Here is a 140,376-nt window from a genome sequence, read left to right on the forward strand (position 1 = left end):
TTTAGAGGTAGTCTGGCTGTCTTCTCCAGCTTGAGACCACTTCTTCAATTAGATGTTATGATGATTTGGGATAGTGTCTTCTCTGGGAATGCTGGAGCACCTCCTGCTTTAATCCACTTTTGAGAACTTGATAGGGCCTGTAGGTGACACTTTTGAGGCTCCACTTTGCCATGCTGTAGTTCAGTTCTCTGTGTTAATTGGCAGCTGTCAGTCACTGCCACGTGCCTCTCAAAACCTTGTTGTAGCAGGCTCATCTAGCAGCTACAAAACAACAGCAGCTGGTGAGGGATGGTTCAGGGAGCTGTACACACCTGTGACACAAACAGAGCATTCCATTCAGGCTTGTCAGTTTTATTTACCTGGCATCATGAGTACGAACCAGCCTCTCAATGAAAGTGGCAAAATAGAAATTCCAGTGGCTTGCTGTATTATTCTCTGTTCAATTTTAGTTTCTCTTCTGGGAATTCACATAGTCACCTCTTGAGGGTTATCTGCCTTGATGGCTTTGTGTAGTGAATCTGTTCTCTTTTCCTGTTGTTGGACAAGCCTTTCTGGTACTGCACAGCTGTCAGCACAATAGAGCCACAAGAATTTTTTTTTTCCCTTATGGGAGCAATATCAGTAATTTATTTGGAGTTTTTTTGTTGTTCCTTAGAATCATTCACCACTGAAAGAAGACTCCTGTGCTGGGGTGGAGTAGAGCAGCTGCTGGGATTTGAAGCTTGGTGTCCTTTCATAGGCCAGGCTGCTGCAGAAATGCAGGATGCCAAGGCAATGGGGAGATTCCCACATTTGCCTGATTGTGTAATTACTGCAGGCTCAGCTGCACTCATTGCTGATGGAGAGCTCTTGGGGTGGGGTGAGGGTGAAGAACCCTTTCTGGGCTTGCTGTAGTTAAGAACACATTTCAGGGTGCTGCATCTAGAGCTTGTGGCTGTCACCTGTGACTCAGCCCAGTTTGGTTTGGGCTAGTCAGGAGAGGTCCTTAGAATACTCTGTTTTGCACCAAAATTAACTCCATAAAGTTGGGATTGATTTATTTTTTCAACCCAAGAGATTTGCGAGAACACTGCAGAAAAGTGTCTGTGTCTTTACTTGCCTTGATTGATAATCTCTCTGCAGTGGTCAGGTTGTGTGACCAGGAGTGGCAGGGGCCTGTGTGTAGCCTAGGAACAGCTCATTTCCCTGGGGGACACCAGTCTTTCAGTTTGACTGATGTTCCCATTGTAGCTCTGCTCCAGGCACTCCTCTGCAATCTGTGCTCGGAAGGATCAGTGCTGCTCCTTTGGCCACTATTTCCTGCAGTTAAGGCTCCTTAGCTGTGTTTTCTGCGTGGAGGCAGCCATGGAGTGGGACTTGTGGAAGGAGCACAGATAACAAGCACCCATCTGTTCTCCTTTTCCATCCCTTCGGGATGTCCGGGTGTCCCTAGTTGGAATTCTTCTCTGGATAAGATAGAGGGAGGTGTCACTGTGGGGCAGTCAGGGCAGAAAACAATAGCAGGTCAAGTCCAAAACACAAGATTGATCAGTGAGTACATCCCTGCTGTCAGTCAGGGGCAGAGCTGCTCTGGGGAGGTCAAGGCTGGAGCTGTAGCCCACGTCCCTCCAGCTTCTTCCTCTGATAAACTTCCAGGAGAGCAATCACACTTGCTCTGCTGGAAGCCTGGAGTCAGAAGCTCCACTGAGAGGAAGGCTGCAAGAGCCACAGCCTGTGCAAGGACTTTGAAGCCTCTGTCCCTTGAGTGGTGGCTCTTCCTTGGCTCAGTGGGATGCTCCAGTACTTGTTTTTCTGCATTTACTTTGTTGTCCAGCTCCAGCCAGTGTCTTCAATGGGTGAGTAAAGAGGCATTGCCTTATTTCTGTTTGCCATCTCCAAGGTTCACAGTGAGCCTTGGTATTCTTAGGTGAAAGACTGGAAGCTGGGAGAAATATCCCTTTTGTTTGAAGGTGATGTGAAATTCCTTCCAGTTGGGAAGATCCTTCTGTTACAGAGAACCTCTGTACAGAGAACCCATACTGAGAGAACCTCTATTGCCAAGACACTGTGGGATTTTCCTCTCCCTTTGGAGGACAGACTCTATGAGTAGAGTTGTGCTACCTTTTCACCTGCTTCCCTGTCACAAATCTGAACTGCATTTAGTGCCACAATGTACTGCTGCTGCCTTTATTGCTTAGTTGTGCTGGAGCAGAGACCTCCAGTTACACAATGCACCCAGGCTTAATCTCTGCAGCATGGGGCACTCACCAGTGCTTGCTGGAGCCTGATTTGTCACCTGATTTGTCACCCAGTCTAGCTGCTACCATGCCAGTCAGAGAACTAATTATAGCATCAAGCCTACAAATGGAAAAGCTTTGCTTTGTAGCTAGTGCTTGTCAGCCTCAATTGCTCTGGCCACGCAAGAAGCATTGAGGAGGAAAAGAATTGAGCCAAGAAAATTGAAAAGTAGTGAGCTGGAGGCAGTTATTAGTCTTGTGCAAACCCCCAAGCTTGTTGTTTGGGGAGAAGAATGGAGAGGGTGATCAGTCCCTTCTCTGTTTTTGTGGATTTTTTTCCTTAAAACTCAATTTAATTAATTGAAATGAAAAAACTGTGCTGCCAAAGACTGCTTGGTGTCTGTAGGGAGGCTGGTGTGGGGCAGCACTGGCAGTCCAAAGGTGGCTGTGAAGATGTGCAGTGTTCCAAAGAGCACTGGCTGCTTTTTCTGCTGGTTTGCTTCCCCCTCACTTCTGCCAGAAGCTCTCAGGGGAATGAAAGATGTGAGGGAGTGCTACCTCAATTCCCCTCATGTGCCTGTTCCAGCTCCCTCTGAGCTGCTGCATGTTCATCTCACTAAATGTTGCCTTTGAATTCTCTCCTGGATGTTTAGGAGACAATGTAATCTCCCTAGCTGAGCGTTCCCAGAGTCTGTCTCCAAAGGATATTTCATAATTACATGAAAGCTAATGAGACTGTTGGTATTTTTAGTGCTGCCCAGCTGGGAAGCTGACAGGGCATTCCTGCTTCACCTCATTTGGCTTTTAACAGCACAAAAACCTTCTCATTTCAGTCAGTGACCCACCTAAGGCCACACCAACTCCTCTTGTGGAAAATGAGGGAATGACACTGAGGGAAGCCCAGAGGAAGATCTGTTGCACCTTTTCCTTCTGGGAGAAGTCAAACCAGCTTTTGGAGGATGGGATTTACCCATTCACTGCAGCTGCTGGCTGTGGGTAAGGGCAGGCAAGCAGAGGTGAAAAGGAGAGCTCAGGAGGGAATGCTGGTGAATCCCATCAGAGATTCCCTGCTGCAATCCCCTCTCTGCTGCTCAGGAGAACCAGGCTGGTTGTGGTGGCAGTGAATCAGCTCCTCTGCTTGTCTTTGAATCGCGGCACTGGAGATTCCTCCATAACCCAGAACCACACTCCCTGTGCCAGCTCTGCAGCACTCCTGACTCTGGCAGCTGTTCCTGCCTTTTATGCTGGATTTGAGACCTAGCAAAATGTATCTGTGGCTGAGGAAGGCATGACAGAGGTTATATTTGTGAGATATTTTTACAAGGTAGTACATCTGTGGGACAGATATTTACAGAGGACACAGCTAAATAAGAGTGACTTGAAGTCTATTCTCTGAAGCACTTGTAGCTCCCACTTTAAAGTCAGTGAAACAAATCAAAATAATGAACCAGGATCATTTGTGTTTCTAACAGGAAGAGCATAGTATTCCTCCCTTACCAAACTCCATCACACTATTGTCAAAACAGCACAGCTTTAGAACTTCAAAAGAAATGTTCTGTGGAAGGTTGAGGCTGTTGCAGTCCAAGATGCATTTTGTCAGAGTGATTGGTTTTATTAGCCTAATTTTAGGAAATGGTAATCAATTTTCCTTACTCGGGACAGTATTAGCATTCCTTTTGCTTAATGGGGAATTGCTTGTCATGGATAAGTTGTGCTTAATCAGGTATTAAATGTAAGGCAAAATGGAACCTCTGGACTTCCAGTGAGGAAGCTGCCAAATGAGGGTTAATTAGGAGGAGATTGAAAATGTAATGAACACTTAAATTCCTCATTTATGTTCTCCCCCTAGTCCTCTCATATTTTAATTATTTGCAGAAGGTTCAGAGAGGCCTCTGGAAAGGGACACACTCCTTGAGCACTGCCAGGAGGTCCATGTGTTCATGTCTTGCCCCCACAAACACTCCACTCACAAGCAGCTGATCTCCTGTGCAAACAGGAGGGTTTGTGGGCTTGCAAGGAACAGCTGTGTGGAGGGTTTAATGTGTTGCTCCCCAGAATGTCCCAATTCAGACCTTCACACTCTCTAGACTGTGAGATAATGATTAAAAAGGTTTGGCAGCTCAGCTGTGAGGGCTGACACTGGCTGTGGGTGGGTTTTAAAAGAGGCTGCATAACTTGTTTGAGGTATAGTCCTTTGTTCCAAGGCAGCTGGGAGAGTTACCAGTGACTTCAGGAGGGGCTTGCAGGTGCTCAGTTTGTCTTGACCAGAGGGTTTTTGTCCTAGGCTAGATCCCAGGGTGTATTTCCTATGGCAAAATCATTACCTAGACCTCAGATTTGCTTGTATCTTATTTTTTCCTGTCAGCTAATCAGCAAGTCAGACTGTTGCAGAATGTTGTAAGAGCTCTGTTAATTCACTTGTTCTTCCAAGACCTTTAAGACAAGCTGTCAGGATTTTCCACAAGGCAATGAGTTTGCAGGTATCACCTTTTCTCCCCAGGGCTGAGAACGGATCACAAGGGTTCCGTTAAGTCAGGGACTGAGGAAAGAAAACGCTTTTGTAACTATCCATTGTTGTAGTGTGATTTTATACCTTGTAATACTTTGTAATAGTTTTGGGTTTTGTATCCCAGTATTTTTCCCAAATGGTTTGCCCCAGATTGTAGCCCCTCCCTTTACCTGTGTAATCCCTTTCCCTTGCTGAGATCATCCCCAAACCCCTACCCTGGCTCTCTGTCAGTCACTCAGCATCCCATCCCCTCCTTCAAGAAATTTCAGTCCAGGTGGTCGAGTGATCAACCAGAGGCCAGGGGTCAGCCCCCCAAGAGTTTCCTCACATGCTGTCCTAAATGTCCATTCCCCAGTGCCCATCCCTTAGGGTCACTCATTGGTCAGTAAAACGTTATCTACTTTAGGTTTCCACCTCCCTTTAAATGTAACCTTGGCCCCTCTCCCGGGGCTCTCAGCAGGAGCCCCTGAGGTGCAGGAGCTCCCCAGAGCCCCTGAATAAAACCTTGGTTTAACCCCTGCTAAGAGTTGACCCCTTCATCTTCTGCTGTTGTTCCAGCATCTCCTCTGCTGCAGGCGATCAGCCTGGCTGCCTTTGTACCCCTGGGGATGGGGATCAGCCTGGCTGCCCTCTGTCCTTCTGTACCCCCAGGGATGGGGATCAGCCTGGCTGCCTTCTGTCCTTCTGTACCCCCAGGGATCAGCCTGGCTGCCCTCTGCACCCCCAGGGCATGGGAGAGTGCCCCCCTCTCACTGTTCACCATCTCAGGGCTGGCTGGGGTTCCCTCAGTAGCACTCAGAGAAATATCATCAGAACAATCCATCAACACCTCAGTTTGATATCTACCAGCCTGTCTCTGTGTGTGTGTCCCAGCCCTGGACCCCTGCTCGGCCTACATCAGCCTGAACGAGCCCTGGAGGAACACGGAGCACCGCATCAACGGCTCTCACGGGCAGCCCACGTGCGACAGCGGCATCGACGGCGAGTGGTATCGCTTCACGGGCATGGCCGGGGACGCCATGCCCACCTTCTGCATCCCCGAGAACCACTGCGGCACGCACGCCCCCCTCTGGATGAACGGCAGCCACCCGCGCCCGGCCGACGGCATCGTGCGGCGCCAGGCCTGCGCCAGCTTCAGCGGCAACTGCTGCCTCTGGAACGCCAGCATCGAGGTCAAGGCCTGCCCGGGGGGGTACTTCGTGTACCACCTCAGCAAGCCCAGCGTCTGCTTCCACGCCTACTGCGGCCGTAAGTCACGGCCCTGAGCCCCCCTTGGCTTCTCCAGGTGGTGGCCTGTCATATTGGAATTTAATACCAATATTGCCAGATGGAACGTGCCTGGGCTTGTCTGGTCCTTGCTGCTTGACCAAGGGTGGCAGCTGTGGTGGTTTCACCTCAGAGACACCTTTGGCTGGCTGGATGTGTGGTGTTTCACTCCAGAGACACCTTTGGCTGGCTGGATGCTGCAGCTGGGTGCTTGGGACAAGTCCAGGCAAGCAGGAACTCAGATTTATCTCTGGTGGAAAGGCTTTAGGGGATGGTGAAGGAAAAAGGAGTCGGGTTCTGCTGGAGGGTTTGGATCCAGAGCTTTATTGCTAGCACTCAGGCCTCAGAATGCAGCAACAGCTCCAACAGAACCAAGAACCGCGTGGTTGCAGGGTGTTTTAACCCCAGGGAGAGGGGGAGGGAAGGGGTAGGGATCCCACCAACCAGGTAAGGGGGGCGAAGTCTCAGGGGACAAATGACACCTGAATGGCCCAATGTCCCCAGGGCTGAGAGGCATCTTTTGAACTTCGCCAATCACAGACACCCTTTCTGAAATGCCAAGATTGAGGGACAGCACTCAGCAGGGGCAAGGGAGGGGAAAGGAGAGGTGATTGGCACACCTGGGGAAAGAACTGGGGTAGCTGAGACAGGCTATTACATCACACCCCAACGCTGTCACATTCCAGCCGTTGTACCTGCTTTGTTCCTCTAGCAGGATTTTTGCACATCTGACCTGGCCTCAGTGGTTTAATGCTCCCTGTGGGCCCTGTGGCTTGTCTTGGCACACTACCAAAGTCAAAATTTGCATCTCTGCCTCGCAGTAATTAAACTTGATTGTTTCTCAGCAGCTTCAGCAGGTCAGCTTTGCCAATGTGGGCCAGGTCTGTAACTGAGAGGCTGCACACAGGGTGGGAAGCTGAAGGGACAAATCCTGTGCTTTCCTTACATGTTCAGGGCTTTGTGCTGACCTTGTTCTTGTCGTGCCCTAGATTTTTATGACATCTGTGATGTGGTGGATTGCCAGGACTCCTGCCTGGACACCGGTGACTGCACGTGTTCCCCGGGTACAACACTCGGACACGATGGCCAGACATGCCTTGGTAAGGGTGGAAATAAGCTGTGCCACTTGTGATGCTTTTCTTCCCTTTGTTTCATTGCTCACATCTCAATCCCCTGCCTTACAAAGCACTATAAAAGATGACATATTCTGAGAGGACTTTTCCCCTTTGCTGCCTGGAACCAGGACTATGATTCTGTAAATGGTTCCAAGATATGACATCCCATGACTGCATCCATTCTGGTGCCCCTGGAGCTCCATGTTTGTGAGGCTGGATTTGCTTTCTGCATGGTTCAGCTGCTGAAGGCAGTAGCAGAGTCTCTTTGCAGGACTGTGGTGCAGGATTCTGTGGTGTCACTGTGGTACTCAGGAAGTGCTGTGCAGTCTGGCATTAGAGATTTCCTCTCACACACTCTCTTGAATATCTCTCCTCCAAAAAAAAAAAAAAAAATCTGACTGCTGTAGGGCTGCACACTAAACTCCATCATACTTCCTGCCCTTTTGGGACATTGTCCAGGGCCTGGGGCTTGAGGAGACCCAAAGAACTGTAAGTCCCACCACAGCTGTAATGATTTTAGGCAGCATGACAAGAGCATATTCAGGGAGCTGGCACTTGGTGGCAGAGACCAGCATGGCCAGCAGGGAAGTGAGAGCAGAGTGGGGAATGTGAGCTTTGGAGATTTGTGGGGAAATCCCCATGAAGCTCTGAGGAGAGCTCTGTTTTTTGTGTGTGGTGCTGGGGGAGAGCACTGAGAGGTCAGGAAGATGATGGGACAAATCAAGGGGCTGGGAGGGGGTGTCTGTTGGAGGGCTGCAGAGCCACACTGATGGATAGGAGAGGACGGAGGAAAGGGTGTTGGGGGAGGAGGAATCTCATCTGTCACTTGATTTGGTGGTGAAGCTGAAAGCAGAGTTGGCCCAGGAGCCTGTGGCAGGTCAGTCTGCTCCATAGGGGCTGCACCAGACAAAGCAGCCATGGGTGGTTTCTTTCTTCACACACCTGTGAGCATCAGGGCAGGGCCCACAGACATTCCAGTGTGTGGAAGGAGCAGCATGGTCCTGCTGCAGTTACACTTGCTCCCAGTGATTCTGGGGAAGGCTTTTGCTTAAGCAGCTCCACTTGTCTGCAGCCAAGTGGCTGAATGAGCTCTCTCAGATAATTAAAAGCATTTATTGGCTGCTTCTGTGCAAGCCTTCCAGCCACAGAAGTGCCCTTGACAAGCACTAGCACTCAGTGAATGTGTGGCAGGCTCAGAGGAAAGGATTTCCTGCAGCAGGGAGGCACACAGGAGTCCTGAGCCTGTCTGTGTGTGCTGCAGCTGCTTTCCTTCCCCCATGAGCAGGATTTCTGCCCTGCTGCTTCTTCTGGAGATTCCCAGGTGGCACAGCACCTCAGCTGGAATGCTCACACTGCTTCACCTACCTGCAGCCTCTCTTGTGTGGCTCCATGGTCTTTCCAATAACTTTCTGTTGTGCTGAGTGATTGTGCAATCACATCTCTGAGAGCAACTGTGCCCTGCGTATGGAGAAACCAAATAAATCCCTGTTTGTCTTTCCTAAACAGACAATGGGCTTCCTTTCCCAGCTGCCCCAAAGAGGGGGACTGAAGCTGCTGCAGTGATGCAGCAGAGCAGCTGTGGCTGCCCCATCCCTGCAAGTCTCCAAGGCCAGGCTGGACAGGGCTGGGAGCAACCTGGGATAGTGGCAAGGGATGGAACAAGATGAGGTTTAAGATCCCTTCCAACCCTGACCATTCTGTGAAGGCTGAGCAGCTCTGTGCTTCTCCTCAGTACATTAGATTGTTTAAATCCCACAGCAGAGCAGCTGATCCTGAGTTACATTTTCATTTAGGGGTTAAATAAGGTCTTAGAGTTCCTGTCACACACCCACCAACCTGGTGCATTGCCTTTGACTTCTTCAAGGTCTGTATTCATGTTCTGCTAAGCCATGGTTAAAATCAGCTCAGCACTGTCCCAATGCAGTCTCAAGACAACCAGAAGTGTCCCAGAAGTGCTGCTTGTCACCAGGAGGGAAGAGCAGGGACAGAGATCTATGTGTGCTGTAGAACTTGGAAGGACCAGTCAGGGGAATTTCTGGGCCCAGCCCTTGACCAAGACAATCTCTAGGCCCTTCTAACAACATCTCCATGCCAGTAGCCCTTTCCCTCTTCACCTTCTGTTTTTAAGCAACTTTAGATTCATTTTTAGAAGGGAAAGTGTGGAGCCTGTCACGTGTGTGAAATGCAGAGTCTGTGGGAGTCTCCTGGACATGCTTCCTGCCTCCCAAAGCAAGGCACCAGCCAAGCCTTTGGCTAAAAATACTCAATTCACATTGCTTGTGGAAGGAGACACCACCAGCAGCTGCCAGCTGTGGGTTCTGTGCATGTGTGGGACCACAGGTATCTGAGAGAGCTCATCTCTCACCTGCCTGTTAAAATGGTACTTTTCTTTTTTCTTGGTTTTAAGCTTCTGACACCTAATAAATGCCAGCTTCTAAGCTGTTTTGATGAAATCCCATGTGAACTTTCATTGATAACCTCAGCATCCTGGCCTGCCTTAGAGAAGTCATTCATTTCGTGGCTCAGCAAGAGTAATGTCTGTTCCTTTCTCTCTGTTTGATTTGCTTTTTGCACACAGAGATTAAATCAGGTTGAGTGATTAGAATCTCAGAGAACAAAGACAAAAAAAAAAAGAAGGGCAGACAGACACAGAAGCCACTTCAGCTTTTAAAAAAGAATTAGGAGCAGTTTTCAGAGCTCTACCATGATATTCAAAAGCTACTGTCAGTGTTACTACTTGTAGTAGGATTATTCATTCCATTCCAGAGCTGGTTTTTTTCCAGATGAAAATGAGTGTGAGCAGAACAACGGGGGCTGCAGCGAGTTCTGCGTTAACCTGAAGAATTCCTTCCGCTGCGAGTGCGGGGTCGGGCGCACGCTGGGCAGCGATGGCAAAACCTGTGAAGGTGAGGCTTCAGCTCCCATGGGCTGCTGCTCTGCAAATCATTCCCTTGCAGCACTGGCTGTCTCTTGGCTCCTTGCACCTGGGATTAAATGTCATTGATATCACCTCTGTGCTTGCCAGAGAGGTTGATACTAAAATATCCTTCTAAGCAAGCAGAGAGAAATCTCCTTGTTGTTCTCACTGCCTTGTCCCTTTCTGTTAGGATTTGCTTGTGTTTATCTCCATGGGGGAAAGGCAGCAGTGGATCTGGAAGATTGGTTGTCCAGGCAGAACTTGTTGGGATTTGATATGTGGAGATTTGAACCTCTGGAGATTTGTGGGGTAGAGTTTTGTGGGGGCAGATTTAGCAGCCCTGGGTTTTGGCAGCTCACATTAGGTATGGGGTAATGCCATGACATTAGACTAGAGCACGAGGATCACTTCAGCCTCCCAGGTTAGTGATTGAGGAGAGGGGGTGCCAATCTGCAGACAGAAGTTAAATTTGAGATTAGGGCAGCATTCTGATCTTTGGTGTTTGTGGGCTCTGCTGCTCTGTGCTCTCTGCCACAGTTCCTTCACACTGGTGGCACAGCCAGCTTGAAAACCCTTGATAAATTGAGACTGTTGGCTTAAAGACCAAATTGTTGTGTTGTCACTAACAATGTACAAACATCCCTGAGCACAAATAGGCAATCCCAGCAGAAATTGATGAGTGCCTGATGGTTTCTGTGGTGAGCTGTGGAAAAGGACTGTGCCCCCTCACAGCAAAGCTGCTGTGTGCTGTTCACAGACACTGTGGGGCCTTAGACAAGGAAAACAACTACATGTGTGCCTCACTTTTCAGCTACCCAAAAGAGCTAAATCTGCTCTCTGAGCTCTGCTGGTACATCACTCATCCAGGCAATGACACTTTGCTGGGAAATGCTGCTGTGCAGAGTGCTCCTTAAGTTACTTGTGAAGGTGTGTGGGGCCAAAAATGGTCTGTGGGCTCTGTCCTTGCCACATCCAGCTCTGAGCTGCTGGGGCATCACATAAATGAGCTGTGCAATTTTTATTCCCAAGTGCTGCACTCTTCTGACAGGGCTGGAATAGTCTGTTTGGAAACTCATTTGTTTCTGCCATTCCCCAAGTTGGCTTTTAGGGCCTTTGATATATCATTTAATTTCCCTTCTGTACAAAGGATGGTGCCTTTCTTGAGTTTAACACTGCTGCTGGGGATTTTTACAATCTTGTTAGTGAGTTTTATTTCTGAAGATGTATCCTCAGCTTTGTGAACTGGTAGAGAATGGGATGTGAGGTGTGAGCCACCTCACAGCTTGTTGCTGAAAAGAACAAATGCAGGAGATTCAGCTTGATTACCTGAGCTGCTGAGGCTGAATAGGGTTTAATTTATCTCAAAATTTACATTATGATGCTTTACCCATTGCTTTGACTCATATGGAGTTTGGGCTGTTATTTTCCATGCATTGCATAGGTTTGAGTGTGGGATTTCCATTTTTTACATTTCAGTGAAAACCATACAGTGATTTCTAATGGCAGGCTCAGGAAGAAATATTTTATATTTATGATTTGCTTATCTCATGTTCTGTTATTTTACTGAGAACAGTAGTACTCATCTAGCATATTCATCACAAAGGGTTAAAACAGTTAACCAATTGAGCAGTTAAGGTTATTTGAAAGAAAAAAATCATTATGCTGAAGTACAATTTCAAAAGGGGTTTGCACCTCATTTTCTGGGAAACAAACTGTTGCCTTTGAGCTGTATTGTTCAGACTGTTGGCTGGTTGGGGTCTGTTGGGGGCTGCAGGATGTGCTGATTTTCCTCTCTTTCCCAGAAATTGAAGGCTGTCACAATAACAACGGAGGCTGCAGCCATACCTGCATTGAAGTGGAAGGCACCTACCAGTGTGAATGTCCCAGGGGACTTGTTCTGGCAGAAGACAACCACACTTGCCAGGGTAGGTCAAAAAAATCTCCCTGGCAGCCTCTGGCCCCCGAGAGTGTCTGAAGGAACTTTTCTTCTTGGTTCTACTGTCTTCCCTTAGTCTGTCCTTCCCAGCTGGGTTAATGGAGCTTTGTTGCTAAAGACAGACCATCCAAAGCTGAGAGCCTGAAGATGCTGGTCTTCTCTCCAGGCAGAGCAGCAACAGGGCCCAGCTTGAGTGCACCTTGCATCACATTAATTGTAGCGCAGTGTTCCCTTATGACTAATACTGCTTAACATTGTGTTGGGAGTTTGTTTTCACAAACAGAACAGGACTGCTGGGGTACAATCCTTGAGCTTTTATTGTGGCATCAGCCTCATTACATGGTTGAGACAATAGAAAGATGGCAAAAGCTCATGTACAGCCAGAAGCAGCCAAAGATTTCTTTGTTACAGAACATTTTTAAAACTTTCTAGCCAATGGCTAATGATAGCTAAACTCACAGACAATTGTTCTAGCCAGTTACTAAAAGCACATGTACACCTGCTTCACACAGTGCTTACTTTTCTTCTTTCTATTAACAATACACAATCATTTATTATTAAGCTTAAAACCTTCTACTACCTTGCTAAGCATATTTTCCTGCAGTTTTAAGGTCTCTCTTAGCCAAGCCTAAAACTCAAGATGTAGTTTAATGTCCTTGCTTGCTATACCATTGTAACTTTCTGTACTTTCAGCCTTTGCAGCTGCAGCTAGTTCTGTGTTCTTTCCGTTTCTTAGGCCTGCTTTTACAGCTTTCTGGAAATCTTCTTACCTCTGCTATTTCCCACAAACATCTCCCATTATACTGTTCTGTGCACACCCCTGACAAATTTATGCTGTTAGAGCTGACATTTTCCATGCTTCAAACTTCAAACTCCCAGCTAAAGCAGTCCAGTCCTTTCCAAGAACAGGGTTAAAGAGAGAGGCATGTTTTTTTCCAAGTGTGCCATTCCAGTAAGCATTCCTGTGCCTTGAAGCAGGGCACTAGCTTTGATATTCGGTGCTCCTGCTGCCCCTTGGAAAAGTGCCCAGGATAGCATCCAAAAATTGACTGTTGCTTCTGCTGTGTAGAGGCCAGGGCAGCGTTATCCTTGGAGAACCTTCCATCTGAACTTTCCCCAGGAGTCCTTCATGCTGAGTCACTTGTGCCAATGGCATGCCCATGGAATAAACAAGCTCCCTGGTTTCTGCAAAGATTTCTTTTGCAAATACATCCAGGCTACCAGCAGTCTGGTGTTGCCTGGTGTGCTCAGAGAACCTCCTGCAGTGCCACAGAGTGCCCAGACATCAGTGGGAGGGACAGATCAGGGCTTCATGGTGGCCAAAAGGGCAGGTATGCCTCAGAGAGGAAGTTGGAGTGGTTCTGCTTGATGGATTGTCTGCTTTTTAAGCTTTTTAGAAATGCAGGGCTCCCAGGGTTGAGCATTGCCCACTTGGGATCCAGCAGTGGGAATGGGGGTTTCCAAGAGCTGTGATCACACTCACTGACTGAAGGTCTGCTTGATATCAGACCTTGTGATGTTTTTCAGTCCTGGGCCCCTGAGGCAGCCCCAGCAGGGCTGCAAGTCCTGGATTTCCCAGCCAGGGTTTCTGCTGCTGGTGGGGCTGCTCCTGAGAGCAGCAGCACTGCTAGGAGCCAGGCTGGAATCAGGATACAGCATCTCATAAGGTGAAATTGCCTCTTCTTTTGCATTCATCAATTTATGTCCCCATACTGTGGCCTGCAATTCTGAGCAGATATGGAACCGTACCACACCTAATCAGGTCTATATTGGTTCAATTAACAGTGCAGGGTAGGCAGAGTAGCCTGAAGCAATTGGATCTGCAGCCTCTCCACCCTTCTCTGCACTGTCTCCATGTTCAGAACAAACATTAATAATCTTCCACAGAAATCACAGTCTGAAGGCTGCAATTTTTCCATAAAGATACCAGCCAGCAAAATACTTGGAATTTTGCAGATCATCCTAGAATTTTGCAGCCCATCCTATTCCTGAAGAGTAGGGATGAAATGCTCTTCTCCCCCATCCCCTGCCCGAATTTTTGTGCAGGTAAGCAGGGTTCATGTTTGCAGCAGTGGGTCAGGGCTTCCCAGCACCAGAGAGCCTGTTCTGCTGAGCAGCCTGTGCAGGGAGATAACCTCTGCTCCAAGCAGCAGCACTTTGAAAGGCCAAGGAAGGAGCCAGAGGCTGGAATATGGTGCCAATAACTACAGCAGGCAGGGAAATGAGCACTGGACTTGCCACAGAAGCTTCCTCCCAGGGGCAGGTGCTCAGAGGCATTGGTGCAAAACAGAGCTTAAAGAGGAAATGAGGAGGCTTTCCCAGTTCTCACAGGTGCTCTGGGAAGTATGAGGTGAAGAACTGAAATGTTTGACTGGCACACACTGGGTGTTTTCTCAAATAGCCACGAGTTGGCTTGAGTCAAGAGGTTTCCTTCCCTTGTTTCTGTGTCCAGGTGGTGGAGGGCACACATCTCCTGCAGCTCCAAAACACAGGGAAATGGAATCTTTTCCTTCTCCCACTTTGTGCCAGTCAAAGACATGTAGAAACAGAGAGATCCTGAACAAAATCAGTCCTGAACTTCGAAGAATTGCAGTTGGGATCCAAATCTCTTGCCCTGAATGTCACCTTTATAAAAGCAGCACATTTTCTTATTTATCAAGGAGTGCTAGAACAGCTAGTCCTTAAATCCAGATGGAGCCAATCAGTTCTCCAAAGGATGTTCCTGTCTGCATTGTGCTCTGTTCTCCAAGTCCCTTTGTCTGCTCCTGAGCTGTGCCATTTGACATGCTCAGTTATTCCCACTTGCCTTCTGCTGCCAGTGGAAGGAAGGTTAAGGTAATTTTTAGTTCTTTAAGCTTCTGTTCTAACCCAGCAGTGTCATTATGGGAACATATTGCTTTGGGCACTCTGCATACATTTTAGCATATCACTTTGAAATTATCATCTTCTAATCAAAAATCCTCCCTGAAGGTACTCTGAGGATGTTGCAAATACCTGATCAGGGACAGGAAAATTTTTAAAGGGGGTTGAAATGCCTGTTTTAGAAGTGTGCCTTATTTCAAATATCCAGAATCTTAAATTATATAATTAATGATTGAAATTAAGGGAAGGTGGGTCACAGGAATGTCAAGGACTGGGACTACAATTAATTTTGGCAAAAATCTCAGGAAACTGGTATATTTGCTAAAAGGTTTTGTTGTGGGGTTTTAAAATATAATAAATGTAAATCCTGCAAAAGGTTTGTTTTTTCTGGCTGAAACCAGAATATATGCCACCAGTATGTTTGTCCTGTTTCCAACTGAACTGAATAATCCTAAGGAATATATGTACAGCACCTACTTTTTTATTGAAGATTATTCTCTCTTCTTTCCTTTTTATTTTGTCCAAGGTCTGTTTTCTCCTGCTTCTTATGTAATGAAATTTTAATTTAAAAAATTCACACGGAGGCCTGTATTAAAATTTAAAGGTTGGAAGGAGGTGGAATGAATGAGCTAATTTGGTTTGTTTGTCAGAGCTGGGTTTATTGCTTATAAAAATATTATTATGGCATTTTGAGGTGCTTCCATTTCAGCTCGGTATCTATATGGAATTACTCTGCCTTGTTTCAGCATGTTCTGGGTTTGATGTAAAATCTGATTAAGGGTCTTAATAAATGGCTTTGCCTGGGGTGTTGTGAATTTGATACCCATATCTGGCAAAGGCTCTTCCTAGAACATCACAGTGCAAGAGATAGCAACCAAATCTGTGCTGAGTGTTAAGTGAAGCTGGAAAGCACAGCTGAGTTTCTGCTGCAAGTGCAGTGATTGTCTTCATGGTTTTCTGCTTTCTGCGTTGCTGTGGCTGGGGAATTTGGGGCAGTGGCAGCTCTGGTTTGTGTTGTGTAGGTGGGAATGCAGGGTGGATGGTTAGGTTACTGTGGTAGGATCATAATCATAAATGCTGTGTAGGATTCCCCTTTTATTCCCCTAGTTATATCTGGTGTAACCCTTCTCCAGCTCACTGGCAGGTTTGTAGTGCAGACTGTTATTCTGGGGACTTCTCTTGCAGTTCCAGTGCTGTGCAAGTCCAGCTCTATTGAGGTGAACATCCCAAAGGACCTGGTTGGAGGCCTGGACCTTTCCCTCATCAACACTTCATGCAAAGGCGTGTCCAATGGCACTCATGTCAACATCCATTTCTCCCTGAAGTCCTGTGGAACTGTTGTAGATGTATGTATACCTACTGCCCAGTCTCTGGCATTTGGGGATTTGACTGTGGCTTTCTTGAGGAACAAAGTAAGTGATGGTGCAGCTGATTTAGCTGCATCCTCAGAGCTGCCATGCAGCTGCCCTCAGAGTGGATCTGGGCTGGCATCCCGCAGTCAGAGAGCTTGTTCCATCCCCCCTCCAGCAGTGTGTCTGACAGCATGGGTGCTGCTTTCTGCTCACCTCCTGCTTCACAAGGGTAGAAGGTACAAGAGCCCTCAAACTTCATCCACCTGCTAAGACAGAGCCATTGACCAGCTGCCAGTCTCCTGATAATGTTTGAAAGGTTAAACTGACAGCTGGTCAGTGGCTCACCTTAGCAGAGGGGTAGCAGAAGTGTGGTGCATTGCAGCTGCCAGCAGACCAAGGTCCTTAGCTGGTCTGTGAGGATGAGCAGCGTCACTCTGGTTGTGGGCTGTAAATTCACAAGCTGGCCCTTCAGTGGCTCCTCTGAGTGTCAGCCCAGAGAGGTCTTTCTCAGTGATGTCCCCTTTCTTTGCTGCAGGTAATCAATGACAAAATCATTGCCACCAACCTGGTGACCGGCTTGCCCAAGCAGACCCCAGGGAGCAACGGGGACATCATTGTGCGCACCAGCAAGCTGCTGATCCCGGTGACCTGCGAGTTCCCGCGCCGCTACACCATCTCCGAGGGCTACGTGCCCAACCTCAAGAACTCTCCCCTGGAAATCATGAGCCGCAGCCAGGGCGTCTTCCCCTTCACCCTGGAGATCTTCAAGGACAAGGACTTTGATGAGCCCTACAGGGGTGACCTTCCCACCCTCAAGCTAAGGGACTCCCTGTACTTTGGGATTGAGCCCCTGGTGCACGTCAGTGGGCTGGAGACGCTGGTGGAGAGCTGCTTTGCCACTCCCACCTCCAAAATTGACGAGATCCTGAAGTACTACCTGATTCAAGATGGGTGAGTTCAGTGTTGCCTCTCTTGCTGGCAATTTAGAGGGAATTGGCAGTGGGGCTGAGCTGTCTGTGTGATGCAGGAAACACTATTCCCCTCTCCACAGCAGCCTGTCTGTCCAGCACATAGCAATCACCAGCAGCCATCAAGCTGAAACCACCTCTCCCATCAAAAGTAATTGGGAGAAACAGTGGGAAGCAGTGAGAGAGGTTCCTCTGAGTGCAGCCTTTACAGGATGTATTTCCCTGTAACTAGCCTTGTGGATAATTGAGTTGGCTCCTGTAGAAAAGATTCTCATTCCTGATACCCTCTCTCTGCCAGCCACAGAGTGCCAAGCCAATGTGCAGAACCCCCATGGCCATGTGCTGTGCCAGGCAGCTGCTGCAGCAACTGGAGCAAGTTTCTTCATTTTCTCATAATGGCATTATTACAGTACAAGCCAGAAGAGCCCATTGCTAGTCCTGGTAGGAGCTGCAGGAGAATCCCTTGCTTTGCTCTCCCTGATGCCTGTCAGTGCAATAAATTCAGGGTCTTTCAGTTTGGCTGTCATTTTTTGAGGTATTTGGGGTTAGTGATCGTTTCAGGATATGCTAAAAGTAATTTTGTGCAGATCTGTGGGTTTGCTGTTGTAGTGGTTTTTGCACCAGAGCTTTGGAGAGCCTTGCTGTGGGCTCAGCTGTGGCTCCTGAGATGATCCCCCTTTTCAGACACCTCTTTGGGTGCTGAAATGACTGCCATGCTACAGCAGTCCTGTGGAGTGTTTGCATCCAGCTGCATAACCAGAGAGCTCTGAGGAAATATCATAGTTTTGAGGCAGTCTGCTGTCCTCTAGGGAGGGAGATCCAGCCAAAGGAATAGCTAAGACATACCCAAGAGTTGTAGCCTGAGAGTCCAGGGACTGTGCTTGTGTAAATCCTGTATGTTGCCTGCCAGACCATTTAATGATGACAACAATCATGTCCTCAGCTGCCAGACTAAATCATCCACTGTTACAGCTGCTGCTGGCAAGTCCCGTGTGCTTGTCTTGTAGCAAAAGGGTCCTGCAATGTAAAGTACCCACAAGTACTGTTTCCATTTCCTTCTGACAGAGGATTCAGCATTAGCCTGCTCTCCCCCTATCCTAGACTGCAGTCCTTCTGTGCCCAGCATTTCTGGGCTTTATGAGCAGATCTGTAATGGAAAAATTGATTTTATCAACTCCCTGGCTTGGCTGTTCCCATGGACCCTTCCCAGAGTCAAGGCCTCAAACATCCATTTATTTCTCCCCATGAGTGAAAATGATGGGATTCAAAACAGCAGCCAAAACCTGAGCTGGATAGAGAAAGGAGAAGGCAGGAAATGTCATCTCTTGATTCCACATCAGCACTGGTTGGAGGATTTATGGCACCAGCAGTCCCTTGGTACCTGCAGAGGGCATTAAAACTTCACTGAAGGGAAAAGTGCTCCACTCTGCAGCCATCACTGCAGGCCCCAGTAATTCTAAATTAAATTAGCTGAATGCACTGCTAAGTTGTCCCTGCTCCAAACACTTCTGTAATAACTCAGTTTGCTTCTAGAAATCCAGCCCCAAAAGCCCATGGCAATAAAGATGGGATTTTGTATCAGTTTATGTAGGATCAGACCTGCAAGAGTTAACTGCATAACCCAAAGGGAAGCACTGTTTATATTGGAGGGGATATACCTTGGACTGAGGAATGGGAAAATTCCCTCTGCTGCTCTCTTCCCTGTTAATTCCCTGCTCTGAGACAAAAGGGGAGCCAAGGCAGTGACCGATGGCACAGCTGATAACGCTGCAGCTCCCTGGGGCACCTGAGCCAGGTCATGTCACTGCTGAGGTCAGGAGCTGTGCTCAGCAGAGCACTGGCGGGTTAAGGTAGTTCCATTGCAAAGCCCATCTTCTTGTGCCTCAGGCTGCCCTGTTTGTTGGTCTGTGAGGTGGATGTTTCATTGTGCAAGCCTTCCTTTCAGCCTTGCAGCCCTGAAGGGTCAGAGCACAGCTCCCACGGCACTGCCACTCTGCTCCCCAAACCTAGGCACATTATGCACAGGGATAGGGTGGTTTTCCCCATATCCTGACCAGGCCCACTCCTTTTCCTTCCCTACCTGTCTCTTCTCACCTCTCCAAAGTGGGCAGCAGGGTCTCTGGGGGTTTCCCAGCAGAGTGGGATATGGTCTGGCCCCACAAACACAAAAGGAGTTGCCCTTGTGACTCATGAGGTTTCTGAGGGGGTTTTGTCTACGTATCTCTGACTCCTTTGTGGTGTTCTTCCACTTTCCCTCTCCCTAGCCCCAAACCAGTAGGTTTCCTTCCACCAGTGTGGAGAACCTTTGGAGAGCCTGGGATTTAGGAGTCAGTTTGAGGCAGTGTCCAATAATCATCACAGTTTATATGCTCACAAATGAGAACGTGCCTGTGAGTTGACTTCATGGCCCTAGAGATTGGCCACCCACCTATGAAAAGTCTTTAACTGTCGTTCCTTACAAGCAGATGCCTTGTTTAAAAAGGAATTTTGACAACACAGAGATTCCAAAGAGCAGTTCTGCCTTCCCTTCAATAAAGGCAGAACTGCTCTTTTAGAGCTGACCATGTCAGACATCAGCATTGCTGACAATGCCATGCACATTTTCCATGTAAAGATTGCACATTTCTCATGCTGCAAGAGCAAGGCTTTGAGCTACACCAGTACCTCTTGTCTCTTCCACCACTGCTTTATTGGTTTTTTTTTTTTTTAATATCTTTCAAAGTCCACAGTTTTGGAATGAACTTGCTAGAAAGCTGCATTGCAATGCAATTCCACAGCAGCATCAGGGCCTCTCAAGATGCCCAAGGCTTTGCAGTAATTGTCAGTAATTATTGAGCCACCATAACTTTTTGTCTGTCAAACTCTAAATGGGCTTTAATGGTTTAAAAATACACTGCACCTGGAATGTAGCTTGTTATAAAAGCAGCTTATTTTCTTGCAGTTCTGTGACCTCTTTTACAATCATGCCTTGCTAGGAATGGAAAAACTGAAATTATAAATTTTTGGTGTAGTGAATTTGAGCTGTTTGACCAAATCCAGCAGGAAGAAAAATGTAAATTATACTAAGCAAAGTAAATCTGGATTTTTGTTTTCATCATCTGTCATATTTTAGTAATGTGGGTGCAGGCTGCTTCATTTAAAGCATAATTTATGTGCATATCCCTGTGTGTACAGTGAGTGCATGGCACATGCTGTGATGTATAACACTGCAGGCTGTTGCACAGGGAGGTGAATTGAGGACAGACTTGCCTGCAGCTTACTGGCAGTCCCTCTCTGAGGGCCACGTCCTGCCAGCCCACTGCTGCTGAGCTGTTCCCTGTCTGGAGATGCCATTAGCAATGCTGCTCTTTTTCCCCATTACTCCCAACTTTTCTCCTGTGGCCAAAGAGGAAGTAGCAGAAATGGTAGCTGAGCCTGAGAGAACCAATCCCTCCTTTTCTTTCTCTGGTTAAGTAGGCTGGAATGTCTTTTCTCTTTCTTTTTTCCATTTCTGGGAAAGCCATTAAAGCCCATCCCTCTGCTCTCCTCAGCTGTGTTTCTGATGATTCCGTGAAGCAGTACACGTCAAAGGACCATCTTGCCAAGCACTTCCAGGTTCCTGTGTTCAAGTTTGTGGGCAAAGACAACAAGGTAAGCTCAAAACTCAGCTCTTAGATATTTCATCAGCTCTGATATGACTGAGGAGCCTCAGCACAAAGTTGGAAAAGGGTATGGAGTGGCTGGCCCAAGGCAGGTGCTGCTGTGCCTGTTCCAGCAGTTGTACCTGACAAAGGTACTTCAGGAGAAATTGTTAAAGATTGTTAAAAACAACTAAAATTAAAATATGAAGGACAGTTTTGAAACATCAAGCCACCACAGGCTAAAATCATTTCTCCTTCCATGGTGGTCTTGGTGGCCCCTTGATTGCGGTGTGAGACAAATATTTTCAGTCACTAGGCACATTTCACAGTCCCCTGTCTTTAAAACAACACAGTTTTAGTTTGGAATCTCTTCAGTCTTGTGTCTTCTCTAGCTCTTGGGGGTACAGATGCCAGCACTCCAGACCAAAGGCTACCACACTGCTTAACTCAGTGTGAAACCAGGCTGTCTCTCTGGGGCAGCAGCTCTGTAATGGGAACACAGTGGAAGGATAATGCCCTTTTCCTCATGCAAATAGCTTTCCTTTCTGTGTTGGAGGAAATTGGATCTTCCAGTCATTGTTATGCTCAGCCAATACTGCCTGCTCCAAAAGGGATAAAGCTGCTGCTCCAGCTATTGGAGAGCCCCAGTAGGGTTAAAACAGATGAGATCTTCTAAAATTCAGAAATTTTCCTTGGCTTTCTGATTATCCCTGCTGCCTCCAACCTGCATCCTCCCATCCTGCACAACAGATTTTGCTTCAAGCCTCTGCAAGTCTTTGTGATTACTGCTTGCAGGGATCTTGCTTGCTTTCCTGGTCATTGCAGGGGCAGCAATCCTGTCCCTGCCTGTGCTGTGCAAGGAGAAAAGGCAGCTGCCTCCTTGCTCTTTGCATTCTCCCTCTTCCCTCAACATCACCCTGTGTTTTCCTCCTTTTCCCCTCAGTTTCCTGGCTTTGTTTTTCCAGCTCACTTGAAATTCTCTTGCCCATCTCCACCAATCCTTGCAAGGCTTCACACATTCTTGACACGCATCTCCTACCAGTCCATGTGAGCTCTTCCAAGCTGACTCCTGCCATTTTCATCCCTTTATCTGGAGGATCATTTCCCACCTTCTATCCTTTGTCTCCCCACTGTGTCCTCTGAGACCCGAGCCAGGCTCTCTGGAGAGGGCACACAAAGAAACAGACGGAGCGGCCGCTGTGGCTGCGGGCAGTGAGGCTGGGCACGGACCCTGTGCCAGGGCCATGCTGTGGCACACAGGCAGCAGTGGCAGTGGTGCCCAGGGCTGTGCCCTGACCCTGTGCTGTGTCCCCCCTCAGGAGGTGTTCCTGCACTGCCGCATCCTGGTGTGCGGGGCGCTGGATGAGAGCTCGCGCTGCGCCCAGGGCTGCCGCAGACGCGCGCGCAGGGCGGCCGGGCAGCACGAGGAGCAGCAGGACCAGGAGCCTGTTCATGTGGCAAACCATATCCTGACAGGAGGCCCCATCAGGATCGACTTTGAGGACTGACAGCCACCCTCTGGGACAGCATCCCTGGCCTTCCTTATCACTGCCTTCTGTTGTGGTTGGTTGAGAAGCCAGAGGTATTTGTTAAAGCCCCGCTGGAACCTCAGGACTCATTTCCTTAACTCTGTGGTGATTATTTGTCAAGTGGTTTGGGCCCATGAGGTGGCCCTTGGAGTGTGACCTGGACTGCAGAGCAGTTTGGTTTTATCTGCATTTCTCCCCACCAATCCTTTAGCTGAAGGGACCCTGTTTCTTCGCAGGCCGGAAATGTTACCCAACTTTGCCTTTCCCTACATCCACCTACAGGCCCCAGGACTGTTTGTCCTTGACTAAACAAATGTTATCCAAGCCCTTCTTGCATCAGACAGTACAAATAGTATCATAGCTGAGTGTGTTTGCTGTGCAGCTCTGTGAGTGATGCTGAAGATATCAGGTGACTGTTAATAGAAACCTGTATAAAATATATCTCATCATGTGTAAGTTCCTTGGAGCAATGCAATTGTCATTACAGGCAGCTAAAGCTCAGATCTATCACAGGCACATTTAAATGGGATTTTAAATAGCAAAAGGTATTTAATGAGATTTGATATTTTTAGTGGCTTTTAATAATTGCATGAAGTTTAATAGTGTTTCCTCCTGTATTTAGTGTATCATCATTCTTCTCCCTCTTCTCTCACCACCAAAAATGCCTTTCCTAAGTGCTGTAGCACCTTGATTGTAAGAGAACCACCATTAAACATCTATAAACACCCCCCTCCCACGTGTGCTGCTGCCAAGTGTTTGTCTGGAATTGTGATGCATTGCCCTGGTTAGTGAGGCCATGGTTCCAACAGAGGATTAGAGGAATGCACATTAATTTTTCATAGCAATCAGTGGTGCTGTGGGCAGTTGTCAGGACAGGGCTGTCCCCAGTCAGCCTGGTGACAGGAGACACAGCAGCATTGTCTGAGTGGCCATGGCAGGGGACACAATGACTGGTGATGGTGGTGGCATTGTGGTTGCCAGGAATCTTTTTGGGCTGTCAAGCTCCTTCTGAAGAAAATACAATGGATGTGATCAGCTCAGGCTCCTCTGGGCTTCACTGGGCTCTGTGGTAAAGGGTTAGGGTGTGGAGTGGAAGGGAGGAAGCACAGCCAGCAGTGAAGGACACTGTGGGGCAGGCAGGGCTGGAGGATGAGGGGAAGGATCTGTCTGCACCAGTGGCAGTGGCTCTGCAGTGCATCCCCAAGGGTTCCTACAAGAAGCTCCTCAGTGTGCAGCTCTATCCTGCATGCCTGGAGGTCTGCTGGGAGCCCTCCAGCCTTCATCACCTGTGTTCTGCTTTGCTTGGAGCAGCCAAATTGCTGCAAAAGCCGAAATTTGCTGCTGCTCTCAAATGGAAGGGGAATCCATTTGAAGGGACCATTTAGAAAGGAGTCACAAATCACCTCAAACATTTCAACCTATTTCACAGATTTATTTGTTCTGGCAAGTAAGATTCCAGTGAGGAATGAACTTTTAATGGCTAAGAGTTTAATAATTTTTTAAAATAGCTTCATGGCTGCTTTTCCAATCTTGGAAATACATGTGAGTGTGTTAGAGTAAACAAAAATATCTCTATGATGATAAGTAAGTATAAATGGAAAGATACTCTGTGTGTTACCAACCATATGTGAAAGAAAAAGAAAGGAAGAAGGCTTCTCCTAGGATTGCTGTTCTGCTGATTCACATCTGCATTAGGACTACAGGGGCAGTTTCCCACTGTCACTCCTTTGTTCAGGCAGCCTCTGCTAAATATATTTGTTTTGATAAAACAAGAGCTGGGAAATGAAATTAATTATCTGGTGCCTTCTGGAGAATGAACTGATCTTGTTTGTTTATATAGAAGAGATGTAGGGGGAGTGATGGAGGGAGAAGTTCCTTTCTTGGCTTATTTCAGTTATTGTGCACATTATTTGGTTCTTCCTGATGAATTCATATGAAGCAGCTTTTCCACTCTGCAGCTGAAACCAATCCTACCAATGCACAAAGTCAAGAGGCAGCCCCAGGATGGGCAAAGCAGAGTCTTTGTGTCCAGAGCAGGGTGGAATTGAAGATGACCCAAGGTTCATGCAGCAACCTGGAGAATGCTGTGATCAGCTGCTTCCATGGCTGTACATCACTGGATAGCAGGAGTGGCTCGGAGGGGAAGCAGTTTTTAGTTTGGTTGCAGTTTTCCTGGGTTCATGCTCTGATTTGCTCCTGCACAGGATTATCTGCTGCTTTGCCAGTCACTGCCACCACTTGAAAGTTCAAATATTTCCTCATAGAGCTGCTGGTGGGGTTTTTCAGATTAGCAGTGAAAAATGAACTGATTCACTGGCTGGCCTGCTTGCAGCAGTCTCTAGGGTTTTGGGATCAATGGTGGTCTGAAAGCAGGGAGAAATTATGATTTACGTTAGCAACATCTCCAGCACATCAGAGTCTGGGTACAGAGATTTTGTTCAGAACCCTTTGATTTCTCCAGTGTTATGGCATCACTTGCCAGCAGTTGCTTGGCTTTAACCTGATATCACTTGAACTATAAGGTAATTTAAGATATTTGCCATGCAGTCAGCTATTGAACGTAGACAATATAGATATTTTAACTTCTTTTTTGTCATTTAATCATAGGAGTAGGTTCACATTTAAACTGGCCATAGGCACTATTTCACCAGCAAAATACAAAGTTTGGGCAGTGTCTGGAATGAGGAATGTTTCCTTCCCATCCCTAGCCAAAAGTAGGTGTTTCTTAGCTGGATAATCAAGGTTGTCTGTCCAGCCTCATGCTCTGACAGAGCAGTGAACCTCAGCAATGCAGAATTCTCTCTTCCGTGGCATTAGCCCAGCTAGGAAAGGCTGTCATTACATCTGAGCAGTGTTGAAGTCCTCTGTGATGGAAAACATCCCAGTACACCCCATGCAGTCACTTCCATTTTCCTGGTCTGGGTACCAGGGGGCTCTTGCTGTTCCAGCCCATTTGGGGCCAGCTGAACATCTCCTTGATGTTCACTGTAAGGCAAAGATGACTGGCAGGAACAGGAACAGGGCTTAAATAATTTATACCTCCATGCATACATTTTAAACCCATTTAAACTGGAAGAAAAGCAACCAAGACAGACTCTTTCCACTCTTGTTAAATCACCCTTTTGCAGCCTTAACTTCTCTGTGGCAGATGGAAGAACATAACCATAAATATGTTTGCAGGAGCCACTGAAATATTTACGTGGCATGGCATGCACACACCTAGCAGCAACTTCCTTCCAACAAGAAACCCAGCTGCAAGCTGCCTGCCAATGTTCTGCGGAGGCAAAATGCCATGCACCACTTTAAATTCTGGTTTTGCATGCAACAAAAGCTCCCCATAACAGATGGGGGCATTAACCACGTTTTAGAAGGAATGATGTCTGAGGCTGCTGATAGCAGCCCCACAGAGGTAGCACATAAGTCCTGTCACCTGACAGATAAGGCTCCAGAATTGGGAATATCTCATCCAAGTCCACTGTGAGACTCCTGTTTTGCTTGTGCTAGAGATGGAGTTGTATTCCCAGCCATTTTGTGTGAAAAAGGATCCTGAGGGCAAAGCTTTGTTAAATGCTACAGGAGAAAAGTAATTAAATATATGTGGATGACACTGGCAGAAGAAAAGCGGCTTCCTCTCCTGAGACTGGCGGAGAGGGCTGTAATTTCTCATCTGATAAATGCTGAGCTTTGGTCCTGAATATCAATTGGTACCACAAACACCTCAAGCCCTTCTCCTTAACTCATGCTTAAGAAATCTCCAGATGTCCTAAATCAGTTTAGGGTCCACCAAGTATTTAAATATTCAGGGTTGTCAGGGCATGTAATGACAGGATGGAAAGCGTCAGGGATGGGTGTGAGCAATGCACTGAAAGCAAATTACCCCTCTTCAGTCTGCTACCAGGGGTGCAAAAATGTGCATTGCATATCCATGCACTGGGAGTTTCACAGGGCTTGCAGAAACCTACTGCCTTGCACTGCAAATTGGAGAGTTACAGGGTAGGGGGAGGTGATAGCAGGTATTCAAGGTAAGTCCTGTGTTTATAAGCAGCACTGCATCCTGCTTGCCTTGGAGAGAACTAGCATGGGATCCTGTGGGCTTGGGAAGGAGCAATGGGGGGGCTGCCCTCTGTCCATGGGCTGGCTCTGCCCTGCCCTGCCCTGCCTCGAGGCTGCTGTGGGTGCCTTGGCTTGGGTGCCCCTCCCGAGGGCTGACAGGAGCTGGCAGGAGTCTCTGTGCTGCAGAGGGGCTCTGGCAGCAGCTCAGGTGCCCGTCCCAAGGCTGGCAGGAGTCTCTGTGCTGCAGAGGGGCTCACAGACACTGGCAGGCTGCTGTTGCTCACAGCTCATCGCGCTCCTCCTCGCTGCAAATGCAGGCGCTCCTCTGGCTGTTCATGAAGGGCCGGCAGCCCAGGGTCCAGACTGCATTGAACACCGTGTCTGCCATGGATTCACAGGCTGTGGAGAGGGACAGGGTGGCCAGGTAAGGACAGGCAACTCCCAGCACCCCAGCCCTGCACTGAGCTCTGTGGGGTTTGCCCTTGGAAGTGTGGGCTGTTGTCTTTTCTCTCCGAGAACTGCATTTTTATAAATCCTGAGGTTCCCTTCTCTCTTCTTATCAAGGCAGGATGACTCCAATGTAGGGAATAATGTGTTCTAACTCCATGATTTAGAAAGCTGAACAATTGCTTTATTAAGCTATACTATATTACACTAACACTATACTAAAACTATATTAAAGAAATACTATACTACAAAGATACTAAAGAAAAACTAAAGACAGTCACAACACACGTAGATCCAATTGGTCAAAGAATCAAAACAGCCTTCACCAGTGTCTAATTAACAAATCACTTTAGGTAAACAATCTCCATAACACATTCCACATGTACAAAACAACAAGAACAGTAAATAGAGATAAGAATTTTTTTCTCTTCTTCTCTCTGTGCTCCTCACTGCCTTCCCCAGGAAAAATCCTTGGGAAAAACTGTGCCTGCTGCTCTCTGTGAAGAGACCCATGGCCACATCTTCTCCCCAGGATGGCACTCATTTCTCTCCCCCCTAAACCCCTCCTTTATTACCTCTTTCAGGCCCTGCTAGTTGATGGATCATCTGGGGCTCTGCAAACAGCACTGTTTACCAAACAGATTTCCCAGGAGACCTCCACATTACTCCTTCTCCTCTGAGTTTTGCCTACAGCCACTATTAACCAACCTTTCTGGGCTTTTTTGGGAGTTATGATGCCAGCTGCCAGCCAGCATGAAAAATCCAACAGCAGCTGGAGCAGCTGACTGCCTGACTAGCCTCTCCTCATCCCAAAAAACAACCCCGAAAGGGCTTGTCAGTAAATAGATAGGTTAATAGTAAATCTTTAGGGTTTATTTACTGGCACCAACACTGATAGTTGTATGCATGATGGAGTTGGGAATGCCTGGCCTTTGGGACTGTTTTCTCTTATCTCAGCCTCTCCAAACCCCTCAGAGCTCCTGTTCCCTAGGAGGCTGCTCAGCTGGCAGGCACTGGAGAGGCTGTGGTGAGTCAGTGGGAAAAGCAAGGCTTTGGATGCCAGATAAGAGCTGGGATGGCTGTGGAGGAGGAGGAGGGCTGTGGCAGGAGCTCTCAGAGCAGCCCTGGGGACAGGATCTGCAGAGCCCGAGGTGGGGGGAGGGTGGCTCAGAGTTCACTGGTGTTGCCTGTGCCTCCTACAGCAGCCAGCACAGAGGGATGGAAGAATCTACTCCTGCCTGGCTCAGCCCAGAGTGTGGGCTCTGCTCCACCTTCACTCCCCAGGATCTAGGCTTGCTTTGCTGCTGCAAGCAGAGAGCAAGAAGCACCATATGAAAAAGTGGAAAATCTGAAGAGATGGGAAGAAGCTGGCTTGCGTGAGGAACTGTTGATAAGGGTAACCATGAAAGATTGGCTGTGCTCAGCCTGTAGCACTTTTGTCTCAGTCCATGTCTTTGATTTCTCTTGCTGGTCTGGGCACTCTTTCCATGCATTTTTTTGTGACCAGGTAGGAAGCCATCTGCAGACATCTACTGGTGTCATGCAGGCTTCCCATGTGTCCTATGCAGGCTGCAACTTTGGACAAGAAATGCATATTTAAGGATACCCTGGAGCAGGGCATCAGCAGAGGTTACCAAAAAAACTCTTCTCAGACCTGCAGGCTGAGGCTTTTTAAATTAGGGAAAGCCAGGGTGGCACGGCTGGCACTTGAGCTGCTGGCACATCCCTAGAGCTTGTTAGCACTCCTGAGCCACCCAGAGCTGCCTGCAGTGGCTCAGCCACCCCCAGTCTGGTGTGTCCCTGGTGCCATCACCATCTCTTACCTGTGACCAGATCCCTGAGAGCCCTTTCCTTGGCTCTCTCTGTTTTGCTGGCCCTTGGCCACGTGCAGGTTTCAGTGTGTGCCTCACTGGCCCTGGAAGGCATTTTGGTATCCCATGAAGGTGTTTGAATTGTTTGGGAGTGCGTCCAACTAATTGGATAAGTTAGTGGAAGTGGAAACCCCACACTCCTAACTATCCTATATATCATCTCAGCAGCCCTGGGAGGATGAATAGGACTCAACCAAACACAAATCCAAAAAATCCTAGCCTTTTCTTCCATCTCCCACCTAGGCTGAATAGCAATCATTATCATCTACAACCCTAAACTCACCCTCCTCAACTTCTACCTATACACCATAATAACTGCAACCGTTTTCCTCACCCTAAACACAAAGTCCTAAAGCCATAAACCCTAATAACTGCATGGACCAAAATCCCATCACTGAACACAATACTACTCCTAACCCTACTCTCTCTCACAGCATTCCCTCCCCTGACAGGATTCCTGCCCATGTTTGAATTGTTTGGGAGTGCACCCAGTTACTTCCAGGGTTGTTTGTTGTTTTTTCACACATTGTAATGTTTTCTACATGCAAATAACCATAGATCTCCAGCCTTGGGACAGAGGTGTGTGGCAGAGGGGGCAGATCTCTGTGTTCTCACCCACCTGTGACAAGTGCAGCACAGAGATGCTGCTCCCCACTGCAGAGTTCTGGCAAGGAAAGGCTCCCTGGCCAGGGGATGAGGGGCAGGACCCTACCTTGCACCTTGGAGACGAAGCCCAGGCTGCGTTTGAGGTCGGAGCAGATGGAGTGCAGGCACCAGCGGAACTTGGCGTCGCAGCGGTACTTGTTGGCCCCACAGGTGTCATAGCAAACATCCAGCTGGTTACAGCACTTGGTCATGGCAGGGATGCCCAAGTCTAGCTGGGAAAGAGAAAAGGGTGTCCCTTGGTTGGCTCCTGGCCTCAGGCTCACACAGCTGTGAGGGTGAGGTGCTGCAGAGCCCAGCTGGCTCCTGTTCCAGAAGCAGTTCCTGAGAGCCAGGGCAGCAGGAAGGATGTGTGCTGCTCCCTCACCATCTAAAGAAGGGAGGGTGAGGGAGCAGCCCAGTGGTGTCAGTGGTGCAGGCCAGTGCAGGCTACATCACATTCTCTTCTCATCTCTGTATCCCAGGGAGGTGGAAAACAGCCCCTCCATGACCATTTTCTGGTTTGCATTTGTCAGAGAGCTCCATGTCCTTGCCAACAGTGGTAAAGGCCTCTTTTCTCTTTTCCTCTTTTTCCCACAACCTGACAAGGTCCTGCTTTTTGCCTAATAAACGTGCCATAAATATTTTAATGCCTTATTTCTCAGAGTTGCACTTGAGGCCAAGGACAAACACAGCATGGTCAGGGGAGTTCTGCTCCCTGTAAGCTTAGCTAATGACCCTGGGGGTGATGGGGCAGAAGACCTGTCTCCTGGAGAGACTGGACTTGTTAGCTTGTTATGAATTATTCCTCTTTTTGCCCTTCCTCATGTAAAATTTAGGAGATGAATTGTTCCTTCATTGCACTCGTGATTGCCTGGGTACAGAGATGGCACCACAGAAATGCCCACAAGGCTTGCAGCAAAATAGTTTCAGGAATTAAACCTAACATGAAAAATGGGCTGCAAAGAGAGGGGTTGTCAGAGCAGGAATCTGCCTAATTGCTGCAGACTCCATGGGCAGCAATAATGCATGAGCTAAATAGGAATCCCTGCTCTGAGAGTCCCCTGGGAAGGCTTTTCCTGGTGATTCCAATATGTTCATTAATTGTCTTTAAGATAACGAGCAGGTGCACTATTAAAGCCTCTGGGTTTCATTCAGTGCTTGGCAGAGGCAGAAAGTGTGGGAAGAGGTGGGGGGGCAGGTGTGGAGGATGTACTCAGGTGTTGCTGTGTGCACATAGGTCATTGTCACCCAGCTGCCCAGCCCAGCCCAGCCCAGCCTTCTCCTTGCCCAGAACGATGAGCTGCCGATGTACTGGAGAGCTGCAGCCTGTGGGCTTGCTGGGTGGGACAGCACAAACACTTTCAGGTACCTTGAGCCCCAGAAAATGGGAGCTACAGCCGTTGGGTTCCTGGGGTTTGTAGTGAGGCCGTGCCATGGGAGCCTTCCCTGGGAAAGAAAAGACAGGACAAGGGTTAGGAAAGCTCATCTTCCCAAGGCTGGTGCAAAAAGCAAGGAGTGACAGGCAATGCCCTTTGGTCTGCATCCCCAGACACTGCTGCTTACACTGCTGGCTCAGCAAGGGGATTTCCTTCTGTCCTCAGTTCATTCATGGACTGTTGGTGTGCTGTGGATGTCCCCAGACTGTGCCAGACCTTGCATGTCTGATCTTGCTCTGAGCAGGTCTGGGTCCATTCTCTGCCCATGGTGATGCACTGCCATGTTTTGCAAATCATTTCTGTTCATTTAATCTCTGCACCTTCCTCACTCTGCTTCTTAATATGCACAAAGGAGCAAAAACTCCCTCTGTGGATAATTATTTACCCAATGCAGGAGGAGTCCAGCTCACAGCCAGCTCTAGCAGTACCTTCCAGCAGCATTTAATCTCATTTTTGTAGGGCAACCTGTTCAGTGCCCAACCACCCTCTGGAGGAAAAACCCTTTCCTGATATCCAACCTAACCCTGGCCTGACAGAGCTTCAGCCATTCCCTGGTGCTGTCCCTGCTCTGGGAAAACACAAACTGTGGGAATGCTCCAACAAAAACTCATGTGAGCTGGGCCTTGAAGCCAGTCACATCAAGGGTTAACTTTCTGCTTCCCTGAGCAGGGCTAGAGAATTTATACAGACATAGAATGGATCTAATTCAGCCCTTCAAGGCAGGGTTGGGTTCTTTTAAACTCCATTTCCACTTCTTGCTTCTTGTCAGCACCAGGAATTATTTAAAACACTTTCCCCAATTTTCTGTTCAGGTACCTGAAATGCCAGTGGTTAATTCAGCCATAAATCTGTGGCTGAATTAGATAAATCTGCTGTGCCCTTGGGAAGGCCTTTCAGCCAAAAGCCTCAGGGGAACTCATGTGGGAGTGTTCCCAGCACCTCTCAATTAAACTTTGCCAGAGCTGTTTTGCTTAAATAACAGATTTGCTACAAATAAATAACAAACTGAAATGCTGTCTAGCTGGGAGATGCCAACAGGCAATTTTCCCCTTCCAGAAGAGCCTTGATGGTTTTTTGGAAGGGGGTGAGAACTGGGACTCAGAATTCAAATGTTCCTGAACTGATGCAGGAGGCAGAGGAAAGTTCAAAATCCGCTGTGGGTTTTGCAGGATGGAGTCAAATTTGAGTGACTTGCTTGTAATATTGGTTGTAAAATAATGTAAAAAATGTAAAATAATGTAAAAATAATATAAGAAATAATTGGTTGTAAAAAACAGGAACAGTGTGCTGTTCCTGCAGCACACTGACAGTGAATGGGATAAGATGGCAAGTCTGAGTAGGAGTGAGACTTTTTGGGATGTGGAGATCAAAGAATGGCTTGGCTAGGATGGGACCTTTAAGATCACCCAGTTATCCAGTTCCACCTGCATTATCCAGTTCCCAGCCGAAAATAGCTGTGTTTCCAGAGCTTCGATTCAGCTGAAGTCACAGCTATTGTAATAGAAATATTATAATAGCTTCTAGAAAGCTGTTTGAGGAAAAAAACCCTCACATAAATAAGGATTGTGCTGATCCACAAAACATCAAACTGCCTTCAGGATAAGCCCTTGTAGGAAACCTGTCCACTCCCCTCTGCAAAACAGAGCTTTAAAACTTATAAAGTGCCCCTTTGTACTGTTTCTCAGCTAGGTCAAGTCCAAGGCACCACAATTAACCTCTCTCCCACATCTTGTTTAGTAGGTAACAGGAAAGCAAAAGCAGAACAGGAATATCAGGTATTCCTGCCTCCCTACAAGCACTGACTCAGTGCTCCTGTTATCATTTATTGCTTGCCCATCCTTACAGACAAGAAGACAGATTTCAGGCCACTGCCTTGTTGGCACAGCCCCAGAACTGAAGTTGAGTTTCCCTGATGCATTTTAATGCCCCCAGGCTGCTGTTGTTGTTCCAAGAGGCTGGAAAGCAGCCAGCTGGCTGGAGCAGCTGCTGGCAATGCAGGGGGTTCAGGCACTGCAGTGCTGGGACACTGGCTGGGGGAGCTGAGTGTATTTTTGGGTGAATGGATGGTCTCAGGGCTCCTTGCACTGTTGGGTGGTCCATTGTTGTTTGTGTGCCCCAAGCAGGCAGGCAGGCTTTGGGCAGAGGTGCCTGCACACATCCATCCCTGTAGGACAGAGGTGCCTGCACACATCCATCCCTGTTGGACAGAACAGAGGTGCCTGCACACATCCATCCCTGTTGGAGAGAACAGAGGTGCCTGCACACATCCATCCCTGTTGGAGAGAACAGAGGTGCCTGCACACATCCATCCCTGTTGGACAGGGCCTGGCTTTGGGGGCTCTTTTCCCACAGCTTGGATGTGCCCCCTCCTCTGAAGCCCTTCAGGACCAAGTGTTGAGCAGAGCACTAAAGTCTTGCCTGGCCAGGAGGAAGCTACAAGGGCTTCACTCCCAGCTCAGGCTCTTTGTTTCCCCTGAGATGCCCAGTGAGGCTTTGTAAGCAGGAGGAGATTTGCCAGTAAATGCTAGTGTAACCCTAATGTCCTGATTTAAGGGAGCCATCCATCAAGTTGGTTGTTTTCAGACCTCAGTAGCTGCTGAAAAATCAGGGGAGTCTTACAGCTGGAACAGCCACGTGCTCAGCTGGAGATAGATGTGGCAATCACAGGTGAGTCCTGACCTTTACTGTGGCAAAATGAGCTATTTTTGGTATCTCTTGGCTGAAATGAAAGTAAGTAGAAGGAATAATTTTTGTTTCATGGCAACCAGGCCCTGATTCAGCACAAAGATGGTTTGTGTTCATCCCTCTGAGCAAGGATAGGATCTCACTGGCTTGGGGGCATCCCAGCATCCCCTCCTCTCCAGTTTGGAATGTCTGTGCCAGAGATGAGCAAGGACAAATGGTCCTGGAAGGGTCCAGCAAGCCCCTTGGAGCCACTGGGCAGCATTTCAGCAGTGTTCTCCTTCAGGCCGTGATTAATGGGCTCTTCAGCAGAGGGTGAGAACTGGGCTAGCAATGTTTTAGTTCTCCTTTCAGGTAAACTGTTCCTGTAAGATGCAGGGAGCTCCTGGGGTGTGAGCAGGGATCTGTGCTGCTCTTTAGGGATGCTTTGCACAAGGACAGGCAGGGAGAGCCCTCTGGATGTGTCCCAAAGCAGTAACTCCTGCAGGATGTGCTGAGTCCTGAGGCTCACTGAAAGCAGCTCTGAATATCAGCATTGCCTCAGGCACACTGCAGCCCCAGCCACTGCCTGGGGTTTCAGTCTCTACACTAAGGAGGGCAAGGACCTTTCTGCTCCGAGTTTGGAGCATGGTGGGGACCTTCAGGAGGTTGTCACACACATGAGTGTGGGACAGGCTGCCTGGGGGGGCTCATCCTGGCTGCTGGGGGGCTGGGGGTCACCTCCTCCAGGCACTGGGGACACACATGGCCCTCCTGAGCTGCTGCAGAGAGAACAGAGGGACCCCTAGGCTGAGGGAGCAGGGCCCCTGTGGGGCTGTGGTGATGGGCTGGGGTACCTGGCTCCCTCCATCCCGTGGAGCTGGGGTACCTGGCTTGCAGATTCCTGTTTGTTCCCAGTGTGGGGCCTGGGAGCAGAGCTGGCAAGAGGGGCAGGACACAAATATACACATTGGATGGATGTTGGGGAGAGGTTTTTCACCCAGAGAGAGGGTGGTTGAGCACTGGAAGCACTTCCAGGCTCATCAGAGAAGTGGTCCCATGGCTACCAGAGCTCCAGGAGTGTCTGGACGTTTTCAGGCACAGGGTGTGACTCCTGGGGTGTCCTGCACAGGGCCAGGAGTTGGACTCAATGATCCTGGTGAGTCCCTTCCAACTCAGCCTGTTCTATGGTTCTGTGTCATTGTTTATGAAACAAAACAAAACCCAGCAACTTTCAAACTGATTTAACCTCCTCCCCTGGCAGGGAGCTGAGGTCCCAGCCCTGCAGCATCTCTTTGTCCCAGTGCCCTGGCTGCTGGCCTGGGAGGAGCAGGAGGTCCATGGGATCCAGACAGACTGAGACAGAGTCAGTGGGGTCTCCTCAGAGCATTGAGTCTGTCTGTGAAAAACAGTGCCCTGGGGAGGAGAAGGGCTGAAATCCCTCTGTGCTCATGAGCATCTTTCCCAGGTGGTCACTGGGGTGTGGGGTGAAGCTGTGGGGCAAGGGGCTGACAAGCAGCTGGGGCTGGGCAGGCTGAGGTGACAGGACAAGGGGCTGCTGTGGGACAGGTGTAGGAGGCTGAGGAAAGGATACAGGGAAAACTCCAGGCTGATTCCTAAGCATGTCCTTCCCACAGGTGCCCTGGTGATGGCCCCGTCACCCCACAGACTGCAGCTCTGTGCACCCCAGCTCTGTCCCCTGCCCTGCCCTTCCCCTGGGGGCCTTCATCCTGCCCTCAGGACAAACCAAACTAATCCTTTCTGGTAAACCACCAAAAAGTGCAGTCCAAAGCAAGCAGGATCTGCCTCCTCCTGCCTCGGGCACTAAAGGCTGCTCCTGGTGACGGTGACGTGTGCTTTGTCCCGCTGTTATCTCCTGCAGCCCGCGGCACTGGCCAGCTCACAGCTGCGGGATAAGGACGCTCCGAAGGTTGCTGAGATTAGGGCGGCTAGCTCAGCCTCCCCTCCCTGGCTGTGCCAGGCTCCGGGCAGCGGGACAGCGCGGGTACTGTGTGTGCCCTGGTACCTGTGTGTGTGCCCGGGTATCTGTGTGTGCCTGGGTACCTGTGTGTGTGCCCAGGTACCTGTGTGTGTGCCCTGGTATCTGTGTGTGTCCTGATATCTGTGTGTGTCCTGGTATCTGTGTGTGCCTGGGTACCTGTGTGTGTCCTGGTATCTGTGTGTGCCTGGGTACCTGTGTGTGTGCCCTGGTAGCTGTGTGTGTGCCCTGGTACCCGTGTGTGTGCCTTGGTATCTGTGTGTGCCTGGGTATCTGTGTGTGTGCCTGGGTACCTGTGTGTGTGCCCTGATACCTGTGTGTGCCCGGGTACCTGTGTGTGCCCTGGTACCTGTGTGTGCCCTGCCAGCCCTGGTACCTGTGTGCCCGGGTACCTGTATGCCCTGTGTGCCCTGGTACCTGTGTGTGTGCCCTGGTACCTGTGTGCCCTCTGCATCCTCCCCGGTGTCCTGCGCGCCCATGGCGGTGCCTTGCAGGGCTGGCTGCTCTCGGGGAAGGGGGTTCGCTGTCCCTGTGCTGGCCCTGGCACAGAAGCTGTGACCCCGAGCACTGCCGGGGGCAGCTCCTGGGTAGGAGGAGCCGCTCGTGGCCGCAGGGAAGGAGAGGGAAAGAGGAGAAAGGGCGAGGAGAGAGGAGGCAGCAGCGGTGCGGTTCACTCACCATATCGGCAGCGGTACTGACAGACTCCGTTTTTCCCCCCGAGCAGTTCCAGGAAGGAGTCGAAGTAGCTGTTGACCGCTTCGAAGCCATCGCGGATGGTGTCGATGCCCCAGTCGGAATAGGATGCCGCCGCCTGCGGGTCCTGGTGCCCGGGGCTGTCGGGCGCTGCCTCCTCGGAGCCGTGGCCCGGGCGCAGGCCGAGGCACAGGAGCGCTGCCCCCAGCAGCAGCCGCATGTCGGGGCCGGTGAGCCCCAGCCCCGGGCGGGCAGAGGGGCAGCAGCGGCGGGATGAGCGGCTCCGGGCAGGAGGCAGCGGCACCGCTCTGCTGGACTTTAATCCTGCCCGGCGAGTCGGTCTGAGGTCACGGCAGCCGGGGTGCAAAGTGCAGCGCCGAGATACGGAGCGGGTTCAGCTCCCTGAGCTGGGGGTTTGCACAATCCCGCCGGGACACGCACATTATCCATGGCTGCAGCTCCCCGGGGGGACCCTCCCTCAGCCCTGAGTGGGGTCTGTCCCCCCTGGGCGCTGCACTCCCTCCCCGGCCTGCTGGGACATGGGGATATCTCTCTGTCCGAGATTTCTGCTGCTCAGGCAGGCTGAGGAGCAGCCCTTGCCTTTTTCCCCGGGCCTCCTGGGCACACAGAGGGGAGGGATGAGAGCTTCACCCAGCCTGGCCACTGGGTGTGTTGCTCCCAGCAAATCTCAAGGGCCCACAGAGCCTCCGAGGGGTTGATCCAGCAGCTTGGAGAAGTTTGGGACAAACACTACACTCAGGGCATTCCTTGGCATCACCTCAGTTCCAGGATCAGTGTGGCAGGTGAGTACTGCCTTTGATGTTATAGGGCTGGTTGTTACAGCTCCTGTGTAAGGTAAATTAAACCAGTAAAGGTTGTGACCAGGAGGAAAGGGTGGCACTGAGACCTGAGCCAGGGAATGGGCTGTGGGGCAGCTGCAGCTCCTGGCTCTGGGGTGGGACGGCCCTGCCAGGACCCAGGGGCCTGCTCAGCTGGTGGAGGGTCCTAAGCTGCTCATTAAAAAAAAAAAGCAACCAAATGAACAAAACCAGCAAAAGATAAAGCAAACCACTCACAAAAAAATAGAGAAGGGAAATGGTGTGGGAAGGTTCTGGCTGCTCTTAGAAAGCTATTCAGATGTGCCCCAGCACAGCACTGCCTCTCAGAAGGAGCTGGGCTGCAGGCATTTCAAACACAAATGCAAATTCTGGCATTTTCTTGTTTTGCAGCAGGTTTTGCCTTGCTGCATTGCTGATTCTGAAGGGCCAGAGCTCCACGGCACTGCCTGTGTCTCTGCACATGGCCCTGGGTGATGAGCTCCAGACACAGTATAAGGAGGAGGAGCCACAGCCAAGTCTTGGTTTCTCAGACAGGTAAGTCAGAGAAGTGGGGAAGGGAGAACACAAGCTGGTTAGTGCCTCTGCCTTGCAATGATGTGGAGCCAGAGGCAGCTGCTGCCTGCTTGTCCCACCTGTTCTGAGCCCCATGGCTGCCAGGGCTGACTTTTGGGTGAGGGGCATTTAGGAGTGCAGAGCTCCCAGGAGAACCTCAGACCAGCTTTGCCTTTGGGGAGATAAACCCAGATGCAGAGAACACTGGGAAAGGGCAGCTGGGAATCAGCAAATCCCTGCCTTGAGTAAGCCTTTTGTGACATCTGTGTCATCCCTGGCACGTGGCAGAGGGGGTGCTGGGGAAGTGAGGCCTTCCCTGCAGGGGCACTGGAGAGCTTGGGCTGCTCCTGCTGTTCAGACCATGCTGGGGACTTCTCTGTCAGTTGTGGGTGCAAATGGCCCCTGGAATTTGTTGTCACAGCCCCAGGGCAGGGCACACTGGATCCAAGAGTCCCAGGCTGTGTCCTGCAGTGAGTGGAGCCTTTGGTGTCTCTGCTGGTTCAGTCCCTGCCCTGCCTGACACTCCAGTTCACAGTCCCACTGCTCCCAGCCTTTGCCCGCAGCCTGGCAGAAATTAATGTAAAAAAGAGCAAACCAGCTGTTGGGGACCAGCTTGGAAATGTGTAAGAGCCTCTGCGTGTCTGTGCCTGGTGTCCTGCTTTTATGCAGAGCCTTTTAAGGTTGTTCTGGAGGCAGTTCCAGAACACAGCTTTCTTTGTCATCTCTTGGTCCCTGCTGACTGATCCATGTGCTGCTGAAGGCGAAGAGAGAGGGAAAAATGCTGGCAGGACTGCAGAGGAGGCAAAGCACAGGGAATGTGGCATGAGCAGGGCATGCAGCCTGGAGCTGGTGGCTCTGGAGCACCCAGGCTGCTTGCAAAATCAATTGGAATTGGGAAAGCTGAGCAGGGCGGGGAGGGAGCAGCTGGCAGAGGGCAGAGCCTGAGTAAAGAGTCAGAAACTTTCCTGTTAGTCACTGGTCCTGAAGCAAAGGTTGATGAGTAAAAAGCACTTTAACTGCTTTTCCAAAACGTGGCAGCCCCTTTGCCCTGCCCCGGGGATGAGCCACTCTCCTTCCTTCTGCTTCCTTCCTTCCCTCCCCGAGCCAATCTCCTGAGAGCTTTTCAATCCAGCTGCAAATATCTCGGTTGCACCCCGACTGCAAGATCTGAAGAGCAGGAAAAATGTAGGATTGGGTAAAAGTGACCTCCAGTGTTCCCTCGGGGAGTGGCTCGGCAGCTGCAGCAGCGAGGAGCTGTGGATGTGCACAGTGGGACCCCGCCGGTTCTCTGCCCTGCCTTGGACCCACTGCAGTCACAAAAACCCCTTCCCTGCGCCAGCTTTTCTCTCTCTGAAGATTTACGGGGCGCAGATGCTTTTGGCCACGCTGGTGAACTCTGACAGCTGCTTCCTGAGCCTGGTGCTGACCTCGGGGCAGGCAGCTCCTGCCTGCGTGCATTCATTCCTGCCTCCGTAACGCTCAAATATAGAGCGGCCGGGCCGCGGTGAGTCAGCGCTCCCTGGAGGGACCCTGCGGGCTCCCGGCAGCGCTCCCGGGACACTGCGAGGGAGAGGGGACTGCACCCGCCCTGTCCCCGTGTCCCTGTGACAGTGAGCCCCATCCCAGGTGCAGCTGGAAAAGCCCTCTTGGCTCCGCATTAGGAGCCGAGCTGCAGCTCCTGTGCTGCATTCCTCCTTCCCTGCACGTCTGGCTGTGCCAGGCTCCTGCCCGTGCCACTCTGCTGGGGGCACATGGGATAGAGGGACCGAGCTCCTTTTCCACCGGGAGCTGCTGGTGGGTGTTTAGCAGGGGGAAGAGCAGCTGGTGGCTCAGGTTAGTGGCTGATCGTGGCCGCTCCAAAGCCCAGATGAGTCACTGATGACAGGAGGAGAGCTGCGGGCCGATGGTGAAATCCCCGAGTGCCCGGAGCCGGGTCAGAGTCCGGCAGCCCGGAGAGGGTGGGTGCGTGGTTCGAGACCCCCTCCCGAACGGGGCCGAGCTCGGGTGTGTGGGCAGGTCCAGCCTCGCCGGGAGGCGCTGGGCAGGTCCCTGGTGCTGCCTTCCCCCAGCTGCAGGGAGGATTCTGCCCCTGGGCTCAGGTGAGACCCCACCTGCAGAGCTGCCCCAGCACAGGAGGGACCTGGAGCTGCTGCAGAGCCCAGGGGAGGCACCAGCATGGGCAGAGGGATGGAGCAGCTCTGCTGGGAGAGATGGGATTGTTCAACCTAGAAAAGAGAAAACCGTGGAGATCTCAGAGCCCCTTCCAGTGCCTAAAGGGGCTCCAGGAGAGCTGGAGAAGGGCTGGAGTGACAGGACAAGGGAGAAGGGCATCAAACTGACAGAGGGCAGAGATAGATGGGGACATTGGGAAAAAATTCTGCATTGTGAGGGTGGTGAGGCCCTGAGGAGGCTGCCCAGAAAAACTGTGTCCCTTGTCCCTGGAACTGTCCAAGGCTAGGTTAGACAAGTCCTGGGATAGTGGAAGGCATCCCTCCCAGTGGCAGGGAGTGGAATCAGATGAGTTTTATGTACCTTCCAACCCAAACCATTCTGGGATTCTATGATCCTGTCACACCCTTTCCCTTCTCTTCATCTTGTCCTGCCCTGTGACACTGACAGGCCTTTCTCCCCATCTCTGACCTTACCCTGCCTGTTCAGCTGCAGCTGCTGGGCTCCTTGCCCTTGCTGGGCTCCTCCCATGCTGGTGACCCCATGGTCACCCTTCAGCTGCAGCTTTGCCACAAGAGCCCCAGGGCCCCAGCTGGGATGGTGGGAAGTCACTGGCTGGGGTGGGACAGGGCTGATCCAGAGCCTTCCCTTCCTCCAGGCCTGTCCTGGCAGGGGCAGGGCAGCAGCTCAGGGTGGCTGGGCATGGAGCCCCATCACCCTTCCAAAATCAAACAGTGCTGCTGCTCTTCAGGCTTATTGCAAGTGTGCGCTCACATCAGCTGTGCTGGGGCAGTGCCCTCCCTACCTGCAAGCCAAGAGCTCTATGGGCAACACACAGCTCTATCCCACAGGAAAAGGATCCAGGGCTCTCAGCAGCCCCTGCTGTGCTTTTTGCAGGTTCCTGATGATGGGAATGAAACACAAGCTCCACTGCTCTGCAGGGTGAAGCCCAGGGATGGCTGTACTGTACAGACCCCAGAGGTTTAGGTCATGAAGAGGCCAGCCTGACCCTCCCACACGTGAGTTCATTGTGTTGTTGGAGTCTGTGGTGCTTTCTTCCCCTCCCTAGAACCATTCCAGGGTAAGTGGTTGTTTGACATTCTGGCATCACAAAATAGATTTGCCACCCCTCAGCAGGTGACCCTGCTTTCAGCCCAGCTTTATCTGTCCTGCCCTCTTGCAGCCCTTTAGTGCTGTGTGTTCCCAGTGGAGACACAAAGTTTAGTGTAGAACAGGAATTTGGGGTAGGAGCAGCTCTTGCACCTGCCCAGTGGGATGGTGAAGGGAAACAGAGGAGCTTGGTTTCCACAAATGGTGATAAAACTCTGGTGATAAAACTCTGTGTGATCAGATTTATAGCAGCCACATAGGAGGACAGTTGGATGTGGAGGATTTCTCACTGCTAATGGCAGTGGCTTTTATTTTAAGCCTGTTCACTTTTTTTTTTACATTAAAAATTTTATTACAAAAAAATGTAACAGTAAGGCAGTTGTCAGTCACTGTGAGCCCAGACAGTTTTCAATCATGTTTAATACAAAACTAGATTCACACAGGAGCCACACTGGGGATCCAAAAGCCCTCTGAGAAATGATGGGATAAGGCAGAAGCAGCAGCACCAGTGTAATCCCTTACACAGTCAGCGTTGGAGGCATGGACACCACTGCAGTGGAGGGAGAGGAAACAGAGATTGTCTGCAGTTTAAAAATCTAAGCCAACCCTGTTGTCACAATCTGGAACATTCCTGATGTGTCCCAGCAGACTGGAGATTTAATTTTGAGAGGTTATTTTTTTTCTTTAACCAAGTAAAATTTTCTATTGTCAAAAGTAGAAAATTCTTTCCTGAAGAATTATCTGTGAGTGATTCACTGCTTTAAAAGTCGTGCAGCAGAACATTTGTACTCCCCAAGCAGTGCCTGAGACTGATGCTGTTTAACACTGGAGTACTCACTGGTACTGAGGCGAGGGAGGGAACTGCTGAGCAAAATTCTCCAATTCTGTTTTTTTTCATGCTTTGGTGACTGCTGAACAGAAATGGGACAGCAAGAGCAAACCAGGTGTTTTCCACACCAGTTCCTGATGGCAATACAGGGATTTTGTTTTGTGCTCCTTTACTAGGTAGAACTGACCTCTCTACAAGCATTTCTGGATGCCCCAAAGGCAGAATTCCCAACTGCTCCCCTTGTTCATTGTCCCCCTTCACCTGCAGGGATGTGGTGGGAGGTACCTGCAGCCATGGTTATCTTTTTGGAGCTTAATAAACTAAGAGATGGGAAAGAGAAAAGAGAGAACCATGGGTAGGAAGAGAGATAGATAAAACGGTGAGAAAACTCAGGTAGGCACAAATCTTATGGGTTTGGGGTCTTTTAAATTATTACAATTTGGTGCTCAAAGATTAGCTCTGCTAAAGCAGTTCTGGGGTGAATTTATTTAGATCAGCTCCTGCTCTTGGTGAATGAGCAGTGCAGATGTGAGGTGGGACTGTGCAGACTTTGTGTTCTCACTTTATGGATGGACCTTGTTTTCCAGCTGCCAAAAGCCAGGCAAAGTTCCAAAGTTCAGGAAGGTACAGGGCTAAGGAGGGGCAGATCTGTGGGTCCCACTGCTACCAGGCTCAGTAGAAATTTAACAAATATTTTCCAGCAAAGACCTTTTAAAGTGTCTTCTGAAAGTATGCAGTTCCTCCAACTATAGTACCTTAAACTGCATTCCCAGTAATCCAGAGGTATTTCTAGCACATTTAACAATAGGTTTTGTATGTTTTGGCTCAACTGTCAAGATTTTATTGAGGCAGAAAATCCAATTAACCAAAATTGGAATTTTTCCCTTGGTAAAGACTTCAGGCTTGACCCCTAAATCAGTAAAATCATCATCATCCAGAAAATTGGACTGTTTAGGTAAAGGCAGGTGCAGCTTCCTTTGATTTCTGTCCTCATGCTAGTGAGATATTTGGATATTTTGCTAAAAATCCTCCTGTGGAAGGGAAAGGGTTCAGAAAAGTGAGCCTGCAGCTAAAAAAGGTTCAGGACTATAAATAGGCTGAGGGTTTCTCCTGAAACCTTGAGAGCTGGGAGGAAGACAAGGGCAGGGAGCATTCTGTGAGGACTCTGTGTTACCTCAGCACCTGAAGTCTCAGAACCAATTTGAAATTCCAGTGTCCTAAGGCACGACAATTTTGATTAATGAAGGTGGGAACATCCCCATCCCCACTGCCCAAGGAGCAGAGGGAAGAGCTGGCTGCCAGGACAGAACAAAAGCAGCATTTGTTCTTGTGGACAAACATTGCAGAAGAGGAGGGGAGATGGGCTGTGGGTGTTCCCAGGCTGTTCTGACACTGGGGAAGCATTCTGACTCTGCCTGTGGAACTGCTGGCTCATGTGGTCAAGATTCAGAGCCAAATTCTCCACACAGGCTGAGAAGGAAGACAAGTTTAAAAAGTGGGGCTTTTGTGGAAGTGGAAAACCAGATTAGAACATGCTAATAAGCCTGTTTTCCAGCAAAGTAAGCCTGCAGTGGTCAGGCACTCTAGGAAAGCAAAGAGTCAAATGTGTGGGAATTGAGGAATAGCAAAGGGTTTCATTCAGCATTCCTTAGAAGGGAGCCCTCCCAGGCAATGATCCTGCCCTAAGCCTGACAGGTGTGAGGAGGACTCCAGACAACCCCTGGCTGCCCACACTGCTCAGAGGGATGATGGTGACAGGAACACCACACACAACACCACTGTAAGTTGTGGCCCTCATCTGTATTTATGTGTATTTTGTTCTTTTTTTTTTGTTTCAGTAACACTTGTCAGCCTCGGTATTTTCTGTTGATAAACCTTGGGGGGGATTTGGAGGGAACCAAAAGCACGTTTGTCCTGTCCGCAGCTGAGCTGGGCGGGGTGAACCTGTAGTGGAGTGTTTGTTAGTCAGTTGTAAACTGGCAGGAATGTGCAGCTGCACCCCTGAGTGCTGGGAGCCCAGGCTGCCTCATTCCAGCTCCGATAACGTGCACGGCCGGCGGAACTCCTGTCCCCGCTCGTGGAGCCACTTATTGGAGACTGCAAAGACACAAAGGCACTGCATCACTGCACTGCTCAGCTCCTCCTCTGCTGAACTAAACGTGCTCTAGGCCAACTTCTGGTTAAGCACAGGGTTATCTTAATTTTCTAGAGGGTTTTAATCACAGAACAGCTTGGGTTGGAAGGGGCCTTAAAAGACTCTCTCATTCCAACCCCACTGCCATGCACAGATCTGTGAAGTTAGTCTAATAAAATTAACCAACCAACCAAAAACCCTTCCAGTATAGCTGCAAAGCTACAAAAACTCTTAAAGTAGACATAGCTACGAAAACTCAAAGTAGACATAGCTACAAAAACTCTTAAAATAGATACAGTATTAATTTCCTTTATACATGTAATGAAATATGCTACTATATAGCATATATTTAACATATAGAGAGATATGAGGTAGATAAAGTAAATTAAATATAAATATTTCTTTACAAAGAATGTAATTTCTGAAGTCTAAAGGAAAAATAAAGCCAAGCCACCCCCCAGCAGAGCCCAGACTCAGGTCAGAGGCAGGTACTCACCCCATTTATTCCCCACTAGCACCGGGCAGGCTGCGTGCCGCGTGCTGTAATCGCCTTCTCCACTCGGGAACAGATTGTACCAGAACACAGCTGTACCCTGGGAATGGCAGGGACACTCAGCCTTGTGCTCTGTATCACACAATCACACACCAGAGATTGTACCAGAACACAGCTGTACCCTGGGAATGGCAGGGACACTCAGCCCTGTGCTCTGTACCACACGCACTAAGGCAAAGGTAAGTGCATTTGTGTTTCAGAGCCTCCTTTTAAACTGAAGGCTCTTTTCCATATTCTTATTCTTAAGAAAAAGTCTCCTTTGACTTACTGTATATTTGTATACTTGGCTTTTCGTTTTTTCTTTTAAATCCTAAACCAGTTTCATTCCTGACCAGTTTAAGAAAGCCAAGATTATTTACTAAAGCCGAGCAGCAGGCCAGCAAAGGCAAACCTTGGTTGAAGGAAAAAACTGACAGGAGAATTTCCTACAGATGCCTCAAGACTAAGTCAACTCACAGGTTTGAGTATTTTCAAGATGTGTTTTGGAGTATTTAAGTGTTTTGCATTTGTATCCACACATGGAATATCAGGGACCTTTGAATCACCAGCACAGCTCCAGTTGCTGCACTTATGGAAAATCACAGCACTGTTCTGACAGCACAGAGGTGCTAACAGTTATTTTAAAGGTTCATTTTCAAGCTCTGCTCTGTGTGGGTAGTGGGGAGGAGTGGATTTATCTGCTGGATGAATCCTGCTCACCTTTCTCGGCCAAACGCTGGCTCCCACTTCAGGGAAGACCGTGGCTCCCCCTGCTGACACATCACTCATCTGAACAGGTGGGGAAGGACAGGTGAGTTCAGGCTGATAAAATCTCACTTTTTAGTGAAAGTGAAGTTTAATTTTGACATAAATCTCTTAAGAAGGCCAAACTCCCTCTGTTTCCAGTGCAGTCCCAGCCTCGTCCCTCCCACTCGAGTGTTAAGGCAATGAACATGCTGTAACACTGATGCAGGTACAAAAACAAGGCAAATAACTTAAGCTAATGCTCAAATCCTCCTTAAGACACATGGAAGAACCACAAAGTCTGGGTAAGAAGACCCTCCCATATGTACTACCCCAAAGTTAGAGGCTGCTTCACCTGCAAGTCCCTTCAGTAAAACAGAATGAAAGAAAAGCAGAATGAAATCATTCCATGGTACAGAATATACAGTGACAGATGGCAGAAATGTATCACTTACATAAAACAACCAAGTAGCAATTCTGTTGCCTGTTCCCAATTCTTTAAAGGCATCTGGCTCATCTTTCTGTGAACAAAAGCAGGCAGATTCCATCAGCATTTCTTTTTGGTTGCTGAGAGCAGCCAATGACACACAGCTGCTGAGCCAGAGCACAGAACAGACTCATGCAGAAGAATTAATCCAACCCCTCGATTTGGAAGGAGGGGAGGAATGCAACAGGAGTGAATCTATCAATTTAAATAAACCAGGCACTTTGAATTTCTATAGGACAGGGAGGGAGGGCATTAAGCCCAGATTTCTAATGGGTAACAACAACTGTGCTGTCTGAGGCTGAGGCTATAAATCCTCCTCACAGCAAACTGAATTATTTAATTACACTCATCCCCCTTGTCCTTGGCAGCAGCCAGGGCAGCTCTCAGTCCCAGGGTCAGCTGCGAGACCTCCCTGCCACACTCCACTCTGGATTCCAGCTGGGAAGCAGGGAGGAAGCCTCAGTGACAAACCAGGTAACTAAGGAGTGTCCAGCACTCCACTTACAAGAATGAACCACATTTTGATGAGTTTTGATACCAACTTCTGTCATACCTCTGTTTCTAAACCCACCCCCTGTGACCACACTTTGTGTGCACTGAAATTCCAGCAATTGTTACTCCTGGAAACAGCCCCAGTGTTTCCAAACAAAACATGTTAATCACTTGCAATGCCTTGGAGCAGGTGCTTACAGAGCAGAGATCCTGATGCAGAACTGGTGGCTGGAACTGGCAGGGTTAAGGTTAATCTGAAGGGGTTAAACCACACAGAATTATGCCCAGTAAATAACCAACTGAATTTCAGCAGTCTGCAATTTAAGATGGAATAAAACAGGTGGGGAATTCAAATCCAATTTAAAAATTAAGGACAGTGAGTCCTTAATTCCCAGTTCCAGTTGTCAGGAGACTGCTGGCACTCAGCTTACAGGCAGCAACCTCCAGCTGGTGGTTTAGAGGGCTTTCTCCACGGACATGGATTAGCAAAGTGGAAGAGCTACAAAATTTAATAGACATGGAAGAACAGAGAGTGTGGCCCAGCCCAGAGGCCCAGGCTTCACCAGGTCTAGCTCTCCTCCAGCTCTTTACTTGCCCGTGCAAAGTCAAAGTGGGGCTCATATTGTCCTCCCACTCCATAATTTGCCACCTGAAAAAGAGAAACACAGCACTAGTGAAGAAGAAAGAGTGAAGACAAAGCAGGACTTACCCTTCCAAAATCAAAATGAGGCTCATACTGGCCTCCTACGCCGTAGTTGGCTACCTACAGTGGGAGGAGAAGCAGAGGATCTAGTAAATCAGTCTTTAGCCAGGCAAGAGTTTGGCTGTCAGCTACAGCCTTTGCAGAGATGAAATTTATACACCAAGCCCCAGGAAATGTCAAGCCTCTGTCAGCAGCAGGAGCACATCCAAGAGTGACACTGCAGGATGCTCCAGGTAAGAATCTGGTGCTTCCCAGGGCAGAAAAGCATTTTTCTTCTACAGAAAACTTTTCAGCCTCTCTCCAAAATGGTGTCACAGTGCTTTTACATCATCATGTTGAAACCACTTTTTGACCTGAATTTGGCTGTGTCAATAAAGAGGGTTCCCTGTCCTTCTTACCAATTGGTTATAAAAAATAACAAATTTTCCCCCAGATCCTTGGCCATTTTATCACCAGGAACCTTGACAGAGTGGCAAGGAGCACAGCACATTCCAGAAGTACTTTGTGGGTGTCCTGCTTTCTAGGTACTCGTGCTCTGCTCACAGTCAGGGAGGCAGCTGCTCATTTAAAGGCCTCAAGCAAATAAACAGAAGCACTTCTAAATTGCACTTTACTCAAGTTACACATCCAGCCAGTGTTTCCCACATCCCAGGGACACCAGACACTGAGTTAAACTTTTAAGTGCCTCCAACAGCAGCAAAGTTTGACCCTGTGACCATGAAACTCAGTTTATTGGACTAAATAAAAGGAAGTAGTTCCTAAAAAGGAACTACACATCCAGAGTTTCAGTTATCAGTTATCACTGTTGTTATATATCAGTTACTCAGTTATCACTGTTTCCTTCTAGCCCAAAAAGCCATTCCACACTGAACAGCTGCTCTGCAAAGACAGCGTTTTCTCCCCTTCTGTAAATAAATGAGTTTTTGTGGCCACCTCATGTGAGCAAGCACAAGAAATGGTGCTGGCACCCAGCCCCAAGCCCAAGCTACCCCTTACCTGCAGCTCCTCTGCAGTGGAGACATCCAGCCCTGTGAGGTCCTGGATCCTGGTGTTGATGCGGGACACCACCGGGCTCTCGTAGCCCGAGAGCCACGCGCTGGGGGGGGACAGTTAGTGACAGCACCAACACTTGCAGGCACTTGGAATGGGAAATTGCTTTTTAGGACTTCTCAAGGATTTGGTGGCATGACCACAAGTATTTCCAGGGTGTTAAAACCCTCTGAATTTAATGAATGCATTTCTTAGAAAGACCAATTCCAGCAGGGGTTTAAGGGAGCTCTGTAACCAAGGGCCTGAATTCCCCCACTGGGCTCAAGGAAGTGTCACAAACAGTGCTTCAAGATGATTTTTAAACCAGGCACACACAGTTTTGCTCTTTCCCCGCTCCCAACAGCTCATTCAGCCCCTGGGGTGATGCATTTTGAAGCAAGGTTTGGGACAGGAGCAGGTGAGCTACTGTTTCTGTCTGTGCAGCTGGAATTCAGCTCCCCCACATCCCACACCTCCAGGCCAGCTCTCTGAGAGCTGCCCTTTCTCATCAGTTCCCCCTGCAGAGCTACTAAAGACCATTCGGAAAACAACCAAATAATGCATTAAATGGAACAATTGCTGTCAGAACAGCCCATTATAACTCTGGTATTTAGCACATGCTTCAGGTACACGATTTTTAAAGAGGGGGAACCCAAACTAACCTGCCATTTATTTTATTTTTTATGTGGAAGGTCAGCCTCAGTTCCAAAGGCATCTTTCAGAATGTTTGCCTCCTACTGTGTATTAGACTTTTTCCACAGCTGCTCATCTGACTCATCCCATGCCAGTCACTGCACCTTCATTTTACCTGGCAGCCCCCTGCACTAATATGGGTGATAATATTGGTGATTTGGGGCTTGTTTTTTCCCCCCCCCCCTTTTTTTTAGCAGGAAAACGGAAATAGGTATTTCTACCTTTTTTTCTAGCAGTTGACTCAGCTTTTGTGCTCAGCAGTGCTTCCTGCTGGACAGAAATCCCTGTGCCCAGAGCCCAGAAGGAAACTATCAGCAGCATCCATGTATTTTTACTCAAATCAACCTTCACATCTATACTAAATTAAGTTTTTATATTGACTTGCATTAAAAAAACCATAAATCCCCAAATACTTTGCCTGGGAGGAACAGTAGCATGACACATGACACAAGGCACTGACACAGGTTACAGAATCTCTACGAGCATTTTTTTGAATGACAAATGAACTATGAGATAAAAGAAATCTGATTTCTTAGGACAGACATGCACAAACATATCCCTAGGCCCACTTGTTAGTACCAGGAGGTGTTACAGCACAACCTGCTTTGATTTCAGGTGGCAGAAGAATGCTAAGACATGGATATGAAGCATTCACCAAACAAAAATCCCCAGAAGCAGCCATGCCACACAGCCATGGTGACAAGGTTATGCTCACAAGCAGCCCTAACCTCACACTTAAGGCACAAGAAGAGCCCCAACACACCCAGCAGCTTCAGTGTAGGCCTTTTCTGCCTCTGTCCAGTCTGTTAATAAACGAAAAAAACCAAGAAACCCAAAGAAAGGAAAACCCAAGCATTCTTGCTCTGTTGGTTATTAGATGGCAATGAATACTGCAGCCTTTCAGGAAGGGGAGTACTGTATGTATTTTAGAAATCAAATTAACAGCCTCCACATACAAAGAAAGCCTATGAAAGGTGGAGAAACAGGGAATTGAAACCATATTCCAAGTGCCAGCCTGTCTGCTGGGTGCTGAGCAAAACCACAGGGAGACCTGGAGTGCTGCAGAGGTACAGGGGATTTAACCCTGGAGGTGCCATGCCAGCTGCAGCCTGGCCTCAGAATATTCCAGCTGTCTCACACACCCTCCTCTGCTGCTGTCCCAGCTTGATCCCTTGCTGACAAAAGTCTCTGCCTCATTCAAAACAATTTCTTCACACAAAGTTGGCTTTTTTTCCCTGCCCTTGTCTATCAAAGAAAAGAGAAAGACTCCCCTGGCCAGTGGTGTAGGAGGTGCAGCATTAACAGCCTTAAACATGCTCAGCAGTTTGCTTTCTTTTAATATTTACATACTTCCAGATTCACTGCATTCTGTCCTATTTCTGACCAGCTGTCACCTCTGAGTCTGTGATGGGCCTTAACAAAAAAGGGACAATTCCTGGGAGGCCACAGGCAGGGCAGGTCAAGATATCACTGATTTAGTTACAGACGGGTTTGGTATTTCCTTAATAACCACCACACAACCCCCCAGTTCCCTGACCACACAAGTCTGGTGTTTTGCTGACCCACTTGGCTTTGTAAAAAGCCATCCCTGAACTGTTATAAAAAATTTAATGCTTCCATTAGCGTGCTGAATTCACACTGGGGAGGCTTTTAACAACTTTGATATGCATCACAGACAGTCAGGAATAATCATATTGACTCATGGAATCAAGACATGGCTTGGTTGGGAGGGACCTTAAAACTCATCCCACTACACCCCTGCCATGGGCAGGGACACCTTCCACTGTCCCAGGCTGCTCCAAGCCCATCCAGCCTGGCCTAGGGCACTGCCAGGGATGGGGACAGCCACAAAATGTCCCATGGTCCTCCCTCTTCTAATTCTGCATGAGGCACCTCAGAGATTTTGAATGGCAGATGCTTCCACACAGAAATAATTTAAGGTCTAAGGAGTACATTAAGGAAAAACCAGAGAATCTCTGGAGCTACTGAACACACAAGAGTACATCCCCTCCAGATCTTATTTCCTCAGCTGCACTGGTCAGTCTAGGAGAAGACATTACATCCCAACACTACTTCTGTAGGTCACTGGCCACAAAATACTGGGATATGTGTTTAAAAGCCTTCTAAGCCACACTTGGTGTGCAGAAAAATACCAGCAGAGACACAACAGGGAGTGAGTAAAAGCCAGGCTGGTATTTCTGAAATGGAAACTTTTAGCATAACATGCTGCAAGCTCTGGCTGCCTGCTGGGAGGAGAGGGAAGGGGAAAAAGGAGTTTTTATCTGTAAAAGCAGTGTGTGAGTGGGTGGGTTTATCCTGGTGCTGCACACCCTGGCAAGGTGCCTCCCTACACAGAGCTGCCACGTCCCACCAAGGGAACAGTAGCTCTCTCAGAGGCAGGAATGCTGTAAATTTAGGAGGGCATGTGCTGGGAAGGAATGTTTGGAGGGGGAAAGCAGTCATCTATTAAAAAAATGAAGTGAGCATTTTTTGGTTTTCAGGAGCAATGATTCATCTGGAATCTGAATCAGCTCGAGCAGCTCCAAGGGAAAGATGTTTCTGGCAGTGCAGGAACAGCAGCAGGAGGGCAGCAGGAACAGCACAGGGCCTCTCAATCAGGCTGCTGGGGGTGGCTTCTGCCTCCCACTGCAGAGTTAGGTGTCAGGTTCTCTTGGGAAGTCCATACCCATCCTGCAAATCTGCACAGGGAGGAAAGCAAAGGCAGGGCAAGCAGAAGCTGCACACCAAGGCTATTCCTACCCTCAAAAAATGCCCTTGCCCAACTTCTTGGATTTGTCCCTACAATTTTAATTCCAGTTTCCAGTGACATACTGAATTTAAAAATTTAGCTCAGTAAAATGTGATTGAATTTCTGAGAGTTCTTAGGTTCATTGGAAGGAAGTCCCACAGTGCCACATTTTTGAGCACCAAACCTCATTAAGAATTTAAGGGTCCCATTCCCCAGGCTCTATCCTGTTTTGGTTTTTTTTTTTAATTGGCCTTTAATACTGGGTGGTGCCTTGTACTATTTTTTCTGACTGCGGCATCTGCACTACCTCAGGGAATAACACTTCCTACTAATGAAAAATCACAACTTGAAATAAAAAGTTCTTTCACTAAGCCTCATCTATTTAAGTAGGGACCAATTATACATCCCAATTTCCTCAGTAAACTGGTCAACTTCTCCAATTCCCATCATTAGCACAGCAAGTTTGACATGAGGCAATGTTCAAAAGGATGAAGGAGTTTCCTCAGTAAATACTCCAGAGCTGTCTGCACAGAGGACAAACGCCACAAGTGAATAAATTCCAAATATGCAGTGACAAATAACCAAGATAGGTAAGACATGGACAGACCTGAACATTAAAAACAAGAAATAAAAACTAAATGCAACACATTCAGGAAGAATGTTCAACAGGAAGATGGATGCTCCTAAAGCCCTTCCATGGGGTCAGTTTTAAGGAGCAAACATGTAAGAGTTTCCCAGACAATTTTCAGAGGATTTCCACTACCTGCATGTGCCAATGAGCACACAGACCCACGTGCTGCAAAGGTGTGAGGCATTAAAAAAAAAGTTTTTCAACTTGTCACTAGAATGGCCTTAAGGACCTTGGCTCCAGTGGTTTTCCAATTCTCCTGAGACTTATCATTCCTGAATCAGTCACCTTCCTGTGAGCCCGCATTTGGAAGCACTTTTACCTTTCTGAAGCAATTCACAGCTAAATTAAAGCCCTTCAGCTCCAGGCCATTCCAAGTTCAGGGGTTTGTCAAAACAGCTGAAAGAACACTGAATTTCTATTCTACCTTCCACCATTCAACCATGGAAATCCCTTAAAATCATCCCTAGCTTTAGTGGGCAGTGCTCCCAGGAATGACAGCAGCTCCCAGCTCTGAGCAAGGGTGGGCACTGAGGAGCAGGGGTGAGCCAGGCAGGTGCCCCATTGCACTGGGTGCCAGCAGAGCCCCATGCCCATGTTTAGTAGGTTAGTGACAGCACACAAGCCATGCTTAGCCAGAGAGGGTACTTCCACCTTGGAATGCCACCACTGACAACCAGTCCCTACTTCAGCAGTCCTTGTGCTTTCTTAGGTAACAGCTCAGCTTGCTTGGGCCCCTCTCTTTGAAAGAAAGGCTGAAGAATAAGGAGAGTTACACAGAATGCTTGTGCTGAAGCAGCACAGCCCCAGGACACACTTCCTCAGACAAGGAATCCCTTCCCCTTACCTCTTAGAGACTCTGTAATGTGCTGTGGTCAGTTTCCCAGTCTCAGGGTCATGAACAGTAGCACGGCTCAGCTACAAAAAGAGAAAGGACAAGGCTTACCCACCTTGCAGGCTGCTTTTGGCCAAGCCCCAGGTGTTTGAAAGGTTCCGGTTGGTCCGGATGCGATGCTCGCATATTAGCAATGGTTGGAAGGGCAACACAAGCTGCAGCTGCCATGTCCAAATCACAACAAATTGGTTGCAATAATTTGGTTAGATTGTCCTTTCACTTTTTTCCTCCCTTTATTATTTTTCCTCCTTTTTTTTTTTTTGTTTGTTTAAAATCAAGACTTTCTACAAGTAATTTATGATGCTGAGTTTCCCAGACAATTCCTCCTCGCCCAGAAGCTTTAACTCCTCCCAGAATTTTGGCTCAGTGCTGATAGCCTGTGCAGCCAATCTTTAATTACCATGGCTAAAACCAACGGAGGGCAAGCAGGGGCAGGTGGTTTCTTTCAGATCCAGCCAATTTTGGAAAGCACTGGCTAAATTCAGCTCTTGTAGTACTTAATGGACAAGCTGAAAAGAACCAGGAGCCCAGTGGAAGCGAGCCTGTGTTCTGCCAGGTTTGTGTCAGGCAGGAGGTAAAGGAGCTCAGCTGGGAGTGTGGGATTATCCTGGACAAGGAGATGTGTGTCTGTGTGCACAGCAAGGACCTGAAGCATTTCTTACACCCATTAAGGCATTTTGAGATCTGCTTCATTTTCCAAAGAAAGGGAAGACAATTCCTGGTTGTGAGAAGGAGCAAGGAGGAAGGAATGTATAGATTAAAAACAAACCCCAGATTTTACTGAAGGTTTTGTGACATCTTGTATTTTTCACACTGACTACAGAGACTCGCTTGAAAAAACAGACTTCAGAAGGCGACCAAAAGGGAAAGAACAAATCAAAACACGCCCCCAGAACTTCCAGCTGAAGGAAAAGACTGAGATATTCAGCAGCACCAGCCTGTTACAGATCTGCAGGGAATCACAAGGTGGACTGCAAGCTGTCTCTCCAGCCCAGCTGGTTTCCTGACAATGAGCAGGACGTACACACTGATGGCAGGCCCAAACCTGTGGCAGAGCTCTCTTACCTTTTGCTAATTCTGTAATGTGCCGTCTCCAAGGCTCCCGTTATGGGGTTTGAAATGGTGGCTCGCCTCAGCTGTGAAGCGAACCATCAGAATTGCATTACAAGCACAATCTGCAGCCCAGCACTCCGACCACTCAGAAGCCTGGCCTGGGGACAATGCCACCACCCTGGCACCTGCCCTGTCCTGCAGGGCCACAGGGAACCAGGGCAGGCTCCAGCTTTACCAAAAAAAGATTTCTTGTTTGGGTTTTTTAAGGTTTTCCACAAGTCCTGTTTCCATGTTTGTAGTGAGAATGGTTGTCTGAATAAAGCAAACTACAGCAGCTTGGATTTCTTTTGTAGTGAAATGCTCTGGGAGCAGCACACTGCTGTGGCATGGGGACAAGTGGTGCTTTGTTACACTCTCCTGTCCCTGCATGAAGGGTTTTACAGGTAGATTCAATCCACCATAAGCCAAAGGTGAATAAACCATTCCTTTTCAGTCCTTCTTGTACCAAAGGCAGCACTGAGCTCCCACAAACTTCTGCTTCACCCACAGTCACATTTACACAAAGTGGGAACTCCTGCCTCAAGGCTTTTCTTTCCCTCTGCTGTGCTCCATTTACTTCATGCCTTCCCATCCCTGTGAATGTTCCAACTCAGAATCTCACATGTCCCCTTTAGCTTGGCTCATGTACTACCAGGCACTCTCCATCACTTATAACTGCAAAGGCTGGGATGCAGAGCCCAAATTTTGTAAAAGGCACAAATGTCAGGCCAACTCCCAAACAATCAGAAGCATTTCTCCACTGTTAAAATAAACCAAACAAGCCAAGGCTGCTCCATACCTACAAGAAAGGGTACTGGGAGCTCCCAGTATGCTGCCTCTCCTCTCCTTCCATGCAGACACATGAAAAAACAAGGCACAAACTACAATTCCAGTGAGACTCCAGAGCTGAATAATGAGGCTTCATCCTACCAGCAGGGCAGAAGGCTGGGCACACATCAGCACTCTCCTCCCACAGGATGGCAGCAGCCCATGCAGCAGGAAGGAGGAGATGACGTTTAGGTCTCCAAGAACAAAATCCTTTTGCTGCTGAGCTGTGCAAGGCCTCAGCCACAGGGAATAAGGGAACAGTAACTGCATACAGATGCTCCTGCCATAAAGGTCTCCAAGTCTTTGCCATGAGCTGAGTGTGTGACAGGAAAACAGCGACCTCAGCAAGATCAGAGCTCACAGTCACACATTTACAGTTTTCTACTCTGTCAAGTAGTGGTCTGGTCACATTCCACAGGTATGGAATGCATCACTCTGCAGCAAAGGAGCTCCAACACCTCCAGACCAGCAATGGGGGCTCTGATTTTCAGCCCTGCAGCAAAGCTGCCTGCCAGGGCAACAGGAGGAGATGCCTCACGGGTACTTGGAGGGAAAAGCTCACACTTCCTGCTTACAGTTCAGAACATTACCTCAGAACAGAATCACTGAGGTTGGAGAAGACCTCCAAGATAATCAACTCCAGCCTCTGATCCATGCCCACCTTGACACATCCAGCCATTCCTTGGGCACCTCTAGGGATGGTGACCCTGCCACCTCCCTGGACAGGCCCTGCCAAACTCTTCAGTAAAGAGATTCTTCCCAATTTCCAACAGCTCAGCCTTCAGGGAGCTTTAAGATTTCTTCAGGCTCCCTGGTAGGCCAAGGACAGCCTCACTGCCCATGTACAACCACAGCCCTTGGCCAAGCCAACAGCCTCTCCTGCACTGAATGCTCTTATTCCCCTGGTCTCCATCTGCTTAGCTCATTTTGGACAAAAAGCCATTTAGGCCTAAAGCAAAGGGAAAAAGCAGGAAAATTACATTTCTATGAGCTTAAGTCTTTAAGTCTTTAAAATTGATGGAAAAATAAATTAATTTAACTAACTACATCTTCAGAGTACATTTACAGATGCAGAGCTGCACCAATTGGATATAGAATGCAACTCCATCAGTTTGCTGTTTGCCTGAGACACTCCTGTTTTCTCAGACAGCCAAGCTGCCCTGGATTATTCCTCTCTGAGAAACAAGAACCTTTGCATCTTGTGTCTCAAACAAGATTGATGAGCCACCATCATTAATAAAAAGCCAAAACTCATCATGTCCTGCCCCCTTAAAGCTCTGTCATCTGCAGGCAGCTTCCAAGCCTGCAGACAGTGATGGCCTCAGGTTTTAGCTTTTATATTTTTCAGATTCTGTGCTTCTTTAGTGTGCAGTTCTGAGCTTCACATTAAGGGATGGTGAGCTCTCTTCACAGAGCAGGGAGACAAAACAATTCCTTCTCTAGATGGGGACCAAGGACAACTGATCCAAATCTGAGGCCCAAGAGCAAAATCAACGGCAGAATGAAGAGAGAAAAACAAGAAGGATGGGACTTCATAAACTAAAGTTGTAATTAGACAATTAACTCCAATATGCAAATGGAGCAGAACTTCTAAACGTGTGAGACCCTGTGACCAGTCATCCATTTCCATTTTGGTTCACCTTGGGTGCAGCCCTGGCTGGGCTCTCGTGCTGTCCAAGGTGGATCCATGGAGATCCTTTTAATAAATCCCTACTTTATTTCTTAACTCCACATAGACACTGTTCTAGCTTAACCTTCACAAGGCATCAATAGCAGCCAGTCTTATACCAAAATGGAGAATATAACCATTCTTTCTTGTCTATACAATAAGGTGGCATTCCAGGACCAGAGGAATGGCTGCCATTCCCTTCCAAACTTAAAAAGAAACAAAAGCAGAAAACCAAACACAAGTTAGGGATACTCCAGTCCACTCTTGCTGGTTTGGATGAGGAGGAGAATGCTGAAGGACATTGTCCTCCTCATCCAAACCAGCTGAAATTGCGTCTGCAGGAAGAGCCTGACAATCCTGCACCGCTGGGACCCGGCTGCAGTCACCACAGAGAATTCCCAGTCTCCTTCAAGAGCTGCAAGGTGAAGCAAGCAAGGTGTGAGCTCACTGCACACCCCTGCCCTCCAGAGCAGCCAGCCACTCACACCGAGCACACCAGGGATTTCAGGTTCCAGAGGGAGGGAAGGGGGAGCATTTACCCTGGGCTTGGCCAGCTCCTTCACGGTCTCGATCTCCTCGTCGGAGATGATGTCCAGGAAGCGAACGATGCGGGGCTTGTCCCACTCGTCCTCCTGCTTGACGGGGCCCAGGATGTACCTGGGGTTCCTGTTCCCATCGTAGTAGCGGCAGAAGAGCCTCTTCTGTCTGCGGGGAGTCTGCAGGGGGCACAGCAAGGGGCACTCAGACAGGTACTGTCACATTTCCCTTCACAGAGAAAAGCAAGGCACAATTCTTCCCAAGGATTTCTGAGATTCACGTTCTCTGAACCTCAGAGAAAGGGAAAACACAATTCTTGTCGCTTGCTGTGCCTGTGTTGTGCCAAAGTAGAATGCAATATGGAGATTGTTTACACAAAGTGAGGATGTTTTGTTTCCTTGGCCTATCAGGGCTGGGGGGGGGGGATACTGTCAGGTGACAGTCACAGGACTCAGAGCAGTGTGAGCAGGTGTGCGCAGAGTGAGTGCTTGGCAGATTCAGTTTAGATGAAATGCATATAGTATAGTATAATAAAGTAATCAATTAGCCTTCTGAGATCAATGGAGTCAGATGCATCATTCTCTCCCCTTTGATTTACAATTAACTGCCACAGAACATTGGTATTGCCAATGGGCAGAACATGTCCTGGACACAAACAATTCACTCTCCCCACCTCCTTATGTGACAGGTTAAGGAGATGATTTCAGTTTGAGAGATCAGTGCTGTCTGCACTTTCATGTTGCTGTGTAATACTTCAGCAAGCATTACTTTACACAACCCTACTAAGATAATTTCATCACCAAGAAAAACACCCCAGCTGATCCAGCTCTCTCTGCCCATCTAGAATGAAAAAATTCATTAAAGTCTCACAGAGGTCTGGTGCTGTGCTAGAGAACTGACTGCAAACTACTCCAACTACCCTATTTAATTCTGTCTGTAAGTCTGGACTTCCAGCATCCTTATTCAATTAATTACACTGATGGAGCACTTCCAAGACAGCCAGCAGTGCCTGAGGCAGTGTTACTTTCTATCTACTGAACAGGCCAAAGGGGGCAGAAATCCAACACAAGATCCTCCGCTCTGCACAGTCATGCAGCTGCTCTAACAACTTCCTTGCTTGCACACCACACACAAATTCCTGACATTGTTTGGTTTCAAACATTTGAGAACAGTCTACTCCACTTTACCATTTTGAGCCCCTCCCCACGGCACAGCATTTCGTACTTCCTTCTCTCAGGCAGGTAATCCTTTTTCTTAACCTCAGTTTCCTTCTCCTGCTCTTCTGAATCCGTGCTGGACTTGTTTGCCTCTTTTTCTTTAGCCATGATGTACTCAAAGTATTTCATGTTCCCATTTGCTCTTTGATGTTCAGGATCTATGGACAGAGAAACAGACAGGGATCACTGGCAGGGTTCCAGCCCCTGAGGAACCATCCAGAAGTGCTTATTCACAGAAAGCAAAAGGAAACAGATGCACACCACTGCTTCTCCAACCCTCACTGCACATGGGGTCCCAGCACTGAGGAAAAGGGTTTGGCCACTCCAGCCCATCCCACTTCAGAGGGAGAGACAAGGGAATGGGGCAGGGAGAGAGCTGGCACAGCATGACTGACTAGAAACCTGAAAATACCCCAGTGGGATTTAAAATTTCTGGTGACAAAGCTCTTTAACTTGCAGAATTAGCTTCAGTTCTTTAATAAGTGGCTCTTGCTATGTTAGGGTTAGTTCTGAGCTCCCCAGAGCATCCATTACACAGTCAGTCAGTGAAATATTCACAGGAGAATAAATGTTTTCATTTTTCATGAAGCAGACTCTTATCTCACTGTCCTGTATTCTGTATTTCTTGTTTGTACAAGTGTTTCATCTTCAGCATGCTGAATTTGTATTTAAACCATCTGCAGAGATTCCAGTATCACAAATTTAGTTTCAATTTCATTCATTTTGGTTTTGCCTCTACCTAAGGGGAAGCAATCTCAACCCAGGAAAGCAAAATGTAGGGAGAGAACCGGATTTCAGACAGGTAAAGGGACAGAAGCCATGAAAATCCTTCAGTACAAAGGATCAAATTCCCATCTAAAATGCAAAACCACACTTTAGAAATGCATATAGGAGTCAGATCCCAGGCAAGGCTGCAGTGCCCAGGACAAAGCCAGGCAGAGCTGTGTCCCTGTGCCCCTCACCCAGCTCCAGGAGGCGTCTGGTGAGTGCCATGGCCTTGGCCAGGTCCCCCTGCTGGTACACAGCATAGCTCAGGTAGTCCAGGATGTAGACTTTGTCTGCAGAGGACACTTCTCCCTCATCCAGCTGCTTCAGGGCTTGCTCCATCCACAGCTCGGTGTGGTAGTAGTCAGCCTCTGTGTAGGCAATCTTGCCCAGCTCAAAGCAATCTTCAGCTGTTAGGAAGGATTTGTGCTTCACACCTGGGTATTTAGAGCAAAACAAAAGAGTTTACACAGGGTTCCAGACCTGTGCTCTGAGAAACATTTGAGTTATTTCTCATTCCTCTCAGCAGGGTTTTATTTCTGTTCTCCCACAGCTCCATTCTGCAGTAGCTGTTTGCTGGAAGTCTCTAAAGCCTGTAAATCCTTGGCACACAAGCACTCAGATGCAACTTTCCACTGCCAGAAAAGCAGGGAACAGCTAAATGTCTCTGCCACTAGTGAAAAATCAAATTAAACAAACCTTCCTTCCTCAAAACCCCAACCACTTCCAGCAAGAGCAAAAAAAAGCCAAATTTGAAGTTTCTGATTTCAAGGACATCATATTATCACTTCCAAAATGTTACTGAACCACGACTTGTTAGTGACAGCTTGGTGGGGGAGGACAAGGAAAACATCAGGGAGTAAGTTCCCAGCTGCTTGGGATTTTTTTCAAGTCAGTCATTTTTAGAAACATTTTAAGTGACCTCTGAAAGATTAAAGCACTAGTGGGCAAATTACAGATTCCTATTTTTGCCTCTGGAAATACAGGCCCTACGAAAAACCAAATTTTATCTTGTAAAAGGGAAACAGGACCTGCCAGTGTTTTATAACGGCTAGAATTACATCCCTGATTACATCTTAAGCCATTCTGAGTTTCTCACAGCAGCTCTGCAGTGCTCAGAGGGGGCAGCTGTTCTGCTGTACTCTCCTGTGATGGGCAGCAACTGCAGCTTCCTGAGCCTGAACCTGCAAACCCTCCAAGGACACAATGATTTGGCAGTAGCTGAGATTCTGGACCAAAAGAAATTCCCTGGGAATGAAGAAAAGGAGCACAAACAAGTGACCACATGGGAAGTGCTTCTCTGGAGCTCTCCAGAGTCCAAGTTATTCTTTTTTATCCTCCAGAACTTGCAGGTTCTGCCAGTACATTTCATTGCACAGTCTGGACAGCTCATTGCTTCCAAAGCAGCAAAACTTCCCCTTGTATTTCTGTGCTGTTTGAAGAAAACAGCAGTGAGCTGCTCACTGCATTAGGAGGAATCTGTAGGTCCTTGAGCAGGTGTTGAACCAAACCCAAAAAGCAAGGTTATACATCATAACACATAAAGCAAATTACTCTTAATTTTATTAGGCATCTGACCACAATGAGCACTTGCAAAAACAAGATGGATTGTACAGAGCTGATTTTTTGCCAGCTGGCAAAGGACTATTTTTCAACAGAGGAAAACAAGGAAGACTCAGCAGAGAAAGTTTTCTGACAAAAAAGAGAAATTGTGTCTTCTCCAGCACAGAGCAGCCTACTAAAGATCAGCTCAGGCAATGCCACACAGGCTCAAGTCTGTGTATGCAGCATCTTTTGCTCTTCAGTTTACACAATCCCTGAAGTTTAAGCTCAAAAAACTTGTTAAAATGCATTATGTTGTACAATAAAACCAGGCATCTGCCAGTGCAACACATGGGGAAAACCCCACCCAGGCAAGATTTTTATTGCTATTGATTTTTATTAGAAACTATTAACACTGGATTATCTTACCGTAACTAAAAGAAAGATTCAGATTTCAATCAAAAAAACACTTTTTTCTTTGATTTTAGCCAGGTCAACCCCCTTCCTAATGTTCCCTTCATGCTGAGCAGTTAAGCAAGGTGGAACAGAGCAAACAATTTGCAATCAGGACATTTAGGAAATGCAAATAACAGCCATGGATGGTTCTCACCTGGCAGGTTTCCCCTGGACAGGGTGTCTGTGTCCAAGTTGTAGGTGTCCTGCAGCCTCAGGAGGGCCTTGGCTGCCCCAGTCTGATCCTCATCGTTTGGGAAGAACTGCCTCTGGATGGTCATGTTGGAGATGAAGCCTGGGAAAGGCAGGGAAACACTGCTCAACTCTGTCCTGGGAATTGGGTGAGCTCCCTGCCCCAGAGAAAGCCAAAATCCACCTTCCCACAAGCCTGACCTGAACTCACAGCACAGGCTGCACAGTTTGCATTTCGTCTGGGGTTTTTAAAAGAAAGTAAAGGAAAAATCAAAAATAAACACTTTTTTTTTTTTTTTTTTTACCCCAGCCCTTCAGAAGGGCTTGAGACACACTGGTGCAGATTTCTGGCTGGCAGGTGCAGAGCCTTTTCCATTGCCATATTCAGCCCCTCTCACAGCAACAGGGAAGCTGAGTGCGCTGAATCCTCACCACAGACTAAGCCTTTTCTTTTTGAAAGCTCTGCTTTCTTATAATTCCTACTGCAAACCTCCATCTGGTATTAATTAGCTGTTGAGACAGTCTCACAGGTCCATTATAACCACCCTGGCTTCCTTTGCTAATGTCTTTCACAGTCAACTACTTCATGTCCTGCTCCTTGCTAAAGAGCTCCCACTCTTGCTGAAGAAAAGAGGCAGCAATTAAGTGTTTACTACAGTAATTCAGATTAGTTCCACAAATGCTCAGTCTCAAAAGCAGATTTGCAAATCTAATCCAAGCCCTGACATGTGAAAGGCAGCAGGCAAGCACCTGCAGTGAGGCTGTGATGCTGGATTTTGCTGCAGGCACACACATTCACACTCACCATCTGACATGTCCTTGAGCACCAGGCTCTCCAGCTCACCCCACTCTGTGTTGAGCCTTTTCATCAACTTGAATGCATTCACAGGATGGCCCAAAAACCCCTCTGGGTCTTTTGTGGCAGTAGCTGTCAGCTGATCCAACTTCTCTGCCCATCTAGAATGAAAATATTCATTAAAGTCTCACAGAGGTCTGGTGCTGTGCTAGAGAACTGATTGCAAACTACTCAAATGTCTTCACTAATAAAAAAGCCAACCAAAATTGCAAGCTTTTGCATTATCTATATTTGGAGCTCTTCTAAAAGAACAAGAAGGACTACTTCCTTTTCCTTTATTAAATCTTCTTCCTCAGCTGCAGCCCAAGTCTTATGCTGCTCCTGCAGCCCTTGTTGGAACCCTGCTGGAGGAACTCCTTCCTACAAGCCCCAAAAACACAGTGCCAGCACTTCCATTATCAGCTGCCATGCAAGACTAATCAAAAATGAAGCTTTACCCACATTTTCAATATTTCAATCACCCCCTTTTCCCCCCAAGGCTTACAAAAAGGCAGTTCAATGCTTGGCTCAAATTATTTTAGGTTTAGATACACACTTATATCTGTGAGACACCCCTTGCCTCTCGCCACAAAGCTCCTTTCCATGCTGAAAGCTTGGATGAAGCAACATCAGGAGGTCTCACACCCCCAAATGAGGAGCCCAGACCCAGCTTCTGGTGCTGCAGCTCCAACTCAAACTTCTCTAAGTACCACAAGTCATTCACAACCCCAAGGTGCCCCAAAACAAGCACAGCTTTCAAGAGAAGGGGAAGGGGAAGGAGGATTACACCATGAAGAGGTGCAGGAACACCCTGCAATCAGGGTAAGATGATGTTGAGGAGCCCCACCCCACAGAGAATCCCAAACTCCAGCAAGAAAGCAAACCCAGAATGTGCAGCCTGGAGGGGAGCTGTGCTCACCAGCTGGAGCTCCTCTTGCTCCAGGATCTGGTTTGGCTGGGTGGAAGCTGCAGGCTGTGCCTGGGGCAGGAAGGGGCTCACAGCTGCCAGAGGTGCTCTGGCTGCATCTCCCCACTGTCCCTGACTGTTCTCCTGCACTCTGACAGCCCCTGGGGGGTTTCCAGCAGCCACACCAGTGAGGGCTCCCTCCAAACCAGAGGAGCTGCTGGAGACCAGCTCCAGCTCGGAGCAAGCCCAAGACTGAAGGACCCAACTTCACCCTGTGCCTTCACACAGCTCAGGGTCAAACCCTCCCTGCATTTCCCACTGCAGGAGCAGCTCTCAGTGTCCTCCAGGTGCCAACAAACAACGCTGTAATTTTCCCCCCAGGTTTTTTAAAAGCTCTGTGACAGATATTTAAACTCTCCTGACCTCCCGGGGAGCACCTCTGATAAAATGGAAACAGCTGCAACGTTGCTGCAATAAGCTGAGCTTACACACTTTGGGATGCCCAACTGGCACAATCCCTTGTTAATTTGTAGCTGTAAAGAATCTCCTTGTAACATTCCAAACCTGGCAGCAATTCCAAGCCTGTGTTTCAAGTGACAAAGAAGGATCTTTCTTCCTGGGTGGTGGAACACCAGAAAGTAACACACAAGGGCTAAGATAAAAACCTCCTCCATCTAGAACTGTTTCAACACCCTCAAGACAGATTTATGCATATTTGTGAAAGCAAGGAAAGCATCCTGTTCAGTGATAAAATATGTTTATTTCTAGCTGTGATAAAATCTGACAACATTAGGCTCTGTTCCTCACATGGTCAGGTCTTTTCTTATTTATGCACCAAGCAGCACTGAAAGGGAACAACTGACAAACACCCAAGCAAAACCTGCTACTTTAAGCTTTGCCCCAGAGAAAAAATTCCACAAATTTAATCAGCCTTAAGGAAGCACTTTTTGCATAAGGGTGGACTCAAATGATTGACCATTAGCATTGTGACACCAGCTGCTTACTTTTTGATCTGCTCCAGCTTGCTTTCCTCTGCCTTAATGTAATCTTTGAGTGACACAACCAGATCCTTTTCTGTATTAATTAAGTCTGTCATATGACCTAGAAAAAAATGAGTGTGATGAGTCAAGGAGAAACACAAAATCCTGAGAATTAAAGGCATTTTTCTCTTTTCTACTTCCCCAAAAGTCCTTCTGCATTTGCTTAAACAACCCTGAAGGAGTATCTGAGTAAGGCCTTTTTTTTTTTTTTGAAGGAGAAAATCTCCTGCTGGACCAAGCTTGTTGCCATGGAAATTAATGTAATACTGTATATTTATTATTAGAACTAATTTAGGATTCATTTGTAAAAGGAAATAGTTTGCCACAGAGTAATCTTTCATCCAAGCATACATAATGTAGAGCAAATAAAGAGAAAGCTACAGATATACACAAAGCCTTTGTGTTTGATACACACCACTAATCCAGGGCTTTATTTTTAAGGTTATATCCATGACTTCAAGGGGTCCCTGGCATTAATTAATAATTGCTTCACCTCCTGCAAGCAGGCAGCTGAAGTGGTTCAGCACAAAAGGGTGCAGTGCCCAGCAGAAGGCAAGGGTGAGGCCAGACATGCTGCACCATTATGTGCCCTTGGCAGCTCACCACCTCCTTCCACATGTGTGCAGCACCAAAATTCTGCTTCAATTCCAATACCCTTAGGAATAAATAGAGACTACAAAGCCTTGCCTGGCTCATTAGACCACCCTGGGCTGTCTTAAAGCCTGTTTCTCCCCAAAGAAAAGCCAATAACATGGTAAGAACTAGAAAATGGGTTTAGTTCTGTACCAATTAAGGCCTTGGATGATTAACACATCCTTGCAGAATGAACTTTGAGGGGTCTCAAGAAACTCTTTTGGCTACACCAAAGCAGTTCTCACCAATGGAAGTGAAGAAGTCCGTGTGGGCACAAGAGAAAGGCAGCAGAAATCCCAGGGCTAGGGCACACCAAACCTTCTTGAATGCCATTGCTCAACAGCTCTCACCTCACCACACACCTGTGAGAGAAACACAAACAGGTGAAAAGCCCTGCTCACCAGAGAGAGGAATGCACCTTCAGAAGGTGCAGCAGAACCCTGACAACCTGAGCAGCTCCCACACACTGACTACTCCTGATGACTTTTATACCTGAGGAAAAAAAACAGCTCAGGGACAAGGTGTTCACCAGCACTCTTCTTTTTGGCATCTAAGTCATGCTGCAGGCAGAGCTGCTTTGCAAAAAAGCACTGAAAGAAACCATCAAGCACTGAAAAAAGCCCACAACTCCAATTTAAAATAGTCATTATCAAGTTCATCCACTCAATGGGAAAAAAACAGTAAGTTTCCTTTTTTCAGTCAGAAAGATGCCAGTGGAGCAGGTCTGAATGAAAACCCACAAGAGCAGTCCAGAGAGGGAGTTCTGTGCACGCTTCTGCTGCCTCTGTGGAGCCAAGCTCCACACCTGACACAAAAGGCAGCTCTGTCTGTCCCTGGATCCTGGCTGAGCACCCACAGGCAGTGCTTTCTGCAGGGCCAGCTGCCAAGCTCAAGCCTTTCAGGATCCTGATCCCTTCAGCAGCCCAGCATTGCCTGGCTCCTGCATACTTTAGGAGTAATTACGCTGTCGTGGAATTCACAAGGTTTGCTTTTTTTCCCCCAAAACAAAAGCTTAAACTTTCACATATTTAGTTGGTCAGAAAAAAAAAAAAAGAGCTCCAGTGCATGGACAAAATTGATTTACAGCTCTTCCTACAGCACAACTAATGAAGAAAAAAAAAAACAAAGAAAAAAAGCAACAAGTTCAGCTCCAAGGTAGTTTAGCCTATTTAGGGAAGAAAGTAGCATAACCTTAATCAAGCAAAAAACATAGACCCAGGTGTGGTATTCACATTAAAAAAAAGTGCAAACATAACCAGGGAAGTTCAAAACATACACCCAAATAAAAAACAGCACAGATGGTGGTACTAAAGGGGAACAAATCCCTGGCTCTGGATTGCAGGATCTCTCTCACACTGCACCTGAGGTCAGGGGCAGCTCCCTCCTCCCCTCCCACCCCCAGAACTGCAGAAGGGAGGCACTGGGGTTTGGGTCTCCTCAGGGGCCTGCCTGCCTGGGGACAGGAGCAGCACAGCTCCACTGGCACCAAGAGCAACAGCAGGAAATGCACATGAGCCCAGAAAAGCAGCACAGCCTCCAGCTCTTGTAAACCACCCAAAATCTGCCTGACCACAGCTGAAGGGCCGATGCCTTCTGGCACATTACAACTCTCCTTCCGCCTGTGAAAGTGAGAATTTGGACAGAGAAGCCTCCTGGAGTGCCTCTTTCCCCCTCACCAATGCTCTAAAGCAGCCCTGCTGTCCCCAGCAGCCTTCCTCACCTCCTCCTCCCCACAGGCAGCCATCAGGCTGTTTCAAACATACCTAACAAAAACCCACTTATGTCCACCTCCATTCTTACTGAAAATACCCCTCAGCTCCTGTTTAACCCTACAGAAAGCCAAGTGCCTCCTGCTCATTCAGCACTAGAGCCAACACATCTGTGAATCGGTGACAAAGCACATACAGCTTTACTACATCGTAAATATTTGCCAATTTTATCAGCACTGGGAATGCACTGAGCTATTTGTTTACTGCACTCAGTGAAACACAAGAGAAGCTTCAGAAAATTTCTTTTCTTGCTACGTTAATCAGGATGAAACTTTTTAAAACCACAAAGAAAAACCAATGAACAGAATCACCAAAAAGGTGAAGAAAACAATGTTTCCTCTCCACCTACTCTCTTAGTGACAGCGTTCCATCTTGGTTTTCCTCTTCTCCCACTGCCTTCGGAGCCTGCTCCAGCACCAGGCTCCTGCAAACACTGTTGCAACCTTTATTCCCACCTCCTTATCTCCACAGGCACACAGCAGGAGCGACTGGCAACAGCCATAAAATCCAACAAGTGCAATTCCAAGGGGGTACAAACACAAAGTTTCTCACATTTAGGCACTACAAGAGGTTGCCCAGAGGAATTGGATCTCCCATTCTTGGAAGAATTTCAGAAGGAGCAGAGCTTTCCAACCACTACAGCAGGACCAGCCACAGGTTCCCAAACCAAAGAAAACACAGCTCAGTTCATATAGACACTGGAAATCTCCCAGACTCACAGGCTGCCAAGTAAGTAGGCTTTAATTTCTTCCCATTGGTGACATGAAGTAAAACAAGATGAAAATCCTCTCTCCATTACTCCTGTCAGTCTCACCCTCCTCCTCAGCCATGTCCCACAAAAATGGCAATTGAGCATCTCGGGGAGGAGGAGATCTCTGCCCACACAGGGAAGTGGGAGTGCAGCTGACAGCTCCAACACGGGAGCTCCCTGCCTCCCCCTGGGAACTGACTGAGCTCAGGGGAGCTGAACTGAAACAGCAAAACTCCAGCAGGGGAATGGGAACAGCAAAGATACAAACACATGGATTGAAGGGAAACAAAGCAGCAAGCAGAGCAGTGGCACTGCCAAGAGCAGCACATTCTCTGAGCACTCAACAAATTTCAACACCACCATTTCAACTGATGTAACTTCAAGGGGGTTTTTCTGGGGACTTCCCAAAGTTCAGCTCTGCTTTACAAGTAGAAAGGTGCAAGCAGGCAAGCAAAGACAGCTGCAGAGTGACACATGACACAGCCTCATCACAGTCAGGTCCCACTGCTCAGGGACCAAAGACTGAAGATGCTTTTAGCCAATGTCCTCACTGCCAGCTCCAAGCTCCCAGGTGCTCACCAGGACTGAGAAAACAGGATCAAAAATGGAAACTGAAGGGCTACTTCAACATGGAATGGCTCTAACTCAGTTCCAGACCAGCTTCTTTATTTAGGTAAGGAGTAACTGGCCTGCTCAAGATGAAGTCCACTGCAGGGCCAGGAGACAAAACTCTATCACCAAGATCCTCAACTTTTGATTAAAAGGTGGGTCCATTCTCACAATCCTTACTGGACCCCACTGTATGTAAAGATAATAATAAAACCCTTTGACCAGTTAAGCTGAGCTTAGGAGAAGATGGAACCAGAAGTGATAGCTGCTCACTGCCCTAAACCTCTCCTGTCTCAAGGACAACACAAGTTACAGCCTCATGACACAATGCAACCAAAAATACTACTGAAAAGGAAAGAACTTTCCCAAAATAAGTACTAAGAACATTTAGCTGCCATCATTGCTTAAAGGTCTCACAGGACAGAAGCACCAGAATCCAGTTCCCAAGTCCTCTAGCATGTTCAAAGACTGTTTTAAAATGAAGATCCAAGCAGAGAGAGAAAGATTTTCTACAATTGCTGCTACCAAAAGAACAGGGTGCACTTTAGCATATTTTAATGACAAAGTTACAATATTTTATATAAATGAAAAACAGAATAAGAGATGGGAATAAATTTCAAAGTCAAGGAGGGTGTTCTACCTATCATTTACTTCATTCATGGCTGAATACAGGGCAGTTGTGTTTGTACAGAGATTTATACACAGGGAACTGAAGTGAGTTTTGCCTTGGTTTCCTCCAAGAGTAAGGTGGAATGGATGCAGCCCTCAGAGCCCACCTGTTTAAACTTTCCAGGCCAAGACAAGGAACACTGGGGATGGAATAGAGCAATTATTTTATCAGACACACCAGGCAGGAGGCTATCCTTGTGCTCAAGGATTAGGTGAGCAAATACACAGATATCCAGGAAATATTGGAAAAATATGTTTTCAGGTATTAAAGTGATTGAGGGAGCTGGGGGTGCTCAGCCTGGAGAAAAGGAGACTCAGGGGCGCCCTCATCACTCTCTACAGCTCCTGAAAGGTGGCTGTACTCAGGTGGGGCTGGGCTCTTTCTCCAGGCAGCACTGACAGAACCAGAGGACACAGCCTTAACCTGCACCATGGGAAATATAGGTTGGATATTAGGAGGAAGTTTTTTTTACATAAAGAGTGACAAAGTCCTGAAATGCCCTGCCTGGGGAGGTGTTGGAGTCACCATCCCTGGGGGTGTTTAACAAAGCCTGGATGTGGCACTGGGTGCCAGGGTTTAGTTGGGGTGTTGGGGCTGGCTTGGACTCGATCTTGGAGGTCTCTTCCAACCTGGCGATTCTGTAAATTCAGTGAATTCTAAAGAAAGCAGGACAAAGCCAATGATCACTTGAGTTCTTCCACTGAGTATACTCTTAAAAAAAAAATATTTCCTTATCTGTATCATCCTCAGCATGAAGGCATGGCTTTCCTGCTATAAACCTCTGCTTATCCTCACTCCTTCCAAAGTGGAACTCACCACCTGTCATTTCAGTTTGCCAAACTGCAGTGAGCAATTTGCAATCTATGTGCAAGGCCCCAAAAAAAATCACAGCTTTAAAGGCTATATTTTAAAGCCATTCATTATGGAACAGCATTTAAATCTGCACAGGTCAGAGAGCTAGCTCAGGGAGGAAAACAAAGGGAAAGAAAGTTAATGAGTACTGGTTGTGTCAGCACATACTTCAGAAGCAGTCTAGGGTGCTCCAGGTCAAATCAGTTTGGTCCAAGGCATTAAAAGGAATCCAGTAAAGGTCCGAGGTGCAGGGCAGTGGGACAGGGAACATCCCTGTCCCCAAAGGCCAGCCTCTGCTTCCCAGACAAGCCGGGAACTCATTACCTTTACTCTCCGCCCCTGGCAGAGCACCGTCTGCAGCCCGAGCCAACAGCCCCTGGCGCTGTGGGGAGCTGCATTGATTCACTCGTGTAACCAAGTGAATAAATGCCTTTCATTCACTAAAACCTCGAGCGCTGAAGCTGAACCTTTACTTCTAAGTAAGTGAACACTACAGCACCCTGCATTTGCCTCTTACTGAAGCCGGCAGGAAAAAAGACGTGAAACTGAACGCTGGGCAATCCTGAAGGATCTTCCCTATGGAAGTAGCCAACTCTTCAGGCAAACTGGAAGATTTAGTCTAAGTACATGTAACATTTTTATTATATTATTTTTATTAGATATAATATTTATATTTTTATATATTTTATTATATTCTTCAGCATACTGAAGACTCCAGAGTTTCCTCTGATAGTCAGGCTGGAGCCTATCAAAACGGAACGGTATCGCTTACTACAAAGGCAGATGCAAAATTCCACGTAGAGCAGCTGACCGAGCCCAACCCAAAGCAGCGGCGAGGGAAAGCAAGGCAAGCCGCGTTTCCCAGGGCGCAATCCCCGCGCTCAGCTCACGCCGAGTAACTTTCCATCGCTGCCAGCCCCGAGCCGTGCGCTCGCAGCTCCCGCGGCCGCACGGGCAAGGCGCTGCAGCTGCGGGGCCACCGAGCAGGGCGGGAGCCCACCTGCGGCACTGGACCCGACCCGGCCGAGGGGACAACTCCCAGCTCCTGGAGGAGGAGAGGGAGAGGGAGGCGGCAGCTGTTTAGTCTGCCAGCCGCGGGGAAGCCGGCGCGCCGGCGCCCTCCCGCCCCCCTCCGGAGGCTGCCGGCTCCCGTTACGTAAGGGCCGGGAACCCCGGCGGGCAGCTCCGGGACACCGGCCCCTGGCCGCGGGGAAGGCGGGGGGCGGCGGAGCGCTGCCACGTATCGCCCCCACCCCCCGCCGCCCGCGCGGCAGCCGCCCAGCCCGCGGGTCCCTCCCCCCGACCCACCCATCGGGCACCCTCACGGCCGGCGGGACGGGGCGGCCGGGCCTCACCTGAGCACGGGGGGCGGCGGGTCGGGGTCGGCACCGGAGCTCCGCGATCTGCCCGGGGGCTTCACCCACTGTGCGCGCCCGGCCCCGCCGCGCCTCTTATAGCCGCGCCCGGTCACGCCCCCTCAGGCCACGCCCCCCGGGCGGTGCGGCCCGCGCGCTACGTGAGTCCGGTCACAGCGGCGGGCGCCGCACTGCGCATGCGCCGCCAGTGCCGCCGCGTCTCCGCGTGGTCCCCCCGGTCCGGGGCACCGCGCACGTGGGACCGGCCCGGGACTGCCACCGGCCCGGGGACACCGCGCACGTGGGACCGACCCGGTACCGCCACCGGCCCGGGTGCTGCGAGCTGGGAACAGCCCCCGAGCCAAGGCCGGTGGGAAGCACGGAGCCGGAGCGGTGTTTTTGGAGTAAAAGTTGCTAGAAAGGCCCAGAACGCCGGTCCCGTAAATTGCTGCCAGGGCAGCTGGGCTTAGCACTAGGGAATCAGTCCGAGATCATCGAGGCCAGCCTGGGCAGTGCTGCAGCGCTCCGAACCCTCTCAGGTGCTTTAAAAAGCTGCTTGGGTGAGTTTTGCTCGGAGAGATCGATGCTGCCTGCTCTTTACTTTCTAGGGTTTCCTAAATAAACTGGTTGTTTGCTCATTTCAGCCATTCAGTTGGAATCAGGGACATTCCCAAGCGTTTTTCCCCATCTCTTTAGGTGAGGGTTTCAAGGCAAGGATCACCTCCTCACTAGCGCAGCCAGCCTTCCATCTTTGCCCTTTCAATTGGTGCTCACTCCCAGCTGGAAATCTTTCACAACAACAACAGAGAGCTGGCAAAGGCACAGCAGGGCCAAACCCCCCCTCTAACACACATTGTTACCAGGGTGACTGCCCTAAAACCACCTCGTCCGGAAGAGGGACCTGGAGGCTGCAGCTGAGATTTCTCCCTGTACCCAGACTGTCACCTCAGCTCCCACCCGAAGGGACAAAGCCTTGGGTGTTTTGTCCCATTTTAGGGGGTACAGGAGACACAAACAAGGGCATGAGCTGAATGTATTTGTTTCTTGTCCAGCTGTGGACACAGATGTGTCCACACAGCTGACAGCAGAGCAGGAAGAAGGCCAGTTTTTAGTGGAACTATCCATCAAAAAATAAGCCTTCCCTTCCTCTCATTCTGGTTGCCTTCCAACAGAAATACAACTCCTACAACTAGCAGGAAACTCTGGAATGTTATCCAAGCTGAGGCATCCAGTTAAAGCCCTGTTATCCAGAGAGTCCCTAACATCTAGCCAGAGATTTATCAGCAGCTTCTAGAGATTTGGCAAAACCTCACACGCTGCAGAGGCACAGGCAGACTTCTTCAAGCGAGGTCTGCTGCTTTCTCATCCTCTTTTGCATTCTCCAGATATTTTTAGGAAGTGAGGCAGGCAGTGGGGGACACCAACAAGTCCATCAGGAGGGGGCTGAAGGCTCCAGCTCGTTAGATTTGATTAATGAGGTTGCTGAGTCACATTTATATCAATCCACATTAACTCAAAAGGCCCAGCTGATTAAAAGGTCCATCATATACATGATGGACATGATTCTAACTTCAGAGAAAAGCCAGATTTTGGGTGGTTTGCATCTAAAATGTAATGATGGGGGGAAGGCTACTCGTTGGCTTTCCCTTTAAAGAAGTGGTTTGTCTTTCCCTAAGCTTATCCTTAAAAAAGGATTTTTTTCTCTTTCCAAAAAGATCCTTGAGGCTTGACCACAAGTTTTTGATGTGAATTTGCTGGTTCCATGTATTTAAGGCAATTAACAGTTGTTTTACAAGGGCCAGCTGTTAGCAATTCTAATGCTTATTTCTGCTTATTGGGGGCAACTGGAGAGGCACAAAAGAGAAAGGAAAAGCAAGATTAGTAGTATAACCATTATTAGCCTGGAATTACATTTTCCAGCTGCTTTTATGGCTTGGAAAAATCTTTTACCAACTCTTAACCTCAATATGAGTATATTTTACAATAGAAAATTGAAGAAAAATAATATATATTTTAGATATAATAGATTTAAGATTAGATGTAATAAATTTAATAAAAATAATAATTTATGCAACACAGGACCAAAGATTTACCTTGATTTTGTCCATGTAAGAGATGATGTTCCCTGGGTCCTCTTTGCCTGCTGCTTTGGTTTGCTCTTACTGCATCAGGAGAGTTTCTGGGATTCATTTCCTCTGGGGCCCTGCCAAAGCTGAAATTGGTAAGCTACACAAAGCTGTCAGAGATGCATTTTTGTGTCCAGGCCCTCACTTCACCCCCAGGATTGCTCCCAGCACAGGGTACAATCTCTGCAAGGGACTGATATAAACAGTTTACAGATGCAACTCGCTCAGCCTGGAGCCCCAAAAATGCTTACAAAGAAACAGCTCAAGTGCCAAAACAACAGCTGGCATTTATGCTCTTTGAATTAAGTGAATAAATGACAAGCCAGCCTCTGTTTTGAAATCATGCCCCTTGCTGACATGCTGCAGAAGTACCTAACAGGGTATTTGAGGTGTGAACCCTGGAAGAGGAGGCACAAGGGATCTCTCACAGAGGGCTTGGCTTGCCCCAGGTCGGACCAGCAGCAGTGCAGACTCTTTTCTCATTACTTATCTTCCTGAGGCACAGGGCTAGGTGGGCATGGTTGGGCTGATCCAAGCCATGAGGGTTTGAGCTCACCTAACAAGGAGAAGCCAGAGCACTGCCCTGCCCTGCTGCCCTGGCTTTTAGTCCTTCCTGTGACAGGGAGCACTCACCAACACCTGGCTGCTCTGTGCTGAACCAGCTGGAAAGGCTGGCCCCAGATTTGATGTCCCAAGCATCTCCCCCAGCTGCTTCCCTCTAAAGCCAGCTCCTCTTGCAAGATCCATATCTGGGGGCATTTAGGGTCAGTAAATCTGTTAGTTTGTTTTAACAGCAGGGTGGATACTTCCCTTAGAGATTATATTTCAATCCTTTATCTTATTAAGGGAAGATGTGTTTTGTCCATTAATCCAATTAGCTTGCTGGATTAATAAGACTGGGCTTGCTCTGTTTCAGGAAGCATAAAAATAGCAGTCAAGCATAATTAAAGCTAAACTTGTGAGTAACTCTGGTAACGAGAGCACTATTTCCCTGGATATTCTGGTTATTATTTTTACAAGCCATGCTCTCAGATTACATGACGTGAATTCTCGATTAGAACAGCTCAATTCATGACCAAAAAGCAACAGGCTGCCCTGAAAACATTTACTTTTTGTATGTTTATAAAATTCTCTTTGTGCTAAATATAGTCAGGTAGGCTCCAACCCAGAATCGTGTTTTCAATACTTGAGAGGAATCTGTTGGATTGCAAAGGAATGAAAGTGATTTGTCATTATTGTGACGTGCCCTGGCACAGGGTGCTCTCTGATCAGAGCTGTTAAATCCAGCTGTGGGTATTTGGGTGCTCGAGCACTGAACAGCTCCAGCCTTTGGATATATCCAGCTGTCAGAATCTGAAATGCAAGGAACTCTCAAAACTTTGAGCCTGTAAACCAAAGCTTAAAATGAAACACAGGATTTGATCTGACACCTTGGAAAAAACTTCCAAACTTAAGTGCTAAAAGCAAAAATGTAGATTTATAGTTTAACCCAAAAAACGTTAAGCTAAGTAAAAAAAAGTTTGGAGTTGTAAAGTTTAAGGTACAAAAAACACCCTACAAAAATAAACAAAAGAATTAAAATACAATCTTATAAGTTTATCATTAATATAATTAACTAAAACATAACATAATTAACTTTAAAAGCTTACACTGAAACATAAATGCATTAAAAATATTTAAAGGTTAAGTAAAAAACCATAAATATCCTTGTTAACAATATTTTAGCAATATTTTATCCTTATTAATGATATTTTATCCTTAAAAAGTCTTATAACTAAAAATCTTGTAACTTTCTAAACCATACCATAACAACATAAACCGAACTCACCCTTCCTACCTATATAAATTTTTTTAAAAAATAAACTACATCATCAAAAATAACTCCAAAAGTCCCATCTCAAATTCCTTCCAAAATCAAAATTTGGAAATAAATGATCACAAATGATGCCCCGTGTGATTTTTGGCATCTTTTCCTATTCAAGGACGTGTGGTCCTTTACTTTAAACAACGCTTCCGTGCTGGGGATACAAAACCCAGAGAAGCTTGGGGTGGGGGGAAAAGGAGGAGAAAAGAGAAAGTAAGGAACAGGAACACGCTGCAGCCTGTACAGAACTACAATTCCCAGCGCTCCCGGTGCGGGAAGAGCGGCTGGAGCGCAGCGGAGGGGCTGGCCGGGCTCTGCCGCTGACCGGGGCCGGCGCTGCTTCCGCACACGGCGCAGTGAGTGAGGAACGCGTGGGGAAGGGCGGCCCGACCCCGCTCCTGCCTCCTGGGGTTCTCCAAAGCTCGGGGATCTCTGGAGGTGCAGGCTTTGCTGTCTGGGAGTTTTCATGGTCCCAGCCAAAGCCTGGCGCGGTGGTTGCTGGAGAAGAAGGGGTTAAGCGCCTGTCGCGCTCGGGCTAGGGCACAAAGCTCTTCCTTCCCTTTGTCCCAGCCGGGGACAGCGCTCCCGCTCGTTCCGGAGCAAAGGCGGCGCTCCGGTTCAGCGCCGGGAAGTTTGCACGGCGGTTGCTGCGAGACCCGGGGGTGGAGAGCGACACACACACACAGGGCTGTCACCCCACCCAACCCTCTGTGACACGGTCTGTGTGGCAGCCACCGTCCTCACAGGTGTCAGCACCAGCGTGCCCAGCTCCCACTGCTCCTCGTGGCTTCCCGAAGGGATTGTCCCAGTCCGGGCGATCTGGGGCGGAGATGTCCAGAGCCACGAGGCAAAGTCTGCACGTGTAAATAGGAGCCTGTGCTGAGGCACCTCTCAGGCTGCCATCACTGACCTGTGCTGAAGGAAGAGCTCTCAGACTCTTTCTGGCACTGCCTGAGTGTCTGTAACAAAGTAAACGTGACTTGCTCCATAAAGGGGTTTGTGTTCTATGGCTGCAGAGTGCAATGTTCTCAGTGACCACCAGGGATTGTGCACAACAGTTCGCTTCTGTCTCGGGTCTCTGGCTATTTTTGACATCCTGAAGCCGAGGTCAGGCTTTCAGCCTGGGCTGAAAATGTGCTGTGATTCTTTGGCACAAAAAGCGTTCGTAGCTGGAGATGATCCCACTCAGCTGCAACTGCTGTCCCCTGTCTAGCTCAGGGAATTCTCTTGCACAGCTGATATTTTGTCTTTCACTCTCTCCTGGCATCAGTGCCTTTCCCACAGATCCACTGTGTGCTGCAATAGGATGTGTGGTTGGATCGAGGCCATTACAACTGTGTAGGAAACCAGCAAAAGAGCAGCCACCTTATCTGCCCTTTTCCCCAGGGACACAGGATTTGGGAGAGGAAGGTCTAATCTAGTCTTATAAGCAAGTTCTGGAAGAGCTGTGTACACTCAGAAATGGAAACAAACTGAGGTATCTTGAAGTGGAGTTTGAAGTGTGACTGAAGTGATCATTTTAGAAAGCAGATTCTGCAGATGCTGTGAGAGGGAGATTTACCTGGTTATTGCACCTCTTAAATCAAACTTAACCTTGCAGGGCTGCTGCATTACATTTTATGCTCTTTTTTTAGGCAGAGACACCAGCTGTAGGTGTTGGTTATGGCTGCAGTGTATCAAGCACTGCACAGGAGAGTTTCCTCCCTTGCCTGCAGGTTGCACTCCACCTATGTGAGAAAAATGAGGTAAGTTCTCATCTGATTCCTGAGTACTGGAGGCCAGAGCTTGGCACAAGCAGCCCTACCTCATCCTGACCTGGGGGTTAATCCTTTACCAGTTCAGCCATCACACACAAATAAATGCTTTGTGAGCTCTGTGAAGGGTAATAGCCAAGCCCTCTGGGCTACCTTCACCACTGGTAGGAACTGTTTCTCTCAGGCTGAAGCTCTGTTAATGATTGCCTGTCCTGCCTAGAGGGCTCCTACAATACCAGGAAGACTTGAAGTGATGCTGCTCACCTCTTTTTAAATACTGCTCCAAACAGCCTGCAAGGAGAATATGCTGACACCCTTTTCCCAATGATTTTTTTTTCCTAACTCAGCTCCAGCCAGCTGTGCCCTAAGACTTGGTTTTTACCCCTCACATCAGTGTGACAGGTACAACATAACACATGTAGTCTGATGGGAACCAGATTCAACAGCAGAAGTGCTCAGCAAAACAGCATTTGGAGCCATCCAAATTCACAGAATATTCCAAGCTGGGAGGGATTGGGTGTGTAAAGGGAAGATCAAGGTTTCCTGCAGCCTTTACAGCAGACCTTTTGGATTGAGAGACTGGGTTGCTGATCTTTTTGCATGTCCAGACTTGAGGGTACTCATGTGGTAGGTAAGAACTGCAGTATTTTCTGCCACACAAACTTCACTAGAGGCTGCAGTCCACCAAAGAGTAACTCAGCTGTCAAAACTCTCCAAGCACGTGGAGTACCATAAATCTGATCTGTCCATTCAGCCCCCCCTGCTCTGTGCAAAATAAAGGCCTCCAAATAAGCAAGAATCTCAACATGATCTTCAATTCATCTTCCCAATCATTTTCTCACTGCAGATACTTAAATCAGTTAAAGGAAGATGACAGCCTTTGTAGACAAGCTCAGACCTCAGGAACTTTCTACCTCTTTCACAATCTCTCCCCCTTCCTGCAGAAAGTTGGGAAGAAATATTTGGTACCACAGCTCAGTGCAGCAGGTAAGAAAGAAATCAGTGCATCCAGAAAGAAACAGCTGGTGGATCACACAGATGAAATGAAACAGAGACACACACATGGTATCAACCTGATCTGTTCTGAGGTGATCAGGTTTAAACATTTGGAACTGTGCCTTTTGAAGAGAAAGGGCTGGCAGGAAAACAAACAAGGCCTTACTGACAAATGTCTTTTGGTTGTAATGTAGGAAAAGTTTTCTTTGAGAGAAAGCTATTGGCTGGTGCAGGACAAAAGCAATGGACAGCTGCTTCCCAGGCATTACAACATTGGGACCTTTAGCCTGACAATATCTAAACTTCCTACAGCTTAGGAGCAAAGCCAGATTTTAGGTTTCTTCCTGTGTGGGATCACTGGTCTGGTCCCCTTTCCCACGTGGGCATTCTGCTTTGAGCCAAGATTGTCTGTGCCTTGAAGATCCAGAGAGCAAATCCAGAGATGCTTTTGCTTTCATCACAGCTTTCTCTTCCCCTTTCCCTGCTGTTCAGAGATGAGACAGATTCTGGGGAAGCTGCAGGAGGCCGAGCAGTGGATAGAGAAGTCGGTGCTGATCGGATGTTCGGACGAGCACAGGCCGCACTTCGCGCTGGATTTAGGTTGGGATGGCTCCTCTTCCTCTTTTTGTTTGATGCACTGGGATCAAACAAATCCCTAATCCTTGGGAGGACCTGTCCTGCCAAGGAGGGCTGGGTTGGGTCTCTGTAGGGGCTCTTGTGAGCGTGGCAGGTCATGGGCTGCAACTGCTGCTCCTATGCCTGTGTGTGTTAGGAAAAGTGGGCTGGGGGAGGCACATTTGGGAATGCTTCCCCTGATGTGGTTCACTTCCATGGGAACTCCCAGAAATTGTATATTGGAACAGCAAAGGGCATAAAATTGGAATAATAGCAATAATAGCTGAAATTTATGAGATCAAATTTTCTTTTTTTCTTTTCCTTTCCCTCGAACAGGAGCCTTGGATAAATCAGTCATTGAGGCAGAACTGCAGGGATCATTTACTGACCTACGGAAGGCTCTCTTTGTCGTGGACAGGAAGGATTCTCCTTTGCTGGCTTCAGTATTGGACTGGGCTTTTTACTTTAGGGAACTCTAGTCTCTAACATCAACCCTTGTCCTCATCTCCCACATTGTTTTATGGTCTAATATTGTAGAAGTACCTACTGTACACTTTCAGGGACTTAGATACAGACATACTATAAATTACAACAGTTTTCCCAAATTTGTAGTCCCAAAAGGAAGATACAAGGGAAACAGAAAAGTGACTTTAAAATGACTGCAGTAATTTATGCCATTTAGCTGAAATGTGCTAAATCAGAGCAATCCCAGTTTGTCCTCAGCTCAACAACTATCAGGCAAACTGGGAATCACAAACAAACTTACACATCTTCTCTGAGAGCTGCTCTTTTAAACCCTCTCCCTTATAAGCTGGTGCCCTGTGTTTGGAAGGCCTAAGAAAAGGCCTGTGTGTGAAAATCAGCTGTCCTGACCCATAAGAAGAAATAGCTTGTGTTTCCTTTCCTGCTCTATAATGTTTGTGATGCCTGGGCTATTTTTCAAGAAGATATTCAGGGCTGGAGACTCTTTAAAATAGTCCAGCTCCCAACACAACTCCCATTATGTCCCAATAAACAACAGCTCTGGTCCACCTCCCCCAAACATACTCAAATTTAGAAGCAGCAAACATGGATTGCAGAATCTGCCACTTTCAAAGGACTGCCCATACTTCATTCACCTTTCAGAGGCTTCCAAAGATAATCAGAGTTTATCCCCATGACTGCACACCAAGCATTATTCAGGGAGACTGCTCTGAATTATTTCTTCCCCCTAGGTATATATATATGTATATATATATAAGTGAGTTTGTGCTCCTCTGTGTTGGCAGGCCCAGTCCCTCCTGCGGTGGCATGATTCCCACCAGTACTGCAGCAGAACTGGGCAGCCCACTGAGAAGAACCCAGCTGGCAGCAAACGTGTCTGCCACGCCAGTGGAGTCACTTACTACCCTCAGGTGAGCCCTGGCAGCACAGGGCAGGGACACAGGGACAGGAGGGCAGCGCTGCTGGCTCACCCCTGAGGGGAGCAGGAAGAGGGATCTGTGCCTAGCTGGGTACTTTGTCTTTAGTGGTCAGCCAGCGACTCTCAACCAGCCAGGAAAAGCAAAAATTTGCACTTACTTTTTTTGTCTGAAGCCCCTGTTTTGCTTTGGGTGCACGTGGCAGGTGTCTCCAGTGGTCATCACCCTGGTGTCTGATGGGAGCCGCTGCCTCCTGGCCCGACAGCCCTCGTTTCCCCCGGGGATGTTCACAGCTCTGTCAGGCTTCTGTGACATGGGTGAGTGCTTCTGATCCAGCACAGTGGCCCTGGGCATGCGGGGTGTGGGGACATCTGCTGGGATAAATCACACGGGACTCCATGTTCTTCATGGAGGAAAAAGCCCATTCTTTAGTCACATAACTCATTTTTATACAGTTTTACAGACCTCATGTGTGACTCCAATTGGTCAGTAGTTTTCTTGCCAATTACTTTATTGATAACTAAAAAGTTGTTACCCTCACTCAAACCACCAGTGTATATGTGCAGGAAAAGTTGTTTGTGAGAGATAGAAAAATGAAAACTATCTAACAGTGTAAAAACAGTCTATACAAGTGCAAGTTGTCTTTCACCGAGTGATAGATTGTTATGCTAACAAACTGCTCACACCAGGATTGCTTTCACGCGGGAACTTGCAAAATGCTGGCTTTGACAAGGCCAGCCAGTGATCCCAGGAGAGCAGGCTGGATTCTATGAAGCCTTTCTTTATGATTTTTCTACCTTTCTGCAAGAGACATCAGCCATAAACCCTATTCACAGAGGAGGATGGACACACAGGTGATCTGTGTCCCCATCCCCAGACGCGTTCAAGGCCAAGCTTGAGCAGCCTTTGAGCAGCCCGGTCTAGCAGAAGTGTCCATGCTGATAGTAGGGGCTTGGAACTAAATGATCCTTAAAGTCCCCCCTTTGGACCCAAACCAGTGTGTGATTCTGTAATAGCTGGGAAAAAACCACAACATTATATCTAAATAGATCAGTGTTTGCATGCAGACAGAACGTACCTGAAAGGAATGGGAATTAGGTGTCTAGCAGTTCTTCTAGTCCCTGAGAGCAAACATAAGCTTTAAATTTGCTGGGTTATAACCCCTGATCCTTTTAAAATCCATTTTTCTTAGAAGAAAAACTACAGACCTCTCATTACAGGAGGGAAAATGGCTTAAAATTGAATTGTTCTGTCCACCATCTGTATGTAGACGGGGCCAAAAATGTCTCTGGTGCCAGTGTTTATCAGAGGTTGATGAATTTAATGGAGCATCCCGTCAGCAAGTGTTTCCAGGACAGCACAGCTGCAGCTCCTGCGGGTGGGAATGAGCGTGTCCTGCGTTTCCCTCACCAAGGTTCGCTGCCCTGAGGCCGGGCCGTCCTTGCCTAACTGCGGTTGCTTCTAGGTGAGAACGTGGAGGAGGCAGTGCGGCGAGAAGTGGCCGAAGAGGTGGGGCTGGAGGTGGAGTCGCTCCGCTACTCGGCGTCCCAGCACTGGCCCTTCCCCAGCAGCTCCTTAATGATTGCCTGCCACGCCCTGGTGGGAGCGCAGCGGGCGGAGGTGAGCGCCTCGGGCTCCCCGAGCTATTCCTCTGCCTGCCTCAGGCAGCAAAGCTTCCTTCAGCCCACAGAATTTAGTTAGGAGAGCACCAAACCCTCCGTAAATGCAACTTTCCATTGGCTTTTTCTGCAAGTGCAGAAGAAACTTTGGAACAATCCCATCATCTCCTGTTGCAAGGTGCCAGATTTCACTCAGGTCACTGTGTACACAAGCCCAGAGCCCAACAGCCCTGGATTTTTCCCTCTGAACTTTGCAGAGGAGGTTCCCTCACACATTTGCCAGAGAACACTCAGATTCCACCACGTTAATTACTGTGCTCAGCCACTTGGCTTTGCCACGACAGAGCAGGGTTGGTTTGTGGCTTCCCTAAGGAAGGCAGCACAACAAAGTACTGGTGGATAGAAATATCCTTCCCTGGGCTGGCATCAGTGCCTAATTCAGGCACGAATGTAGCACTCTGGGCATTCCAGAATGGGATCTCTGTGGAGGCAAGGTACCACTGCCCACATTCAAAGCTGATTTAAGGAACTGGTGCCCTCTGAATTCTTTCCAGATCAGTCTGGACACCCTGGAGCTGGAGGAAGCCCGTTGGTTTGGCCTGGAGGAAATTGTGGAGGGTCTCAAGAGGGAGCCCAGCTCTTCCAAGCAAGATGATGGCAGTTTTTTACCCTGGTTCCCTCCCAAACAGGCCATTGCTCACCAGCTGATCCGTGAGTGGCTTCAGCAGCAGAGTGCCCAGACAGCTTAGGCAGGGCTTTATCCACTCTGTGATTCCAGAACTGTCAAAGCTCCACAGAAAAGATTCCAAAGCTCCTGGAGGCAAGGGCTCTGTCACAGCGAGGGCAGCACTCAAGACACACTGACCTACAAAGGTCTCTGAACTGGTCTGACAGGCCCATGTACAGTGGATCATCTCTGAGATCCCATGGTTTGAAGTAAATGTGCAATAAAATTCTTAGTTCCAAAGCATCCAACTTGTTGTGACCAGCTGTCACTGACCCCAAGGCACCAATGCCCCATTTTCATCCATTTTTTCTGTCTTGGGTGGACATTGAATGCACCCTTTTTCTCAGAACAAAAATAAAGGGCAAGTGGCACTTTCCAGTGTCTCTGTTTATATGGATCTGGGAGAGCTGTCAGAAACCAGATGGAAAGCCACTGCCTGTTTGCTCTCCTTCTCTCTCTTCCCATTCAATCTTCTGTTTTCATATAAAATATCCTTTTTTTTTTTTTTTTGTAAATGTTAAATGGGCTTCTATATTTTCCTCACTGGTAAGACAGTTTCTTCTGTCCCAAGAAAGACAAGAAAGAGAGAACAGACCTATCTGGTGGTGGAGAGGGGAAGAGCAAGACTGCACATAAGCATTTTAGAAGAACACAGCTAATGCAAAGGTGACAGGAACTGCTACGACAAGAACTGCACTTAGAACAGAGAAAAATCTTGAAAGGATCAGGGCCTCTTACCCTGAGGCCAAAGTCTGAGCCTTGCCTGGAGAGCTGGTCTGATTTCACTGATGAAATGGGGCCACCTCTCTGGAGGGAGAACAACAAGGGAACCACCTGGACAAGGAAAGTGAAAGGATGTTTGATCTGCTGCTGACTCGGGCTGACAGTCCCTTCTGCCTACTTGGTCAGAGGTCAGATGCCAAGACTGCAAAACCAGGTGCCTGAAGGGGACAGGGATGTGTCCCTGACTGCCACCACTGCGATTCACTGCAGGTGAGCAGTGGTAAAAATCTGCAGTCCTGACACCTGAGCAACAAGTATAAAAACAAGTCTTTCACACCTTTGAGACACACTGTGTTTGCTTAGGTTACTTTTACTTCAGGAGGTTGGGAGGGGATTCCTTCAGGCCATGGTGGTATCTACAAACACCCTTCCTGGTATTTTAGCTGCCAGTGAGAGAAGAAGTCTTTTCAATCTACTCAAATAGGGGACTTTTTGGTAGAGATAGAACACCTACAAGATAATAATCACATCACATCTTTGGAGAAGCATTACATTTTAAACTGTTTTATAAAATCCTCAGACCCTGCAGACCCTTTTGACTTAGTTATGAAACAACATTGGTGGCCTCCATTCATGATGTTAAGCTAGCAGGAGTGATGATAGGCAGTACCCAGCCCTGAGCAGGACAGAAAAATGAGGTGAGGGACATTGTCCACACTTGCATTTGCCTCAGAAATCTGTCTGAAGCCTGAAGAACATTCACTGTAGTCAAGACAGGACATGCTCCATAAAGGCAAGTGACCTAGAAAAAGGAACAGGCAATCCCTGACAGAGGCTTCCTCACCAAAACACAGCAGGGCTTTCCCATGGAAAAGGTACCAGGCAGGCAGAAGGGCACAGAGCAACAACATATTTCTTTCAAGAATGCATCCCTTAACTGAATCCTCTTTGGCAACACTTGGCTTGTATAAATCACTGAGACTCCTCTGCTTTTAGGGATTTACAGCAAGAGCCAGCACTGAAAAGCTGCCAGCTGGGGCATTACAGCCCAACTGCTCACAGGTATTGCCAGTCAGCAGGATATGGAATGATAGCACTCATCTGATCAATCAGATGTAACTTTTTGACTAGCAGGTTGAGAGCAACATTCCACCTGCCTCCCAAAAATAGCAGGGCATAAAACTCATGTTGATCTCTAACAGGTGCCAGCAGAGGATTGAAGTAAGCAAACCTCATGACACAACTTGTTTGATCTCTGACTGCTCATGATGCCTTGAGAAGGCTGAGCTAGAACAGAGGTCAGACAGAGCTAAAGAATAAAGCAGGGATTTATTAACAGAATCTCCTCCATGGATCCACCCTGGGCAGCACAAGAGCCCAGCCAGGGCTGCACCCAAGGTGAACCAAAATGGGCACAAAATGGACACCCGGTCACGGAGTCTGTCACTTTCATAAGTTCTGCTCCATTTGCATCTTGGAGTTAATTGTGCAATTACAGCTTCAGGTTATGAAGTCCCATCCTGCTTGTTTTTCTCTTTTCAATTCATCCTTGTTTATGCTCCTGGGCCCGAAATTTGGATCAATTGTCCTCAGTCCTCAGCTAGAGAAGGAATTGTTTTGTCTCCCTACTCTGTGAAGAAAGCTTACTAACACTTGATACGAAGCTCAGAACTACACACCAAAGCAGTACAGAATCTGAAAAATATAAAAGCTAAAACTTAAGGCATGACTCAGAAAAATCTTATCTGGGAACAGTGTGGGTAGAAAATTCACTCACCACATGCTCTCCCATCACCTGGGCTGCTCTGCTGCTGTGTGGAAAGGCCACGCTTTGCTATCCATCATTGTGGATGGCACAAGGTCTGACTTCAGTATTACAGTTCTTACATGAAAAAATTGTTTTACTTTTAAACAAGCTCCAAGACACTGTGGACACACACTGAGCCTGATGTTTGGCCTGAGAGGACATAAGCACTCCAGGGAACACTCTGACAACCTGACCTTGTAAAAGTCATTTGTCAGCAAACCCTTTTGAGGGGACCACGAGCAGCTGACCTCTGGCAGCTGCAGCAGACAGGTTGTCAGAATAACCTGTAAATGCACAGGTACAATCCCTGTGTTCAGTCTCAGGCACGGCTTGAACAAACTGATCTGCCCCAGCCTTCAGCTCCCTAAATCAAAATCTTGCTCTCTTTTCATCCTAGCAGCAGATGGAAAGCTGATATAACATCCTTTCCCACTGCTCCCTGTGCTTAGCTGGAGGTAGCATCCTTTAGCTTGTGCTCTTCAGTGGGTTTACCCATGGAAATACTGCAGAGGGATGCAGAAGATTTACTAGCATATTAAAAAGAAGCTGAAAACCCAGGAAGGATGACATTTGGGATAGGGACACAAGCAAATTCACACATCATATGACAGTTCAATATGGCTGCTGTGAGTATGCAGCCTGGAGGACAGCTAGATTAAACTAGAATATATTCCAAAACTATTTGGCCTTAAAACTGCAGGTAAGGTTAATAACCCTCACCAAATAAAAAAAAGGAAATCTGCTCAGAACTAATTTGGATCACCATCCCTGCAGCCATTGGGTATCATGACTCCTTTTCCCACTAACTACAAAGGCTTTCCTGGAAATCTCTCATTTTCTGCTTCCTACCTGTAACAGTGCTCAAGTGACCTGTGTGATCTCTCTGAATGAACTGAGCTTTCCCTCCACAGCAGCTCTGCTCTTCACTTGCCAGCCTTGTGCCCTTGGGCATTTCCATCTGGCAGCGTTGGCCTGCTGAAGGAGAGGCTCTGTTCCAAACATGCCCACTTTGCAGCAGTGCCCCACGATGGGATGTTCTCCTGCCTGGACTAATCCCTTTGCTTCTCAGCTCCAGCTGCAGCCCACAAACCTGGCAGCTGTTCAGGAGCCTTTGCCATGGCACGGCCCCACCCAGCTGATTGCCAGCCTGTCAGCACAGTGGGCACACATTGCCAGCCCTGGCCGTTGTTTCCATCCCGCTGCAAGGAGCCCAGTTGTTCCCCAGTGTTCCTGCAGGAACCCAGGCCCAGGGGTCTGTGGGGTTTGCAGGAGCTCTCTTGGGGGTACCTGGGGGTGTCTGTGGCATTGGGGAGGGGGGCCTGAGCTCTGGGGGTGTCTCTGGGGGTCCTGCTCTTTTCCCCTCATATTTCCCATCCTTTTTTCTCTCATGTTTTGCACCCTTTTCTCCTCACCTGTGGAGAGCCTGGTTCAAGCATGGCTTAAAGAAAGAGGCCATGCTTGAACCAGGCTGATGGGAAAGTAAAAGGCAGCTGTAAAGCAGCAGTTCCCAGGCTTGATTTTGTAAATAACTGGGTTCTCAGGCACCTTTTCTATAAACAGCAGGATTCTCAGACAGTCTTCTCATAACAGTCCTTGGCTGCTCTGGGAACAGATATGAAGGTTTTGAGAACTTTTCATATCACAGTGAGAACACTAATTTTGGTTTCAATGAACAACCACGGGTATTGTAAACAAAAGGAGGGGTTAGAGTTTTCTCTGTAACCTATCGTGAGCTCGGATTTTGCAATATGCATGAAGTTAATTAACACTATTATAAAAGATGACTGATTTGATCAATAAATCGGAGTCGATGCTGATCAACAACAAGATGGGTTGTCTCCCTTTGCTTTCAACACTCACCTTTCTAGACTTTCCTGCTTCTGAAACACCACTTTTTCACCATTATGCCATCTCCGTTTTTAACTCTTCCTCCCTTTTTCTGCTCCCCCTTTTTCCCCCATTATTTGTGCTATTTTTCCTGCTTTTTTCTGTCCTTTCTCCCCCCTTTTTTGATGCCTTTTTTCCCCACTTTTTTGCCACTTTTTTCCCTCTCATTTTTTATTCTGCCTTTTTTGCCACCTGTTTTTCCTACTTTCATTTCCCACCCTTTTCTGCAAACTTTTTTTCCACTTTTTTTTTCTTGCCCTTCAGTGCCACCTTTTTTTTCCAGTCCTTTTTTTGCCCTACAATATCAATCCCTCAAATGATGGAATCAGTGGGGATTTCTACCAATTTAAACTCTAAAAACTAAGGTACAATAAGGATTCCTTGTCTTTTTAAACTGAAAGATGATGAAAATTGAAGGCTTTCTCTCATTTCAAACCTATTGAATCCCATCAAGATTGGGATTCAATAGGTTTGAAATCCCCAGCAAGAAAATGGGGATTTCCCATCCATTGATAGCCCTGAAATAATGGTCAAGGCACGGTTTCTTTCCATTGATCCCCTCAACATTGCAGGTGAATTGAGATTCCCCCAGTTGAAACACAGACAGTAAGGGAAAATTAACCCGTTAAACAACTCCAGAATACACTTGGACAGAAATCCATTGAAAGGGAACCACACACCACTTGTCTGCCCTAATTAATTCCATCGGTCCATCTCCTCCATGTACGCCCTTGAGACTGCCCACGAGCTCCTCAGGAGACACCTTCTGCTCCTGCCTTCCATTCCCAGCATCCAGCTCTTCATCATCCTCATCTGAGAAACCAAACTCCTCCTCTTCATCCACATCATCAGAATCCAGCTCCTCCGAGTCTGCCCCTGCACATGATTTGGTGTCAGTACAACAGCAAAGAAATCAGTGCTGGCTTTTGTTTCAAAGAAAGAAGCAATCTCACCTAAAATTCTGTCCAGGGCTTTGGTAAAAGAATCCACATCAAAGGTAACATGAGATTCATCAGATGACCTGAAATATAAAAATATTTTTAAGCAAATGAAGCTTTTATGCTTGCCTAAGCCTGACACAGGCTCAAGCCATACTGATTTCTATCAAGCCAGGACTGAAGTTGGGACATTTGAATTTAAAAGTCCTCAGAAGTCTGAAGCCTGTGTGCATTAGACATCAAACAGTGAGTGGAAGAATTCTTGGCAGAAAAGAAAAAAATTGTGAAGACCACAAAACCCAGCTGAGGGACAGAGAGCAGCTCAGCTTGCAGCACTTGAACCTGCACCAGTGCCAGAATGGCACCAAGCTGATTTAAAGCAAGTACAGGGTCACTGCTCTGCCTTTGCTTCAGGCCCTGCTCAGCACAGCACCTTCAAACTCTGATTCTCTGCATCACAGAACCAAGCACAGGGCTGCAGCACAGTGCAACATTCCACACCAGAGCCAAACTCCAGGTGCTACTACCATGGCATTTCTGCTCCTTCATGCGTGGACACTTTGGACACAAAAGCCTTCATGCTCTCAGCAACTGTTTCCAAGCCATAGTTTTGCTCCTCCTCATTTGGGGAAGGAAGGGACTCATTTCTTGTCTCCTTCAGCATCTGATCCAGAGCACCTGGTGTCATATCCAGCCAGCTGTCATCTGAAAGGACACAGCACAGATCTGTTACTCTGCACAAGCCTGCTGGCCAACAGGCCCAAACCAGCTGACTGACAGGACTGCAACCATCCTGCAGCTCAGTTCTGCAGTTCAGCTCTTGTGCTGGTCCTGGCTCACACACAGCAAAGGCACAGAGAGGCTGAGAAGAACTGAGTGCAGATTTCTTGTCACTACGTACAAACTCTGCTTTGCAGAGCTCAAACTCAGAGAGACCATTCTAGTCACTGGGAAGCCTTTGGCCACTCAGTGGAGGAAGAAAGGCTCACTCTAAACTGGGAGAGCCAATCCAGTGTTTAGTCTTGAGGAAGGCTGGATTTGCTCTCCCTTCACAGCTGTCAGCATTGCCCCTCTCCCCCCACAAATAACCATCTGTAATAGGAATAATTCCCCCATCCAGCTCACCATCCTCTGCAGGAAGACAAGCTGCTTCTCTCTCCAATTCCTTCAGATCAATGGGGGTTGTCTGTAGTAGTGCCAGGATTTCATCACCTGGGCTCACTTCATCACAGCTAGAAGAAAAACCAAACTCAATTTACTGAAATGGATTCAATGGGATCACATGCTCTGCATTCAGGTTTTCACTTAAATTCTTCATTTTTCCTTCTGTGCAAGCACATCAAAAAGGGCAATGAATCTGGGGAAGTACCAAAGCACTACACAGAGCATTGGCCAAAACAGGACACAGTCAGTCCCTGCAATTCCCAGCTGATGGCTCCAAACCTATTGGTCATGGCTCTTTTCCTTTACATTTAATTTGCCTTGGTAAATATTGAGATTACGAGATCCCAACCAGCACAGACTGGAAACTCAAACAAATAACAGTCAAAATATTATGGGCTGGCAAAGCTTCAGACATTTCTGTAGTGATTTAGTTTTTGGATTTGATCTTCCAGAGAAATCCACAGCCAGCTCCTTGAGCAAAGGAGACAGATTACCCTGTATTCATTATTCACTGGGACTGCTTTTCAATGAAACTTTTCTACACTTTCTACAGTCAACCAAGCAAAAATTGCTTTGCAGTCACCACTTGGAATCCACTTGGAAGAGTTCAGCATTTCACAAAACCAAGATAAAAGAGTTACTCAAGCCAGAACTTCTCCCAGTGGAGCATTCCAGAGGAATTAGTACTTGTATGTCCTGGCCACAGCTCCCATGTTAAATGTGCAGCGGAGAAAAGGGTTCAGGTGTTTGTAACAAGGATTTCAAAGGTCACTTTCAGGATTTGTAGGGTATATGACACTCATGAATTTCAAGCAGCTCTCACCTTTCTGGCACTGCAACAGATTGCTGGAAGTGATCTTCTGCCATGTGCAACAGTTCCAGGTACTTGGCTGATCCTTCCATTTCTCCCTATTGAATGCAAGTCACAGGCATGAACCCAAACAATTCTCCCTCCCCTTCCTCCTCACAGTCAGGCTTCCTAAGGGTGACTGTTGGTCACACAGAAATGCTGAGAGAACCAGAACAACTAAAACCTCTTGGCCATGAACACTTTGAACTCAATACAGCCAAGGGGCATTCCTGTATTTGAAGTATATTAAAGGATATAAACCTAAGAATCTCAATGGTGTTGTCCAATTTTATAACCTTCAAATAAGTACCCAATTTATGTCCAATTTATTAACTTCAAAAAGTAGTCAAACGCATCTTAAAAAAAAAACAACAGAAAACCTCACCAAAACCCCCAGAAGTCACAAAAACCACACACACATAAAAATTACACTTGCATGGGCCCAGACAGGTCTATGGTGTTATGTATGGATCTTGAAGAATATTGAATTCTAGAGGGGTGGAAATGAAATGTAAACCAGTGAAATCAGTTACACCTCACACAATCACCTATTGGAGTTTTCTTCACTCAAATGTATTTCTCCCTTTGCTTTAGATGAGTGAATCAATCCCCACATCTTGCTTTCTCCTTTTTAATTTCCAAAATAAATTCCTTTCAAAGGGGAACAATCTGCACATGTCCCCTTTAAACACATTAATTCACCTCACACAGAGATAAGGATTCAAGCTCTGGCCCCACTGCAACTCCTCACACAAGTTCAAGGGTTAAAATGTATTTTCCCAGGAATCTTTAAAAGCCACAGACACTGAAATAATCACAGACCTTGAAATAATCCTTCTCCTTCAAGCTCCTGAGGAATCTCTCCCACAGAGGACCATGTTTCTCTTGGCATCAGGAGCCACTTTACTGCTCTTGGAGCACAACATTTCAAAGCCATGAGCCTGCAGACAAAAGATGCAACAACAAGAGGTTCTCAAGGTGTGACAGACTTTGCTCACATTTCTCTGGACAAGCAGGCAACCTCCAGACAAGGACCCATTCCCTGCACATGCATGAGCCAAAGCCAAAATGCCCCAGGAATCATTCCCAGCTTCATGCCCAGCTCGCAGGCTCTGTACTGAGGATGAGCTGGGGCGGGCAGGGTGTATCCACTGCGTCTGTCTGGAACAAACTGCTGCTGCACCAGCTGTGCATACAAACACCGAGTGAAAGTCACCTGCAACAGCCAGAGCAGAAACAAACACTCCCTGCAGCGGGACTGGGCTGGGGACAGCCAGCAAACTCCCTCCAGGTCACCAGAGTGGTTTTGGAGGCACCCATATTACAGGCACTGCCTGAGACTGCATTCAAAATGTATCTTAGAAAGATTTTTCTGATAAATTGCTTTTCAGGCTATACAACGTTTGTTCCAAATTGAAATCCCCAAGCAAATATAAACTTTCATCATTCTAAATGCATTAGGAAAAATCCTTGATATTCTGTAAAATCCCCATCTGAACTGCAACAAGTTTCATCAAATACATCTTGTTTCCTTAACAACAAGAATTGTTACACATTTCTCTTCAACTAGAGAAGTGCTTCAGGATAACCAAGACATCCTAACTGCTTCAGACCAGACCATCCCACGCATTAAAAAGCAGCATTTCAGGTGTCACATGCGACCTCTGCTGGTTCCTGATCCTAAGAAAAGCCCTGAATGCAACGTCTCAACTCCCTCACGCTGTTCCCTCAAACAAAAGGAAAGTATGAGCCTGACACTCCAGGTACACACTTGCAATCAATTTTGGTGTTGTGTTCCAGCCCTTTTAAGAATCTTGGAGTAGGGGAAAAATAATTGAACAAGTTTTTGCTAATGACCAAATTAACGATCTCCGTTTTAATACACTGCCATTAGCAGCCATCCATATCCAGGGGAAGGTGTCTGCTCATTATTTCACCTGTACCAGACAAAGCCCGTGTCCTTACAGAGACAGCAACACTCCAGCTCTGAGCATTCCCTACTCTGAGGGGAGCAAATCCTCTGGCCTAAACACTCCACAACATGGTAGAAATAAAATAATGCGAGTGGTACTAGCAGAGCTTGAAAGTTCAGGAAGATACAGGAGTGCTCCTGAAGGGAACAACAGTCAGGGACAGACAGCACTCTGGATTTTCAGAGGCAGTCAGACCACTTGCCTAGCAGTGCAAGAGAAAACTCCAGCTGCTACAGAAAAGGCCACCGGCTCCCCCTTGCCAATTGCACACAAGTTTTTCTCACCCTGTTTTTATGTTCTCAGGATTCAGCCACTTTGGGAGAAAATCAGCTGCTTCTATCAAGAGAAACTCTCCATCGTTGTCATCAATACTGGCCAAGGAGAAATTGGAAATTCAGCAAGAAAAGCCTTGCAGAGCACAACAGCACACTTCTGAATCCATGTCTCCTGGGTTTTTTAAAAAATATTCATAAACCCATAAAAAGGCTTAGGTTAGAAGGCAACTTAAGGATCAACACCTGGTTCCAACACCCTTGCCACAGGCAGGCACACCTTCCACTAGCCCAGGCTGCTCCAAGCCCCATCCAACCTGCCCTTGGACACTTCCACCGTTTCTGGGATGGGGAAACACCTCCAAGGATGGGCAGTGGTAAGACAGGACCTTCAGAGCACAGGCACGGCCCCTTGGCAGCCCTCCCACTAAAGCAGCTCAGCAGCACCCGCCTTACCTGGCTGCCAGCCCCGGCAACTCCCTGCTGATCTCCCGCAGCAGCTACACAATGAACCACTCATCCTCCACGTTATCCCCGAACACCGCGGTGCCGCCCAAGTGCGCCGGGATCTCGCCTGCACGGGGCACAGAGAGGAGAGGCGGCTCAGCAACGCCGTGCCGAGTAACAGATTGTCCACACAGGCTACGGAGTCTCCCTCACTGCGGATATCCCAGACCCTGCTGACAGAATCTTGTGTCCTGTGCTCGGGGACGGCCCGGCTGCAGCAGGGAGGCGGCACCAGATGCCGCATTGGGTTAACCCGTGCTGTGACACCGAGAGTCGGGGAAGCCGCCGGGTCCCCCCTCACACGCTCCCGGTTCGAGCCCGCCGGGTCCCCTCACACGCCCTCGGTTCCCGGCCGCCGGATCCCCCTCACACACTCCTGGTTTCTGGCCGCCGGGTTCCCCTCACATTCCCGCTCCCGGGTACCCCTCACACGCCCTCGGTTCCCGGCCGCCGGTCTCTCCTCCAAAGATCCCCATTCTCGGCCGTCGTGTGCCCCTCACATGGCCTCGGTTCTCCCTCACTCGTTCCCGGTTCGAACCCGAGGGTCCCCCTCACAGGCCCCAGGTTCCCGGCCGCCGGATCCCCTTCAAATGATCCCGGTTCTCCCTCACATGCCCTCGGTTCCCGGCCGCCGGGTCCCCCTCACACGCTCCCGGGTTCCCCTTCAGATGCTCCTCGATTACGGCCTCCAGGTCCCTCTCACACATCCCCGCTTTCCCCTCACACGCTCCCGCTTCCCCGCCGCCGGATCCCCCTCACGCTCTCCCGGTCCCCGGCCGCCGGGTGCCCCTCCCAGTCCCCCCACTCCGGGCGCTCCTCCCGCCGTGCCTCCCGGCCCGCTCCCGGCTCACCGCGGCCCGGCGCGTAGCGCAGGCGGAACGGCTGCCGCTGCCACACGCAGGCGGCCAGGAGCGGGGCCAAGCGCACCAGGGCCAGCTCAGCGCAGCGCCGCAGCAGCGCCTCGCCGCCCGGGCCCGCCGCCGCCGCGAACAGGCGGGAGCGCACCGCGTCCTCGGGCAGCGCCGGCCGCCGCAGCGCCTCCATCGCGCCGGGGCCCAAAGCGCTCCGCCCCCGGGGAGGAGCGGCGCGATGGCGGCGGCGGAGCGGCGGCGGTGAGGGTGATATCGCGATACGCGCGGAAATCGGTGCAGCCGTGAGTGGCCGCCGCTCCCCCGGTGCCCGGCGCGGCCCCGAGCCCCAGCGCGGTCCCGGTCGCGATCCCCCGGCCCCGCTCCCGGGCCTGCCGCCCGTGCTGCCCCCAGCACCGAGCAGGGCCCCGGTCACCCCTGTCCCCGACAGGGCAGGGTCTCCTTCACACACCTTAAAAACAAATCTCTCAGTAATAGCAGCTATGAGATGCCCCAAACACAGCAAACTGCTGGAGTGCTCCTGTGAGAATACCTAGGACTGTGTCTGATTCCCACAGAGCAGGAGCAGCCTTGCCCTCAGCAGGTCACAGCCCTGTGCCATGAGGATGTGGCACAAAAGGGTCGGGAAAGACCACAGGACCTCAGCTCAGATGAGGCTTTTGACAGAGCCCAGAGATCTCATCCTGGAACTCTGAAAACACAGGAAAACCATGAGACAGCCCTGGGTCAGGGCACAGCAACCCTGCTGGAACAAGAGAAGGGACTAAAGGCTGAGCAGGCAGTGCAGGGAACGGCTGCAGACAGCCTGTTCAAAGAGATGCACCTGCAGCTGGAGAGCAAAACAGAGAGAGCCCAAAGTGACACCATGTCTTGTGGATAGTCACACAGAGATATGTCAAAGTTCATGAAAAGCCAGTTATAAATACGGTAATGGTGTCTTAGGAATAATTCCTGTTATAAAAATTAGTGAATACACATGATGAAACCCAATATATCAGCAGTGACTGTCTCAAGAACTGGAGACAATATTCTTCCAGCATTCCTGTATCCACAGCAATGAAACACTGAACAGCTTACAATGGATAACAGCCATAATGTAGAACAACCACCCACTCTCCTGTGTTATCTGTGGGAGATAAAGCAGAAGAGATCACAATCAATGATCCTGTCAGGCAGTGCAGCACTGACACCTGTGCAATCTGTGAGAGGATCAAGGGCCCAACAAACTGTATCTTCTTCTATCCAAAAGCAGGTGTTTCAGTGATTCATCACAGCTGCTTCAGTGGGATCTGTCTTATCTCTAGAAGAAAATAACCACATCTTGCACTGTAGACAAATATATTGCAACAAAATTAATTTAGGGCCTAAAATTAATTGCAGTGTAATTCAGTGTCACCTCAGTAGAATTAGAGGTTTATAGTTACCCTGCTGATGCATTATAGTTACATCTTTAATACTGAATAAAAATTGATCAGAATAAAACTGGAATAGAACATGAAACGGCTTAAAGGGAAGAAGACTGAAACTTGATCTCGTCCAAATTCAGCAACAAACCTGACAGAAATCCACATTGACATAAAAGATTAGTAAAAAAATTAACTCAATAGAGTAATAAAGGTGACATTACTCACGTCCAACTTTGTTTAATGTTACCAACAGTAAAATCGTATTCAAATAAAACATAACTGAACTAACAATCAATATCCTTTAAAGTTCTGGGTACTGCGAAATGTAACTTATTCTGCTGCTATTAATACCAAAAGGCACTGAAAATGTGAGCCAAGCATGGTTGAAATAACGGCCTGATGGATTTACTGGAGGGATTAGAAAAGTGTAACAAATAAGTTGACCCTATGTAATTTAACATTGAGAAAAACTCATGGTAGCTGCACATTTTAAGGAATCAGAAATTTACTAAAACCTTTTAAAGTGCAATTCTACCGAAAGAAACAACAGAGTAGAATTTGGTAGTGTCCAAGAGATCGGGAGCTTCTCGAGATTGTATTTAGTGTAATACCATGTGGTAAATGTTATCAGCATTTCTGCTAAAGAATTTCGATTGTGTTATGCTGCACATGCTAATAATGAGGCACGGCATTTACCGCTTTGAATCTCTCCAGTAACAATTCTCAGAGAAATCAGAGCTCACGAAAAAACACAAGATTAACTTCAAATAAGCATTTCAGCACATGTTTACGGCATTCTAGGACACGTTCCGTGAGGCTTCAGTGCCCAGGGGCAGTCAGAGCCCTTCGGCAAATGCCGGGGGTTCGCCCCGCCGCAGGGCTGGGGAACCACGGGGGGGAGTGAGTTCGCCCGGGGCCAAGCGGAGCCGCCGGGCAAAGCCGAGCCCCGGGAGCGGGGAAAGCGCCGGCGGCAGCGAGGGCAAAGCCGAGCGGGGAGAGCCGAGCTAGGACCCGCCCGGGGCTCGGGGTGAGGCGGGGCAGCCCCGCGCCTACCGCCACCGCAGGGGGTTTGCACTGCGCTCAGCCGGGCCAAAGGGACTCGGGTTCACATCCCGCAATCCGGGCCGGCAGCGACGGGAGGCGGCGGAACGGTGAAGGAACCGATCCCGAGAAGGTGGCGGGGAGCGCCGGGGAGAGCGGACGGGGCGGGGCCGGGGCGGGGCGGGGCAGCAAAACGGCCCCGCCTCCGAGCCGCGATTGGCTGCGCTCCCGCCGCTGATTGGTCAAATCGGCCGAAATCCCGCCCACACTGACGCTGTCCGTGTAGAAGTGAGGGGACGTGAATCGCGCCCGTTAGACCGGAGGCGCAGCGGCGATAGGGGCCAGAGCCCGGCAAAGCGATAATAGAGCTTGGAAGCGGCTTCAGCACAGGTGCGACTCGCAGTCGGTTTTGCCTCAGCTCGGGCCTCGGGTTCTGGCGAGTTCCGTGTGCCGGATTTCTCCATGTGCCCAGGTAGGGAGCCCCAGCAGCCGTGCCGGCGCTCGGTGTGCCCGGGCTCCGAGGCGCCGGGGCAGGAATCATGCGGGGCACAATGGTGAGCAGCCCGGGGCTGCTGCTTCTTGCCCCTCGGCAGGCGGACTCCGAGCCGCAGCTGCCCCGGGCCAGCAGCAGCCGGCAGCTCCCCTTTCAGGGGTGAGGCCGCCACCAGCCGAGCCGGGCCGGCAGTGTTGCTCTCAGGAGCGCGGGCAGCGGCCGGAGAGGCTTGGACCGTCGGGGGGCAGGGGCGGCGGGGAGGAGGCTGTGGGTAACGGCATTGCGGGGAGCGGGGCCACGCCGCAGAGCCCGATTGTGCCCACTCTGAACAGAGATTTTTGTTCTCGGAGGCACATAATTTTATTACTCTTATCTCCGTTTCAACTTCTTATAGGATTACAGTGACTTTAATATTTGTTTGCTTTGCTGTGGAGTCTTTGGTTTGATATTAATTAGAACTGTATTTCTCCATACTTTTAAGTCTTAGAGAAAAAAGTCCTCTTTCCATAGTTTTATCTGAGGGTTTTAGCTTTAAGATTAAGGCATTTCTTTATTTCTCTTGTTTGGGATTTAATTTCTTCTTTACTGTCTCAGAAGCGTGTACAGCTTTTAGTAGATAAAGATTTTGCATCGCTTTTTTAAATACCTCCCGTGCAAATCCAAAACAGGTGGATATCATCGAGAACTGGAATACACTTTTATCTGCCTGAGCTGCAAAGGTGCGGTGGCAGGGGATGGCCGCTGCGAATGCTGTGCGAAAACCCCGCGCTAAGGAAAAGGGACCTATGAAAAACGCCAATCACTTGTTTTGAAAATTTTTAAAAGTTTAATAGTAATAAAATGGTGAGGACAATATGAGACAATAAAACCAAAGGGTTACGGACATCCGGGTACCTTTTTCTGGGTATCACGAGCCTGAAAAAGGACACCCGTTAACAAAGGATTAACCCTTAAGAACAATAGCCTGTTGCATATTCAGACACCTCATACATGATGCATAAATTCCATTCAAACACAGGATTCTGTCTGGTCAGTGTCAGCTTCTTCCTTCTAATCCTAACAGCGCCTCCAAGGCAGGAAGAAGTTCGTTTCTTCTGATAATGAGGCAATAAATTCCCTTTCTCTGAAAGATCTAGGTGTCCTGTGGCTGCTATCTCGCTGCAGCCCCTTCTTGTTAAACAAAGCTTCTTACATAGCATAGTTTCTATTTTAACAATTTTTATAGCCTAAAACTATATTTAACACAGTACTTGAGAGAATTAATACAGCATTACTTTCTAACACAACATGTATAATATTCATTTTAATATTTGTGAAAAGCCAATCATAAAATACATGCATTTTTCACAGTTTTTAAGCATTCTTAGAGATGCTACAGGTGAAAGAAAAGAACAGAAATAGGCTTGAGCACCACTGGCGCAGTAATTGATATTTTACTCTTCCTCTTTTCCTTTTTAAAATATGTGTAGCTGATGTGATAACTTTTTAACTCTGTGGTTTGGGAGAAACACTCTTTTTTCCCTTTCTTTGGATGAGATTTGCAAGGCCTGAGATCCTGGGCCAATGCTCCCTGCATTTTATTTGTGTTTTTACAATTAAACAAGGGGCAGATAAGATTGACAAGGAAGATAGAACTCAGGAGCTCCCTGGGCAGCAGCCTCCAAACTCTTTGGGTGATGCCAAGAGCAGTAGGGTGTGAAGGCTGCTTTCCAGCGTGAGATTAATCCATAATAACGTGCTCACTGATATCAAAGTCACTGCTTAGAAGCCACTTGTTATTTCCTGAGGTGCCGGAGCTGGAGTGTTTGACAAAGCCTGGGCAGAATGATGAAGAATATTCCTGTCAGATTTCTGCTTCTCTCCTTGTGCCAGCAAGAGGAACCCATCCTCGTCAAGGGTTTTGTTCCTGTGTGACAGTGTGTAGTTTCCCCAGCCGGGTTTGCTCTCCTGGCAGCTCCAGTCTCGCCTCTTCAAGAGCAGAGCACGCTGTGCCCCCAGGGCTTTGCTGCTGGGAGCACTGGGAGAGATCCTGGAAAACTGGGAGGGAACTGGGAGCACAGGGAACTGGGAGGGAGAGTGGGAGCAGCGGGAGTGAGCAGGAAGGAGCACTGGCAGGGATATCAGGAGCCCTGGGAAAGAACAGCGCTCCCATCCCTGCCGGGGCTCGCCAGGAAGAGGGAAACTGGGAGGGAACTCCTCAGCACTGTGCAAGGGGCAGGAGCCCAGGGGTGAGGAGGGGGAAGGGCCCCCCGTCCCTCCCCAGTGCCCCCAAAAATGGGATTGAAATGGAGGGAGGAAAGCTTTTCTGTAATTGTGTTTGAACTGAGGGGATCCCCATTCACCTGTGATTTGAAGGGTCTCAATTTAGGAAAACAGTTTTTTCATCATTTTGGGTGTCTCACTAAGCAGGCAATCACCGTTTTCCTTGATTTTCATGTTGAAATGGAAGGAGAATATCTTTATGCTGCTGTTGGAATTGAGGGAAAGAGTCCCATTTTCATCATCTTCAGGTTCAACTGGAGAGCAAACACGGCTGTCCCTGGTCTGAATGGGCTTCCCTTGAGAGGAACCTCTTGATGTGCCACTGTAAGAGTTCCATCGAGGGGGAGCCTCCATTTGAAGGGACCTTCACTGACAAAATATTTGTCCAAAAGCCCCCAGAATGGTCTTTCTTGAGGTAAATTGAAGAGGGAAACTGAATTTCCCCTCATTTTAGGAGCATAAATTGAGGAAAAATTCCCCTTCGTTCACTTTTTATTCAGGATTCAGTTGAGGGGAGACCCTCCTTATGATTTAGAGATCTAAATCGAGAGGGAACCTCCGTTCTCTCCTTGATTCAAGGCTTTGAATTGGCGACAAGAGGGAGTTTCCCCTTGATTTAACCATGGAGCAATTGCAATAGAAGGGTGAGGATGAGCTGGCGCTGCGGGCCGGGCTCAGTTTCTCCCTGGGGACGGCAAACGCTGCCAGGCACCGAGCGATGCCCCCGGCAGTGCCTGTGCCGCGCCCGCCGGATCCAGCAGCGCTGGAAGCTCCAGGAGCAGCTCAGCGCCTGCTCCGCGCTCGGCCCTGCGAGCCCGGCCCGGAGCGGGGGCTCCGGACACATCCCCGTGCTGGGGCAGAGCCGCTGCTCGGCCCGGGGATCCTTTATCCCCTGCTGCGGCTGCCGGGGGCCGAGGGCACAGTCCTGCTTCCGAGGCTGAACCCTGCTGCTTCACCGTTCGTTCTCTTGCCATGATTTGTGTCACAATAAATTCAAAGAATTCCCCCCAGTCGTGTCCCTTTATACCAGTGACAGGTGAGTGATCTCTGCCTGGCCTTTTCCCGACCCCCGAGCCTTTCCTGCTGTGTTCTGTTGCCTGGCCAGGGGCAGGAGCAGAGGCTCAGAGCGCTTTTGCTGGCCCCAGGCACCTGGCCTGGCCCAGCCCAGCCCAAGAATCCCTGCCAGCATTCCCTGCACCATTGCCCGGCCCTACGGCGGCTGCGGCTCTGTGGGCAGGTGGCTCCAGAGTTCAGAGTGGGCAAAATGGGAGCGAGGGACAGGAGGCAGCTGGTGCCAGTGGGGGAAATGGCTTTGCTGGAGCTGGTAGGGAGAGGAGGAGGAGGGAGAAAGTGCTGCAAAGTAAAGGGGAGAGAAAGAGGGACAAGGCTGGAGCAGTGCAAGGCACCAGAAATGGCCATGGGGCAGGTGGGCATTTTGCTTTCCAGCTCTCTGTGAGGAAAGGAAGAAGTGCCAAATCGATGCAGGAAAAGAGTGCCCTCATGACACAATAAGCTCCAATGGGAAATCCAAATTGCCTGGGCCTCTTGGAAATCATCACAAAGTGGCCAGAATGGGACACTTTTGGACTGTCTTTGGAAGAGGAAGAACTGCTGACACGTGCTGAGCAGGAATCCCACTATTGGCATCAGGCACCTGTCTGTGAAGAAGGATCTGCTAGCTGTCTGTCTGTCTGCGGAGGATCTGACTGTCCTCCTGTGGGAGGAATCCCAGGCTGGAGCAGGACAAGGGTTTGTCTCCCTGAGGGAGAAGCAGTGACATGACGTGACTGTAATGCCCATCCCTCTGTGCCACTGTGTGGGGAGGAGGGAGGGAGGGAACTGGGGAGAAAGTGAAGCCAGGAAGGAGAGAGCAGTGTCAGGAACGTGCATTTTTAGGATTTGGTGTACATCTCATTCTCTTGCTCTGATTTGTATGATAATAAATTCAATTAAATGTAATTTCCCCAGTCTGCACCTGTTATGCCCATGATGGGTCAGAGATCTCTGGCTGCCTTTATTGAGAACCCTGAGCCTTTCCTGCTGTGTTCTGTTGCCTGCCCAGGGGCAGGAGCAGAGGCTCAGAGCTGGCCCCGGGCACCTGGCCTGGCCCAGCCCAGCCCAAGAATCCCTGCGAGAATTCACTGTTCAGAGCCCCAGAAGCGGCTTCCCCGGGGCTGCGCTTCTTCCCCAACTCCAACAGAGTGGGGCCCTTTTTCTTAGCACTCCTTTTTCGGGACAGGAACGTCGGTGTCCCCGCGGCGCGCTACTCGCTTGGCCGCCCCGCTCGCTGCTCCCCTACTGCTCGGTATCGCTGCCGCACTCTGAGGAGCCAAAACCCTCCCACAGCGAGAGCCCCGAGCTGCCCGCGGGGTGTGAGCGCAGAGCGGCACCAGCCCGAGTGCCCGCGGAGTCTGGCCGGGATGGGAGGGGCGGCGGGCAGAGCGCCGGTTTCATTCCGCAGCGGTGGCGGCACCCGGATCCCGGCGAGGCGGCGGCGGAGCCCGGAGGCGGCTCCACACCAGGTGGGACCCGCGGTCGGTGCTGTCCCAGCTCGCGGCTCGCGGTGGGGGGGGCCGCGGTGAGGGGCGAGGGGGACATGGGGGAAGACGGCACAAGGAACTCGCGGGAATTGCTTGGTACCGGGCACCTGGCCAAAATCACTCCAAAAATGCCTGTCGTAATTCACTGTTAAGAACCCCATAAGGGGCTTCCAAGGGGCTACGGTTCTCGACCAGCTTCAACAGAGTGGGGCCCTTTTCCTTAGCAAGGTTTTTGCACCAGCCCGAGTGCCCGCGGAGTGTGAGCGCAGGGCGGCACCAGGGCGGCACCAGCCCGAGTGCCCGCGGGGTCTGACCGGGATGGGAGGGGCGGCGGGCGGAGCGCTCGGGTCATTCCACAGCGGCGGCGGCACCCGGAGCCCAGGGAGGCGGCGGCGGAGCTCGGAGGCGGCTCCAGCCCAGCTGCAACCCGCGGTTGGTGCTGCCCGAGCTCCCGGAGGCTGCGCTTGTCTCCGCACCTGCTGCCGCACCTCTGGGCAGCGGGGACGGCGCAGCCACAGCTGCCACCGCCCTCCTCACAGCCGCACGGCCGGGACCAGCAGCGACCTCTCATCGTGTCCCTTTCAGGGTGCCATCAGCGCGGCTGCAAAGCTGTTCCTGAGGCCGAGCTCCCAAAGGACCTGCCAGAACTCCTGATGTCGCCAAAGCAAGGTGCTGTTTGTTCTGGGCAGAGAGATGCTGAGTGCTCTATTGCCTCACACTATGATGTCACAGACAGCTTTGTGATGTCACAAACCCCTCAGTGATGCCACGAGACCTTTTCTGTGATGTCATACTGGCACTCTTTAATGTCACAGCACATACTTTGAACCTCACAGCCAGCTCTATGACGTCATCCAACCATGCCATGGTGCCACAGCCTGCTCTGTGATGTCACAGAATCCCCTCTATGATGCTGTAGCTGCTCAGTGACTTACACAACAAACTCTCTGATGTCATAGACCAATTTGTTGACTTCAAAATTGCTTCCTAGAGCACTATATTCTAATAATTGAAAAACCTCCTGAACTGTGGAGTAAATAACTCGGGTTTAAATCTTTCTGTCCGATCATGATCAGAATATACCAGAAACATACTTATATAAATTAATCTGGTATTCTATCATGAATCCTGCAGGACAAATTGTGTTAAAGTTCAATTCCACCTGTCCAATCTTTGACACATAAACCTTTGAGAAATTCTTGGGCTGGGATTTGATCCAGCTGTTCCCAGTCTCCTCTCTTAGAAGAAGTTTTATCAGTCTAGGAGCCCTGCAAGGGTTTGAGGATCCATGGTGGCTGTTGGGTGTACTTTCTGCACCTCATGTCTCAGCAGGAGTTTCTCCAATAAAGAAATAAAACTTTTGCCTGAAGGTTCCACTGTGCCCATGACAGGAACCCCTGTGAGTGTCTGGGACATCCCGGCTCTTTGGCCGCCTGGGGACTCCTGGGATGTCACCGTGGAGCCCCCGTGAGTGCCTGTGACAGATCGGTGCCTTTGCAGCCCAAGGTCCCCTGGGATGCCACCATGGAATGGCTGTGACTGCCTCTGACCACAGGGCTCTTTACCATCCCCAGAAAGCCCTGGGAGGTCTCCATGGAGCCCCTGTCTCTGCCTGTGACATTCCAGCTCTTGAAAAGCCTGGAGACTATTGGAAAGTCCCCATGGAACCCCTCTGAGGGCCTGTGACAAATCTGATCCTTAGCAGGCAACCATCACCAGCCCGCTGTTGCTATGGTCAGTTTCCATGGCAACCATCACCAGCCCTCTGTTGCTACGGTCAGTTTCCATGGGAGCCCCATGGATACCCCATGCCAGGGGTGGTTGCCATGGACACCAGCTCAGGCCTGCAGCTCAGGCCTGTTGCCATGGCAACCATTGGCAGCCGCATCCCCAGGCTCATGGGATCCCAGAACCACAGATTTGGCTGAGCTGGGAGGGACCCATCAGGATCCTCCAGTCCAACTGCTGGCCCTGCACAGGACACCCCAACAATGCCAGCCTGGGCCTGGCAGCGCTGTCCAAACACTGCTGGAGCTCCGAGAGCCCTGGAGCTGGGACCCTTCCCTGGGGAGCCTGGGCAGGGCCCCAGCAGCCTCTGGGCAAAAACCTTTTCCTGACGTCCAACCTGAGCCTGCCCCAACTCAGCTGCAGCCGTTCTCTCCACTCCTGTCCCTGGGCACCAGAGAGAAGAGGTTCCCACAGCCCCAGCTAGGGACCCGCTCCCAAGGCTGTTGCCATGGCCACCAGGGCTGGGACCAGCTGGGATGCTCGGTTTCCACGGGCCGGGCTTCAGGAATGGGATTCCCCAATTTCCTGCTCCCGCTAAAACTGCACTGCCCTTGCTGCCCTCCCGCTTCCCATGGAAAGCACAAAAGGCAAAGATTCCAGGCTGAGATAAGAACAATTTACTGAGAACACCAACGAGATAAGGAACAAACAAAAACAGAAACAATATTGATAACAGAAGGGACTGTTTACAGGAAAAACTACAACACAACTCACTGGGTCTGCCTGGCCACAATTTCCCCTTCCTGGAAATTTCACCCTTCTACTCAGGGAGAGAGAGAGTCCATTTCCTGCCCCTGGCAATGACCTGAGGTGGGAGTGAATGTAATGAGAGGGCCATGGCCAGACCTTCATGTTTTTCCAACCCACATCATGTCATTGGCAGGGAAGGGAAAAGGTACAGGTGTCTTCCCAGCATGGATCATGGGAACATGGATCATCAGAGCTTTTCCCAACATGGATACTCCAATGATTGGAGTTGAGGCAGTGCACAAAATCCTCCTGCACTTGGGGCATTGGAGGCCTTCCCTTGCCGGTGCCTTCGTTGGTGACTGGTCAAGGCAGAGCTCTGTGTGAAGCTCTTCCCACACTGAGGACACTCGTAGGGCCTCTCCCCAGTGTGGATGCGCCGGTGGGTGATGAGGGTGGAGTTTTGCTTGAAGCCCTTCCCACACTCAGGGCAGCGGAAGGGCCTCTCCTCTGTGTGAATCCGCTCATGCAGGAGGAGATTGGAGCTGCTCTGAAACCTCTTGCCACAGGTTGGGCACTCGTAGGGCCTCTTCCCAGTGGAGATGCGCCGGTGCCTGATGAGTTTGGAATTGTGCTTGAAGTCCTTCCAACACTCAGGGCAGCGGAAGGGCCTCTCCTCTGTGTGAATCTGCTTGTGCTGGAGGAGACTGGAGCTGGTCTGAAACCTCTTCTGACACTGGGGACACTCGTAGGGCCTCTCCCCAGTGTGGATGCATTGGTGCCTGATGAGTTCTGACCTGTAGCTGAAGCCCTTCCCACACACCCCACACTCGTAGGCCCATTCCCTGGTGTGGATGCGTGTGTGGCTGATCAGGGTACTCCTCTGCCTGAAGCTCTTTTCACACTCCAAGCACTTCTAGCGCTTCTCTCCATCATGAAGCTGCTCATGGACCACCAGCTCTGAGCTCTGGCTGAAGCTCTGTCCACCTTCTTGTCTGAGGGAGGGTCTTTCCTACTCAGAGCACCCTGGGCTGGGTTTGGAGCCCCTCCTCCTGTGGGATCTCTGGGGATTTTCCTCCCCGTTGGATTCCTGTGCCCTGGAGTCACTCATGCAGCCTCCTCCTCCAGGTTCTTCCGCGGGGATTTTTCCTCCCTGGTCTCCATCCTCAGCTTCTTGTCTGGGGGAGGAAAGACAAGGAGAGGATGGGATTTGCCTCTGTGCCAGAGGGAAGGGGAAGGAGATCCCCCCAGTGCGTCCCCGGTAGGATGGTGTTGGCAGCAGGTTTGTCCTGCAGCTGGGGGCTGTGCTGGGCTGGGAGGTGGAGCAGGAGAGAGGGGGAAAGGGGCATTGAATTCCTCCTCACCTGCCGGGGTGTCCTGGGGCATCCTCATCTTCCTCGCAGCCTCCTCTTCCATCTGGAAAATGTTTGGGAATGGGAAATCCTGTTTTCAGCAGAAAACAACAGATGAGCACATTGGTTTTTTTACTGGTTTGAAGGCAAACCTGGGAAAGGGTCTAAGCCAGAATCACAATTTAAGAGGAAAATGAAGATCAAGGCAATGATACAGAAAAACTGCCTTAAACTGACAGAGTCAGGATATAACCTGACACCCTGTTGGTCAGGGTGGTGGCTTCAGTCCTATTAAATGGTGGCTGCAGTCCTGTGGGAGAGGTAAACATGGTTCTGTCAGAGCAGTGATCCTGTAGAAGGGTCTGGTCTTCCTCTGAAGGTCCAGTAGTGGTTATGGAGCTCTTGTCCTCTGTGAATCCAGTAGGCAAGATGCTCCTGGTGTTGCAAGGCTCGGTTTATATCCAGATAGGAATGCTTGGATCCTCCCCCTGGGCGGAGCATCCCACAATGGGATGATGGAATTTTATCAGTCCTGCAGTGACACTCAATAGCCCATTCACAGAAGATATCTCCCCTGGAGGGCGTTATCAGGGGTGAGTCATGGAAGAGATAAAGAACACTGCCCCACCTGTTTATAGCAGTTGATGAAGATGGTGATTGAAAACATGCATTTGGTTACATCTTGCATTGCAACCTGAAACAGTGGGGTAAACTCTGCTCAGAGGGTGAACACTACCCCCCTTACCCAAACTGGGTCAGGTGTAAAACCCCCACCCTGGGAAGGGCACACACACAGGGCACAATGTCACATTTGCCCTGCTCCAGGGGAGGTCTCTGGCCCTGTCACTCCCTTGCCATGCCCCGCTTTCCTCTAACTCTCTCTACCTCACATTTACTGTTCAATAAAATCCATTTTGGATTTGGTCTCATTAGCACCTTAATTGGGGCCGAGTGATCTCTCTAGTAATTTTCTTAACCAGATTGCCATATTATTTTGGCGCCGTGAGTTCAGGGCACTGTTGACTGACCCCCAAGTGCCTTTGACAACAGCATGGTCCCCTCCTCTGACGAGGTTGTGGTTCTTTCTGGAAGAACTCTTGGAACTTGGACGCAGCTTCCTCTGAGTCACTTATGGAAGAACTGATCAGGAAAATGGCTGTTGTGGGTCTGGATTGTAAAGAAAATATTTTGTTGTCCTTCCTTGAAAAGTTTGTTAAAATCACTGGAGGAAAGGGAGCAAATGATACCAGCGAGATTGAAAAGGTTCCTTCACTCCAACATGAAAAACACAAGGCTGCTGAAAGTCCCAGAAGAAGCCCAGCTCAAGTAGCTAAATTCCCAAATAACTCCAGCCGGGGTCTCCGGGAGGATTTTTTGGAGAGTGTTCAGAGCCGGCAGATCCTGGACTCCAGCCCCGGATATCTCCGGGCTCCCTAAGAGGAGCTTTTTTGGGGGGAGAGGACCCGTGATTGCCCCTCGGGAGGGTCCCGGGGGGTCCACGTGGGGATGGCCCGGTACTGACGAGGCAGGACATTGGTTTTTGGGATCCCAGTGAGAGCTGGGGCTGTGGAACAGGGGACCCCCGGGGCGAGGAGAGGGGAAGGGGCGATACCGGAGCTGGGGGACCCCTGGCAGCCCGGAGATGAGGCGGGGACGGGACCCCCTGACCCTGACAGGGGTGTCCTGGGGTGACATCATGATGCTCGTTCCCTCATGGGTCTGTTTAGCCCAGAAATGAGTTCTGCACCTTTAAGGCTGGTTCTGAGAGCGAAGAGGAGGAGGAAGAAGCTGCAGTTTGTTTTCAGAAACTGCACTCACTCCTCCACATTCTGGCTTCTGGATGGACAGACAGCAGGACAGAGCTCTTCTTTTGCTTTTAGTTAGTTTTTAGGTCTCTGAGGCAGAGAAGTTCCCTGGACTTTGATTTTTCTTTTTCTTTGGAGCTGTTTAAACCTGTTCTGGACTGAACAACCAGAATACCACCAGCAGCTCCTCTCTGAGGCCCACCGGGATAAGCCTGGGCCCAGGCATTTCCAGCGCTGGACAGACTGATAATAAACTGATAATAGACTGATAAGACACTGATAAGGCATTGATAAGACACTGAGTGCCTGGAGCTACAACCCAAGGAGGGACTTTTTGAGTTTGTCATCTATTTTGGAGCAGCAGGAAGTTGTATTGCTTAATATTGTTCCATTTTTGTGCTGGTGAATGCTTTGCCTGTAAAATAAAGTTTTTTTAGACTTTTCTCCCCGGAAATATTTTCCCGGACTGGCTGAGAGTGGGGCTGCTGAATCGGCATTCTAGAGGAAACTCCTTTTGGAGGGTTTCAACCAAATTTGCCTAAACCAAGACAGGGTGGTGGAAAGAAGGGGGAACCCCAAGTGGCTGGATTGAGGGGAGGCTGGAGAGGGGGACCTTGGGACCCCAAAACCTCCTAGAATCCCTAAGCAGGACCCCGGATAGGAGGGATCCCCAGGACCGATGGAATCCCCACCAGCCCTGAGATGGGGGACCAACCATAACCCAAGAGGGATGAGACTGGAAATGGGAAACTCCTGGTGGCTTTTTTTTATTCACTCTTGATTTTTGGACATCAGGTGTCTTCTGGAAATGGACATGGATGGGAGGAATCCCCAACCCAAGGCATTCACACCTTGTTTTTCCCCAAAACAGTATTTCCCCCAAACCTTCCCACTGTGACATCCCCCCTGTCCCACTCTCGGTGAGCTCAATCCCAAACTTGACCCTGATCCTGGTCTCAGTCTCACTCCATGTTTAGACACACTCACAGTTCTGTATTTATTCTCATCCCAGTTCCAAACTCATCCATCCCAACCCCAGCCCTAAATTTAATCCCATGTCTAGCCTTAACCCCCATCCAAGCTCTAATCCAAATCTCAGCCCCAACTCCAACCCAGCCCCAATTCCAGCCCCTTCCTAAATCCTCAGCCCCAAACCAAATCCCAGGTTCAGCCCTTCTGGGGGTTTGGGGGTGTCTCTGTCCCTCTGACCCCGATGATGTTTGGGTGGGGTCACAGCAGGGCTGAGAGGGACAGAGACCCCCTGGCCTCCCCAGGTGTGAGAAGGTCGGAGAGCCCCCCCAGCCCCGAGCACCCTCAGCAGAGAGAGGGACACAGAGCCCCTGGTCCCCAGCCCTGCACAGGCATTCCCTGAGGCCAGAGGGATGGAGACCCCCCAAGCATACCCCAGGGCGAGGGGGACAGAGAGCCCCAAGCATCCCCTGGGCTGAGAGGGACAGAGACTGCCCCGAGCACCCCCTGGCACAGGCGTGAGAGGGAGGGAGACCCCTCAGGCATTTCCTGGGTGAAAATGATGGAGACCCCCTGGGGAATGGCCTGGGGTGAGAGGGACAGGGACACCCCTGGGAAATGCCCTGGTGTGACAGGGACAGGGGCACCCCCTGGGGAACAGCCTGGGGTGACAGGAACAGGGACACCCCCTGAAGAATGGCCTGGGGTGACAGAGACAGGAAACCCCCCCCAAACCCCTCCCAAGCATCCCCCAGGACGAGAGGCACAGAGACCCCTTGAGCATCCTCTGGGCACTGGACAAAATAAACTTGGCAGAAATCAAACTTGACTCTGCATAAATCACTTTGAAGAATATATGCTCTTCCCACAAGTAACTTGTGATGAAAGCACAAAGAAATACCAAACATGAATAAACTGACAATCCAAGCAGTGATGTGGCAATTCCAATATTCATTGCTTCCTGCACAGCTCCAGCTCAGCTGCTGGCAGGTTCCAATAAAAGGAAAGTGGAAATTTGGCCCAATACAGATTATTAAAAGGAAAGGAAAGCTATGTGTAGCAGTCACAAAGGTGACAGGGATAAAGAGGAAAATGATTGTCACATTTGGTAAAGCCCCAAAGCCTGGAAATTCAGGACTTATTCGGAAATTTAGCTACTTGAGCTGGGCTTCTTCTGGGACTTTTAGCCGTCTTGCGTTCCTCACCGTGGGGTGAATGAACCTTGTCGGTCTCACTGGTAACATTTGCTCCCTTTCCTCCAGTGATTTTAACAAACTTTATAAGGAAAGACAGCAAATTATTTTTTTTACACTGGCCACCCATAAAAGCCATTTTCCTCATAATTTCTCCCATAAAGAAATAAAACTTTTATAAGCTCCATAAGCTCCCCAGGAGGAAGAAGGGACTGTCTCCAAGTTTCCAAGAGTTCTTCCAGAAAGAACCACAGCCTCGTCAGAGGAGGGAACCATGCTGTTGTCAAAGGCACTTGGGGGTCAGTCAACAGTGCCCTGAACTCACGGCGCCAAAATAATATGGCAATCTGGTTAAGAAAATTACTAGAGAGATCACTCGGCCCCAATTAAGGTGCTAATGAGACCAAATCCAAAATGGATTTTATTGAACAGTAAATGTGAGGTAGAGAGAGTTAGAGGAAAGCGGGGCATGGCAAGGGAGTGACAGGGCCAGAGACCTCCCCTGGAGCAGGGCAAATGTGACATTGTGCCCTGTGTGTGTGCCCTTCCCAGGGTGGGGGTTTTACACCTGACCCAGTTTGGGTAAGGGGGGTAGTGTTAATTTATATAAGTATGTTTCTGGTATATTCTGATCATGATTGGACAGAAAGATTTAAACCCGAGTTATTTACTCCACAGTTCAGGAGGTTTATCAATTATTAGAATATAGTGCTCTAGGAAGCAATTTTGAAGTCAGCAGGGCCTTGCTGGAGTTGTTGGAGCCCATTGCAGGCAGAGCCTCCTGCTTCAGCAGGAACTGCCTTTCCTGTGCCATGAGCAGGGCAGGTCCCACTGCAGGAAAAGCCCCAGGCAAGCCCCAGCACAGCGAAGGCCTCAGGCACAAGGGCAGAGTGCCGTGCTGGGAGCTGTGCCAGGTAGAGCCTGAGGCACCAAAGGCACCCTGGCAGCAGCAGCTGCTTGCAGGCCATGGCCAGAAGCCTCCCTTGGCAGCCCGGCCTGGTGGCCACCACTGCAGAGCTGCTGGCTCAGGGCTCATTCCTGGCTGGGCTCTGAAAAGCCACTTCTGCTCCAGGAGCCTGACTGGGAAGCCATTGGCCCCAGCACTTTGGGGACAAGATATTAATGACAAAACTCTTCATGGCCCCAGCACTTTGGGGACAAGATATTAATGACAAAACTCTTCATGGCAGCAGAGCCAAGGCAGGTGTAGAAGGGGCTAGCAGCGGGCCTGTTAGCTAAAGGAGCGAGAAGGAAGAAGAAGAAGAAGCTGATAAGGAGCTTTCTCCAAGGCCGTAACCAAGGAAATCGAGAGAAGGAACATAAGAGCATTTTGCAGCTGGATGAAGCGTTTTTAGAAAGTTAGGTGGAGTCAGAGTAACTTTTCACCAATGGCATGGTATTGAATTATTGTGGCCAATAGCTAAGGTAGAGGAAGGGTAAACAACTGGAAAGTGTATAAAAGATCAGCTGTTTTCATTAATAAACTGTTGCCAAGTGTTACCAACTGAGACTGCTTGTGGTCTCTGCTTTATGTCATGACTGCCTCGACTGCGACATTTTGGAGACACCGACGTGATAAGAACATAGTTGGTGGGGGCCCATATGGGGTCTTAGCAATTGGCAACCGTGACCCACTGGGACGTAGTGGGGGAGGCGGCGTTTGTACAGCTGAGAGTGGCAGGTGGAAGCCACAGGGAGGTCCGGACCTGATTCCCTCCAATCAAGACACCTGGAAGTAGGTGAGCCACCAACTAGTAATAATGGGACAAAATTTATCTAAAGAGGAAGAAAGTGTTCTGTCTACATGGAAAGTTTTGTTAAGAAATAAAGGACTTAATATGTCAGACTATGAGCTTCGTAATATATTGCTGTGGGCTAAATCACAGAATTTTGGCACTGATCCCGACACAGCATTTAGTGTTAAGGCATGGAAGAAAGTCAGGGACAGACTTTGGCAAGTTATTCGAGCGGGAGATAAAACAGCTGTTGATTTAGCAGTAACCTGGAACTCACTCTTTGAGGCTTTAAAGGAATGGAGAATAGAGACAGAAATGGAGCAAGATGCAGACAAAGAGTCGGGGCTGATAACAGAACCTGACGGGGGGGCTGAGGCAGAGGGGGCCTCTGAGGTAGAAGGGAGCTCTGATGGGGAACTTGGTGAAGAAAGTTCGGATGCCATGGGAGTTACCTGGCACGCTGCCAGAGCTTCTGGGAAAGCTGCCAAGGCTTCTGGGAAAGCTGCCAAAACTTCTGGGCAACCTGCCCTAGCCTCTTCTTATCAGACTCCTAAGCCTCCTTATCTCACACCTGTGCAGCAGCTCGAGATGGTGCCTGTATATACTACACCACTACTCCAGTTAGCTGAAATGTCTTTAGCAGAGAGAAAGGTCCAGCCATCTGCCCCCCCGCTTCCCTCCTCTCTGGTCCAGCCGTCTGCCCCCCCGCTCCCCTCTGAGATGCTTGAACAACCTGTAAGGCTGTATCCTCCTTTACCTGACAGTGACAGCAACAACGAGTCAAGTGATGAGTCGCCCGCAGTAACACCTGTGTTGGGGCAAGGAGATCTGGTCCGTTCATCTCCTAAGAGCTCTAGCCTTACTGCCCCATGGACTTTGCCTCCATGCCAAGTCACTGTGCTTCCTCGATACCTTCAGGGGTTTTGGGAATTTGTTAGGAGGAAAGCAGTTGAAGAAAAGAACTGGGACATCATAGAAAGGTTAGGTGCTCCAAGAGTACCTCAGGAGAACAGTGCCATTGCAAATGTTGCTTGTGATAACCCTATGGCTTTTCCAGTTTTCAAAGCAGCTCCTGGAACAGGACAGAACGACAGTCATCATGTCTTCGCCTGGAGGGTTGTGCAAGACCTCCAATCGAAAGTAGCTCAATATGGTATTAATTCCTCAGAGGTAATGCAGTTAATACGTGTGATTAATGCAGATTTGCTTGCACCTTATGACATCACTCATCTTGCTACAATTCTATTTCAGCCAGTACAATATGGTGTATTTCAAGAAACTTGGAGGCGAGTGGCTGAGCGCACAGCTTTAACAAATATGCAGTTACTTCAACACGACCCTCATCATGCTGTGGGTGTTGATGCCCTAATGGGCTCTGGGCCTTTTGCTAATCCAGATTTACAGGCAAGGTGGGATCCTTTGATTTTGGCACAAGCTCAGCAAATTGGCATGAGTGCCTTAACTAAAACAATGGAAATGGCAGCTCCAAAACAGAAATATGTTACTATACAACAAGGAATGAGAGAACCATTTTTGCAGTTTGTAGAAAAACTTGCTGCCGCTATTGAGAAACAAGTAGATGATGAAACTTTGCGAGACAAATTGTGTGTACAATTGGCTAAAGAAAATGCAAACCCAGACTGCAGAAAGATTATTGATACTTTGCCTGGGGAACCCACCTTGTCTGAAATGGTTACTGCTTGCTCGAAAGTTGGTTCAGTCGAGCATAAAAGGGCAGCTCTTGCTGCAGTGTTAAGACCTTCAGCGAAGTGTTATAATTGTGGACAACAAGGGCACGTAAAGTCACAGTCTACTGTCCGGAAAACAACATTTAGGCCAAGTGCAAGCAGCGATGTTGTATGCCTTAACCTGTAAAGTTAGACATTGATGTTAAAACTGCTACTGATGTACAGAAATTGGTTGGTTTAATAGGTTGGATTCGATCATATTTAGGCATAACTAATCATCAGATGCAACCATTGTTTGATTTGCTTTCAGGCATCACTTCCTCCACTGATGAGAGGCAATTGACCTCAGCGGCAAAAAAGACCCTAGAAGAAGTTGAATTAGCCCTAGCACACAAATTTGTTAACAGGATAGATCCCTCTGTTGGTGTTCAATTGTTTATTTTGAAAGACCATGAAATACCATGTGGAATACTGTGTCAATGGAATGATAATTGGGAGGATCAATTGCATATTCTGGAATGGATATTTTTATCTTTGAGATCTTGGAAAACAGCTCCAGGACTTTATGAGCTCTTTGCAGATATTATCATCAAGGGTCGCAGGCGTTGTCATGAGATTTTGGGACAGGACCCTGTGACCATTGTGATACCTGTGCAACAGTGGTATTTTGAATGGTGCTTTCAAAATAATCATGAATTGCAATCTGCCTTATCTTGTTTTACAGGCCAAATCTTGTATCACTTGCCTTCTCATCCTGTTCTAACACTGACTAAAGAGATTCCTTTTGAAGGCAAGAAAATTTGTTCTCCTGTTCCAGTGGAAGGTATAACGGTTTTTACAGATGGGTCCAGGAAAACCGGAAAAGCAGCTGTGGCTTGAAGAAAGGATGATCACTGGGAATATCAGACAGTGATTCAGCAGGGATCTCCTCAACTGGTTGAACTTTCTGCTGTTCTTTTGGCTTTTACTTTGTTTCCTGGTTCTGTAAACATAGTTACTGATTCAGTTTATGTTGCCAATTTGGTTAAGCATTTAGATCAAGCAGTGTTGTATAATATTCAAGAGAAACCATTGTTTACTATATTAGTGAAGTTGTGGACAGTTATTGGTGCTCGAAAACATTCTTACTTTATCATGCACATTCGCAGCCATACATCATTACCAGGATTTTTTGCTGAAGGCAATGTCTGTGTAGACTCTTTAGTAGCTGCTACTGCAATCAAAACTGTACCCTATGTGTTGCAGCAGGCAATTTTATCCCATCAATTTTTTCATCAGAGTACTCAAGCTTTACAGTTGCAATTCAAATTGTCTACTGCCGAAGCAAAATCTATTCTTTCCTCTTGTCCCGACTGTCATATGACTCATGTCACTCAGTATTATGGTACCAACCCTAGAGGTCTTTCTGCGTTAGAAGAATGGCAAACTGATGTTACAAAAATGCCAGAATTTGGTCGCTTTAAGTATGTTCATGTTACAGTTGATACTTTTTCTCATGCAATGGTTGCTTCACCATTCACCGGAGAGAAAACTCGAGATGCTATTCATCATTTTTATCATGCCTTTTCTATTCTAGGTGTTCCATGTCATGTAAAAACAGATAACGGCCCAGCATATGCTTCGCAGAAAATGCAAGCATTCTTTCGTGCTTGGGGCATTGAGCATTCAACAGGTATTCCACATGTCCCCATGGGCCAAGCAATTATTGAAAGAGCTCACGGACTTTTTAAACGTCAGGTTCAAAAACAAAAAGGGGGAATGCAACAGGAGTCACCTCAAGTGAGATTAGATAAAGCTGTTTATGTGTTAAACTTCTTGCGTCCCCTACCTGACTCACAGTTATCGCCAGTCTTTTGCCATTTTTCTTCTTTGAATTCTAAGCAACCAAATTTCCATAGAAATGTCAAGGTATGGGTCAAGGACTTGATTACTGGTATGTGGTCTGGTCCAGTGGAACTGATAACCTGGGGAAGGGGTTATGCTTGTGTTTTGACAGATAATGGTCCTCGATGGGTTCCTGCTCACTGTGTCAAACCTTACCTAGAGTGTGCAGGAAAGGACAGGATCGATGGCTCTGCAGCTGAAGCAGAACGTGCGGATGACACTGGCTAAGACCATATATCAGTACTTAAAGATGGATGAAGGAAGAATGGGAATTTTGTTGATGGTTGTGATTGTGATTTTGTGTGTCCCCTCTCTGCTTGGGTTTTTGCAAAGGGCCCTGCAAAAATCCATAGCAGCTGTATTTACAGGTCAAAAACAAAAAAGGGGGAATTGTGGAAGGGGCTAGCAGCGGGCCTGTTAGCTAAAGGAGCGAGAAGGAAGAAGAAGAAGAAGCTGATAAGGAGCTTTCTCCAAGGCCGTAACCAAGGAAATCGAGAGAAGGAACATAAGAGCATTTTGCAGCTGGATGAAGCGTTTTTAGAAAGTTAGGTGGAGTCAGAGTAACTTTTCACCAATGGCATGGTATTGAATTATTGTGGCCAATAGCTAAGGTAGAGGAAGGGTAAACAACTGGAAAGTGTATAAAAGATCAGCTGTTTTCATTAATAAACTGTTGCCAAGTGTTACCAACTGAGACTGCTTGTGGTCTCTGCTTTATGTCATGACTGCCTCGACTGCGACAGGCAGGGGCAGAGGAAAGGGGAGAGCCAGGCCCAGGGGACAGGGCTGCCATGGTGATGGCTGTGAGGTCACTGCCCCTGCAGCAGCCTGGCTGCCCTCAGCAGACATTCTGGCCAGAAGCGTTGTGAAGGCACCCAGCACATCTGAGAACCCACAAAACAGGAATTCTGTCCCTGGGGATGAGAGGGTTTCAATGGGTCAGGCTGCACAAAGCTCCTGCTCTTGGACAATTCCTGGGATGGGAAATCCACTTCTCTGGAAAAACAACTGCAGTTTCATGCCACTTTCATAATTGTAAAATATTTCCTCATTCTAACAAATGTAAATCTACCCTTATTCAGTTTAAAGATATTGACCCTTTTCTGTCATGGCAAGATTTGGGAGAAAATAACTTTGACCACCATTTTTCCATTTCACAGACCTTATTTTTTTTCCAAAAATCTCCCAAGATGGGGTTTGAAGGCCTCATCCCATAACCAGCAGGTAGAGATTGTGGACTATGGGCCCACTGATGTGGAGACTGAGGACAGAACAGGAATAGTCTGGGAGGGATTGAAGGGTGGTTTCAGAGAGGCTGGAGCTTTCCTTCATAGAGGATATAAGCATGAGAAGGAAACAATGGCAGCAAGGGCAGCTGGGGAGGCCCAGCCTGGTCATGAGGAAAAAGGAATTTCCCTGGCAGGGCAGGGCTGTGGTGCAGCATGTCCCCAGCAGGAGCCTGGAGCAGCCCAAGGCTCTGTGTGGGCACGCAGGGGCAGGCAGGAGGCAGAGCTGTCAGCAAAGGAAGGGCCCAGCCAGGTGGGGCAGCTGGGGGATGCCGACAGCCTGCAGGGACAGAGGCGCAGGTTTTCTCAGCACCAGAGACACCTTTCCTATGCTTGTCCCTACCTGTCATCATTGCCACCAGTGTTCTGCTCTACCTGGATCCTGGGGACACTTTTTCAGTCCTGTGCCTCACAGGGATCTACTGAAAGTACAAGAAACTTCAGTGTTTCCATCTTACATTGAGTTCTTGAGGAATTTTTTGAGCACACTCTGAGGGACTGGGTCTGATGCAAAGAGCACCAAAGCCCCAGAGGCTCATTAAACTCCTTGTGCTGTGTCTGTGCTGCTGAGCTGGGCTGGGCTCCTGGCCCAGAGGAAGCTCTTGGCAAGGGCAGCGCTGCAGAGTGACAGCTCTGGCCAGGAGCAGCTCCTGTGCACAGCCTAGCAGGGCTGGGGCACTGCCAGGGCCTCTCAGGGACACTAGCAGGGCACAGACAGAGCTCACAGGGGCTCAGCACTGGCAGGAGCTGTGGGATGTCCCAGAGGGGGCTGTGTCACAGCAGCACCTCTGTGGCTGTGTCACAGAGGCACAGAGCAGCTGGGATGTCAGCAAGGGGCTGTGTGACAGCACAGACTGTGCCATGTGAGGTCACATATTGGGCTCTGACATCACAGAGTTTTTTTGTGTGAGGTCATTGAGCAGCTACAGCATCATAGAGGGGATTCTGTGACATCACAGAACAGTCTGTGACATAATGGAATTGCTGTATTACAACACAGACCAGCCTGTGAGGTGAAAGTGTGTGCTGTGACATTACAGAGAGGCAGTATGACATCACAGAGAGGGTTTTGTGACATCACTGAAGGGGTTGTGACATCACACAGTTGACTGCCATCATAGAGGGTGGCTGTGACATCACACAGTTGACTGCCATCATAGAGGGTGGCTGTGTGACAACAGAGAGTGGGTTTTGACATCACTGTGTGGCTGTGTAAAAACACAGAGCAGGCTTTGACATCACAGCATCTTCTGTGACATCACATGGTGACTTTGTGACATCACAGTGCAGCTGCATGACATTCCAGGGTGACATCCCAGATTTGGTTCTGTGGCATCACAAAGGTGCTGTGTGACATCCCAGAGTGGGCTGTGATATCACAGGTGGCGGTGTGACATCATAGGGGGCTGTGTGGCACAACAGGGACACTGTGACATCACAGGGGGCAGTGTCACATCACAGAGATGGCTGTGTGACATCTCAGGGGCTGTGTGACATCACAAGGGCTGTGTGAGATCACTCGGGAGGTCACTTTGCCCCGGCCCCCCTCACAGTTCCCCCCAGAGCAGTCCAATCCTGCTCGTGCACAGCAGGGTCCCCTGTCCCCCCGCCCCCGGCCCCACAGCCTCCCCCAGAGGATGTTCCACAAGATCGACCTCAGAGCCTGACATGGGGATGGGGGGCCAGGGCCCTGGGGGTGGGACAGGGGGACAGGGACCCCCCGGCAGCGTCCCCATGTCCCCCAGGGCCAGAGCCTGGGCCAGGGCTCCTTCACCCTGTTACGAACAAGGCCTTGAGAGTGCTGAAGAAATCCCCAGCAAGGGATCAGCAAAAACCAGATTTAATATTAAGGGACAGCACCACAGAGTTCCTTGGCAAGAGTCACTCTGCTCCTGACTGGACACTTCAGGCACACCAAGGAAACAAAGGAACAACAAAACCAAACCAAATCCAGGCAATCAAACCAGAAATGAACCGAGAACTGTCTCTGTGTGTGTGTGTGTGTGTGTGTGTGTGTGTGTGACACAAGGACAGTGAGGGTAATGATAAAAGGAATATGGCCTAAAAGCTTAACAAAGCTCAAACTTAACAGGACTTAACCTTGTCTGATAGCTTCAACTTGACAATTTAGCAAAAGAAAAGCACTTAATAGTACTTATCCTAACTTATAACCCATGACTTTGCAATTTACCAGCGGAATAATACTTAACAATATTTAACCCTGCTTATAACTTATATTAAACAACTTTGCAAAAGAACAACTCTTCACAGCAATTAACTTCACTTAGACTTTATGATTTAACCTCACTTACAGGCCTGACTGACTCAGCTATCCAAGGCACTCAAGCCCCTCAGAGAGTAGCATTTCTGCCACATTTCCCCAGCACACGCACTCCTGTGTGCACACAGACACAAAGAGTCAGTGCAAGGCACCTGTGAGCAATTCCCCTGAGGGCAGGCGATGCTCACTCCTGATGCTTTGGCATCTCCCCAGCAAAGGGCAAAGGGTTGAGCCTGGAGGAGTGGGGGGATTGGCCCAGGCTCCATCATTGCTGGGGATCTCCGAGTGCAGCAAATGGGAGAGTTCCCGGCTGGGAGAGGCCCCACTCAGAGGGAGTCGCTGGCCCAGGAGAGCTCCAAGGGCTCCTTTTGGAGCGCTGTTTGTAGGGCCCCAAGAGAGGGGCTTCAGTCCCAGCAATGGCTCATCCTGGCTGCACTTGGCATCAATAGCTTTCTTTGGCAGGGTGAGAACAGGGATGTTGTGCCACGGAGGGAACAAAAACAGTTCCCAGGACTGCTCCTAAAGGAACTAGGAGCTGGTTGGGCAGCAGCAGTGCCTGGAGCAGACCGTGTTTGTGATGAGCTGCAGAGGAGCTGAGCCCAGGGGCTCTTGGCCAAGGCTGTGGCCCAAGGAGCATTTCTCAGCTGGCAGGGCAGGCTGAGAAGGGGAGGGTGGAATGCAGCAGCACAGGGCCATGGAACCAAGGGACCATTGTGACACTGTGGGCCCTGTGAGACCAAGGGACCAATGTGACACTGTGGGGTCTCATGGAATCATGGAGAGCACTGTGACATTGCTGGCCTCATGGAACCAAGGGGACCATACTGATGCTCTGTGGCTCCATGGAATGTAGGGATCATTGTGACACTGAGAGGCCCCATCAAACCAAGGGTCCATTGTGACAACACAGGGCCTCATGGAACCATGGAGACAATTGTGACACCTTTAGGTTTCATGGGACCAAGGGACCATTGTCGCACTGCGAGACCCCATGGAGCCAGAGGTCCATTGTGACATTGCAAGGCCTCATGGAACCATGGAGAGACTATTAGGACACTTCACAGCCTCATGATACCAAGGCACCATTGTAACGCCTTGGGGCACCCTGGCACCAAGGAGGCCATTGTAACACTCAGGGGACTCATGGAATCATGGAGACCAGGGTGACACTATGAGGCCCCATGGAATAAGAAAAGCATTGTGACACTGTGCGGCCTCATGGAACCAGTGAGACCATTGTGACTCTGGGGGTCCCCACAGATCCAAGAGGGCCATTGTGACACTGTGGGGGCTTCTGAAACCAAAAGGCCTTTGTGACACTGCAGGGCTGCATGGAACTAAGGCTCCATTGTGACATTGCAGGGCCTGATGTCATCCATGGTCCATTGTGACACTGTAGAGCCAAAGGAGACCATTGTGACACTGCAAACACCCAGGGTCCAAAGGTCCATTGTGACATTGCAGGGCTCATGGAACAGAGGAGTTACATGACATTGTGGGGCCTGGGGAACCACGGAGACCATTGTGACACTTTAGGGCAGCATAAAACTAAGGGGACATGGAACAGATCTGGCTGCTTTGGCCTCCTGGGCCTCCTTACTGGTCCAGATGACCTTGGCATGTTGAAGGTCTCTTCTCATCTGCTACTGAAACACTAGGGCTCTGTGCTTTCATGACCTCGGCATGTTGGAGGTCTCTTCTCATCTGCTACTGAAACACTGGGGCTCCATGCTGTCATTACTATGGAAAAGAACTGTCCTTCCCCTCCAGGTACCCATGGCCTGAATTGGGATTTCACCTCCAACATTGCCTATTGTGACAGACTGGAGGAGATTGTTGGCTTGAAACATTTCATGTGTGGGAGATGAAAGGGAAGGTCCAGCCCTGTCCTGCCCTAGAACCTCTGCCCTGCCTTGGAACCCTAATCCCCCCAGAGCCTCTATCCCAGCCCAGCAGTGTCTGCCAGTCCCTGGCACAGCACAGGCAATGCTCCACAGCCACCTCTGCAGCCCCAGCCCAGCTCCTGAGGGACCTAATGAGCCCAAGTCCCACCTGGGGGAAGGGCCCTGGGAGACCAAGGGGTATTGAAGGCTGACCACAAGGCAAGCACACATTCTGACCCTACCTCCTGTTGGAATTTCCATCTGAACACTGCTGGAATCCAGGAGTTGGTAGCTCTGTGTGTGCTTCTCTGTATCTTTTTGTCCTTCCCTCTCTGTGTCTTCTTCTAATACCCTCCTCTTGCAAATTTTGATTAACTTAAAATTGAATGAGCAAAGAGTTTGTGAAGATGAATGAGCCAAGCTAATGCTTTGGGAAGTGTTTTCTGCTGATTGAACGTGGCATTAAACCTTTTGCCAAGCTTCTTTAATTTTCTAAAATTGCCAGTAAATGCTGTTTGGTTCTTTTGAGCTCCTGAGACTCTCTTGTTGGTATTTCTCCAGGGAGTGCAACTCAGAGGACACAAACAATTGTAATTCCATTGAAATGTCTCACTGAGAGAGTTGTTTGGGATATGGGAGTCAGGGCTTGTCTGTCCTGCTTGGCACAGCCCAGGCAGGGCTTTCCCAGCCACATTCCACACTCCATTTCCCAGCTGGAGCTGCTGGTGCCTCTGAGTTGTGCTGCCCCAGCCCCAGGGACGCTCTCCTTGTCTGCCCATTCCCCCACGGTCTCTGGGCAGGGATGGCCTCAGTGGGGGCTGATGATATCCTCAGCACCTTGGAGGCTGCTACTGAATTTTCCTGCTCCAGAGGCTTGTTCAGCCTTCAGCTCTTCAGTGCAGGAATTCAGTGTCCCAGGGCTCATTAACATTCAGAACAGCTGAACAAGCCAAGCCTCCAGGAATAATTTGATTTAAGTTACAAAAAATTTTGTAGTTTAGTAGCTCTCAGTAGTGTATTCAAAGTGAATACATGATATTTAAAAAGACAGCCAGAAAAAATGTTTTTAGGTCAAGTTTAGTTTAGTTTCCTGTTAATTTATTGATATGTGCAGTCTCCAACTGACACTGAATCCAAAAACCTCCTCATGCAATTTGAATAGATATGAAAATCAAGACCCTCCATTGCTGACAATCAATCAGACTCTGTCCCTACCCCCACCCCACCATTTCCCCCATCCAAGCCCTGGCACTCAGAGCAGCCTTGTGCAAATCTGAGCTCCCTACTGCCCAGGCTGCACCTGCAGCTTTCAGCTCCTTGGCTCCAACTCCCACCTGCTTTCCTTGGAGAAGGAGCTGCCTGAGACACAGAGGGATGTTCATTTCTTGTCAGCCAACAAAGCCAAGGGAAGACACAGCTCCATCAAATGCAAAAGTCATTCTCTTCCCTGGCTCTGCCCTGCCCCTGATCCCCACAGCCTGTCATGTTTCCTTCATCCCTTCTTTGCCAGGGACTTTTTGGGACAAGGGAGCTCTGCTCTAGGGATGGAGGGAGGTCCAAGTGCAGCCACTGGAGTGGGAACCACAACTCATCAGGTTTGTGTCCTTTGAGGGCCAGAAACTGGTGAGATTCAGAGGCACAGAAAGTTTCTCTTCATGGTGTCATGGTTTGGGCCTGGCACAGAGCTAGTGCCTTTATGAGAATACTTCCTCTTTGGTGTCTGCTGTGAGATGTGACTAGGAATAAGCAAAGCAGGCTCCAGCTTAAACATAAAGAAAACTTTATTATTCTGTCTCTCGAAGTTTCAAGAGAGCCTCTCAGGGCCGAAGCTCTGCTTTTAACTCCTGTGTGTTCTTGGAGGTGTGTCCAAAACCTAACTGGCCACACCAGGTGCCAATATCAAAATCACTTCTTCCTGGTCAAACCACCACACATGGCCAACAGACCATAGTTGAACAGGACACAATTTAATAACAATCACACTCTTCCCTGAGCTATTTGCAACATCCCAGCAGCACCTGATGAGTCCACCATTCACAAGTGATTTCCATACTAAAATTAATTTCACACAAATGTAGTTCTATGATAGATACAAACACAATTATTTATTGTATCAGGATGATCATCCTGGTGTGGTGCCAAACAGCTCCAACAATTCCTGATTTGCGAAGCTGTCAGTGGTGGATGAAGAAGAGAGGTCAGGCTGCTTTTGGTGGTGAGGAAATGCTGAAACCAGCCTGACTCATTTCATCTCCTCTTTGCCTGGCTGATTTCCCCTCTTTCCCCTTCCACCCATTGGCTCTTGTCTCCTACCAGCCCCCTGTGCAGAGCCTGGCTCTGTGTTCTCCATCCCCTCCTTGCTGGCACTGCCAGGCTGGCATGAATAGCCCCTCAGCCTTCCCTGCTCCAGGCTGGACCAGCCCAGCTCCCTCAGCCTCTGCTCACAGCCCAAGCGCTCCAGCCCCACATTGGAGGTCCTTCCCAGACCCTGCTCCAGCTGCCAGACATCTTTCCTGCCCTGGGCAACCCAAACCAGGCCAAAGTGACCTGGATAATCCCTGTCCTTGATGTCCTGGTCACACAGCCCTGGCCCATTGTCCTCTGTCAGGCTCTGGGGTGGATCCTGTGGAACATCCTTTGGTGGAGGCTGTGGCTCCAGGTGGGCTGGGAGGATCCCGGGGGACAGGGAACCTGCTGGGCATGAACAGCATTGGACTTGTTGGGAGAAACTGTGAGGGGGAGCTGGGGCAGAGTGACCAACCCAGTGACCTGACACAGCCCTGCTGGGATGTCACACAGCCCCTCTGGGATGTCACAGCCTGCTCTGTGAGGTCACAGCCCATTCTGTAATGTCACACAGCTGTTCTCTGATGTCCCAGCACACTCTGTGATGTCACAGCCTGCTCTGTAATGGCACAGCCCATTCTGTAATGTCACACAGGTGGTCTCTGATGTCACAGCATAGTGTGAGATGTCATAGTCTGCTCTGTGATGTCACAGCTGGCTCTGTGACATCACAGAGGCAGTCTGTGATGTAATAGCTTCTCAATGACCTCACATAACCCACTATGTGATGTCATAGCTCACTCTGTGACCTCATGTTACCAGATGATAAATTGTCTCTACCAGCTGAGCTGACACCTGGAGCTTGTTCTCCAAAACCCCAGGCCTATGGAAACCTCACAATGCCCATTGTGTGAGAAGAGGAACTGAAATTCACCAGCCTCAGTGTCCTGCCAGCTCAGCCAGGCCCACTGGAACACTGGGGTCCACGAGCACCAGGGACCACCAGAGAGACCCCAGGACAGAAGAATGCATTGGTAAAGGGGAGGGGAAATATGTTAATGATTTTGGGGAAATGATTATCATATGTGTGTTTAGTCCAGGACAATCAATGAATATGTGTGGAAAATACAGAAAAAACCCAGCAACTTTCCTGTACTCAGCATGCACATCTTTGGGAGGAGCTATCCCCCCACCCCGTGCATGCAGCTGAATAATGAATGCTGCTTCTTGATGCTACATTGGTGTTAAGACGTTTTCTGTTTTACCAAATTTTTGGTGACACTTCCACTGCCAAGGAAATCTCTGTCTGCTGCTGTTCACAAACAGAGAAGGGCTGGTGGCAGATGTGGGGCTTGGAGGCTGCCTGGGGCACAGTGACCATGAAATAATCAAGTTTTTGATGTTCTGAAAAACTTTGAAAGAAAGAAGAGGGGCAGCAACAAAACTTCTACACTGGAATTAGGAAGGGCAGACTTTGGCATATTTAGGATGCAGATCTGGGCAGTACTGAATCAGGTACTGTCTTTTTAAGGGAAACAGCTCTTAAAAACAAAGGGGTCTGGGAAGGATGGACACATTTCAAGAAAGTAATCTTAAGGGGGAAGGAGCTGCTTGTCCCAGTGTGGCAAAAGATGAGCAGGTGAGGAAAATAACTGTCCTGGCTGCCCATGGATCTTTTGTGGGAACTCAGAGGGAAAAAGGACCAGCAACTAAGGAAGTGTTTAAGGATATTGTTAGACTATGCAGAAAGAAAATTAGAGAGGTGAAAGCTCAATTAGAGCTTAACCTGGCTGCTTTTGTAAAAAAAAAATGTTTTTATAAAAAAATTATAGCAAAAGCAAAGAAAAGGCAAATCTCTATTCTTTATTGGATGCAGTGGAGAATATAACTAAAGATAAAGGAGTCACAAGCTCAGCTCCTACACAGAGAACTAAAGTAACTAAAGATAAGGAAAAGGCTAAGCTACTTTACACCTTGTTTGTCTCAGTTTTCAACAAGAAGATAGCATGTTCTCAGGACAAGTGTTGTCCTGAGCTGGTAAATGGGCACAGGGAGCAGAACAGCCCCTGTAATCCAGGAGGAAGCAGTTGGTGACCTGCTGAGCTACTCAGATGCTCACAAGTGGGATGGGATTGGATGGGATCCATCCCAGGGGGATGAGGGAGCTGGGGTATGAGCTCCCCAAGCTGTTCTCCATCATTTACCATCAGTCCTGGCTCAGCAGGGAGGTCCCAGAGCACTGGAGGTGCCAATGTGAGCCCATACCCAAGAAGGGCTGGAAGGAGGAGCTGGGGAACTGCAGGTCTGTCAGCCTGACTTGAGTGCCCGGCAAGGGTATGGAACAGATCACCTTGAGTGCCATCACAGAGCACCCGCAGGATGGCCGAGGGATCAGAGCCAGCCAGCACGGATTTCAATGTCTGCACTGATGATCTGCATGAGGGGACTGAGTCCAGCATCGCCAAAATTGCAGATGACACCAGGCTGGGTGTGAGTGTGGATCTGCTGGAGGGTAGGAGGGCTCTGCACAGGGCTCTGGACAGGCTGGATCCAGGGCCCAAATCTAACAAGGTGAGGTTTAACAAGTCCAAGTGCTGGGTCCTGCAATTTGGCCACAACAACTCTTGCAGTGCTACAGGCTGGGGACAGAGGGGCTGCACAGCAGCCAGGCAGAAAGGGACCTGCAGGGACTGATGGACAGCAGGCTGGGCATGAGCCAGCAGTGTGCCCAGGTGACCAAGAAGGCCAATGGCTCCTGGCCTGGATCAGGAATGGTGTGGCCAGCATGAGCAGGGCAGGGATTCTTCCCCTGTGCTCAGCAATGCTTGGGCAGCACCTCGAGTGCTGTGTCCAGTTCTGGGTCCCCCAATTTAGGAAGGCCATGGAGGGGCTGGAGCATGTCCAGATAAGGGCAGCAAGGCTGGGGAGGGGTCTGGAACACAAGTCCTGTGAGGAGTGGCTGAGGGATCTGGGGTTGTTTATCCTGGAGAAGAGGAGGCTCAGGGGAGACAAGGCCAAGTCAGGGCACAGGTTGGGCTTGATGATCTCCATGGCGTGTTCCACCCTTGCTGATTCTGGGATTCTCAGAAAGAACCCTTGGAGCAGCTGCAGGATGAGCCCTGGGCCTCCTCTTCAGGAGCTCCAGCAGCCCAGGTCCCTCAGCTTCTCCTGCCAGCCCCAAGGCCCATCCTGTCAGTCCTGCAGAGCCTCTGCAGCTCCTCCTCACTGCCCAGAACAGGGAGCTCCAGAGCCAGACCCAGCAGCCCAGATGTGCCCCCATGGCCTGGGGTGCCTCTGGCAAGGGAGGAGCACCAGGCACTGCAGGAGGCTGCAGACAATTCCTGCAGCACTTGTAGGATGATCCCGCTGTCCAAGGGACGTTCCCATGGGGCCAAGTCAGGAACTGCAGTGGGGAGTGGGGCCAGAGAGGAAAGGGCAATCAGGGATGGGCTGTTTGCAGGGGAGGGAACAGGGGTGGGCAATGGGAAGATATTTGTATCAAGATATTTGTATGAAGAGTAAAGAAAGCAAAAATGAAGCAAAGGAAATGGTCAGGGCAGTTTGGGGGTGGCTGCCAGGCAGCCCTGGCTCTGAGCAGCAGAGTCTGCAGTGCGACAGGAAATTCCCAGCTGATGGGAGCAAACTTTCTGGCTGACTGCAGAGGCCAGGACAAAGCTGAGTGGTTTCTCTGCTGTCCCCCAGCCCTTGCTGGCCACAGGGACTGATGGCATTTGTGCTCCTTCAGGTTCATGTCCCCACAGCAACAGCATGGGGGTGCTCCCCGTGCTGTGTGCAATGCAAACAGGGGCTACTGAGCCAGTGCTGCCGTGTCTTTGCCTGCAAGGATGGGGCACCTGTGTGAGCTGGGGGAAAGGCCAGGGCTGCAGAGGGGGGATGTTGTTGGCAGCTCCATGAGGACTCTGGCACACTGCCCAGGGCTGTCCAGCGCACTGGGGATGGATCAGCCCCTGCTCTGCTGCTCCTTCCCATCTGCCCCAGGGCCCTTGCAGACCCCCAGCCATGCTGTTTGCCCCCAGCCTGCCCACGGCCAGCCTGGGGCTGCTCATGGGGGTTTTCTGTGCTGAGCATTGGCTTGGCCGTGTTCTTGAGAGAGCCTGGGCAAGGAGCCTGGAGCCCCTCAGGGCCTGGCCTGAGGCGTCAGTGCTGTCCCAGCAGTGCCCATGGCCTGCCCCTGCTGCAGCCCTGGCACTGCCACCCCCAGGGCTGTGCCTGGCCCCAAGAGCACTCAGGCCCTGCAGCAACACCAGGGCCACCAGAGCAGCGGGGCAGGGTCACAGTAGCAGCACTGGCAACACCAAGTGCTGCTGCTGCTGCTGGGCCAGCACTGATCTGCCCCCAGCTCTGCACACAGACATTGCTGCTGCAGCTCCAGAGAAGGCAACAAAAGGGCATCTCTGCAGAAAACTGCTGGGAGATCCTTTATTTGCTTTAAAGCCACTGAGAGCACAGCCCCTCGTTGACACAGTCTGTGGGCTCAGGGAAGGTGGAGAGAAAGAAAATGAGAAATGGCCCAAACACTGATATTTAATTATGGACAATATGAAAAACCTAAAAAAAAGGGGAAAAACCACAACAAAACCAACAAGAAATATCAAAAATTACTTTTATTACAAGTGATTTGCAAACACTGGCCAGCAGTTTAATGTTTCTGAAAGCATCCAGTCATCAGTGTCCACACTGCAGCCTTGAGCTCCAGCTCCTGGCTGTAGATGAGGGGATTCAGGGCTGGAGGCACCACTGATTACAGAATTGACAGGGCCAGATCCAGGGATGGGGAGGACATGGAGGGGGGCTTCAGGTGAGCAAAGATAACAGTGCTGAGGAACAGGGAGAGAACAGCCAGGTGAGGGAGGCAGGTGGAAAAGGCTTTGTGCCGTCCCTGCTCAAAGGGGATCCTCAGCACAGCCCTGAAGATCTGCACATAGGAGAAAACAATGAACACAAAACATCCAAGTCCTAAAGATGCACTGACAGCAATGAGCCCCATTTCTTTAAAGTTGGAGTGTGAGCAGGACAGCTTGAGGATCTGTGGGATTTCAAAGAAGAACTGGCCCAGGGCATTGCCATGGCACAGGGGCAGGGAGAATGTATTGACTGTGTGCATGAGAGCATTGAGAAAGGCACTGGCCCAGGCAGCTGCTGCCATGTGGGCACAAGCTCTGCTGTCCAGGAGGGTCCCGTAGTGCAGGGGTTTGCAGATGGACACAGAGCGGTCATAGCACATGATGATTAGAAGACAGTATGCAGCTGCAGTGAAGAACAGAAAGAAGAAGACCTGTGCAGAACATTCTTTGTAGAAGATGTTCCTGGTGTCCCAGAGGGAATTGTGCATGGCTTTGGGGACAATGGTGCAGATCATGCCCAGGTCGCTGAGGGCCAGGTTGAGCAGGAAGAAGAACATGGGCGTGTGCAGGTGGTGGCCGCAGGCTACGGCGCTGATGATGAGGTCGTTGCCCAGGAGGGCAGCCAGGGAGATGCCCAGCAAGAGGCAGAAGTGCAAGAGCTGCAGCTGCCGCGCGTCTGCCAATGCCAGCAGGAGGAAGTGGCTGATGGAGCTGCTGTTGGACATTTGCTGTGGCTGGTCATGGGAGCCTGTTCATGGAGAAAAGGACAGTGAAGGTTTAGACGAGATACCTGTAACCAAAACCAAAGCCATTTCCCATACACCCTCCCCTGGAATACACACAGACACCCTTTTTTGTTCAAGAATTCTGGGGTTTTCTTTATAACCTTCTTCAAATCTCTGCCTGTTTTCCTGGTTATCAGAAACCCTCAGGATTTCTGCTGCCCCCAGGGAGAACAGAGAAAATTCTGTGAGGCAAAGTGATGAGTGCAGAGTGAGGGGAGATGGTCTGTCATTCTGACCTGTTCAGAATTTCTCTGGGCTTCAACCTTGCTCAGGTGGAGGACGATTGTTACAGGGCTTGCAAGGGTGAAGAGAGGGGCGAGAATCTTGACCTCATGTTCAGAAGGCTTGATTTATTATTTTATGATATATATTACATTATGACTATACTACAAAGAGTAGAAGGAAAGTTCTCAGAAAGCTAGCTAAGGTAAGAATAGAAAAAGAATGAATAACAAAGGGCTGTGTCTCAGCAGAGACACACAGCAGAGACCAGCTCTGCTGTGAGTGGTCAGTAAATCCAAACATCCACCCGAGACCAATCACGGATGCACCTGTTGCATTCCACAGCAGCAGAAAATCATTGTTTACATTTTGTTGCTGAGGCCACAGCTTCTCAGAAGGAGGAAAAATCCTAAAGAAAGGATTTTAATGAAAAGATGTCTGTGACAGGTGATCACCTTCCCATGCTCCCCTAAAATGTCACCAGGTACTGCTGGGAACAGATGGATCCACCACAGCCCGGATCCACCACAGCCCAGCTCCACATTTGTAGCCAAGGACTCACATTGCTCATTTCACCAACCTAAGAGCATTGTCAGTGCCAGAACACCTCTGCCTTTCCCCATCAATCTTATAACTCAGAGATGCTCTTGGACAGGTTTCCACCCTGGATTGAAGCTCCCAGCTTGGACTGAAATCGCAGAGAGACTCCCAAGTGTCCTTATGATGGCATTGGATGAAGGGAGATGCAGCTCCTTCCCTGGCTGCACTGACAGCATTGCCCAGAGCTGGGCACTGGGGACAGCATTACCCTGAGTCAGCTGTGCCCCCTGCCAGAGCCCCCTGGGCCGGGCAGCTGCTCCCAGCCCTGTGCTCTGCAGAGGGAACTGGGCCCGGGGCTGCAGAGCTGCCCCACAGCTCTGCTGCAGCTCTGCCTGCACAGGAGGGGCTGCACGCCTTGGAGCCCTGTCCCTGAGGGCAGAGGCTTGGCTGGGGCACAGGAGGGAGGGAGCTTGTTCAGAGGGAGGGGCTGCACTGGAGGGGATCCTGTAGGCATCTCTAAACTCTCCCTGCCACAGCATTGCTGGATTTTGTTTTCTCTCATTCCCTGATCTTCTCTCTGCTTCCTGCAGATTTTCCTCCTGCAGGTGTTTCCCTGTGCCTGATCTCTCCCTGCCAGCACTCACAGACCCCAAAGCTCCTTGCACTCTCCTTGGCCTGACAGAAGAGAGTGTTTGCAGGGTACTGGCTGGGGGCAGGTTCTGTTTGCAGCTTGGAGAAAGGACAGCTCAGACTGATCCTGATGAGTCCAGCAAAGGTGATGCTGGTGCTGTCCATGGGCAGAGAGGCTGAAAGCACATTAGGGATCTCCTGTGAACCTACTGATCACTAATCATGACAGTTTGGATGTCTCAGATACTTGTCAAAATTCATAATCATCCTTTAATATTTATCCCCCCTCCTTGCCATTCTCCAATATTAGAAAACTGAATACGAAGTCTTAGGAAATGTCTTGATTTTTATCAGAATCCTTGTCTTGGAAATACTCTAAGACTAATCAAAAACCCTCAGCATGTCAGAGTTTCATGAGCATTTAATTGTCCCTGGATCAGAAATACTCAGAGTGGTACTCACAGAGTCTGTAGGCATTGGGATGTTCCAGCCTCAGGAGATGGCTCCAGGAGCTGCAGCTGCACTGTCCTGCAGCCAGAGGTTCCTGTGCCAAGGGCTGGCAGTGATTCTGCCCCAGGCACTTCTCAGCACCTTCCCAGCCCTGACTGATTGAAGCTCTCTGTGCCTCTGTGCTGTGCCCGGGGGGGCTGCAGGCAGTGCCCCAGCCCTGCTGGGCTGGCAGAAGAGCTGCTCATCAAGAGAAATGTGCTTTTGAAGCTCTTCTTGGTTACCAGGAGCTGCCTCTGTGCCAGGGGCCCAGCCCAGCTCAGCAGCACAGACGCAGCACAAGGACTTTAATGAGCCTCTGGGGCTTTGTGCTCAGGCCCTGAGCATCAATCCCTGAGAGGGAGTTGAAGAAACCTCTCCAGAACTCCAAGTCAGAATCCAACTCCAAAGTTTCTTGGACTTTTAATAAGTCCCACTAGGGACACGACTGAGAAAGTGTCCCCAGGCCCCAGGCAGAGCAGAGAACTGCAGGCAGTGATGACAGGTGGGGACAAAGAGAAGCCAAGTCTTGGTGCCCTGGGGCACAGCAGGGTCTGTGCCACCAAGGGCTGGGAGGAGACGCCTTGTCCTGAGGGACTGGGGCCTCCTGGCACAGCCCCAGCCAGGCTGGGCACTGTCAGCCCCTTGTCCTGCCCTCAGCATCCCCCCCTAGCCCACATCCCAGTGGCCTCAAGGATCTGCTGGAAGGAGTCCCTGGGGAGCCTTGCTCAGGAAGGGCCCTGGGGGCTCCTTAATGTTCCCTGCAGGGACTGCAGATTTTTCAAAGGACTTTGGGGTTTGCTTTTGCCTTGGACTCTCTGAGAGGTTTGTGCAATCATGGCCTCCAATTATCTGCTGTAATTAGTCCCTGGAGATTCTTTGTCAGTAACAACCCTCAGTGGGGCTCATTATTGCTTTAAGGTATTTCAGTTATTTTAAGGTACTTGGTGTTTCCCTTTTGATCCAGACTCTGTGAGAGGTTTTTGCAATCATGGCCCCAATTACCTGCTTTAACGGGTCCCTTGAGAGCTCTGTACTGTTGGAAAAGAAATGAAATTTAGCAAAATATTTAATTATAGTGAGTTGTGTGTGAACTGGTTTGTTAAAAAGTAGTTTTGTAGCCGTTGAAAGTGTGTTGGGTTTTGTGTGTTACCTAGCAGGTAGTCTTAGAGATTTAATAAATAATTAAACTAGTGCAAGAAGGTAAGAATGCTAACCTGTCTAGAGGCAGCATACAATGCTCTTAGAATAAGATAAGCAGAGGATTAATGACCTTGTTTGTGAACCAAGGAATGTATCACAAGGGGTCTGTGACCAGGCAAGGGGAACGGAGGACTGTTCCTTAGAGACTTTGTTGTGAATCGCATGTATAAGAGGGAAGCACCCATACGTGAATTTGGGGGCTCGGACTTTGGGACGTGAGTCCCCCAGTTCCCCGGGCCCTTAATAAAGCACCCACAAAACTTATCTCAGTTTTGTGTCATTTATCAATCGGGCAACAGTACTAACAAACAGTAGGGCTCATTAGTACTTTTAAATACTCAATGTGTTTAAGGTACTTTGGATTCTCCTTTCTACACTGAATCTCTGAGAGGTTTTTGTGGAATCCTGGCCTCCAATTCTCTCCTCCAAAGAGTCCATGAGGAGCCTGTGTTGGGGATGGACCTCAGTGGGACCCATTCATGCCTCGAGACACTTTGAGGTTTTCTTCCGACTTTGACTCTCTGCCCATGGTCAGGTGCTGCCATAGTAACAAGCCAACCCTCCCAAATGCCCCAACTACTGAGGCCATAACAATGCAAGGGGGAGGGGAAGGATAACTATACATCTACAAAACTTCTCTTAACATATATTTAATATTCACCCCTTAACTGTGAGAGTCAACCATAGAATTACTCATCTATAACCACCCCCCTTTTCTTTTTCTAGAAGTCATTTTGCACAAACAATTAAGTAAAAATTTTTCTGTCTCTCTTGAATGAGTCATACCAGCATCTGTTGATGTGGCCAAGGACAGTGGGAACAGGAGAAAAAAATCTCAGGTTTTCCTTAGACACACTTATTTGGAATGCACACCGTGCCTATGTGGCTGCTACCCATAGTCAGTGTATTTTAGGGGTCAGTACAGAGGCTAACTCGGCCCTGCCCTCCAGTCCCTGCTGAATTAAAAGACAACTGAGGAATAATAGAGGTCTGGTATGGCCTTTTGTCCCTACCTTACCATGCCTATGGGGTTGCTACCCACAGCAGGAGTATTGGAGCCTTCTTGGTAGCAAACAAAGGGGCCAACCCAGTCTTGCTTCCCTTATTTTGTCTTATTTTCTTAAAGAAACTGTCCCATTACCTTTTACAGTCCCTTGCATACTTCTCAACAGATGCTGGTATTTCTCATCCATTAAAACAGGAAGAGTTCTCAAGCTGGTTGGTGGAAGCTTGACTCTACTTTTTGGGTGTCTTGGTGTTTTTCTGGTTGTCTTTCAGTCTCTGCTTGAGAGTCAATCTTGTTTCACCCAGCCTGGATGTTGTAGTCCACTCTTTGGGCTCTTCTACTGGGCCTTTGACTCTGTTGCCATGAGTCCATCCCTGCTCTGCAGTTCGGCCGATTCGGTGGTGAGCAGTACCTGAAAGGGACCTTCCCCCTGAGGAGTTAGAGGCTGATCTCTCCATTACTTGGTCATCACCCAATTCCCAGGATTAATATTATGGATTCTGGAATCCAGGCTGGTAGTTTAAGTAATTGCCCCTTTATTCTTAGCCCTTTTAAGGTTTGTGCTATAGACATAACTTGTTTCTTGGCATTGGTTTCCCCTTCCTCATAGGTAGCAATCTTCTGGGGTGAGGTCAGGAAGGGAAACCCAAACATCATTTCATAAGGTGACACCCTCAGATCTGACTGGGTTGGGTTCTAATTCTTAATAAGGCCAAAGGGAGACATTTTACCCATGACATTTGGGTTTCAATCATTAGCTTAAATAGAGCTCTTTTAAGAGTTTGATTCATTCTCTCAACCTGACCGGAACTCTGTGGATGCCTTGGATTGTGAAATTCTTATTTTACTCCCAGGGCCTGAACAACTTTCTGCAATATCTTTAATGTGAAATGAGTTCCCCAATCTGAATCAATCCTGTTTGCCATCCCATATCAGGGAATGATTGATTCTACAAGTGTTTTACTCACAACATTGGCATTGGCTTTCACCATGAGTGCCACCTCTACCCAATGAGTCACGTGATCTACTATCACTGGCAAAAATCTCCACCATTGTACCTGAGGAAGCTCAGTAAAGTCTACTTGGATGTTTTGGAAGGGCCCTAAGGCTAGTTGTCACCCTCTTCTGGGTGTTTTCCTCATTATTTTCTTATTCATTTGTTAACATATTACACACCTTTCAGTTACTTGCATAGCTATTCTGAAAATTCCTTTGCATCCCAAATCCCTTAGAAATTGATCACTTAGCGCTTGTGTACCCGAATGTGTTGTTCCATGTATGCCTTCTAGCATTTTCCTGGCCAGGAGTTTATTCAACATTTGCCTCCCATCTGCTAATCTCCACTTCTCTTTTTTATCTTTCTTGGCTCCTCTTTTAAAGAGTTCTTCCCCTTCTGTCCCACTGAATACAGGGACTTTTTGCATTTCTCTAATGGGTGTTAATACTATTATTACTTTTTTTTGTCTCTGATTCAATTGCATTTTTAGCCTCTAGATCAGTCTAATTTTTCCCTCGCTCCTCCGCTTCTCCTGAGTTGCCCCTTTTTTATGTCCTTTAACATACACCACTGCTACTTCCTCTGGTAATTGTAAGGTTTCTAACTCTTCTAAAAGAAATGTTTTGTGAATCAGTCCCTTTCCCTTTGAATTTAATAGCCCACTCTCTTCCCAATTTTTTCCAAAGTATACAGTATTCCAAAAGCATATTTTCAGTCTGTATATATTGTTCCCCTTTTCTGTGCTAATATTTCCAGAGCTCCCTTTAGGGCATACAACTCACATGCTTGGCCTGACCAGTTGGAAGATAACTTTCTCTCTTCTATGGCTACCAACCCTTCATCCACTATAGTGTACCCCCATACCCTCTGCCCCTTTGTTACCCGCAAAGATCCATCGATGTACAATTGTTTTCCTCTTGGAGTGGTTGGTCTGCTAGGTCCTCTCTTACTTTAGTTTGATAGTTTATAACCTCTAGGTAATTATGTATTAATTCCTCATGTGGTTCTCCATACAAAAGCTGGACAGGGTTGAGTTGGTTACTCACAACTACCTCTAAATCATTATCTATTAGGATGGCTTCATAATTTAACATACAGGAATCAGTGAGCCATTTCTCAGCCTTTTGGCTTAGGATACTTCTAATTGAGTGTGGAGTGTATATTTTCAGTTTTCCCCTAAGGGTTAATATCTTGGTTTGAAAAGACAGTTGTGTGCTAAGGAAGGCAGGAGCCTCTCTTAAAATGGAAAATGCAAACCCCTTTCCCTCCAAATTATTATAATTTTGAAATTGCCTGGGGGCTCTCAGGCAAAGATATGGGATCAGGATTAACAGTTCTTTATTAGGGAAGAAAATTAAATGAACAGTGCAATAATACAAAACGGTACTGATAGAGTCAGAATATGACCTGACACCATGTTGGTCAGGGTATTGGTAGCAGTCCAAGTAAAATGGTGGCTGAAGTCCTCCTGAAGTGGCAGATGTGGTTCTGTTGAAGCAGTGATCCTGTAGAAGGATGTAGCCTTCCTCTGAAGATCCAGTGATGGTGTAGATGGGCCTGGTCTTCCTCTGGGAATCCAATGGAAAAGGCTACTGATCCTCTGGGAATCCAGTGGAAAAGGCTGTTCGGGTGTCCCAAAATCTCAGATTATATCCAGTTAGGAACGCTTGGCTCCTCCCTCCAAGCGGAGCATCTCACAATGGGATGTTGTAATTTTGATCAGTCTTGCAGTGACACTCAATGGCTCATTAACAGCAGATGTCTTCCCAGAGGGAAGATTGGTTTGTGGAAGAGATAAAGAAAACTGCCCAATTAACAGAAGATAACTACCTCACCTCTAACAGATGGGAACAGAACACACATATTGCCTTGCAATCCAGGACATTATCCACCCCTTATTCTATTTCCATCTGCATCGCAATATAACCTTACACACAGTTCTCACTTAAGACCAGGTTTCCCTGTGGTACACAACAGCTTTCCCCATCTTTCTGCATTACCACCAAGTGTAACCAGGTTCTTGAGCAAAAACAATCCCACAGATGGGGTTGTCTTTGCCTGAGGTGGGATTAATCCAAACAGTCTTTCCTAAAATACCTTTCATGTGTAAAACAGGGACTTTGGCTCCATCCGCTGTGTGAAAGGGTTCAGACTGGGCAGGATCAGCTTTATTGATGGATCCTCAGGTGTTGAACATCCAGGTGGCTTTTGCTAAGTTCACTTCTCAATTTCTAAAAGTTCCCCCACCAAGTGCCTTCAGGGTAGTATTAAGCAGTCCATTGCACTGTTCAACTTTCCTTGCAGCTGGTGCATGATAGGGGAGATGATAGATCCATTCAATGCTGGTTCCCTGGCCCAGGTGTTGATAAGGCCATTCTTGAAGTGAGTCCTGTTGTCTGATTCAATTCTCTCAGGGGTGCCATGTCTCCACAGGATTTGCTTTTCCAGACCCAGGATGGTGTTCCAGGCAGTGGTGTGAGGCACAGGGTTGGTCTCCAACCATCCAGTGGTGGCTTCCATCATGGTCAGCACGTAGCGCTTGCCCTGGCGTGTCTGGGGTAGTGTGATGGAGTCAATCTGCCAGGCCTCCCCATACATGGACCACCGCACACCGTAGCACAGGGGCTTTACCCGCTGGGCCTGCTTGATCTCAGCACGTCTCACAGTCATGGATAACCTGAGAAATACTGTCCATGGTTAAATCCACCCCTCGGTCTCGTGCCCACTTATAGGTGGCATCCCTGCCCTGATGGCCTGAAGCATCATGGGCCCATCGAGCTAGGAATAACTCTCCCTTGTGTTCCCAATTTAGTTCTATCTTGGACACTCCTATCTTTGCAACCTAGTCTACCTGCTCATTGTTTTGGTGCTCCTCATTGGCTCTACTCTTGGGGACATGGGCATCTACATGGTGGACTTTCACAGGAAGCCTCCCTACCCTGGTAGCAATGTCTTTCCACTCTTCAGCAGCCCAAATTGGTTTTCCTCTACGCTGCCAGTTGGCCTCTTTCTACCTCTCCAGCCATCCCCACAGAGCATTGGCTACCATCCATGAATCAGTGTAGAGGTAGAGTTTTGGCCATTTCTCTCTCTTAGCAATGTCCAGGGCCAGCTGAACAGCTTTGAGTTCTGCAAGATGACTTGATTCACCTTCTCCTTCAGTAGCTTGTGTAACCTGTCATGTGGGGCTCCATACAGCTGCTTTCCACGTCTGGTTCATCCCTACGATGCAACAGGAACTGTCAGTGAAAAGAGCATAGCATGTTTCCTCTTCTGGTAGATGGTTGTATGGTGAAGCTCCTTCAGCCCGTCTCACTGGTTCTTGTTCTCCATCTGTGAGACCAAAATTTTCACCTTCAGGCCAATTTGTAATTACCTCCAAAATCCCAGGGCAATTCAGTTTACCTATACAAGCATGCTGAATGATAAGAGCAATCCACTTGCTCCATGTAGCACTGGTGGCATGATGAGTGGAAGGATCCTTGCCTTTGAACATACACTCCAGTACCAGTAGTTAGAGTGCCAGGAGGAGTTGTGCTTCTCTACCAATCACCTCTGAGGCAGCCTGGACTCCTTCATAGGCAGCCAAGATTTCCTTCTCTGTGGGAGTGTAGTTGGCTTCAGAGCCTCTGTACTACTGCATGAGCAATCTCTTGCTTGATCTGGGCAAAGGCTTGTTGCTGCTTAGGGCCCCAGTGGAACTTGTTCTTCTTGTGGGTGACCAGGTAGAGAGGGCTCACGATCTGACTGTATTTGGGAATGTGCATCCTCCAAAAACCTATGGCACCCAGGAAAGCTTGTGTTTCCTTCTTGCTAGTTGGTGAGGTGGCGACATCGCGGTGATTTTGTTAATGACCTCAGTGGGAATCTGACGCCGTCCGTCTTGCCACTTCACTCCCAGGAACTGGATCTCTCGGGCAGGTCTCTTGGCTTTGCTCTTCTTGGTAGCGAAGCCGGCTTCTAGCAGTATTACCGCGACCTGTGTGGGTCGCAGTTGGTGAGAGAGAGACGGTGAATCTTGTATCTTGATCAGAAGGCTGAATTTATTAATATATGATATAATACATTATAATTATACTAAAAAGAATATAGAGAGAGGTTTGCAGAGCAGCTAGCTAAGCTGAGAAGAGATAGAAAAGAACCCACAACAAAGTTGTGGCCAAGGACTCAGTCCCCTCGCTTGAACTGGTGATTGGCTCTTAATTATAAACATAGAAAATGAGCCAATCAAGGTGAATCCTATTGCATTCCACAGCAGCTGATAATAATTGTTTACCTTCTCTTCGGGGGCCTCTGGCTCCCGAAGACACAGAAATATGAAAGGAAGGATTTCTGTGGAGAAATGTCTGCGACATAGCAGAATCCTGATGATGCTTTCTCCTTTCTACAACACTTCGGTGGCTGTGTTCCCCCACACAGTGATGTCATCCATGCACTGCAGGTGTTCTGGAGCCTCACCCTTTTCCAGTGCAGTCTGGATCAGTCCATGGCAGATGGTGGGGCTGTGCTTCCACTCCTGGGACAGTCAGTTCCATATGTACTACACGCCCCTCCAGACGAAAGCAAACTGAGGCCTGCATTCTGCTGCCAGAGGAATGGAGAAAAATGCATTGGCAATGTCAATAGTGGCGTACCACTTTGCTGCCTTGGACTCCAGCTCGTACTGGAGTTTCAGCATGTTTGGCACAGCAGTGCTCAGTGGTGGAGTCACTTCATTCAAGGCACGATAGTCCACAGTCAATCTCCATTCTCTGTCAGAATTGCGCACAGGCCAGATGGGACTGTTGAAGGGTGAGTGGGTTTTGCTGACCACCCCTTGGCTCTCCAGCTCATGGATCATTTTGTGGATGGGGATCATGGCATCTCGATTCATCCGATACTGCCAGCAGTGCACTGTTCAGGCAGCAATTGGCACTTGTTGCTCTTCCACCTTCAGGAGACCTACTGCAGGTGGGCCTTCTGATAGTCCAGGCAAGGTGTTCAACTGCTTGATGTTTTCTGCCTCCACAGCAGCTATGCCAAAACCCATCTGAGTCCTTTTGGGTCTTTGTAAAGCCATTCTGGAGAAAGTCTATGCCCAGAATCCAGGGGGCCTCTGGGCCAGTCACAATGGGATGTTTCTGCCACTCTTTCCCAGTCAGGCTCACCTGGGCTCCCAACAGGGTCAATTGCTGTGATCCCCCTGTCACCCCGGCAATGGAAACAGGTTCTGCCCCCACATGTCCTGGTGGCATCAGGGTACACTGCACCCCAGTATCTATTGTATTAGTGGGGTTCCCCAATGAAGGAGGGAATGATGAATCTGACCTCATGTTCTCAGAAGGCTAATTTATTATTTTAAGATGCTATATAATATTAAAGAATACTAAACTAAACCATACTAAAGAATACAGGAAGGATACTGACACAATGCTAAAAAGCTAATTATGAAAAGACGTGACTCTCTTCAGAGTCCTGACACAGCTTGGCCCTAATTTGCCAATGAGTGAAAACACACCAGAAACCAATGAAACAATAACCTGTTGGTAAAAAATCTCCAAACACATTCCAAAGGAACAAAACACAGGAGAAGAAAATGAGATAATTATTGCTTTCCTTTTTCTCTGAGGCTTCTCCGCTTACCAGGAGAAAAATCCTGGGCGAAAGAATTTTTCAGAAAATGTGAATGCCACAAGTATCAAATAAGGCGTCATATTTCTGTGGCTCTGATGTGCCAGGCCATCGGGTCCATACAATCCAGAAGATCCGTTTTTGCTGTGCCTCTTCCTGGCTAGAGTCAGTGCCCCCCTAGCCCTGGTTATCATTTCTTTCCTGGGCATACATACTAGAGGTTCCTTCAAGGGGATCTGACAGATTATACCTGGCTGCTTGGTCACAGGAGGCTGAGGCTACCTTCACTTTAGTGGAACTCCCTTGGTTGGTGTTTCCCTCCTTGAGTTGATGCACCCATGCTGTCAGGACAGAAGTGGGTTTCCCATCTCACATTCCCATGTCTTCCCCATGGTCACGAAGGAAGAACCACAGGTCAGCCCGTGGGGTGTACCCTCTCCCTCTAGCTGGGGAATGTTGGGCTGTGACTGGGGCCTGTGATTTGCACTGGTGCCATATGGGAACTGTTCCTCCTCACCTCCTCCCTCATCTCCCTCATCTTCTTTCTGCGGTCCTTAATAACGGCAGAGACAGGATCCTGTTTGGGGTCATTGATCACACTCTCAGAGTTTCTAAGCTTGTTGGTGTCAGAACCCACTGTGTTTTGGATATTATGGGCATTAATTGTTGCAATAAAGGTGGTGTATTGATCTGGTCCCAGATTTGCCAGACTCCACAGCATTTGCCCTGTGCACCTGACCTTGTTGGGGTCATTATCATGCTATCCATCCCTCCCAAAGAGTACCTCCAATTATGCCACTTCTCTCAGCTGTTGGATCCCTTCCTTGAGGGTCTTCCAGCACATTCTATGGTGGTGCTCCTGCATTCTTTCTCTGTGGACAAACCTCTCTCTGACACTCATTAAAAGCTGCTCCCAGAGAGAAAGGGACCCAGGTTCCCTTACAAAAATCTGATTGGTACCTGAGTCCTGGGTCAAGGGTCCCAAATTCCTTGCCTCACCACCATCCAGCTGCACGCCTGTACCCATAAGATCCCAGACCCAGAGTAACCAGGTTGTATAAGCCTCACGTCCCCGTCATACAATGCCTTTGTGCCGATTACGGAGACTTTCATACATCAGGGACTTAGTGATGATCTCAATCATTGGCTTCCCTGTGGGTTGTGAGGGCCCTCCTTTCTTATCCTTATCTGGGTGCTCTGATTTCATTGTAGACCTCCTTGTTTCCACAGGGCTGACTGCTGCTGGCTGTGACTGCCTTTGCAGTGCAGCTGGAACCTGGACACTTGTAACATCTGTGGGTTCCACTGCAGCACCATCAGACTCTCTCTCTTTGAGGCAAAGGGAGGGTTTCTCACCAGCTGGGGAAATGTGCTCCTTCAGCATCTGGCCCATCTCCTTCACCAGAACCCCCACCCAATCTGGGTGGTTCATTTCTGAGGTGGGCTGTGGGGCAGGGTCAGGCTCTGGGGCAGCAGCATCCCTTGTCTCCAGGGCAGGTGTCAGCATGGTTATCCAGGTTAATCTTCCCTTATCTCTGAATTCTAAAGAGAACAGTCCTATCAGCAACACCAGCCACTGTATGATATCATTAGCATTTAGAGTGGATCTGAACCCTTTGAAAACTGGTGGGGCAGACCCAAAGAGCTGGGTGAAGGGTTGGGAGAATATTTCCCCCTGTGCCATTTCCTCACAGTAAGTACCATTATTAAAGTAACCCCAAAACCACATAGTTAGTGCATGATAGCTCTGAATCCATGTGCCTGCCTTCCAGCAGAATTTAAAGATCCATGAATTCCTCACCTCATTAAGGCATAAAGCAAACTGGATAATAGCCACAGTAGCCTTAGTTATGGTTAGCCTGTGTTCCCAGGGATGGCCGGGGTGCTTCTGATGGGGCAGAAGGAAGAAGTCCAGGCCCTCTGTGAGGGTGAGTGAGGGCAGTGGGCTGTCAGTGGGGGCTGGCTGGGCGAGCTGCAATGCCTGGGCAGGGAGCTGCAATCCCTGCTCTGGCTGCGGTGGGATTCGCTCCTTGTGTGGACAAGGGGTGGCGTGAGCAGAGCACACAGAGATTTCAGGGACATGGGTGAGGGGATTCATGGCCAGCACCTTGCAGCTGATCCCCCTGGCCCCTTCTCTCTTGTGGCCATGGCAAGTGCTGTGTGGGATGACCCTGTCAGGAAGGTCTCCTTGGATTCCTGCACATCCAGGTTCTGACCATGGCTCTGTTCCTCTCTCTTCCAGCCCTTTAAGCCCTGAGTGAAGACAACAGCCCCGCCCGCATAAGCACATTTTTTTCGGTGATGTTCGAGGGAAGAGCTGCAGAACTACTTTCATGTGCTGGCTCAGAAGAACCAATATCTCTTTAGGACCTCCAGATCCCCTGGAAGGTGAGACCACCTGGAGACCAGAGGAGACCATCTGGAGTTCCAGGAACAGCTAATGAGTGGCACAGCTGAGCCTGTGGGAAGCTCCCATAGCTCCTGCCTTCTCCCTCCCTGTTGACAGCTCCCTCCCTCCAGCCCTCAGACCCTACTTGTGGTAGTTGGTGTTTTACAGTTGTTTTAATATAAAAGTTAGATTTCCTATGTTAGTCAGTTATAATTGTTTCTCCCATGTACCCCATTTTGTTCCCCCTAATGGTTCAGTCCTAAGTTGTTTACCACAAAGTTTTCCCACCACTCGTCTGCCCATCAGTGTGTCATTCTCCCTGCTCCACCCCTCACTCCCTTATAATCCCTTGTCAATCTCAGTTGTACTACCCCTTACTCTTGTCAGTCTCTGTCATCACTCCCCTTGTATTCTCGAATGTTCTGTGTCAGCAATGTCTCAATGGTTGATTGGTTTATGAGGCTTCTTCTCTCCCCTGAATGATCCTTATTGGAGTTGCTAAGTGATCTGTTCCTCCCCTAAGATCCCTGTCGGTTTCTCGGCTGTTTAGGTGACTTGGAAAGGCCCGGGGTGGCC

General features: G+C 49.0%; 5 protein-coding genes across 8 annotated transcripts; 2 read left to right on the top strand and 3 right to left on the bottom strand.

Annotated features, from left to right (window-relative positions):
* Positions 1 to 1,701: 1,701 nt before the first annotated feature.
* OIT3 (oncoprotein induced transcript 3) lies at positions 1,702 to 23,015 on the top strand. Its single transcript, XM_059477218.1, has 9 exons — positions 1,702 to 1,835; positions 5,599 to 5,973; positions 6,981 to 7,091; positions 9,890 to 10,012; positions 11,826 to 11,948; positions 16,007 to 16,167; positions 16,709 to 17,124; positions 20,672 to 20,771; positions 22,081 to 23,015. The coding sequence occupies exons 1-9, from the start codon at positions 1,772 to 1,774 to the stop codon at positions 22,267 to 22,269; spliced, it is 1,662 nt and encodes a 553-aa protein (XP_059333201.1). The 5' UTR covers positions 1,702 to 1,771; the 3' UTR covers positions 22,270 to 23,015.
* A 3,539-nt stretch (positions 23,016 to 26,554) lies between these two features.
* Positions 26,555 to 36,337, bottom strand: PLA2G12B (phospholipase A2 group XIIB). The gene is made up of 4 exons (XM_059476964.1): positions 36,081 to 36,337; positions 30,676 to 30,752; positions 29,374 to 29,539; positions 26,555 to 26,742 (listed from the first exon to the last, which is right to left on the bottom strand). The coding sequence occupies exons 1-4, from the start codon at positions 36,313 to 36,315 to the stop codon at positions 26,624 to 26,626; spliced, it is 597 nt and encodes a 198-aa protein (XP_059332947.1). The 5' UTR covers positions 36,316 to 36,337; the 3' UTR covers positions 26,555 to 26,623.
* Positions 36,338 to 41,038: 4,701 nt separating this feature from the next.
* On the bottom strand, positions 41,039 to 70,434 carry P4HA1 (prolyl 4-hydroxylase subunit alpha 1). 4 transcript variants are annotated; one of them, XM_059477582.1, is made up of 15 exons: positions 70,397 to 70,434; positions 64,636 to 64,752; positions 63,722 to 63,818; positions 61,781 to 61,932; positions 60,941 to 61,078; positions 58,986 to 59,225; positions 57,994 to 58,181; positions 56,809 to 56,985; positions 53,746 to 53,816; positions 47,683 to 47,782; positions 46,579 to 46,632; positions 45,460 to 45,525; positions 44,981 to 45,049; positions 44,225 to 44,321; positions 41,039 to 43,691 (listed from the first exon to the last, which is right to left on the bottom strand). In XM_059477582.1, exons 2-15 carry the CDS (start codon positions 64,721 to 64,723, stop codon positions 43,621 to 43,623), a joined length of 1,608 nt encoding a protein of 535 aa, XP_059333565.1. In that variant the 5' UTR covers positions 64,724 to 64,752; positions 70,397 to 70,434; the 3' UTR covers positions 41,039 to 43,620. The 4 variants fall into 4 exon arrangements, with proteins under 4 accessions (XP_059333565.1, XP_059333563.1, XP_059333564.1 ...); XM_059477580.1 differs by lacking the exon at positions 46,579 to 46,632 and adding an exon at positions 46,693 to 46,746 and having other exon boundaries at positions 70,397 to 70,430; XM_059477581.1 differs by lacking the exon at positions 53,746 to 53,816 and adding an exon at positions 52,633 to 52,703 and having other exon boundaries at positions 70,397 to 70,424.
* Positions 70,435 to 74,702: 4,268 nt separating this feature from the next.
* Positions 74,703 to 81,862, top strand: NUDT13 (nudix hydrolase 13). The gene is made up of 9 exons (XM_059476969.1): positions 74,703 to 74,742; positions 76,021 to 76,131; positions 76,988 to 77,127; positions 77,629 to 77,736; positions 78,088 to 78,194; positions 79,020 to 79,145; positions 79,357 to 79,468; positions 80,617 to 80,771; positions 81,325 to 81,862. The coding sequence occupies exons 2-9, from the start codon at positions 76,049 to 76,051 to the stop codon at positions 81,517 to 81,519; spliced, it is 1,026 nt and encodes a 341-aa protein (XP_059332952.1). The 5' UTR covers positions 74,703 to 74,742; positions 76,021 to 76,048; the 3' UTR covers positions 81,520 to 81,862.
* A 3,469-nt stretch (positions 81,863 to 85,331) lies between these two features.
* LOC132076550 (protein ecdysoneless homolog) lies at positions 85,332 to 92,662 on the bottom strand. Its single transcript, XM_059477683.1, is given in 13 exon segments — positions 85,332 to 86,643; positions 86,645 to 86,790; positions 86,868 to 86,935; positions 87,380 to 87,557; positions 87,978 to 88,084; positions 88,840 to 88,925; positions 89,689 to 89,744; positions 89,747 to 89,808; positions 89,955 to 90,082; positions 90,967 to 90,976; positions 91,124 to 91,210; positions 91,568 to 91,685; positions 92,470 to 92,662. Coding segments are annotated over 13 exon segments (1,272 nt in total). The 3' UTR covers positions 85,332 to 86,610.
* Between the last annotated feature and the right edge of the window lie 47,714 nt (positions 92,663 to 140,376).

This window comes from Ammospiza nelsoni, chromosome 8, assembly GCF_027579445.1.
Source record: "Ammospiza nelsoni isolate bAmmNel1 chromosome 8, bAmmNel1.pri, whole genome shotgun sequence".
NCBI classification, from domain to species: Eukaryota; Metazoa; Chordata; class Aves; order Passeriformes; family Passerellidae; genus Ammospiza; species Ammospiza nelsoni.

What these genes read in the sequence shown, in the direction of transcription:
- NUDT13 (XM_059476969.1), top strand. Translation starts at nt 76,049, where the DNA reads ATGGCTGCAGTGTATCAAGCACTGCACAGGAGAGTTTCCTCCCTTGCC. An exon ending in GAGTCACTTACTACCCTCAG is followed by an intron (nt 79,146 to 79,356) that starts GTGAGCCCTGGC and finishes TGCACGTGGCAG; the next exon opens with GTGTCTCCAGTGGTCATCAC. An exon ending in GTCAGGCTTCTGTGACATGG is followed by an intron (nt 79,469 to 80,616) that starts GTGAGTGCTTCT and finishes GGTTGCTTCTAG; the next exon opens with GTGAGAACGTGGAGGAGGCA.
- OIT3 (XM_059477218.1), top strand. Translation starts at nt 1,772, where the DNA reads ATGCTCCAGTACTTGTTTTTCTGCATTTACTTTGTTGTCCAGCTCCAG. An exon ending in CCAGCCAGTGTCTTCAATGG is followed by an intron (nt 1,836 to 5,598) that starts GTGAGTAAAGAG and finishes TGTGTGTCCCAG; the next exon opens with CCCTGGACCCCTGCTCGGCC. An exon ending in CTTCCACGCCTACTGCGGCC is followed by an intron (nt 5,974 to 6,980) that starts GTAAGTCACGGC and finishes GTCGTGCCCTAG; the next exon opens with ATTTTTATGACATCTGTGAT.
- P4HA1 (XM_059477582.1), bottom strand. Translation starts at nt 64,723, where the DNA reads ATGGCATTCAAGAAGGTTTGGTGTGCCCTAGCCCTGGGATTTCTGCTG. An exon ending in CATTACAGAATTAGCAAAAG is followed by an intron (nt 47,783 to 53,745) that starts GTAAGAGAGCTC and finishes GTCCCCCCCCAG; the next exon opens with CGCGTGGCTCTCGGGCTACG. An exon ending in CCCACTTTGACTTTGCACGG is followed by an intron (nt 45,526 to 46,578) that starts GCAAGTAAAGAG and finishes TTTTGTTCACAG; the next exon opens with AAAGATGAGCCAGATGCCTT.
- PLA2G12B (XM_059476964.1), bottom strand. Translation starts at nt 36,315, where the DNA reads ATGCGGCTGCTGCTGGGGGCAGCGCTCCTGTGCCTCGGCCTGCGCCCG. An exon ending in CCCATTTTCTGGGGCTCAAG is followed by an intron (nt 29,540 to 30,675) that starts GTACCTGAAAGT and finishes TCTCTTTCCCAG; the next exon opens with CTAGACTTGGGCATCCCTGC. An exon ending in CTTCGTCTCCAAGGTGCAAG is followed by an intron (nt 26,743 to 29,373) that starts GTAGGGTCCTGC and finishes CCCTCTCCACAG; the next exon opens with CCTGTGAATCCATGGCAGAC.